This window comes from Nomascus leucogenys, chromosome 8 (assembly GCF_006542625.1).
Source record: "Nomascus leucogenys isolate Asia chromosome 8, Asia_NLE_v1, whole genome shotgun sequence".
Classification (NCBI taxonomy): domain Eukaryota; kingdom Metazoa; phylum Chordata; class Mammalia; order Primates; family Hylobatidae; genus Nomascus; species Nomascus leucogenys.
In genome coordinates, this window is record NC_044388.1 from 55,660,453 (window position 1) to 55,804,631 (window position 144,179).

The 144,179-nt window shown below is 42.5% G+C and overlaps 2 protein-coding genes and 2 pseudogenes across 3 annotated transcripts; 1 reads left to right on the forward strand and 3 right to left on the reverse strand.

Annotated features, from left to right (window-relative positions):
• Nucleotides 1-7,412: 7,412 nt before the first annotated feature.
• On the reverse strand, nucleotides 7,413-68,073 carry CAGE1 (cancer antigen 1). The gene is made up of 14 exons (XM_012509190.2): nucleotides 68,061-68,073; nucleotides 65,781-65,998; nucleotides 64,572-64,659; nucleotides 57,418-57,827; nucleotides 51,867-52,925; nucleotides 48,716-48,865; nucleotides 47,486-47,596; nucleotides 44,673-44,753; nucleotides 44,021-44,128; nucleotides 34,618-34,722; nucleotides 33,630-33,700; nucleotides 14,576-14,644; nucleotides 10,394-10,433; nucleotides 7,413-7,454 (listed from the first exon to the last, which is right to left on the reverse strand). Exons 1-14 carry the CDS (start codon nucleotides 68,071-68,073, stop codon nucleotides 7,413-7,415), a joined length of 2,565 nt encoding a protein of 854 aa, XP_012364644.1.
• Nucleotides 19,477-20,295, reverse strand: LOC100584186 (annotated as a pseudogene). The gene has a single exon (XR_001116333.2). The product of XR_001116333.2 is annotated as a 40S ribosomal protein S3 pseudogene (transcript).
• LOC100583859 lies at nucleotides 21,527-23,226 on the reverse strand (annotated as a pseudogene).
• Nucleotides 68,074-68,293: 220 nt separating the features above from the next.
• On the forward strand, nucleotides 68,294-96,964 carry RIOK1 (RIO kinase 1). The gene is made up of 17 exons (XM_003272244.4): nucleotides 68,294-68,870; nucleotides 71,889-72,093; nucleotides 73,832-73,922; nucleotides 75,470-75,539; nucleotides 77,486-77,528; nucleotides 79,740-79,832; nucleotides 81,729-81,841; nucleotides 81,943-82,023; nucleotides 83,067-83,153; nucleotides 83,553-83,690; nucleotides 84,046-84,149; nucleotides 84,373-84,479; nucleotides 89,445-89,510; nucleotides 90,390-90,509; nucleotides 91,948-92,001; nucleotides 93,290-93,442; nucleotides 96,262-96,964. Exons 1-17 carry the CDS (start codon nucleotides 68,800-68,802, stop codon nucleotides 96,370-96,372), a joined length of 1,707 nt encoding a protein of 568 aa, XP_003272292.2. The 5' UTR covers nucleotides 68,294-68,799; the 3' UTR covers nucleotides 96,373-96,964.
• The last annotated feature ends 47,215 nt before the right edge of the window (nucleotides 96,965-144,179 follow it).

The window sequence follows — 144,179 nt, forward strand, 5'->3', positions numbered from 1 at the left end:
CCTTAGAGGACACTCCATTTACCAAAGCGATGAGAAATGTACTGGTGAGAGGGGCTGAGAAGACCATTGGTCAGCTGTGTTCTGGAGGTCTGGGCTCAGGGCAAGAGATGCTGTTACGGAACTGCACTGACAGCAGTGGGAGTGAGGATGGGAATGGAGGCCAGATGGCATCACCTAATGGTCAGCAACAATGTGGGCACACTGCTCACAATTCTGCAGGGTCAGAATAGGGGAGAGGGGCTGGGGAACGGGCAAGGGGAGTAACCTGTAGAGAGTTATGGTAACAGCTGACAAAACACCTCCCTAGAGGCAAGATAGATGGGCACCCAACGACAGCATTGTTTAGTTTATACAATTAAATAAATCAAGAGGCTGGGTGCAGTGGCTCACGCCTGTAATCTCAGCACTTTGGGAGGCCAAGGCAGGTGGATCACGAGGTCAGGAGATCGAGACCATCCTGGCCAACATGGTGAAACCCCGTCTATACTAAAAATACAAAAATTAGCTGGGCATGGTGGCACGTGCCTGTAGTCCCAGCTACTCAGGAGGCTGAGGCAGGAGAATTGCTTGAACCTAGGAGGTGGAGGTTGCAAAGAACTGAGATTGTGCCACTGTACTCCAGCCTGGAAACAGAGCGAGACTCCATCTCAAAAAAAGAAAAAAAAAAAGAAAAAGAGAAATCAAGAAAAACAATAGGCTGAGGGCAGTCATCCCAATAAAAAGTTTTGATACTGCTGTGGTCTGAATGTGTCCCCTAAAATTCATATGATAATATTAAGAGGAGGAGCCTTTCGGAGGTGATTAGGTCTTGAAGTCAGAGCCCTCATGAATGAGATTAGCAACCATATAAAAGGTCTGGAGAGAACTAGCTAGGCCCTTTTTGCCATTCTTGATTTTTTATTATTATTATTTTTTGAGACGGAGTCTAACTCTGTCGCCCAAGCTGGAGTGCAGTGGCACAATCTCAGCTCACCACAACCTCCGCCTCCCAGGTTCAAGTGATTCTTGTGCCTCAGCCTCCCAAGTAGCTGGAATTACAGTCATGCGCCACCGTAGCCAGCTAATTGTTGTATTTTTAGTAGAGACGAGGTTTCACCATGTTGGCCATGCTGGTCTTGAACTCCTGACCTCAAGTGATCCACCCACCTCAGCCTCTTGAAGTGCTGGGATTACAGGCACAAGCCACTGCACCCGGCCTGCCGTTCTTTCTGCCATGTGAGGACACAGCATCCATCACCTCTGGTGGCCACAGCAACAAGGAAGCAGACAGTGACCTTTTCTTGGAAGCAGAGAGCAGCCTTTACCAGACTCCGAACCTATTGGCACCTCGATCTCAGATTTCTAACCTCTGAGACTGTGAGAAATAAATTTCTGTTCTTTGTTTGTTTGTTTGTTTGAGACAGAGTCTCACTCTGTAGCCAGGCTGGAATGCAGTGGCTCAATCTCAGCTCACTGCAACCTCTGCCTCGTGGGTTCAAGTGATTCTCCTGCCTCAGCCTCCCGAGTAGCTGGGACTACAGGCGTGCGCCACCATGCCCAGCTAATTTTTGTATTTTTAGTAGAGACAGAGTTTCACCATGTTGGCCAGGATGGTCGCCATCTCTTGACCTTGTGATCCGCTTGCTTTGGCGTCCCAAAGTGCTGGAATTACAGGTGTGAGCCACTGCCCCCGGCCTAAATTTCTGTTCTTTATAAGTTACCCAGTCTCAGGTATTTTGTTACAGCAGCAGGAATGAATTTAGACAGCTCCCCTTTCTCCACTGGGCCTGACCCAATTCTCAATCCCAGAACTGAAGCAGAAGTCAGGTTCCTATGACAAAGAGCCCGGAAGCACCACCACAATTGCCATTTAGTACTGAATACCACCACTACTCCCCTCCCCAGCCAAAATTAAAAATTAAAAATAAAACCCAATCACATCAGTGGGGAATGGTAGAGGTGTGTGTCACCTTCAAAGGGGTGGTGGTCTGTGTTAAGTCCCAGTTTAATTTGCCAGCTTGCCCCTGCAAAAACTAGATCGTTCATAGGAGATGACAGCAGAATGCTAAAACTTTCCCAGGTAGTAGCCCCAATGCCTCAAGCTCAAACACAGCAGTTGATCGCAGTTTGTCCTACTCACCCTTCTCTTGCATGTTCCCCAGGAAGAAGATTGATCGGAATCCTTGGGAAACATGGGGTGGGAGCAGTGACGGACTGCAAATAGGATGGAGAAAATTTGGGGGCAGGGGTGATGGAAATATTCTAAAACTAGATTGTGGTGATTATTGCATGACTGTATAAATTTGCTAAAAATCACTGAATTGTATACTTAAAATAGTTGAATTTTACAGCACGTAAATCATCCCTCAATAAAGGGAAGAGTATATAAAATATATTTATTAGTTGTAATAACTTGTGTACTTATGTACTATAGTTTTTATGCCTCTTCTTCCAGTTACCAACACTCTTTCATTAGGGGATCAAATCCTCCCATCAAACAAGTGGAGACATGCCCAGTGGAGCAGCTTTGCTGTGAAATTTTGAAAATTGAAAACTCTTCTCCCAGCACCTTCTTTGGCCCTTGGCCCCATTTATGATAAGAACCCTCCACTGTATTATAGTGGTGAATTTTTACCATATTGTGCTTACTAGACTTTTAAAAAATATATTCTAATTGTTCTTCAAGCACGTTTAACCTTGCTAAATACAGGATGATCTTTGTCCAGTTTCACACCTTACCCCCAAGGTGCAATCATAATTCATACTAATTCCCAAAGTCCTTTTCAGTTTTTTTCAGACTGGATCTGCTAGATTTGAATTATATAGGCGGCTCACTCTTACCAAGAGTTGCATTTATATAGGCGAATGTTAACAATCTTTGAAAGATAGAACATAATATACAAAACATTTATATCCTTAAACAATATTAGCACAGTCCTGTAACTGTTCTTAAACTACAGTGACTATGAACTTAGTTTCCTAAAACAGATGTTATGGAGGAGCCAGGGCTTGAATCTGAATCTTATGATTCCCTGTCGAGCGCTCTTTTTCCTATTCCATACTATCTCCCCTGCACTATAATTTAGGGAAGAATGTGCTAAGTGCCATTAAAAAGTCAGATAAAACAGAGGAAAGAGGCATTTCAGATGAGGATGAGGGTGATATCTGAATTAGATCTCAAAGGGTACAAATGTTTTAAATATGAGGTACTGCACGGTGGATGTGAAGAAAGGAGGGCTTTTAGTGGACAAGGAAAGTGCATTCCCAAAAAAGGAAACAATATGGGGAAAGGCACAGAAGTTTGGGCCCACAGCATGGAAGGCAATGAACACTGACTATGGAGTAAGGATTTGAAAACCTGTCCCTAAAATAGATTTAAGTGAATTATGACACATATCCATGAAATATTATACAGCCTTTAAAAGTCAGAGTTATGAAGACTGGAGATATAGGAAAATAGTTATCAGAAACACTATGAGTTCAGATAACCTACTTAGGGTAGTATGTGGAAGTGCCTTGTAAATTGCAAATAACAATCTTTTGGAAGGTTTATAATGGGGAGTGAAAAGAGAGGAACCATGATAGCTTTAGAAAAGAAAAGGGTTGCAGGAAGGATTTTTTTTAAAGGCTAGGGTTAAATGAAGAGTTATAAAGTAAGCTATGAGAAGATATAAATGATTGCCGGAGCAAATCCTCAAGGAGATACGATGGGTCAGAGTCAAGAGGACAAGAGACCAAACAGACCAGAGGAAAAAAGAGGGAAGTGCGTAAGTCCACAGATGGGAGAGGAAACTGCGTCCCCATGCAATCTCCTGTGGCGAGAGCCAAAGCTTTACTCTGTGAAGGCAGAAGCTGTGACTATTTCCAACTTTCACTTCTCTCTTCCGTCCCCCTACTACAAGAAGAGAGTGACACTCCCAGCCATGAGCTCCCTCAAGTTACTACACCACGGCTTATGTTTGCCCTGAACATGCCTGTCCTGATTTCAGAGGAAGAGATGTCCCTGTCCCTAGGCTGTGCTGTGGAGCCTAGTCCCTCTTTTCTCCTCTGACACCTTGCTTCATCAATGATCCCTGCTCTCTCCTTGATCTTCAATCTCTTCCCTGATCACTGGAGCCTTCTCAGCATATACATAACTGCTTATTAAATACCACCACTCAGATGCTTCACAGCTACCTCAAACCCAGTGTATCTCTTACAAACCAGCTATCCCTCTTGTCTTCTCTACCTCATTCATACAGAGCTCTTCTAGGCTTCCTAGACCCTTCTCTCTCCACTCCCACAGCTAACTAATAACCCCATCCTTTCCATTTTACCTTTGAAATCACTCAGCATACACATCTTCCTCTTTATTTCCACTGCCACTATTTTAGTTCCTAGTCTGTTTTCTTGACTGTAGCACTGTATCAGTAGTTTAACTGGTACTCCTGATTCTAGCTTCACCCACCATCAACCTACCCTTTCTATCACTATTAGGGCAATCTTTCAAAAATGCACACCCCAACTACATCACTCCTCTACTTAAAATCTTTCAGAGCCTCTCATCACAATAAAGTTCAAATTAATTAATTTCCTTTTTTTTTTTTTTGAGACAAGGTCCCACTCTGTTGCCCAGGCTATAGTACAGAGTGCAATTCCAGCTCACTGCAGCCTTCCCAGCCTTGATTTCCTGGTCTCAAGCGATCCTCCTGCCTCAGCCTCCTGCGTAGCTGGGAATACAGGTGTGCACCAACATGTCCAGCTAATTTTTAAAAATTTTTTATAGAGATGAGGGTCTCACTATGTTGCCCAGGCTGATCTCAAACTCCTGGGCTCAACTGATCCTCCTGCCTCCACTTCCCAAAGTGTTGGAATTACAATTGTAACCACTGTGCCTGGCCAAGTTCAAATTTCTTAGCACAGCACAGAATGCTTCTCATGATCTTCTTCATCTCTGACCCTCTGAAGAGCTTGAATTTTCGACATTAATTGTACTTCAGAGGATGTAACTGGCATCTCAGGCCTCCATGCTCTTGCTTTCCTGTTGTGTCTTGAGATACCTCATTGGCTGTGAACATCTGGCTCATGTGCCATCATTTCTGTAAAATCTTCCCTGAGGTTTTCTCACATAGTCCAGGGCCATTTCCTCCCACCATTACATCTGACATTGTTCTAGAATACTTTACTTATTTATCACCTCCTTAGGATCTTCATTTTTCTTTGTATCCTTGGCATCTGACACAGAGCCTGTCCCAGTGCTTATTGAAAGTCATTAAATGTTTATTGAAAGAAAGACGGGCTTAAACGCCACATCCTTGAGCCACACACCAAGGCAGGCACATTCATTCTGAGACAACCTCTAGGTAAAACCCCATAGGTGTCTCATAATACACACATTGCATACAGCACTTATGCACACAGTCCTGTTCGCAATGTGTTAGTGCTTCCTTTCTACCTGTTTCATCACATTTGTGTGCAGATTTCTGGGGCTGCATTAGCCATCCTTCTCCTATCATATTTTCTCCTTTTCCCTAGATCTCATGAAACTAATAATAATATCTCTTTTTAAAGTATGAGTAGCTTCTAAAGCTTTCAATGCTTCACTTTCTAAAATGAAACTGCACTATTAGAGCTGCAACCCACTGTGCCTTTCTCATGGTTTAATTTGTCATTCCAACTTTTAGAATTTGAAAAATTAAATATTTTTGTTTCAACATTCATGTAAGACCTGTCTTATAGAATTCCTCAATAAAAATGACAACAACAATAATAGCTTTTATTTATTCACCACTTCCTTCAGGACCAGATATATACTCTATATTTTCATCTTGTATTTATCTAATTTAAGTGCAAAACTAACTTTAGTGAGATAAAATAGTTTTTCTCTTCCACCTAAGGTGTACATATATTTATATATATATATAATATATATATTATTTTTATTTATTTATTTATTTTTTGAGACAGGGTCTCACTCTGTTGCCCAGGCTGGAGTGCAGTGGTGAGATCTCAGTTCACTGCAGTCTCTGCCTCCCGGGTTCAAGCAATTTTCCTGCCTCAGCCTCCAGAGTAGCTGGGACTACAGGCACTCACCACCATGCCCGGCTAATTTTTGTCTTTCTTTTTAGTAGAGACAGGGTTTTAACATGTTGGCCAGGCTGGTCTCGAACTCCTGACCTCAAGTGATCCACCTGCCTCGACATCCCAAGGTGCTGGGATTACACGTGTGAGCCACCGTGCCCAGCCGTAAGGCATATTTTAATCAATAGCTATACCTCCAGTCTGGTTCTGGGATTTATCAAAAGGATAATATGTATGTTATATACATTTATTTTTCTAGTGCATCTCACAAAATCAGCTATCTCTGGCTCCTTTGCTTAAAATCAGAACTAATTCCTTAAAACTATGTTAAAGTGGAAATTATAAGGGTTAGGTCTTAAGAGACCAGTCCTTTCCTTTCATCTGGGTTTTTCTGTTTTGAGACAGGGTTTCACTCTGTTGCCTAGGCTAGAGTGCGGTGTATGATCATGGCTCACTGCAGCCTCCTCCTGGGCTCAGGCCATCCTCCTGCCTTAGCAACCCCCCCATCCCCACCCCCTTACCCCCACACCACACTCCCCTCCCCTGCCACCCAGTAAGCTGGGACTACAAGTGCTTGCCAGCATGCCTGGCTTATGTTTCTGATTTTTAGTAGAGATGAGCTCTTCCTATGTTGCCCAGGCTCTTTATTTATTTATTCTGAGACAGAGTCTCACTCTGTCGCCCAGGCCGAAGTGCAGTGGCACGATCTCAGCTCACTGCAAGCTCCGCCTTCTGGGTTCACACCATTCTCCTGCCTCAGCCTCCCGAGTAACTAGGACTACAGGTGCCCGCCACCATGCCTGGCTAATTTTTTGTATTTTTAGTAGAGACGGGGTTTCACCATGTTAGCCAGGATGGTCTCGATGTCCTGACCTCATGATCCACCCGCCTCGGCCTCCCAAAGTGCTGGGATTACAGGCATGAGCCACTGCGCCTGGCTGCCCAGGCTCTTTTATCTGGGTTTTAATTCCAAAGGATTTCAGAGTTGGTGTCTTTTAAAATTTGTTTGGTATTATGAAGAATCTGCCTGCCTGGGCAGAAAAAGGATGTCCTGCAGAGGAAATAAAAAGTTGAAGTGAAATCCATGACTATTTTTGTGCATCATTAAAGGCCTGATAATATGGGAGTGGTATTCTGTGAGAATATTTGACAAAAAAACCACTGTATTCTTCTGCTTATGTTAAATAGAATATGTTTGATTATTCACAGGAAGAAATTAGAAGAAAAGTAATCACATTTTTGGAATGTAAGACTTTACTATTTATACAGATTTTAATATATCATCTGCATGGATTGATTTGGCTAGCATATGTAGTAATGACTCTTCCTGGAGTGGTTGACAAAAATGATTACTGTTTAATCTTCAGGCTTGTTTAATCTAAATCATTTCTATTTTCTTTAAAAATAGCTGGCATCTAAAAATGAAAGGAAAAATGTTTCATAAGTTTTGGGGAAAGACTAACATTCAGTGACAGAACACCTAAACAGCCAATTTTTGATTACATATGGAAGAGGGGTGCAAAGTAAGCCTATAGATAGATGAATTCCACAGATAATACCAACACTATATTTTGTTTGTTTTGAGACAGAGTCTCGCTCTGTTACCCCGGCTGGAGTGCAACCGGGGTACAATCTCGGTACAATCTCGGCTCACTGTAACCTCTGCCTCCCAGGTTCAAGCAATTCTCCTGCCTCTGCCTCCCAGGTAGCTGGGATTACAGGTGCTCACCACTATGGCTATTTTTTGTATTTTTAGTAGAGACGGGGTTTCACCATGATGGCCAGGCTAGTCTCGAACTCCTAACCTCAAGTGATCTGTCCACCTCAGCCTCCCAAAGTGCTGGGATTATATTTCTGATAGAGATAGAGTTTTGCCATGTTGTCCAGGCTGGTCTCGAACTCCTGACCTCAAGTGATCCACCCGTCTCAGCTTCCCAAAGTGTTGGGATTACAGGTGTGAGTCACCACACCTGGCCTCCAACACGATATTTTAACTGATATTTTTGTTTGTTTGTTTCAACCTTTTTCCCACTAAGGAACACAATGAAGAACAATGTGGACTGAGTTTCATCTTCCTTGGTTTGGTTGGCAATTGACAGATGTAGAAAAAGGAATAGAAGCAAGAATCTGAATAATCCAAAAGTGACTTACCAGCATGGCATAGTTAAGAATTGATAGTATTGGCTGGGCGCAGTGGCTCACGCCTGTAATCCCAGCACTTTGGGAGGCTGAGGCAGGTGGATCACCTGAGGTCAGGAGTTCGAGACCAGCCTGGCCAACATGGTGAAACTCCGTCTCTACTAAAAATACAAAATTAGCCAGGCATAGTGGTACATGCCTGTAATTCCAGCTACTTGGGAGGCTGAGGCAGGAGAATCGCTTGAACCTGGGAGGTGGAGGTTGCAGTGAGCCGAGATCGTGCCATTGCACTCCAGCCTGGGCAACAAGAGTGAAATTCCGTCTCAAAAAAAAAAAAAAAAAAGAATTGATAGTATTAAGCCACCCTCTTAATTCAACTATGAGAAAAGCTGGGTCTCAATGGCAGCATATGGAGGCATGCCCTATTGAGTGTCCCCTCATCCCCAAAGCTATGTTACAAATAGGCCACGGCATTTATGAACACATCCATGTCCTGGAATGGGACAGAGGTGGCAGCAGCTGTGTCTGCTGTTTGGGATCACTCTAGCAAGTGTAGCATTGGTCCTGGGTCCCAAGTCTAACATTCACTCCTATTCAGTACCTTTTATGAGATAGGTACTTGAGGACATCAAAATGAATATGAGACAACTCCTGTACTCAAAGAGTTCTAGTCAAGTCAAAGGACATGCAAGCAGAGAACTGTAATGCTGTGTCATAGGTGCTATTACGTCAAAGGGTATCGTGTGGGCACATGGGAGGAAGCAAGTCAGTTCCATTTGGGAGACAGAGCAGGAAAAACTTCAGAGAGGTGGCAGAGCTTGAGCTGACAGGTGTTTCTGAGGTGGGAACTGAGTAAGTGAGAGAAGAGGAGTTGGGGAAGAACATACCAAGTACGAGAAGCTGCATGAGCAATAACAGGAAAGCACAGAGATGACATACCATGCATAGAGGTAGGGAGTAGAACCATGGTTATTAGAGGCTGAGAAGGGTAGTGAGGGGAGGATAGGGAGAAGTTGGTGAATGGATACAAAATTACAGCTAGACAGGAGGAATAAGACCCAGTGTTGTATAATACTGCAGGGTAACTAGAGTTAACGATAATTTATTGGATATTTTCAAATAGCTAGAAGAGAGGATTTTGAATCCTCCCAACACAAAGAACTGATGAATGTCTGGAGTGACAGATTTGCTAATACACTGATTTGATCACCACATATTGTGCACATGCATGGAAATACTACTCTGTATCCTATATGTGTGTGTGTGTATATAAATATATATATATTTTTTTCTTTCTTTTTTTTTTTTTTTGAGACAGAGTCTCTCTCTGTCGCCCAGGCTGGAGTACGGTGTTGAGATGTTGGCTCACTGCAACTTCCGCCTCTTGGATTCAAGCTATTCTCCTGCCTCAGCTGCCCAAGTAACCGGGATTACAGGCACACACCACAACACCTGGCTAATTTTCTGTATTTTTAATAGAGACGAGGTTTCCCCATGTTGGTCAGGCTGGTCTTGAACTCCTGAATTCAAGTGATCCACCCACCTCGGCCTCCCAAAGTGCTGGGATTACAGGCGTCAGCCACCGCGCCCAGCCTGTATCCTATAAATATGTACAATTAATATGCCAACTAAAAAGAAAAGAAAAAGAATCACATGTTTAGAAAGCTGCAGTTGGTTTGACGTCACCAATATGCATGATGAGAAGGAGAAAGCAGTGAATGGTAAGACTGGATAGGAGGGCCGGAGCCAGATCATAGGGGACTTTATGTGCCTTGCTAAGGAGCTCAGATTTGATCCAGAATGTGGTTGGGAACCACTGAAGGGCTTTATGCAACGGAGGGGCATGAAAATATTTTGCTTTTGAAAGATCACTCTGTCTACTCTGTGGGGGATGGCATGAAGGGGACCAAAACTGGAGGCAGAAACAATAGTTAGGAGGTGAGTGCAACAGGTCAGACGAGAAATGACAGGGGCTTGAAATGAAGCAGTAGCAGTGGGGATGGAGTGAAGGGGGCCCTACAAGGTTAGAGGGAGGGGTTTCCAATTATAGCACCAGCTGTGACAGGAGATGGAAAAGCCCTCATCTGAGGACAGAGGGGAAGGCTAGGCTGCACAGTATGGAAATGTGACTTCAGGAACTCCTGTTAAATCTTGTGTTATTGTCAAATTACATGCAAATGTAAGATTCTTTATCATGATCATCAAGGTGACCTACCATAGTCATGGACTTTGGATGATTTCCCAAGCTTTTCGATCTGTGAGAAATAGAAAGAAAATAATATAAAAAGGAGGAAGGGGGGACTGAAATAATGAACATGGTCAGCAAGTATGCCATTATTTGGCATATTTTCCCCTCACTTTCAAGGAGAAATCGTCATTTAAGATAGAACTATGAGACCCTCAGAGATTAAGATCAAGCTTTTTGGTATATAACATGTGAATCATTCTCACTGCATTTAAATAAAAACAATGAGGCAGGGTACGGTGGCTCACACCTGTAATCCCAGCACTTTGGGAGGCCCAAGTGGGTGGATCACTTGAGGTCAGGAGTTCAAGACCAGCCCTGCCAACATGGTGAAACCCTGTCTCTACCAAAAATACAAAGATTACCCGGGCATGGCGGCACACACCTGTAACCCCAGCTACTCAGGAGGCTGAGGCAGGAGAATTGCTTGAGCCCAGGAGGCGGAGGCTGCAGTTAGCTAAGATCGTGACATTGCACTGCAGCCTGGGTAACAGAGTGAGACTTCATCTCAAATAAAAAAAATACATAAAATAAAATAACGATGAGGCACACTCTCACTACATTTAACATTCTCACAGATTTACTTAGGATACAATTCTAACTTGAAAACTTAACGAATTTCCTTGAAAGTCATGAAGAACTAGAGGCAAAAATAAAACATCTGAGGCTATTAAGATACTCGCTTTTATATCCTTATTTCCCACTATTTCCACTACTGAAGACAACTGGCAAAAGCAATGCCATAATTTTGAGAGGCTGCAGAGGTAAGCTGAAGCTTGTTTGCTTGCCGAATATACCGAGATCAGTTGGGCCAATCATCACAGGCTTCACAGAGGGTGGTGGCTGAAAGCTGATGTAGGTCTGGAGTTTTCTAACAAATGTCCTTCCTGGCTGGAAAGGGCTTTGAGAGCTCTTCTGCCCATCTCACCCCCTGGCTTCTAGGCAAATCTATATAAATGGGCCTAGACTCCATTGTGAAAATAGGCCAAATATAAGTAAACAGAGGTCTGAACTGGTGAAACACATGTAAATTCATATTTAAATTTTCTTATTTTAAAATAAGCCTAGGAAAAAAATTCCACTGTTTCTCTCAGCAACTCAGAGACGATCCGTCTTCAGTATAAGTCAGCATTTACTGAGCATCTGTGGTATGCCAAGGATCAGATCACATTTTTTCATTTTGGGGAAAAAGTCATAGTTAACCTATCACTTGCAAATGCTAGTTTGAATTTGCCAAGGGTTTTCTATCTTCTTTCTCTCTTTCTCTCTTTCTTTTTTTACATCTTTAATGAAATGACCTTGGAAATAACATACATTTCCATGACACCAACACTATAGTTTTTGGGGTCACAGTAAGATACACAGAATTACATCTGTAATTAATATGAATGCCAACATGTCAAGCAGTGGTTTATTACATGGCAAACAAAATCAAGAAAGCAAACATCAAACAAAAGAGACCCATAAGTCTGGACAAGGCAAATCCCAGGATAGCATATGAGAACAGCTGCTACTTCAGTGAAGGGTTTCGGGCATAACGAATGATAAGGCTACCAAAGACTGTTCCAATACCAGCACCAGAACCAGCCACTCCTAATGTTGCAGTGCCTGCACTGTTACATTTCACACCAGTCTCACTGTCTCTGCTGATTGCACTGGTTTGAAACTCCCTTTGGTTTAGCTGAGACACACCATTCTGGGCCCCATTAAATACCATAGAGCCCTCTTCAGGTCTGTATGCAACTCTATGGCGTTTAAGATAGAACTTCAGAGCAGGGGTGCAGGCGAGCTTGGCATAGGCAAACATCTTAAACTCTTCAGGATGGTGCGGCTGGAGGACTTGGGTGACAGGAGACTTGGGCTCCTCTCCTGCTTCCTCTCCTCCCGGGAAGTGGCAGTGGCAGTGGTGGTGGCAGCAGTGACAGCAGAGGTTGAAGGAATGGGCCTCTGATTTTCAAAACAGTTGTGTTTGCAAATGGTATGTTGAACAAACATGACTTATGACAAAATCAAAATGCAAATTTAATTTTGGTCTTCCATTTCTACTTTAAGCTTTTTGCACTCAGAGAAGCTTTTCCTTTGCCCTTCCTTTGATGAATACACAGCAGGCCCAATGCTTTTTTTGCTTAATCTAAAGTAACAGTCTTCACTGTGAGGCATAAACAGTCTCAATTCATTAGGTATACTGTATTGTCTTAATATTAATCAATCCTTTAATCTTCACTCAAAAGCAGGGCTTCTCCTCCCCATCTATCAGTTCAGGTCTGTAGCTGATGGACACCACTGTCTCTGGAGGCCAGTTTCCTCTTTTTGCTCATTTCCCTCTCCATTTGTAGGAGGAGGGCAAAGGCCACAGGACAGCTCATACTTGGCTGGGTGGCTTCAGAGTCTCAGCTTGGCAATTGGCTAATGCTGATTCTTTCTCTTTGGAGCTTGCCGTTGCTAGGGATCTCCGTCCTACAGTTCCCTGGACCTATGCTGATGCATTTCTCCTCTGGGTGATCACTCGATACTCCATCAGTCCCAAAGAATGTGGCATTCTCTTCTAGTTTCTTGCTGCTTCCAGGCCTCCTTGGGCAGAGCCGAAGATAACTCAACTCTCAACTGCATGGTTCTTAAGGGATTTTCACACCCATCCTTTGTCTCAACAAGCTCAGAGAGAAAAGCTATCCAACACAGCCCCTCTGCTGAGCAGCCACGACTTGCCTTAGTTTTCTTAGGCATGAATGAGTCACCAGTCCTCTGTGTTTCCCAACTTTTAGGGAACACGTTTCAAAGCTCTCTAGGTGATTCCCTGGAAACCCCTCATAAGGCTTTAGGTAAAAGAGGTAGAATTACCTGGGAGACAGGAACTCACGACATGACAGATTCGAAGAAATCCTTCTCCAATCTTCCCTACTCTCCATACTTTTATATCTTGGATCTGGCCAAGAGATAGGAGTCATGGAAGGGGTTCTCTGAAATCATTTATTTCGGAAACTCTGCACATGGGAAAAACTCACTCTCACTTTGGGAACTGGTAACAGTTTTATTAGCACCTAAGGAAGTGGGCTAGAAAGAGTCCCATTTTAACATACTGCCATGTTCTTTTTTTTTTTTTCTTTTCTTTTCTTGAGATGGAGTTTTTGCCCTGTTGCCCAGGCTGTAGTGCAGTGGCACGATCTCAGCTCACTGCAACCTCTGCCTCCTGGGTTCAAGCAATTCTCCTGCCTCAGCCTCCTGAGTAGCTGGGATTACAGGTGCCCACCACCATGCCTGGCTAATTTTTGTATTTTTAGTAGAGACAGGGTTTCACCATGTTGGCCAGGCTAGTCTTGAACTCTTGACCTCAAGTGATTCACCCACCTCAGTCTCCCAAAGTGCTAGGATTACAGGCATGAGCCACCGTGCCCTGCCCATACTGCTGTGTTCTTAATCAACCACACAGGGTTTGTGCATACATCTTGTAGCATCAGATATTGAGCCTCTTCTAAAATAGCAGACTGTAAGGCTTAATGTTACTATAAGAAAATATGGTGATAAAATACAGAGCAGGGCAAGTATTTTTGTTGTAGACAAAAATCTTAGCTCACAATCTTTATAGTTTCTTCCTTAGAGTGACTGTACATTCCATGAGAGCAGGGAATCTGGCTTTCCATTTCAGGTTCTACAAAAAAACATTAATCAAGCAACTACTTTATGCTAGGCAAAACATGAAGCACTTGCATATAATTATCTTGTTTACCTTAAATTGAGATAAGAAAAAGAGTTTTTTTAAGTATTATCTATCTATCTATCTATCTATCTATCTATCTATCTATCTATACATTTTTTTTTGAGACAGAGTCCCACTCTGTTGCTCAGGCTGGAGTGCAGTGGCACGATCTTGGCTCACTGCAACCTCCGCCTCCCAGGTTCAAGCGATCCTCCTGCCTCAGCCCCCCTAGTAGCTGGGATTACAGGCACGTGCCACCATGCCCGGCTATTTTTTGTATTTTTAGTAGAGATGGGGTTTTGCCATGTTGGCCAGGCTGGTCTCGAACTCCTGACCTCAGGTGATCCACCCACCTCAGCCTCCCAAAGTGCTGGGATTACAGGCGTGAGCCACCGCACCTGGCCGTATTACCTATTTTTTAAAGACATTATTAATTTAAAAAATAAAGGGAAACTTACCTTGGTTTTCTGGCTTTTTCTCTGGGCTTTCTAATTAAATCTTCTAAATGTTTATTTCTCTCTTCCAAACTGAAAGAAGAAACAATTGAATTTTATGACTAAAATTGACTTTTCTAGACCAATATTTTGTTGGATTCACTGGAGGATTTTAGTAGATAAAAATAGGTAATCTAATTATCTATATGCTATCCAACCACCTAACCATATAGAAACTTGGGTTCTTTCCTAGCAACTCAAAATTATTCTATCAGTTTCTCCCTTTATAGGTTCCAGTGGTGAAGAAGGAAAGTAGACAGTAGCAAATATATAAAGCAGCATTCAGATATTCTCCCATTTGCTTACACAGTGGTTTAGCAATACTGATCCCTCTATATGAGTAAATCCAATATGATCCTGGGGGTAACATGTTAAAAACAAAACTCTCGGCTAGGCATGGTGGTTCACACCTGTAATCCCAGCACTTTGGGAGGCTGAGGCAGGTGAGTCTCTTGAGCCCAGGAGTTCGTGACTAGCCTGGGCAACATGGTGAAATTCTGTCTCTACAAAAGTACAAGTGGCACATGCCTGTGATCCCAGCTACTTGGGAGGCTGAGCTGGGAGGATTGCTTGAGCCCAGGAGGTGGAGGTTGCAGTGAGCCAAGATCGCACCACTGCACTTCAGCCTGGGACAGAGCTAGACTCTGTCTCAATAAAAAAAGAAAGAAAGAAAAGAAAAGAAAAAACCCAAATAACTAGAAACAGCTTAACATGGGAAAATATGTGATAGCATTACAAGACCGTCACAAACCCATTTTTCCATCCAGGGAGGTTGTATGAGCTTCCTGTGGCTGCTGCAACAAATCAACACAAATTCTGTGGCTTAAAACACCATATGTTTGCGCCTGTAGTCCCAGCTACTCGGGAGGCTGAGGCAGGAGAATGGCGTGAACCCGGGAAACGGAGCTTGCAGTGAGCCGAGATTGCGCCACTGCACTCCAGCCTGGGTAACAGAGCCAGACTCTGTCTCAAAAAAAAAAAAAAAAAAAAAAAAAAAAAACACCATATGTTTATTTTCTTCTGGAGGTCAGAAGTCCAAAATAAGCTTCACCGGCCTGAAATCAAGGTGTTGGCAGGGATGTGCAGCCTCTAGAAGCTCAAGAAGAGAATCCTTTGCCTGGCCTCATCCAGCACCTGGAGGCCATCCTCATTTCTGAGGGGGCTTGGCCCCACATCACACCACCTTTTCTCCCCATTTCCACCGTCAGGTTGACTCTTTATCTTCTGTCATCAAATCCCTCTCTGCCTCCCCGCTCTTATAAGGACCCTTGTGATTGCGTTTAGGGCCCACTCAGATAATCCAAAATAATCTCCACAACTCAAGATGTAATCACATCTGCAAGGCTCTTTTGCTATATAAGGTAACAGTCACAGGTTCTAGTGATTAGATTGGATATCTTTGGGCCATTCCCCAGCTTACTGTAGAGGATAAATAGGCCTGAGAGGATATGAAATTCTACTGCAGAGGACTAAACTCAAACGCCTATAGAAGGGTCAGGCAGGTATGTGAAATGAGCAAAGCCAGCTAAATGGTGATTCAGACAAACCAAAGCGCATACACCCCTAGGCCCTGCCTAAAAGAAGTTGCTACTTAGCTCTTGCCAAATGTTGCCATGTGAGAATGCTGCAGCCACGAGATCAGATCTTCTTGTTTTATTTATTTTTAAAGTTTTATTATTCAGAGACAGAGTCTTACCCTGTCATTCAGGCTGGAATGTAGTGGTGCAATCACAGCTCACTGCAGCCTCAAACTCCCGGGCTGAAGCAATCCTCTCATCTCAGCCTGCTGAGTAGCTAGGACTGCAGGTGCATGCCACCACACCTGACTAATTGTTTTAATATTTTGTGGAGACAAGAGTCTTGCTATATTGCCCAGGCTGGTCTTGAACTCCTGGCCTCAAGCTATCTTCCCGCCTCAGCCTCCCAAAGTGCTGGGAATGTAGGCATGAGCCACCATGCTCAGCCTACTCTTGTTTTTAAAGAGGACATATATAAATCTAGATTTTTACAGAATTATCTTCCCTTTTCAATTTTGGCAATTAATTTAAAAAATATGTTAAATATTATACGGACAAAACACATATACCCCAGAATATAACTTGTAGGTTGTCATTTTGAAACTTATACTCTTTCTTTCAGAGATATCAGGCTTTTGTTTTAAAGGGATAAAGAGAAGTTGTCAAACCCAGGAACAGAAGATAATGTGAAACAGACTCTGTGTATACCAAAAGCCTGAGTCTATCATGCTTTATTATCAGAGAAATAACATGGAATAAATCTTCTGTATTTCTAGAATTGAAAAAAATGAGCCCAACTCCTGAAGGAGGGAGATACCCAAGGAAAGAAAGTGAAAAGTTTTTCCAAGTGTGCAAGAAGGCAACAGTGGAATATATTGACACTGCGCTCCCGCGTGTAGAGCTGCAGGCAAGAAGCTATAATCTAAGCCTACTTAAACGGAGTCTTTGGTTTATTTTGGAGGAAGTCATGTCCTCCGTAGAGGCCATGGGAGAACTCTGCTGAGAGCTAGGCAAACAAAGCAGCACCACTGAATGGAGTATAATGAGTGCTTTGATTTGCATTTAATGACATGAGTGTATTTCTTTCTTATTTTTCTTTTAAGACAGAAACTTGATCTGTCACCAAGACTAGAATGCAGTGGCACAATCTCAGCTCACTGCAACCTCCGCCTCCCTGGTTCAAGTGATTCTCATGCCTCAGCTTCCCGAGTAGCTGGGATTACAGGTGTGCGCCACCATGCTTGGCTAATTTTTGTATTTTTAGTAGACATGGGATCTTGCCGTATTAACCAGTCTGGTCTCAAACTCCTGGACTCAAGTGATCCTCTCACCTTGGCTTCCCAAAGTGCTGGGATTATAGGCATGAGACACCACACTCAGCTGACATGAATATATTTCATGTGCTTATTTGCCATCCATATACTTTCTTGATAGAATCTCTACTAAAATCTTCGCCCATTTTTATTGGATTATTTGTTTTCTTATGACTGAGTTTTGAGAGTTCATTACATCTGGATAGAAGTTCTTTATCAGATACATGATTTACAAATATGTTCTTCCAGACTATGGCTTGTCTTTTGATCTGTTAACAGTGTCTTTAGAGAGCAGTTTTAGGCTGGGCGAGGTGGCTCACACCTGTAATCCCAGCACTTTGGGAGGCCGAGGTGGGCGGATCATGAGGTCAGGAGTTCAAGAGCAGCCTGGCCAACATGGTGAAACCCCGTCTCTACTAAAAATACAACCAAAAAAATTAGCCTGGTGTGGTGGCATGCGCCAGTAGTCCCAGCTACTTGAGAGGCTGAGGCTGAGGCAGGAGACTCACTTGAACCCGGGAGGTGGAGGTTGCAGTGAGCCAAGATTGTGCCACTGCCCTCTAGCCTGGGTGACAGAGTGAGACTCAGTCTCAAAAAAAAAAAAAAAAAAAAAAAGAAGAGCAGTTTTAAATTTTGATGAAGTCAAATTTATCAAAATTTTCTCTAATGAATCATGCTTTTAGTGACATGTCTAAGAAATTGTTGCCTAACCAAAATCATAGAAATTTTCTCATATGTTTTCTTCTAGATATTTTATGGCTTTAGCCTTTATCTTTGGGTATATTATCCATTTTGAGTTTACTTCGTATGTGGTGGAGTGTATAAATCAAAGTTAATTTTTCTGAAAATGGGCAATGATTTCAGCACCATTTGTTGAGAAGGCTATCCTTTTTCCACTTTGTTGCCTTTGTACCTTTGTCAAAAATCACTTGTCCATATATGTATCATATATGTATGGGTCCAGGTCTGCATTCCCTGGTCTGTTCCATTGATTTTTATATTTTTACACCAATGCTACACTGTTTTGATTATTGTAGCTCTATAAAAAGTCTTAGAATCAGAGTTTCCCTCCCATTTTATCCTTCTTTATCAGAGTCCTTTTGGCTATTCTGTGCCTTTTGGATTTCCATATGAGTTTAGAATCAGCTTGGTAACTTTATTTAAAATTGGAATTGCACTGAATCAATAAATGAACTTGGGGAAAATCTTAACAAAATTGACCCATGAAAGAGATATACCTCTCCATTTATTTAACTCTTCTTTACTTTCTCTCAATGATGTTTTGTAATTTTTAGTGTATGAGTCTTTTACATACTTCCGCCAAATTTATCCTTATGTAGTTCATATTTTTGGTGCTATCAGAAATGTTTCTTAATTTCTGATTGTCTGTTGCTAGTATATAAAAATACAACTTTTACATATTGATATTGGATCCTGCAACCTTGCTAATCTTAATAGTCCTAGTAACTTTTTTGTAGATTCCATCAGATTCTCTACATAGATGATCATGTCTCTGTGAATACATGCATTTTTGCTTCATGTCCTATCTGGATGAGTTTTATTTTTCTTGCCTGATCGTACTGGACAGAACTTCCAGTACAATGTGAATGTACTGGAATGTCTTGTTTCTGATGATGAGAAAGCATTTAGTCTATCATCATTAAGTATGATGTTAGTAGGCTTTTTGTAGGTGCTCTTTGTCCTTATTGAGAGAGTTCCTTTCTTTTCCTAGGTTGTTTAGGTTTTCTCATGAAGAATGATGTTGGATTTTGTCAAACGGTTTTTCTGTCTGTCAAAATTTTCATATGCTTTTACTTTTTTAGTTTTTTACATATGCTAACTAACATTGATGGATACATAAAGCTGGCCCTTTTTTGCTATATAACATTCACAGATTCTAGGGATTAGAACATGGATTTGCCATTTACTTTTACCTGCCATTTTTAGCAGTATACACTGTACCCAATTTGTAATCTTTTATCCCTCACCCCCTTCCACATTTTCCCCCAAGTCCCCAAAGTCCACTGCATCATTCTTTTTTTTTTTCTTTGTACAATATTTTATTAAAGGTTTTTACAGAGCAACATCCAGACTCCAGAATACAGCTGCCAAGGAGATCCTGTTATGCTGTGGGGACTGGCTGGGGCACGGCAGGAGGCTCTGGCTTCCCACCCTTCTGTTCTGAGATGGGGGTGGTGGGCAGTATCTCATCTTTGGGTTCCACGATGCTCACGTGGTCAGGCAGGGGCTTCTTAGGGCCAATCTTACCAGTTGGGTCCCAGGGCAGCATGATCTTCACCCTGATGCCCAGCACACCCTGTCTGAGCAACACATGGCGCACAGCAGTGTCACCGTAGTAGTTAACAGCGTCTCTGCTGTGGATCATCAGGCCATCCACAAACTTCATGGATTTAGCCCTCTGTCCTCAGAGTTTCCCAGACACCACGACCTCACAGCCTTTGGCCCCACTCTCCATGATGAACCGCAACACACCATAGCAGACCCTTCGCACAGCAAGCCCTCCTAGGAGTTTGTAACGCAGAGACTCTGCCTGGGCAATGGCACGCAGACCCCTAGTGGCCACCTTTTCAGCATAAAGCTCTACACTGCCCTCTGGAGAACCAAACCTCTTCTGAACGACAGCAGTCAGTTCCTGAATCCGCCGGCCCTTCTCATCAAGAACATTCTGTGTTCTGGTGGCTAAGATAATGATTTCTGTCCTGGTTGGTGTAACTTGCACCTCAAGTCCAGAGTAGCCATCTTCAGCCAGCTCCTGAGTAAGAAACTCATTCAGTTCAGCTTAGAAGATGCCATCAGTGACAAACTTCCTCGTCCTGGAAATTTGTATGGCCATCTTGCCGCCATGCTCCACTGAAAGGAAAAGCACTGTATCATTCTTATGCCTTTGTGTCCTCATAGCTTAGCTCCCACTTATGAGTGAGAACATATGATGTTTGGTTTTCCATTCCTGAGCTACTTCACTTAGAATAATGGTCTCCAATTCCATCTAGGTTGCTGTGAATGCCATTATTTCATTCCTTGTTATGGCTGAATAGTATTCCATGGTGTATATATATACCACAATTTCTTTATCCATTCATTGATTGATGGGCATTTGGGCTGGTTCCATATTTTTGTAATTTCAAATTGTGCTGCTATAAACATGCACGTGCAAGTATCTTTTTTGAATAATGACTTCTTGTCCTCTGGGTAGATACCCAGTAGTGGGATTTCTGGATCAAATGGTAGTTCTACTTTTAGTTCTTTAAAGACTCTCCACACTGTTTTCCATAGTGGTTATACGAGTTTACATTTCCACTAGCAGTGTAGAAGTGTTCCCTTTTCACTGCATCCCTTGACAACATCTGTTATTTTTTGATTTTTTGATTATGGTCATTCTTGCAGGAGTAAGATTGTATCACACTGTGGTTTTGATTTGCATTTCCCTGATCATTAGTGATGTTGAGCATTTTTACGTATGTTTGTTGGCCATTTCCGTATCTTCTTTTGAGAATTGTCTATTCATGTCCTTAGCCCACTTTCTGATGGGATTGTTTTTTCTTGTTAACTTGTTTGAGTTCCTTGTAGATTCTGTATATTAGTCCTTTGTCAGATGTACAGAGTGTGAAGATTTTCTCCCACTCTGTGGGTTGTCTGTTTACTTTGCTGATTATTGCTTTTGCTGTGCAGAAACTTAATTAAGTTCCACCTATTTATCAGTTTTTTTAAGAGAATATAGAATTTATTAGATATTGAATATAAAAATAAACCATCTAAATAGGGGCCCAGGGAGCTTCCTTTATTTCTCTAGGCACCTCCAGGCCTTCCCACCCCAACCCCAATATAAACATTTTGCATATATAATGGCTAGCAAAGACTAAAAAGATGCAAAGCTTCCAAAGACAGCAGGTACTCAGCTTAAGGAGGGTGATGACCCGGTCAGATGAGATCTTCCTGGAGGAGCCCACCATTTTCTTTGTTGCAGCACTGACGAAAATACAACCCAGCCTTTTGGACCAGGGGCTGACATTAGGGGGTCCCTGAGCAAGTGACGGGCTAGAGCTGCTCGTTGGGAGGCAGATGGTCTACTCCCTCAATGCATCCTCCAACTGCTTCACTATCAAAGCCTGCTTCTGTTCCTGCAGCACACCACAGAACTGACGCATGGCCAATTTTAGCCGGGGGAGCTCATCTGCAAAGATGAGGTGGAACCGGCCTGGCTCCTTATACATGCAGGCTTTGCCACGGGATAACAACAGCTCGTTGTCCAGGAAGCGGCGAGAGGAGCTGTTCCTCTTCAAATGTACAGGGATCCAGGTACTTTTTCAAGTTGATCCAGATATAGAGGCCAGAGCTGCAGTTGTGAAAGGGGATCTCCAATGCCTTTAGCTTGGCAGTGATGTACTTGTGAGCTTCCCAGAGCCGGTAGTTATTGGTGGGCAGGTATACTTTGTCAATCCATTCTGTGTTCTGGAGCAGTTGACACAGCTTGTGCTGGGCGATGCCAGAGATACTGTGGAGGTAGCCAAAGGTGCTCACAGCAGAAGCCATCTCCTTGTTGTGGGTGTAAACAGAGCACCAAAGCAGAAGCCAGAGATGCCAAAATCCTTACTGGTGTCCGAGATCACATGGGTCCTGCTGTGATCAGGCAAACTTTTCATGCTCAGGACACTGTGGAATGTGATGGATTCATCAAAAACACAGACAGCATGTAAATCTCATCTACGATCACATGTAGGTTATACCTCTTGGCAAATTCCAGGTATTCCGTCGCGAGTCTGAGGAGCAGATGTCACCCAGAGGAGTCTGAGGGTTGATTAGCACAAGGCCTCGGACCTTTTTCCCCTCAAGCCTAGCTTCAAGCAGGGCTTCCTCTAACTTGTCCATAGTGAGGTGGAAAGGATGGGTGTTTGTAACAGTGATCTCACTCTCCAGGTGGACAGGAATCAACTCAACCTTCATGTATAGGCAGGAGCTAAAGTCAAAGCCACTATAGAAGGGAGCAAGGACCAGGAAGGCCTAGCCTGGATCACACAGAACCATGGCCAGTGCAGAGAAGACAGAGCAGCGGCCATTTAGAACAACCACATTTTCTGGATCAAGTCGGGCAGGTGCCTTACACTAGTAGGTCAGGAACCAGGCCACTTCTTCTTGCAGGAACGGGTGCCCTCTCCAATCCGGGTACTGCAGCAAGATGTCCTCAGTGCAGTCCATGTCACTTTATTGCAATCTTTCAGTCATCAGATCTATGCAGAGCTTGTTCTCACTGGTGCCAAGGTTAACGAAGCCCAAGGTGTTCTTGTCCTTATGATATTTGTCTTTTTGGTAGGCATTGTAGTCCTGGAAGCTCGACTAATAGAAAACACAGATGTCAATCCCACAGTTGGATAGGTCACGGCTGATGAAGGCAGCTTCACAATCACTCAGTTGGGGAACTGGATCAGGCTGCCTTGACAGTTGGGCCCCCTGCCCATATCTGACATTACCCCTGGAGTCCTGGGAAGGAAGAGGCACTTGGAGCTCCAGGCCACTCATGGCCCTAGACTATGGATCATCTGGCACATTAAGCGACCCAGAAGGGCTTCATGCTCACAGATGGCCTGAGTGTGCCTCCATTCTTCCAGCGGCAGGCCCTGCCTGCTCATCAGCTGCACAAAGTACTCCCTCATGGTCTGCCGCAAGTGCAGCATCATCTTAACAGCTGGGTATAGATGCTCTGGTCTCTGAGGACCTGGCCTCTCATCTGGCCAGAGGGCACAGGAAGGGTGTCTGACTGATGACTCATACGCCTGGTATCTGTAGTGGCCCCTGCAGGCTGGCTGGCATCTCCGTCTCTGTTTTCACTTATCTTCTCTCCAGTCTAAAGCCTGACTGGGCAAACTGTCCTTGACTGTCAGTGCTCAGGGACCTGCTCTGCCACCCTTCTCCTCACTGAATGTGTTAATCATTGTTTTTGTTGCATTTGCTTTTGGGTTCTTGGTCATGAAGTCTTTGCTTAAGCCAATGTCTAGAAGGGTTTTTCCGATGTTATCTTCTAAGATTTTATGGTTTCAGGTCTTAGATTTAAGTCCTTGATCCATCTTGAGTTGATTTTTGTATAAGGTGAGAGATGAGGATCCAGTTTCATTCTTCTACGTGTGGCTTGCCAATTATCCCAGCACCATTTGTTGAATAGGGTGTGCTTTCCCCACTTTATGTTTTTGTTTGCTTTGTTGAAGATCAGATGGCTGTATTTATGCCAACTCTTTTTTCATTAAAAAAGAAGCCTGGCCAACACAGTGAAACCCCGTCTCTACTAAAAATACAAAAAAATTAGCCAGGTGTGGTGATGGGTGCCTGTAATCCCAGCTACTTGGGAGGCTGAGGCAGGAGAATCGCTTGAACCTGGGAGGTGGAGGTTGCAGTGAGCTGAGATGGCACCACTGCACTCCAGCCCAGGTGACAATGAGAGACTCTGTCTCAAAAAAAAAAAAAAAAAGAAAAAGAAGTCAAAGAAATACAATGGGATTGTGACTATAAATAAGGGCAGTACTAATGTTATTTTTACTATATACTGAAATGCAGCTTTCTGTGGGGTTTACAAGTTTTAGGGGTAAACAAATGTTCACCTTATTCTCTGTGATCAAGGTATAAAATCTCATGGATTTTTAAAAGAATGTTCAATCCAATCAAACTTTTTGGTCATCCTGTACTCAAACTATCATGAAACTTAGAAAGAAAGGTTGTGGATTTACACTGAAATTTTCTGTGATTTTTGATATGGTTTTGCATGGAAAAACATTTACAGGGGCTTCATGTGGGTGGAAATCACAGTTGCTGTGACAGGGCAGTGAGTTGTCATTTATTAATTCAGTGTTGTCTGTGGGAGATATGGCACTGGAAGTATTTTTCTAGGACTCTGTTGGCATTCTGTGGATGGTGAATAGTAAATAAGTTAATGCGGAAGACTTTGATGAGTGACTTCAAAAACTACAGATTGTGATCAGGGATCATATGATGGGTAGGAATGGAATAGAAGATCACCTTGAATAACAAGGTAGCAGGGCTTGATAAAATGGGAAGCTGGGACAGGAAATGAACTGGGACATTTTTATAAGAGGATCCATCTCTTACCAGGATGATGTAATGATTGTGATGGGGACAAAGATAGAAAAAGTCTCACATTTTGTAGGAAGGTGTTCCTTCCTACAAAGGAAGGAATGGGATAGATTCATCAAAAACACAGACAGCATGTAATGTTGTTTGGAGCAGGGACTTCTACATCTGGAACAGACAGATCTGGACATAAGTGTTGGAGAGAAAGTGGTATTCAGGAAAGAGAGATGCATGCCTACTCAAATCTCTAGCATTGTGGAAAATCTATCGACTCAGACTCAGAGGACAGTGAATGTATCTCTAAGGTGACGGCATTTCAGCAGATGTGAAGATAGTACAAGATAACGGGGGTGAAGACAGCCTGAGTGTTCTAGGTAGAACAACATGCTAAAACTTGGAGGCAAAGGGAATATGGTACATTTGAAAAAGTATAATATCTCTAGTGTGGCAAAAGCAAGTCAGGGAATGGTAAGATGAGATCAGACAGGCAGGGTGGAGCTTGATCATGAAGAAACCTGTAGGCCATGTTAAGGATTTTTGCTTTTACCTAAGGTGATGGAAAATCACTAAAGTTTTTTAAGATACAAAATGGCATACTCATATTTATGTTTCAGAAAGATCACTCTGGCTGCGTATACAGAATGGACTTCACCAAGTAGTTTTCTTTTAGTCTTTTAGAAAAATAAAATGCCACTAATAGCTTTTGTAGTAAACAGCTGTTTCTAAAGTCCAAGGCCTATGAATGGAAAAATTACAGGCCAGGCGCGGTGGTTCACACCTGTAATCCCAGCACTTTGGGAGGCTGAGGTGAATGGATCACTTGAGGCCAGGAGTTAGAGACCAGCCTGGCCAACGTGGCAAAACCCTGTCTCTACTGAAAAAAAAAAAAAAAAAAAAAAAAAAAAAAAAGAAAAAAAGCCAGGTGTGGTAGCGTGCACACCTGTGGTCCCAGCTACTCAGGAGGCTGAGGCAGGAGAATCGCTTTAGCCTGGGAGGCAGACATTGTGCTACTGACTCCAGCTGAGATTGTGCCACTGCACTCCAGCCTGGGCAACAGAGCAAGACTCTATCTAAAAAAAAAAAAAAAAGAAAAAGAAAGAAAGAAGATTCTAATAAGCAGCCACAGTTGACAATGCTTATGATAAAGACTAAATTGACATTCTGACCTATGGTCTCTTCTTCAACACAAATTGGATCGACCAATCAACTGAAATATACATTAAAAAAATTTTTTTTTCCATCCAAGCCCTGCAGAACATTTAAATTTTTTAATTTAAAAATAACTGGGGCAATCATCATGGTGGACGGGAGGCAGGACTAGATTGCAGCTCTGACTAGGACGGACAGAGCAGTGTATGGAGGCTTGCATCATGAATTTTAGCTCTAAAATGACTGCAAGAACAAATCAGGAATCCTGAGAAGACCACGGACCCTCTGAAGGAAGCGGACTGCTCCTGCAGGAGCTGGGAGACACCCCAAATACTGTGAGTGCCCAAACTGCAGAAGTGGGAAAGGGAGACCCTCTACTCCCAAACACACACCCCCACTGAAGAAAATGAAGGTCTAGTTTGAGAGAAGTTTCCGACCTTACCTGGAGCTGAGTCAGTTTAGAGAGCCAAGCGAAATACAGCGGTAGAGGAAGCAGCGGGAAAGGCCCTGGGAGCTCGCTGGGTCCCCAAGCAGGCCATTCCTGCCTGGCCCCCCAGGGACCCAAAGCAGGAGGGGGTGGGGGGCGGGGCGGGGGAATCTTTGTAACAATTTGAATTGAGCAAGAAGCCTCCTGGCCAGAACGTGGGGGAGGGTGGGAAATCTATCTGGTTTGCAGACTCCACAGGAGGGAAAAGAACCAAAGCCCTGTTCTTTCACAGCTGCGGGTAGCCTGGGGCAAGTTCTCAAGTCCTGCTCACCCACTGCCTGGAAACAGACTGTAAAAGGGGGCATGGTGAGAGTGAGACAGGCCCTTTGGATTGTGTGGGAGTTGGGTGAGGCCTGTGACTGCAGGCTTTCCCCCACTTCCCTAACAACCTGCAGAGGCAGCCATAATCCTCCTAGGTACACAACTCCAGTGACCTAGGAATCTCACCCCCATCCCCCACAGCAGCTGCAGCAAGACCTGCCCAAGGAGAGTCTAAGCTCAGACACACCAAGCCCTGCCCCTACCTGATGGGCCTTCCCTATCCACCCCGGTAGCTGAAGACAAAGGGCATATATTCTTGGGAGTTCTAGGGCCCTGCTCACCACCGGTTCCTCTCCATACTACCACAGCTGATGCTCTCTGGAAAGTGCCACCTCCCCGCACGGGGCCAACCAGCACAAAAATAAAACATTAAACCACCCAAGCTAAGAACCTCCCAGAGTCCATTTCACCTCCCTGCCACGTCCACTGGAACAGGTACTGGTATCCACAGCTGATATCCATAGACGGTTCACATCACAGGACTCTGTGCAGACAACCCCCAGTACCAGCCTGGTGCCAGGGAGACTTGCTGGAAGGCTAGACCCCGAAGAGAGGTAACAATCACGGCAACTCGACCCACAGGAAGCCACATCCACAGGAAAAGAGAGCACTACATCAAGGGAACACCCCGTGGGACAAAAGAATCTAAACAACAGCCTTCAGCCCTAGACCTTCCCTCTGACAAAGCCTACCCAAATGAAAAGGAACCAGAAAACCAACTGTGGTAATATGACAAAACAAGGCTCTTTAGCATCCCCCAAAATCACACTAGCTCACCAGCAATGGATCCAAACCAAGAAGAAATCCCTGATTTACCTGAAAAAGAATTCAGGAGGTTAGTTGTTAAGCTAATCAGGGAAGCATCAGAGAAAGGTGAAGTCCAATTCAAGGAAATCCAAAAAACGATACAAGAAGTGAAGGAAGAAATATTCAAGGAAATAGATAGCACAAAGAAAAAAATAAAAACTTCAGGAAACATTGGACACACTTATAGAAATGCAAAATGCTCTGGAAAGTCTCAGCAATAGAAATGAACAAGTAGAAGAAAGAAATTCAGAGCTAGAAGACAAGGTCTTTGAATTAACCCAGTCCAACAAAGACAAAGCAAAAAAGAAAAAGAAAATGAAAATATGAACAAAGCCTCCAAGAAGTCTGGGATATGTTAAACGACCAAACCTAAGAATAATCGGTGTTCCTGAGGAAGAAGAGAAATATAAAAGTATGGAAAACATATTTGGGGAATAATCAAGGAAAACTTCCCTGGCCTTGCAAGAGACCTCAACATCCAAATACAAGAAGGACAAAGAACACCTGAGAAATTCATCGCAAAAAGATCATCACCTAGGCACACTGTCATCAGGTTATCTAAAGTTAAGATGAAGGAAAGAATCTTAAGAGCTGTGAGACAAAAGCACCAGGTAACCTATAGAGGAAACTTATCAGATTAATAGATTTCTCAGCATAAACCCTACAAGCTAGAAGGGATTGGGGCCCTGTCTTCAGCCTCCTCAAACAAAACAATTGTCAGCTAGGAATTTTGTATGTAGCAAAACTAAGCATCATATATGAAGGAAAGATACAGTCTTTTTCAGACAAACAAATGCTGAGAGAATTCCCCACTACCAAGCCACCCCTACAAGAACTGCTAAAATGAGCTCTAAATCTTGAAACAAATCCTAGAAACACATCAAAACAGAACTTCTTTAAAGCATAAATCACACAGGACCTATAAAACAAAAATACAATTTAAAAAACAAAAACAAAAAAACTAAGGTACCCAGGCAACAAATAGCATGATGAAAGCAATGGTACCTCATATCTTAATACTAACATTGAATATAAATGGCCTAAATGCCCCACTTAAAAGATACAGAACTGCAGAATGGATAAGAACTCACCAGCCAGGTGCAGTGGCTCACGCCTATAATCCCAGCACTTTTGGAGGCCAAGGTGGGTGGACCACTTGAGGTCAGGAGTTTGAGACCAGCCTGGCCAACATGGTGAAACCTCATCTGTACTAAAAATACAAAATTAGCCAGGTGTGGTGGTGCATGCCTGTAATCCCAGCTACTTGGGAGGCTGAGGCAGGAGAATCACTTGAGCCTGGGGGCCAAGGTTGCAGTAAGCCAAGATCTCACTGTTGCACTCCAGCCTGGGCGACAAGAGTGAAACGCTTGTCTAAAAAAAAAAAAAAAAAAAAAGAAAGAAAGAAAGAAAAAAAGAAGAAGAAGAAAAAGAACTCACCAACCAACTATCTGCTGCCTTCAGGAGACTTACCTAACACATAAGGACTCACATAAACTTAAAGTAAAGGGGTGGAAAAAGGCATTTCATGCAAATGGACACCAAAAGTGAGCAGGGGTAGCTATTCTTATATCAGACAAAACAAACTTTAAAGCAACAGCAGTTAAAAGAGACAAAGAGGGACATTATATGGTAAAAAGCCTTGTCCAACAGGAAAATATCACAATCCTAAAATATATGCACCTAACACTGGAGCTCCCAAATTTATAAAACAATTACTAATAGACCTAAGAAATGAGAGAGATGGTAACACAATAATAGTGGGGGGCTGGCTTCAATACTCCACTGACAGCACTAGACAGGTCATCAGGACAGAAAGTCAACAAAGAAACAATGGAGTTAAACTATACCTTGGAACAAATGGACTTAACAGATATCTACAGAACATTTCATCCAAGAACTGCAGAATACACATTCTATTCAACAACACATGGAATTTTCTCCAAAATAGACCATACCATTTCTCCAAAATAGGCCATAAAATGAACCTCAATAAATTTAAGAAAACTGAAATTATATCAAGCACTCTTTCAGACCACAGTGGAATAAAACTGGAAATCAATTCCAAAAGGAACCTTCAAAACCATGCAAATACATGGAAATGAAATAACCTGCTCCTGAATGAGCATTGGGTCAAAAACAAAATCAAGAAGGAAATTTAAAAATCCTTTGAACTGAACTACAATAATGACAGAACCTATCAAAACCTCTGGAATACACCAAAGGCAGTGATAAGAGGAAAGTTTATAGCCCTAAACAGCTACATCAAAAAGACAGAAAGAGCACAAACTGACAGTCTAAGGTTACACCCCAAGGAAGTAGAGAAACAAGAACAAACCAAACTCAAACCCAGCAGAAGAAAGGAAATAACCAATATCAGAGCAGAACTAAATTAAATTGAAACAAAAAATACAATACAAAGATAAATGAAACAAAAAGCTGGTTCTTTGAAAAGATAAATAAAATTGATAGATCATTAGTAAGACTAACCAAGAAGAGAGAAAATCCAAATAACCTCATTAATAAATGAAACAGGAGATATTACAACTGACACCACTGAAATACAAAAGATCATTCAATGCTACTATGAACATCTTTACACACATAAACTAGAAAACCTACAAGAGATGGATAAATTCCTGGAAAAATACAATCTTCCTAGCTTAAATCAGGAAGAATTAAGATACCCTGAACAGACCAATAACAAGCAGTGAGATTGAAATGATAATTAAACAATTACCAACAAAAAAAGTCCAGGACCAGATGGATTCACAGGAGAATTCTACCAGACATTCAAAGAAGAATTGGTAGCAATCCTTTTGACACTATTCCACAAGATAGAGAAAGAGAAAACCCTCCATAATTCATTCTATGAAGCCAGCATCACCCTAATACCAAAACCAGGAAAGAACATAGTCAAAAAAGAAAACTAAAGACTGATATCCCTGATGCACACAGATACTAAACTCCTTAACAAAATACTAGTTAACTGAATCCAACAACATATCAAAAAGATAATCCACTATGATCAAGTGGGTTTCACACCAGGGATTCAGGGGTGGTTTAACATATGCAAGTAAATAAATGTGATACACTACATAAAAAGGATTTAAAACAAAAATCATATGATCTTCTCAATAGATTCAGAAAAAGCATTTGACAAAATCCAGCATCCCTTTATGATTACAACTCTCAGCAAAATTGGCATACAAGGGACATACCTCAATGTAATAAAAGCCATCTATGACAAACCCACAGCCAACGTAATACTGAATGGAGAAAAGTTTAAAGCATTCCCTCTGAGACCTGGAACAAAACAAGGATGCCCACTCTCACCACTCCTCTTCAACATAATACTGGAAGTCCTAGCCAGAGCAATCAGACAAGAGAAATAAATAAAGGGCATCCAAATTGGCAAAGAGGATGTCAAACTGTCACTATTGGCTGAAGACATGATCATTTATCTTGAAAACCCTAATGACTCCTCCTGAAAGCTCCTAGAACTGATAAAAGAATTCAGCAACGTTTCCTGATACAAGATAAATGTACACAAATCAGTAGCTCTTCTATATACCAACAGCGACCAAGTGGAGAATCAAATCAAGAACTCGAGCTCTTTTACAATAGCTGCAAAAACAAAAAACAAACAAACAAACAAAAAAAAACCTAACCAAAGAGTCAAAAGACCTCTACAGGGAAAACTACAAAACACTGCTGAAAGAAACCATAGATGACACAAACAAATGGAAACACATCTCATGCTCATGGATGGGTAGAATCAATATTGTGAAAATGACCATATTGCCAAAAGCAATCTACAAATGCAATACAATCCCCATCAAAACACTACCATCATTCTTCACAGAATTAGAAAAAACAATTCCAAAATTCATATGGAACCAAAAGAGAGCCTGCATAGCAAAGCAAGACTAAGCAAAAAGAATAAATCTGTAGGCATCACACTACCTGATTTCAAACTATACTATAATGCTATAGTCACCAAAACAGCATGGTTCTGGCATAAAAATAGGCACATAAACCAATGAAACAGAATAGAGAACCCAGAAATAAATGCAAATACTAACAGCCAACTGATCTTTGACAAAGCAAACGAAAACATAAAGTGGGGGAAAGGACACCCTTTTCAACAAATGGTGCTGGGGTAACTGGCTAGCTGCATCTAGGAGAATAAAACTGGATCTTCATCTCTCGCCTCTTACAAAAGTCAACTCAAGATGGATTAAGGACTTAAATCTAAGCACTGAAACTATAAAAATTCTAGAAGATAACACTGGAAAAACCCTTCTAGATATTGGCTTAGGCAAGGATTTCATGACCAAGAACCCAAAAGCAAATGCAATAAAAACATAGATAAATAGTGGAGACTTAAACTAAAGAGCTTTTGCATGGCAGAAGGAATAGTCAGCAGAGTCAACAGACAACCCACAGAGTGGGAGAAAATCTTCACACTCTATACATCTGACAAAGGACAAATATCCAGAATCTACAAGAAACTCAAACAAATCAGTAAGAAAAAAATAAACAATACCATCAAAAAGTGAGCTAAGGACATGAATAGACAATTCTCAAAAGAAGATATACAAATGGCCAACAAACATATGACAAAATGCTCAACATCACTAATGCTCAGGGAAATGCAAATCAAAACTACAATGTGATACCACCTTACTCCTGCAAGAATGGTCATAATAAAAAAATCAAAAAACAGTAGATGTTGGCATGGATGCAGTGATCAGGGAACACTTCTACACTGCTGGTGGGAATATAAACTAGAATGTAAACAGCCACTATGGAAAACAGTGTGGAGATTCCTTAAAGAGCTAAAAGTAGAACGATCATTTGATCCAGCAACCCCAATACTGAGTATCTACCCAGAGGAACATAAGTCATTATATGAAAAAGATACTTGAACACACATGTTTATAGTGTCACAACTCAAAATTGCAAAATCATGGAACCAACCTGAATGCCCATCAATCAAAGAGTAGATAAAGAAACTGTTACTATATATGTATACACACACACACATATATATGATGGAATACTACTCAGCCATAAAAGGAATGAATTAATGGCATTCGCAGTGACCTGGATGAGACTAGAGACTATTATTCTAAGTGAAGGAACTCAGGAATGGAAAACCAAACATCGTATATTCTCACTGATATGTGGGAGCTAAGCTATGAGGACGCAAAGGCATAAGAATGACATAATGGACTCTGGGGACTCGTGGGGAAGTGTGGAAGGGGGACGAGGGATAAAAGACTATAAATATGGTGCAGTGTATACTGATTGGGTGATGGGTGCACCAAAATCTCACGAATCACTACTAAAGAACTTATCTAACCAAATATCACCTGTACCCCAATAATCTATGGGAAAAAATAAAAATAAAAAATAAAAATAACTGAGGCAAAGCAATTTCAGCAAAATGATAGTTTGATATTTTTAAAATATTACGTTTTTAATTTTGATATTTCATTAGCCTATGATCATTGAGCATTGGCTGAATTTCCTTGGTTATAAGCTGAAGAGGAATCAAATTTTACATTTCCTAAGTATACAACATCCTCTCCCCTCTTCAAATTTAAAACTTGCCTGCATTAGTTTGAAAAAATGGAAAAACTGTTTGACATGGGTTCTGCTTAGAAACAATTGTGAAAACCAAAAGCAAACTTTAAAAATGCATGCACTTTTAATTATTTTGGGTGAGGCAGGCTTATAGAAAGCTCATATTTTGGGGGCACTGTCTCTATAAAATTAGACCTTTTGTTAAGCTCCAGTGATAGCCAGCACAGCATAAATGAAATTGGGGGAAGGATGGAAGAAGCAGCATATTAGAAACAAGTATAATGAATAAATAAGAACTATGCAGAGTTTAGGAGCACAAATTTTGCAGTGTTTCATGCTGAATCGCATTCTCATGAGTTTATTTCCTTCTTGATATATGTATGAATATGTTTAATTTGATGTGCATTCAGTATCTTTTTGTGAGTAATTTCTAAGCACTGCAAGATTTTACTTGAATACTATGATAATGTCCTCTAAAATTGTTGAATGTTTCTTATTAATTCCTTCATCACCCCTTTAAATCAAAGGGAGCTGTGAGAAAGGAAGATGAAAATCTGGTTGCTTAACTGTTGAAGTAGTCCAGACATTAAGCAGTCTACCTATATTACTAAAGAATGAACTTAATTAATAAAACAGCACATTTTTCTTCTTTCTAGGAGTCCGAAAAAAAGAATTTAGAATCCGGAGAATAAGGTATTAGTAAATATTCACAAAATTAAGGATTCATTTTTTCAACTTACTGTGCAATCTGGGAGTGGGATATTGCGAGCCTTTGGTCAGCACATTCAATGATTTCTTCATATGACGTAACCTTGAAAAAAATAAGCTAAACCAATTATTTTTCATTCTAGAATTTTTATTTTTTTTTCCTTTTTTATGACTGCAAGTTGAAGTTTAATTATTTGACTATTAATGAAAGTTTCATAATAGGCAAAACACCTTCCTTACATTTTGAAATCAGGAATATGAAAAAAAAAAAACTATAACATGCCCATTAATCATGCAGAAAATGTGAAGCACCAAAAAATGGACAACAGTAATGAGTCAACTATAATCCAGTTGTCTTCCAAATAAGTACTATATGCATCAACTAAGGATTATAGTTCATTTGGTTAAAGTTAATGCAGTTTTAATAAGGTAAACTAGAACACTAAGTTGGCAAGATTTAGAATTATCCTGAAAGTGAAGTAGCAATACTAAGATTTTAAATTGCCAACAGCAGAACAGATAGACACACACAACAATCTTTGATCGCTTTCAGCTAAAAGGATAATGGGGGTGTTTTATAATGTCATTATGAAGTAAAAGGGATCAATATAAATGTGCTACATCATCCCACAGACCCTTTTTAGCTCTAAAATTCTATTAATATTTGGCATAGATTTTAAAAGGCACAAATATTTCTGTAAAACAGTTTGTACCAGGCCAGGAACAGTGTCTCAGGTCTGCAATCCCAGGATTTGGGGAGGCTGAGGCAGAAGGATTGCTTGAGACCAGGAGGTTGAGACCAGCCTATGCAACATAGTGAGACCACGTCTCTACAAAAATTTTTAAAAATTAGCCAGGAATGGTGGCACATGCCTATAATCCCAGCTACTCATGAGACTGAGGCAAGGAGGCTTGCTTGAGCCCAGGGGGTTGAAGCTGTAGTTAGCACTGCACTGTACTTCACCCTGGGTGACAGAGTGAGATCTTGTCTCAAAAAACAAAAGAAAAAAAAATGTGTACCTTCTTTATTAAGTTGCCTAAATGTCTTTGATACTTGTCATTTTCTTCAATGAGTCTGTTGCAGTGGTTTTCTTTTGACTCTAGGAGATGTCCCAATTTTGTGATCTGTGGAGAAATATCAGTAAACATACTAACCTGGAACCTGCCAGGAAAGCTATATATGGATGCCAAGAACAAATGAGAAAACTGAGCAACACTTTATTCCAATATTCTTCTAAACTGAGTTGTACCACAGGTGAAGCATGAGAGGCTATGAACCAGAGAATGGTTAGACTGCACTTAGAACAGATAAACAAAAATTATAATGGGGTTTTACCTTTTCTCTTTATACTATAAAACAGCATTGCAAATAACTGAACACGTATTGGTACATACAAATATTTATCAGCCCCAAATCTTCCCTATTATCTTTCCATGTATAGCCAATGCATAGACATATTTGACTCTATATGAAGTAAAGCACTGATGTTTTCAGGTTTGAGAAATATTCTCCCTTGCATAAATGACTGCAAGTTTTTAAAAAGGTTCAGCTTAATGTATTTCATTTTCTGACCTATGGTCCAATTTTTATTTGTAAGAAAGCCATTAAAAATGAAAAATTATGTGACATCTAAAATTAATTATCAGGAAATGGTATTCACAAGTTCCCCTAGCATTTACCTTAATTTTCAAAGCAATTATAGAAGAAAAACTATAAACATGAAATAACAATGTTAAATGACTTTTAATCATCTAATGTTTTATTTTTTATTTTATTTTTGAGATGGAGTCTCTCTCTGTCGCCAAGGCTGGAGAACAGTGGCACGATCTCAGCTCACTGCAACTTCTACCTCCCAGGTTCAAGCAATTCTCCTGCCTCAGTCTCCTGAGTAGATGGGATTACAGGTGTGCACCACCATGCTCAGCTAATTTTTGTATTTTTAGTAGAGATGGGGTTTCACCATGTTGGCCAGGCTGGTCTTGAACTCCTGAGCTCAGGTGATCCACCCACCTCGGCCTCCCAAAGTGCTGAGATTACAGGTGTGAGCCACCGTGCCCGGCCTAACGTTTTAAATATACTTATGTGTCTGTAGTGAAGAACCCTAGAGGAATCAATAACAGAGCAAATTTGCAGCAGAAATAGCAACTTTCTTTCTCTTATATGAATAAATTAATGAGGACATTATCAAATCAGTGGTCCCACTTCTCTAACAACATACATTATTTAAGGTACTTAATCCAGTTATTATTACCTCAATTTAACAGCTGGAACCAAAGTGAAGATAATTTAAAAGATTTTTGAAGTAGAAAATGCTAGAATCCCTATTTCTCAGCTATTAATGTTAGGCTCTTTGCATCTCATCTCCTTACTACATCCTGGAGGGGGGGTTCCACTCTGCTTCATGACACTTGACTGAAGCAATGTTGAATTCCTTCTCAATTTCTCTTTTTCATTATAGATTTCATGGCACACTTTGACTTCTTTAATAGCTTTCAAGATCAAAATAACCCTTTTAAGTCTGCAGATTGATTTTTTTTTTTAATTTGCTAACCTCAGATTAAAGAAAGAATAGCAAAAGCTTCCTTACAGAATAATATTTATTTTAGAGATAAAAGAATTGCTCTTCAGAAGCCAGGTTTTTAGATTATCATGAAAAGAAATACAACATTTTAAGTTTCTGCTAACGTACAAATTTTAACTGCTTTAAGGGTATAAGTGACATACGATTAATAACACATATTTAAAGTGTACGGTTTGGTAAATTTTTGTTGTTGTTGTTGTTGTTGTTGTATTTGTTTTTGTTTTTGAGATGGAGTATCGTTTTGTCACCCAGGCTGGAGTGCAGTGGTGCAATCTCTGCTCACTGCAACTTCTGCCTCCAGGGTTGAAGTGATTCTCCTGCGTCAGCCTCCCTAGTAGCAGGGACTATGGGCGCATGCCACCATGCCTGGCTAATTTTCGTAGTTTTAGTAGAGACAGGGTTTCACCATGTTGGCCAGGCTGCGGTTAGGTATATATATATATATATATATATGCCTCCATAACCATCACCATCATCAAGATAATGAGCCTACCCATCACCCTCCACAACCAAAGTTTCCTCTTGCCACTCAGCAATCCCTCCCTCCTGCCCATCTGCCTTCCTTGACCCCCACACTCTCTGCCAGTCCCAGGCAACCACTGATCCACTTTCTGTCATCATAGATTACTTTGTATATTCTAGAATGTTATATAATGGAACCAAACAGTATTTACTCTTTTTTTGTCTAGTTCTTTTCACTTGGTATAATTATTTTGAGGTTCTTCTATGTTGCATGTGTTTCAGTAGTTCATCCCTTTTTTATGACTGAGGAGTATTGTCATTGAATGAATATATACAATGTATTTACCCATTCACCTGTAGACAGACATTTGGCTTGCTTTCTGATTTGGGCTATTTATTATAAATAAAGCTACAAAGACCTCATACATATTTGTATGAACATATGCTTTCATTTCTCTTGAGTAAATATCTAGGAGTAGGCCAGGCACAGTGTCTCATGCCTATAATCCCAGTGCTTTGGGAGATGGAGGCGGGAGGATTGCTTGAGCTCAGGAGTTTGAGACTGGCCTAGGCAACATAGCAAGACTCCAGCTCTACAAAAAAATATATTTTTTTAATTAGCTAGGGCTGGTAATGTGCACCTGTAGCCCCAGATATTCTGGAGGCTGAGGTGGGAGGCCGCAGTGAGCCAAGACTGCACCACTACACTTCAGCCTGGGTGACAGAGCGATACCCTGTCTCTTAAAAACAATAACCAAAAAAAACTAGGAGTAGAATAATGGTAGGTGTGTGTTTAACTTTTAAAGCCATTGCCAAAATGTTTTCCAAAATGGTTGTACAATTTTACATCCCAACCAGCAGTGAATGAGAGTTGCATTTGCTCCACATTCTCTCCAAGCCTTAGTATAGTCAGTCTTTTTAATTTTAGACATTCTAAAAGGGGTACAGTGGTATTCTTTGTAGATTTAATTTGCATCTTTTTTTTTTTTTTTTTGAGACAGAGTTTTGCTCTTGTTGCCCAGGCTGGAGTGCAATGGCACAATCTCAGCTCACTGCAAACTCCACCTCCCAGGTTCAAGCGATTCTCCTGCCTTGGCCTCCCAAGTAGCTGGGATTACAGGCATGTGCCACCATGCCCGGCTAATTTTGTATTTTTTAGTAGAGATGGGATTTCACCATGTTGGTCAGGCTGGTCTCAAATTCCTGACCTCAGGTGATCCACCCACCTTGGCCTCCCAAAGTGCTGGGATTACAGGTGTGAGCCACCTTGCCTGGCCTAATTTGTATCTTAATGATGTTAAGTATCTTTCCCACCTCTTCAGCACCTCCTTTCCTGAGTGGCCTGCCCATGTGTACTGCAGCACAGAGTGCAGACACAGACCCACAGAAGTTGTGATGGGCCTCACTGACTGCCTTGAAGATGTAGGCTCTAAGGGCAGGGGTGAGTTAGGCAGAGGTTGAACACCCATGTTGGGTCATGTTCACAGCAACAGACATTTGACATAGCAGAGGAGGAAGTCCTTTTGGAGAGCTGTTCCCTGGGCAGTGTAGACTACAGCCAGTGAGAGGCAGAGAAGCCAAGACGAGGTTCACTCAGTCCAGGTGGCACTGCTCAGTCATGAGCCCTCCAAATATATCCTGGGTTTGGTCCTCTCTGTATCCTGAATTTGTGGAAGCAGTTCCAAGTTAATAATATATTAACTTGCTTCAATATATTATGAGGCACTGAAATCCAAATCACTAAAATACTGAGGTCACACATCTTGTATTCACTTTCTGTCGCTGCTGTAACAAATTACCACAAACTTAGTGGCTTCACACAATCCAAAGTGATTATCTTATAGTTCTGTAGGTGGGAAGTCTGGCACAGGTCTCACTGGGCTAAAGTCAAAGTGTCAACAGGGCTGCGCTCCTTTCTGGAGGCCTTAGGGGAGAGCTTCCAGCTTCTAAAGGCTGCCCACATCTTTGGCTTAGGTCCCATCTCTTCATCTTCAGAGCCAGCAAGTGTTGTAGCTTTGAATATTCTTTAGTAGTCAAATCTCCCTCTGACATGTCTAGGAAAGGTCCTCTACTTTTAAGAACTCATGATTAGATTGGACCCACCCTGACAACCCAGGATAATGTACCCCTGAATCTCAAGGCCCTTGATTTAATCACATCTGCAAAGTCCATTCTGCCATGTTCTGGGGACTAGGGTGTGGGAATCTTTGGGGGTGCCATTATCCTGCTACCACACACCTGTTATGAGGTTTACTGAGGCCCTCCATGATTTGAGGTGCAGGGGGCCTGGCCATAAGGTGAAGCCAGGGTAGCTCTATCTAGGTCGTAATTCAAGGTTTCCTAAGAGGCTTTCACTTGCGTTAACACACTTTCCTCATATAGGGTTGTCTTACATTCTAGTAGTGTCGACTTAGAGGGAAAGTATGTCAACGTAGACGTAAACATTCAACATGAACGGTGGATAAATCAGCCATCATTATTAATAGCCTTGCAGATTGAGATATGGGAAGAAGATTGGCTGATTGAGTTTCCAATTCTCTACACAAAGGTTTTGAGGTTGTGTACATACAATACAATATAAACCTGGCTGGGAGCGACGGCTCATGGCTGTAATCCCAGCACTTTGGGAGGCCGATGCGGGTGAATCACCTGAGGTCAGGAGTTCAAGACTAGCCTGTCTAACATGGTGAAACCCCGTCTCTACTAAAAAATACCAAAAAATTAGCCGGGTGGGGTAGTGCATGCCTGTATTCTCAGCTACGTGGGAGGCTGAGGCAGAAGAATCACTTGAACCCGGGAGGTGGAGGTTGCAGTGAGCCGAGATCACGCCACTGCACTCCAGCCTGGGTGACAGAACAAGACTCTGTCTCAAAAAAACAAACAAACAAATACTATATCAATCAGAAACTAAACATTAAGCCAGAATATATAGAGCAGGTGAGGAACAACATGCAGATATGAAGATAGCTAAGACCTACACTCCAGTGTCATATTTGCTAATAAACTTCTTCGTAGCTAGAACGAAATGGAAATCTGGTCAGTTACATAAATAATGACAAATGTGGTTGTTATTATTTATGTGATGAAAATATACCTGCTTCTAAAAGAGAAGCTTGTCCTAGTGGGCCCAAGATCTCTAAGGAGGTTCTCATCCAAGTGAAACAACCATGTCTCTGTAGCAAATGAGAAGGATGTTTCCTAGGATTGTTGAGGGTCTAACACCAAAGCACGACTCAGTAAAAGCAATTCTGCAAGGGCCGAGATAGTATGTTCCAAGCAGCAGCTTTCAGATCATGAACATGATTCAGGTTATGACTCTTCATTAAGTGGTAAAATGAATTTATAACCAACATAAAAAATGAAATGGAACAGAACAGAATTTTAAAACCCAGTGTTTTAGCTGTGTGTGTGTGCATGTAAGTATTCCATCAGGATGTAAAATGTATTTTTTCTAAACTGAGGATTACTACTAGAGGAACAAAAGAACTGCAAAGATAATCCTTCAGAGATACAAGAGCTCTTAAGCTCTTGCTAAGAGCTGGTCAGGAAATAGATTGATGTGATATCCTTCAGCAAGGATCTGTAGTGCAAATATTGTTTCTCACCCTTGCTTTAGAATGGAAATTAGGAAAATCAGAACCAGGACGGTGAGGGATAGGGTCAGAGTATCAGCAGGACTACTGTAAAATGCCAGGATGCTTGAGAGAACAAGAAAACAGATGGTAAGGTTGACATCTATGTAAACTAAGAATGTAAGATTCCATCTGGCTGGACAGCCCTCCCACCTGTGTGACCCAAGTTTTAGTGATGACCCTAGTCTCTTCCTTAGGAGGTTGGTCAGTGGCAGAGGCCGGCAAACTATAAAGTATACTCAAGGTAACACCGTGCCAAATCCAGATACAGGTGGGTCCCTTTCGTCATTCAAGTGGACCACAAGACACTGGGTTTTGATTGTTTTCTTTTGGCTCACTTGGAAAATTTTTCCTAGAGCAGTAATTTTCTACTTTGCCTATTCCTTTCTTATTCTTGTGACTTCTTTACAATTTAACAAGCTGTTAATTTTAAAGGCTACCAAAATAATAAATTAGGTAAATGTTTTACGTAATATATGATTGTCATATTGAAGTGGTATGTTTTAGGACAGATTTTGGTTTTTAAATTTTAACTACTCCATAATACTGGTTAGAGGATATCTTATTTGTATTAAAAGGTATCTATTTTACTTGGGATGGGATCTAGGAGGAACTTACTATAAGCCTATTTGAACTCTGAACATCAATACCATTAAAAGGACTTTTGCCTTGTTCCCAGTGATCAAATCCCTGACTGTATCAATGTCTTCCTGGACCAGGAGACATTTTGCACTTGACAGTTAAACACCCAGGATGCTCGAGCCAGCAGGAAGGCAAAGCTGAAGTCAAGGACCCTGTCTCAGGATGGAGGAGGCCAGGCTGTGAATGGAGCAGATGGCAGGGTCAGAACTGTGAAGAGGAGCCAAAGGCAAGGGGTCAGAAGGACATGAGAGAAGCACACGACGATGTGCTAGGGGAAGCATGAGCATCACCCTGCACTCCAGTGGCCACACCTTGCTGGCCCAGAGTTCCTTAGAGAATGAGGTGTGAATCTTCTGGAGTACATTCTGCACTTCCAAAAAATAACAAAATCCTTTTTATCTTGAAAATTTTCACGCAAGTCTAAAGAATGACATAATGAACCTCCATGTTTCCATCACATAACTTCAACAATTATCAACATTTTCCATTACTGTTTTATCTTTCTCCAACCCTGCCCCTCCCCCTACTATGCCACCTTTTTGTTCTCCTGGAGTACTTTAAAGCAAATCTTGTCATCATATTAATTCACTCATAAATACTTTTCAAAATGTAATACTAACAGGCCGGGCATGGTGGCTCACACCTGTAATCCCAGTACTTCCCAGAAACTTTGAGAGGCAGGTGGATCACCTGAACTCAGGAGTTCGTGACTAGCCTGGCCAACATAGCAAGACCCCGTCTCTACTAAAAATACAAAAATTAGCTGGGCGTGGTAGCGGGCGCCTGTAGTCCCAGCTGCTCAGGAGGCTGAGGCAGGAGAATGGCGTGAACCTGGCAGACGGAGCTTGCAGTGAGCCGAGGTCACGCCCTGCAAGCCTGGGCGACAGAGTGAGACTCCGTCTCAAAAACAAAACAAAACAAAAAACAAAAACAAAAAACACACACAATGATACCACTATCACATCTATTAAAATCAACAATAATTTCTTAATATTATCTAATATTCTGAATCCAATTTTCTATTATCTCATAAATGTCTTTTTATAGTGGTTGGTTGAGTTTCATACACCGCCTCTGGCTGATTTGTCCTTCAAGTCTCCAGCCTCCTTTAGTCTATAACAGTTATTCCCCTCTCCTTCCCTTCTCTCATGCCAATTATTTATTTATTAGAGTTCTCCACATTCAGGATTTGTCATTATGGTGTGATCGAGTACATTTCTTTACCCACTGTAGTTCCTGTCTGCTGGTAGTTAGGTCTAGAAGCTAGGTTTTGGATTCAGCAGTTTTGGTAAGAAGCCTTGTGGAGGGTGTTGTGTGCTTCCTCTGCACCATGTCAAGGGGCACGGGTCTGCCTGTCTCACCATTAGTGGGGTTGAGATTCATCGGTGTGTTCAAGTATTGGTCAATATGGTTCATTCATTAAAAACTCCTTATTAATCTTGAACCTAAAGGTTTTAGCAGCCATTATGATAACTACTTACATTCCTTAATTTATTCAGGAGTGCAAAATATAATTTTCTAAACTTATCTTTTCTTCAGCTTTTAATAGCTTACATTCTTCAGTAAAGAACTCTCCCTCATCAATTATTTGGATACTCTGAGATAGGGTTTGTACACCAAAGCCTATAGTGCATTTTAAAGGTGTGTCTGACACTCTGCCATTTGTGACCTTGTTCCCATTCCAGCTCCCACTGCTGGGAACACTACTGTTCACTCTCATCATCTTTGTATCACCAGGGCCTGAAGCATAGGTACTGCTAATGGACAACACAATCTATTGAGTGCTGTCCTCTTAGCTCCCTGTGCCCAAATTTTACTGGTCTTTAAGACCCAACTGCCATCTCCGTCATAACCTGCACTTAGAAATAATCTCTTCCAGTCCTCCAACAAGTATCCACTCTGTTAGATGCCAGCCATTGTACCTCTTCTCTAAAAACTTTCCCTTTCCTCCTGGTAAACAGTTATTTATGTATCTTATCTTCTTTTCTAGATTCCTTAGTAGCAGGTTTTACGTTTTGTTTCACTTTCTAGCTCCTTAGTGATTAGCTTGTTTAATCTTTTCTGGGAAGTCAATAATAATTACTGGGTTTTTTTGTTTGTTTGTTTTGTTTTGTTTTGTTTTGAGACAAGGTCTCACTCTGTCGCCCAGGCTGGAGTGCAGTGGCGCAATCTCAGCTCACTGCAACCTCTGCCCTCCGAGTTCAAGCGATTCTCCTGCCTCAGCCTCCCAAGTAGCTGGGATTACAGGCACCTGCCACTGTGCCCAGCTAATTTTTTGTATTTTTAGTAGAGACGGGGTTTCACCATCTTGGCCAGGGTGGTCTTGAACTCCTGATCTCATGATCCACCCACCTCAGCCTCCCAAAGTGCTGGGATTACAGGCATGAGCCACCGCGCCCGGCCAATAATTACTTCTTAAATGAAAAAGAAAAAATTAGAAAAGAGGAAAGCTTTGAACCTTCACATTATTAGACACTTTCTTTTCTATTAAAGGTGAATTGTATATAATGAATTTAGTATAGAATGCTTTTTAATCATTTAAAAAATATGATGGTAGACTTAGCTAATTAACTCCTATAAAAATTCATTATGTTAGTCGTTTTCATTTTAGTGAGATCCAACTGAATTCCTAAATTGCTCTATAACTGTCTAGATTCTAAGATCACATTTTCATTTTCTTCTAACATATTTTTCCTATTTTATCTGCCTTTATCTTTACAATACCATCTAAAGTACATTATGAGTGTTATTGCCTGAAGCACACCTTAACCATGGTTGTTGTACACAGCTATTACTGTAGCATATGCAACAGTATTAGTGTACTTCATCTACTATGAAAAAACAGCACTTTCTAAATTTCTGCATTTGGAAGGAAATAAATCTGATTAATCTTAACAGAAATGAGGTAGGACAATATTTAAAATTTCAAAACCCCAAAATGCAAACTTCAATTCTATATTATTGTGGGTAAATAATAATGCCATGATGCCAGTATGTGACCCTTTTTATAAGCCAGTTTTTTGAAGGATGATAACTTCTTTAACTTGCTAGTAAAATAATGTTGTGTATAAAAATAATATCAAGGTAACAAAAGGTCTTTCTTACCAAGAAATCAAGCTCCTCATTTAGACTGTGGTACTCATCCAGTTTGGCTCCCAGAAAGGTAGGTACATCTCTGATACTCTTGGCTTCATCTGAATCACAGTCTATGACCTGAGATTAAATATATTTGTTCTCACTTTCAATCATTTCATACTCCTTGGAATACCTGACAATAAATACTTTATTAGTTTAAAAATCAAAGAGATTATCAGTGGCTGGAATAATAAAAGTGTAGAACTTAGAACTAGAAGGACTTCAACAAATTTACCAAAAGAGGCCAGGTGCGGTGGCTCACACTTGTAATCCCAGCACTTTGGGAGGCTGAGGCGGGTGGATCACGAGGTCAGGAGATCGAGACCACGGTGAAACCCTGACTCTACTAAAAATACAAAAAAAAGTTAGCCGGGCATGGTGGCGGGCACCTGTAGTCCCAGCTACTCGGAGAGGCTGAGGCAGGAGAATGGCATGAACCTGGGAGGTGGAGCTTGCAGTGAGCCGAGATTGCGCCACTGCACTCCAGTCTGGGCGACAGAGCAAGACTCCGTCTCAAAAAAAAATAAAAATAAAAATAAAAATAAATTTACCAATAGAACATAAATATCTGAAATTGTATATTTTTATGTTAAAGATAGTACATAGTAAATATTAAGCTCACCTTAATAGCATGATCTTGAAATGCTTTTTCCTTAGCAATTAACTCTCTAAAGGTTGTGATTCTATCTTTATATTTCAGTAGCTAAGAAAAGGAAAACATTCTGTATTTTAGAGAGAAAATACAACTACACTCTAATATTTATAATAAAATAATCAAACCGGGCCGTGCGTAGTGGCTCACGCCTATAATCCCAGCACTTTGGGATGCTGAGGTGGGTGGATCATCTGAGGTCAGGGGTTCAAGACCAGCCTGATTAACATGGTGAAACCCTGTCTCTACTAAAAATACCAAAATTAGCCGGGCTGGCACCTATAATCCCAACCACTCAGGAGACTCAGGCAGGAGAATTGCTTGAACCTGGGAGGCGGAGGTTGCAGTGAGCCGAGATGGCGCCACTGCACTCCAGCCTGGGCGACAGAGCAAGACTCTGTCCCGTTTTTAAAGCTCTTGTGAGGAAAAGAATTCACACAGCAGGTCCAAGACTGCTAGGCTTAGAGAGGCCTGCTGGCAAGGCTGCCCCATGACTGGCATTTGGGAAGTTGGACTGCAGGAAGTTTTCCACCATTCTCTGATGTAAATGGCTTATGGTGCTTAACCTACTTGCCCAAAGCATGGGACTTAAGCTGAGCATCTACTTTCCTTCCAGGGGTCTGGAATTTTGGTGCGCACTAGGCAGAGGGTGCTTATATGAACAGCTCCTGATGAAAACCTGGGGCACTGGGTCTCTAAGAAGCCTCGCTGGTAGATGACACTTCCACACCTGTGGTTGCAACTCATTGCTGGGGGAAAGAAACACATCCCATGTGACTCCATGAGGACTCTTGGAAGCCTGAGTTTTGCTTCCTCTAGACGATGCCCCTGTGCCTTTCCCTTGGCTGATTTTGCATTGCATCCTTTGCTGTGGTAAGTCATAGCTGTGAGGACGACTCACAGTCCTTCAGCTAATCCTCAAACCTGAGGGTGGTCTTGGGGTCTCCAAGGAGTTACCCTAACATACGATTGTTGTTACAGTCAGGCTATTAAAATTTTTCCTTAAAGAAAAAAATTAGCCAAATCTGGGCGTAATTTATAATCATTTCTTATTTATTCCTTCAGTATAATAATAATCTTAATATCCAATATTCAAACTGATTAGTGAAGTGTGGTACACAAAATGTTTTTTATTCTTTATTGCGAACATTTTCCAATATTTAAAATAGACAAAAAACTTTAATGAACCCCATGTAACTATCACTCAGCTTCAATAATTAACAGCTAATGGTCAATGTCATTATATCCTCAATCACTGCCCTCTTCCCTCCATCCCCCTTCACTGAATCAAATTGCAGACATCATATCACCTGTCAATACTTCAGTAATTACACAGAAGGAATTAACCACAGAACTTAAATATCTGAAAGAAATATTTTGGGGATTTTTTTTTTTTTTGCTTTTTGTTGTTATTGTTTGTTTGTTTTGAGACAGGGTTTTGAGACTTGCCTCACCACAGCTTCGACCTTTCTGGGCTCAGGTGATCCTCGCACCTCAGTCTCCGGAATAGCTGGGACACAGGTGTGTGCCACCACGCCTGGCTAATTTTTGTATTTTTTGTAGAGACGGAGTTTCCCCATGTTTCCCAGGCTGGTCTCAAACTCCTGGCCTCAGGCCATCCGCCTTCCTCAGCCTCCCAAAATGCTGGGATTACAGGCATGAGCAACTGTGCCCAGTCTGAAATTGTATTTTTGTAACAACCTCAGTTGGGCTTATTTTTGAAAGCTGTTTAGAGGAGTAGGGGCCGGTCGTTTCTCTGCATGGCTGTGCTCATACTTTGGTCCTGTCCTCTACAGGCTGGCTAGGAGGCAGAGAGATTCTTCAGGATACCCGCAACATGTCAGTTCAGATAAGTGTTACAGAACGAATTTGTAATGATCCAAGATTCCAGGTTTGAATATATTTTGATTGCTTTAGCCAGATAAAATTGTCATTTCTGCATTCCTCTCAGATTCAAAATGGTACAATTTGACATCCTGTTATCACCTTCCTTATTTAATTCTCTTCATTTTATCCTTCAATCTCTATACTACCACACCTAGAAAAGAGTACTTGAGGCCGGGTGCGGTGGCTCAAGCCCTTAATCCCAGCACTTTAGGAGGCCAAGGCAGGTGGATCACCTGAGGTTAGGAGTTCAATGGCTGCATTTCATTAAATTCGGCCTGGTCAACATGGTGAAACCCCATCTCTACTAAAAATACAAAAAATTAGCTGGGCGTGGCAGCACACGCCTGCAATCCCAGCTACTTGGGAGGCTGAGGCAGGAGAATCGCTTGAACCCGGGAGGGGAGGCTGCAGTGAGCCAAGATCGTGCCACTGCACTCCAGCCTGAGCAACAGAGCAAGACTCTGTCTCAAAAAAAAAAAAAAATTAAAGAAAAGAGTAACTAAAGACAATCGAAGAACCTCTGCCCTCACCCTTCACCCACCTGAGAAATAAAATTGTTTTCAATGTTTCTATTATTCCAAAGGATGAAGTTTGAAATCACTATAGGAAAGTCAAAATAAACAACCCTTCAGGAATCAGTAGTGCCGTGCAAAAATGAAAAAATTTATCATACTAAATTTTTTGTGGGTGAATGAGATTTTCCAATACAGACAAACAATAAAACAAGTCAAATGTTGAACATTTTATCTCTTTAGTGAGGGGCACAGTAAAACTAATCTGGTCACCCAAAATAATTTTTAAAATGATTCCAACTTTAAGAGTTACTTCTTCACTACCTTTTAACTATTTTTTCACTAAAAATAATATAATTTTTAGATGAAGAATAAATATAGTACCTCTTTATCTAAATTTTTCTTTTTAAGATGGAGGCTCTTCAGTTTCTGCAGCATTATATCACTAACCTTCTCACTCTCTTTGAAATGTTCAGCATCAGAATTGGTGATGTCCTAAGGGTAAGAGTTTCAGAAGCTAGATGAAAAAGTTTTTACTAAAGCTAAAATGAGGCCAAAACCATGCATATGAAACAAAAACAAATCTCCTATCAGTAAGTAAGCAAACCAAAAGAGGTAAAATCATATTGAACTCCATTCCTCAATTACTTATCAGAAGGCATCTAATAAAGGGTTAGTACACAAAGACTTCATTTTTTTCAATTTTAATATATTTTTTTTTGAGACAGAGTTTTGCTCTTTCGCCTAGGCTGGAGTGCAGTGGCGCGACCTCTACTCACTGCAACCTTTCCCCCCAGGTTCAAGCGATTCTCCTGCCTCAGCCTCCCAAGTAGACAGGATTATAGGCACCCACCACCAAGCCCAGCTAATTTTTGTATTTTTAGTAGAGATGGGGTTTCAGTATGTTGGCCAGGCTGGTCTTGAACTCCTGACCTCAGGTGATCCGCCCACCTCGGCCTCCCAAAGTGTTGGGATTACAGGCGTGAGCCACTGCGCCTGGCTGTGCATGTCCCTTAATTGTTTTTTCCATTAAATGCAGTGCTTATAAGCTCCCAGGACAGAAGCATCATTTCCCCATCTTAAAGATAAGGAAACTGAAGTGGAAGTTAGGTTACTTGGCCAAGTTACACAGCTAGAAAATGATAAGCCAGCATCTGAACTCCTCTGACAGCAATTTCACTTTTCATTCTACTCATGTACACAACTCTATACTGCCCTTCCCCCATTTCTAACCAAACGTGGTATTTTAGAATGGGCAAACAGCCCATTAATGTGAACAATCACTAATTACCAGGCGCAGACTGACCAGAGCACAAGACTACTGATCTGGGAGGGCATCCCTGAAACGTGGGAAGTACTTAATAAAGGGTTCTTTTTATCTTATTACATTTTATCTATCTGTACACCTGTGAGGATTAAGTGTTCGAGAAAGATAAGCAGGAAGAAGACATAGGGGCGAAGAAGGGCTGGATGGATGGCTTAGGGGTCTGTATTTTATCTTCAATTCTTCATTTTCTTCTTCCACAACTTAATTCCTTTCATTGCCTCTCTTTTAGTCCAACCCCAGTATTTATTCCTCCCCTACTAAAATATCTAATATATATGTTTTATTACCTGGCATGTGAGAAGTCCCATCATCAGAGCCAGAAGACTCTGCATTTTGGAGGCCAGCTGAGAAGCTCTTTTTATATCTGCAGGATTCAGGCTCTCTTCTTCACAAGGTGAGCAATCCAGGAGCAGATTAGAATGTGTTGTTTTTGTATCCTACATGCACATAATTCAGATTTGTCAAAATAATGGTGAAGAACCTGAAATATCTTTTAAGTAAAATGCTGGATAAAATGCCACTCTTAAAAACCTTGGGCAATAGTTCTCAAACTTTTTGATCTTAGAATCCCTCTAGAAATTAAAACTGAGAATATTTTAAAATATTTGTTCACTAATTCTTTAAAAGTAGCAATAACTCTGTTATGTAGAACATAAATAACAATTTATTTATTTATTTATTTTTGAGCCAGAGTCTCACTCTGTCACACATGCTGGCGTGCAGTAGTGTGAACACGGCTCACTGCAGCCTCAAATGCCTAGGCTCACACAATCCTCCCACCTCAGTCTCCCCAGTAGCTGAAACCACAGGTGCATGCCACCACACTTGGCTAATTTTTCAAATTTTTTGTAGAAATGGGGGTCTCACCATGTTGCCCAGGCTGGTCTTGAACTACTGGGCTCAAGCAATGTTCTTGCCTTAGCCTCCCAAATGCTAGGATTGCAAGTGTGAACCACTGTGCCCAACCAATAACAATTTAAAAAAAAAAATTACACATTTTTCAAAACGAAAAAATTGTGAAAAGAATGGCACTGTTTTGCATTTTTTGCAAATATTTTTAATGCTGGATTAATTGAAGATAGCTGGATTCTCATATTTGCTTCACACATTCCATCAGCCATGAGAGCAATTACATCATCACACATCGTGTAGCTTCTGGACAACTCCACTGTACACTTGTGAAAAATGAGAGTAAAAAAGGCAGTAATGTCTTAATATTACTATAAAAATACTTTTGACTTCACAGATACTCCCAGACCATACTTGGAGAAAACAGAGCTAGAGTTCATGAAAAGCAAAACTATAAGCAGAGTAAGTATGAATTCAGAGTGTTAGAGAAATTGATTAATCAAAATAAAATAAGGAACTTGAAGAAAATTATATACTATGCTAAATTTCTGTACAATTAAACTAATTCATTCAGAGCTTACCAATTTAAAATGCATCATGATTTGGTTAGGAGCTCAAGTTAAGGTGGCTTAGGTCAGGGGTTCTCAAAGTGTGGTCCCAGGACCAGCAGCATCAACAACAACTGGGATCTTGCTAGAAATGCACGTTCTCAGGCCCCACCCCAGAATTACTGAATCAGAAACTCTAGGGTAGGGCCAGCAATCTGTGTTTTAACAAGTGTTTTAGGGAATTCTGAAGAATGTTCAAGTTTGAAAATCACTGGCTTAGATAATCCTTTTTTCTTAGATCTTAGATTTTTTTTAATTTAGGAAAAGAATATTTTCCTAAGAATCCTTAAAAATAGTAAAATCATTTACTTGTAAAGAATACTTAAAATGATTACAGATTCATAAAAGAGGGTCCACTAAGGACATCTTAAGGTAACATCAGCTCAGTTCAAGTTAATAAAACAAATATAAACATAGCCAGGTGCAGTGGCTCATGATTGTAATCCCAGCACTTTGGGAGGCCGAGGAGGGTGGACTACCTGAGATTGGGAGTTTGAGACCAGGCTGGCCAACATGGTGAAACACTGTCTCTACTAAAAATACAAAAAAATTAGCTGGGCATGGTGGTGTGTGCCTATATAATCCCAGCTACTCAGGAGGCTGAGGCAGGAGAATTGCTTGAACCCGGGAGGCAGAGGCTGCAGTGAGAGGAGATCACACCACTGCACTCCAGCCTGGGCACCAGAGCGAGACTCTGTCTTAATAAATAAATAAATAAAGCAAATACAAAAAATAAACTTACACATTTTTCTAGTTCAGATTAGCCTTCTTTCTAAGTAATCAGTTAATAAGATTTTACCATACATACTTTAAGGCAGGCCTACACAACTGAAATAGATGTGCTCTGGCTTGTGAAAATTATAACTTCCAGAATGTGTTTCCAGGTTCTTGGCTGCCAAAAAAGCCTTTTGAACTACATATAATAAAGGATTACAGCTTCCCCAAACGTATTGATATGGTTCTGATGCTGTTCTCAAATGTATAAAACTAGTATATGATACAGGTTTGTTTTGCCTTGTAAACCAAACATGCAATTGTATTATTTTGTTTTGTTGATGAATAGAATTGAGAGACAACTTAAAAAATCTTTTCTCAAAGGAACCCTGGGGTTGGGCGCGGTGTCTCACACCTGTAATTCCAGCACTTTGGGAGGCTGAGGCAGGTGGATCACTTGAGGTCATGAATTCGAGACCAGCCTGGCCAACACGGTGAAACCCCATCTCTACTAAAAATACAAAATTAGCTGGGCGTGGTGGCGCACGCCTGTAATCCCAGTTACTCGGGACGCTGAGGCAAGAGAATCACTTGAACCTGGGAGGCAGAGGTTGCAGTGAGCCAAGATCGTGTCACTACACTCCCACCTGGGCAACAGAGCAATACTGTCTCAAAAAAAAATGTAACTGCTGTAAGATGCTTTTGATGACTGGCAATGAGTACCCACAGAATTCCCAGGTTAACTGCCACCTCTACCAAAATAATCACAAGAAGGCAGGAATAGCTGTTCTTTGAATATTCATGAACCAAAAGAAACTTCTCCAAACCTGAGGTGTATTTTCCTCTCCATATGTTTTTCATTTTTCTTTTTTTCTTTTTTTGAGACAGAATCTTGCTCTGTCACCCAAACTGGAGTGCACTGGCACAATCATAGCTCACTGCAGCTTCAAACTCCTGAGCTCAAGCAATTCCCCCATCTCACCCTCCCGAATAGATAGGACTATAGGCGCACACCACCATGCATGACAGATTGGCTGATTTAAAAAATGTTTTGTAGAGATGGGGTCTCACTATGTTGCCTAGGCTGGTGTCAAACTCCTAGCCTCAAGAGATCCTCCTGCCTCAGCCTCCCAAAGTACTGAGGTCTGTTTCTTTCTTTAATAATTCTTTCTGCAAAAAAATGTAAGTGCCATGTCTAAATATGCATTACCAGACCACTAGAAACTCTTGAAATTCTGCATCAGAGATTTAGAATGTGTATCAATACCTTGGTAATATCTGACTTCATGACTTCCTCTAATTGCTCCTTTAACTGAGCTGTCTCAAATTTAGGGACAGAATTTTGCTCTTCACTCCTTGCAACCTGCTGTTTAAGTTTTGCATTCTCATTTTTTACTTCGTTGATTTGCTGCTGAAGTTTTATATTCTTTGTTCTTTCATTTTCAGACATAAATTGCAAATTTTTAACTTGAGTGAGCAATTCCTCAACTTTAGATTTCAGTTTCTGTCTTTCTTCCAGGTTTTCCTTTTCACGTTTCTGGAGTTCCTCCTGTAAAGACAAGAACTCTTGTTCTTGGGTCTCTTTTTCCCGTTTCAACAAGTCCAAAGCAGAAGCTGTGGCCTTTTCCAGTTCTTTTGTGCGTTGTTGTAGTCTCTCTACCTCTTCTTCTTTCTTGCTTAAGGTTTTGTCCATCTCTAAATATTGACTTACAGATTTATTTTTTTGTTGCATTTCAGTCATGTACCTGTCCTGTAAACGCACATAATTAGCCTTCATCTTCTTAAATTGAAGCTGTAACATTTCCTTGTCATTCCTGGATTCCTGAAGATGTTTTTGGGTGTTAGCTAAACTCTCTTGCGAATTCTGCAATCTCTTTTTAGTATCATTGTTCTCTAAGATTATTTTGTATTTGTCTTCAATTAATTCTTCAACATTCTCCTTTAGCTTATTGATGTCATCAGTGAGCACTTGCTGTTTGGTAATCTTCATCTGTAGTTCTTTAACCCTCTTCTCTAAATACAGGTTACTACACTGGAGTTCTTGGATTCGCGCTTCCTGCTTTCTGTTAGTATGTTTTAATTTCTGCAAGACTTCATTTAAAGCCATGTCCTCTTGAACAGGTTGTAAACTTTCAGCACTTCGCTCCCGGTCAGGCATCTCACAGTTCTCCCGACATGCTTCACTCCTCCAGGAAATGCCTGCCGAAGACCAAGTTGAGACAATTTCTGGCCTCTCCACACCCTCTGCTGTGACTTCCTCTTCATAACTGACTGACATCTCAGGAATCTCCCCATAATTCTGTATTTCTTTTGAAGGAACTGCAGTCTGTAAATTATAGTAAACAAAGTAAGTGTGAATGAGTAGAAAGATGATGAACTTTCAAGTCAGATAGGGCTGGCCTTGAATTCTATAGTAGATCCCCTGTTTGGCTTCCTCTGCTGTAAAGTAACAGTAGTGTCTACTTCCAATAATAATGCCTATTAACAAAAGTTAATAACTACGTATTAATTGCTAAATGTACAGCACCTAACAGCACAGCAGGGCACAGGCAGTAGGTATATAACAGATATACATCCCATTTACTTTGACAAAAGGAAAATTAAACTTTCATCCTCTTACCATTTTCTATTATGGAAACTTCTCTGCACACATATAAGATGCTTTGACTTCAAATGAATTCACACAAATAAATGTACCAATTACCTTACAGACTGCAAGGTCTCTTTTTTTTTTTTTACATGTTACTACTGGGCCAAAAGTTTGGATTTTTAGGGAGGAAAGGTCTCTTCTCTTTTGAATACTTTTTATTCCACATTTAGACCATTATCTCATTATTCTGTGACTCTTAGGAACATTAGAATGGCAGAAGAACAAGCCTCATGATTGACTTTATGCTGCCGATACAGGTTTTGAGGAGGTTAGAAAAAGACAGTAGGCTGGGCGAGGTAGCTCAGGCCTGTAATCCCAGCACTTTGGGAGGCCGAGGTGGGTGGATCACCTGAGGTCAGGAGTTTGAGACCGGCCTGACCAACATGATAAAACCCTATCTCTGCCCAAAATACAAAAATTAGTCCGGCGTGGTGGCACATGCTTATAATCCCAGCTACTTGGGAAGCTGAGTGAGGCAGCAGAATCACTTGAACGCAGGAGGCGGAAGTTGCGGTGAGCTGAGATCACACCATTGCACTCCAGCCTGGGCGACAGAGCGAGACTCTGTCTCAAAAAATAATAATAATAAAATAAATAAAAATTTAAAAAGACAGTAAATTGTGGTAAGAAATGGTGAAATGAATATGACATTAAAAACCCAGGGCTGGGTGCAGTGGCTCATGCTTGTAATCACAGTACTTTGGGAGGCTGAGGCGGGCAGATCACCAGGTCAGGAGATCAAGACCATCCTGGCCAACATGGTGAAACCCCATCTCTACTAAAAATACAAAAATTAGCCGGGTGTGGCGGTGCACACCTGTAGTCCCAGCTAGTCAGGAGGCTGAGGCAGGAGAATAGCTCGAACCCGGGAGGCAGAGGCTGCAGTGAGCCAAGATTATGCCACTGCACTCCAGCCTGGGCCACAGAGCGAGACTCCGTATCAAAAAAACAAAAAACAAACAAACAAAAAACCAAAAACAAAACCCAGGCCAGACACAGTGGCTCATACCTGTAATCCCAACACTTTGGGAGCCCAAGGTGAGAGGATTCCTTGAGACCAGGAGTTCGAGACCAGCTTGGGTAACATAGTGAGACCCTATCTCTACAAAAAAAAATTTTTTAAATCAGTCAGGCGTGGTGGCACGTGCCTGTAGTCCTAGCTCCTTAGGAAGCTGAGGCAGGAGGATTTCTTGGGGGCCATGATCACACTGCTCTCCAATCTGAGTAACAGAGAAAGACACCTTGTATCTAAAAAAAATTAATAAATAAAAACCCAGTAAAAGGTATCTGTAGTGGTGTGCTGTATAATTCTCTGGAATTTAGAGACAAGGACTTCTGTATTTTGGTTTTTGGCTCATCCTTCTGCAGAACCTTGTATCTTAATGGTTTTTCATTGTTCTGGGATAAAGATAACTATCATTACTGAGACCTACAAGGCCCTAATATCTTGCTGTTGATATCTGCTATGCTTTAAATGCATCCCCTAAAGTTCATGTGCCGGAAGCTTAATCCCCAATGCAACAGTGTTGGAAGACGGGGCCTAGTAAGAGGTGAATAAAAATGACTAAATGTTGTTATCGCAGGAGTGTGTTAGTTATCACAAGTGGATTTGTTACAAAAGTGAGTTTGGGGGCTGGGAGCAGTGGCTCACACCTGTAATCCCAGCACTTTGGGAGGCCGAGGCAGGCGGATCACAACGTCAGGAGATTGAGACCATCCTGGCTAACACTGTGAAACCCCATCTCTACTAAAAATACAAAAAATTAGCTGGGCGTGGTGGCACACGCCTGTAATCCCAGCTACTCAGAAGGGTGAAGCAGGAGAATTGCTCAAACTCAGGAGGCAGAGGTTGTAGTGAGCCAAGATGGCGCCACTACACTCCAGCCTGGGCGACAGAGCGAGAATCCATCTCAAAATAAATAAATAAATAAATAAATAATAAAATAAAAGTTAGTTTGGCCTCCACTTGCTCCCTCAATCTCATCCTCTTTTGCCCCTCCACCTCCCATCATGAAATGACAGCACAGAGACCCTTGCATGATGCTGGCACCATGGACCTAGCCTCCAGAACCGTGAGCCAGATAAATTGTTATTCATTATAAATTGCCCAGTCTGTGATATAGTTGCAGCAGTATGAAATGAACTAAAGCAGTATCTGACCCACACCACCTCTCTGTCTTCATCTGCTATACCCTTCCTCCTTCCTCCAACTCTGATCTTCCTGGACTCAGGGCTTCCTTCAGGTCCTAGTAGGTACCATGCTTCCTGTGGCCACAGGGTTTGCAGACGTTATTCCTTCTGTATGGAATGCTCTCCTACCCATAGCTGCCTAATTAACTCCTACCCATCCTTTAGAGCTCAGCTCAATGATCATTTCTTCAGGGATGCCTTCCCCAGACTCCCTGATCAGGGTAGTATCCTTATCATAGATGCCCATCCTACTTATATTTGCAGCACTTATCATAGTTGCAAGTTTATATGTAACTTTATATAGCATCATAGCATAAACAGTAACTTTATATAACATGCTCTACATATACTTTATATGTAACTTTGTTCACCTAACTTATTGATCTTATTATAGTTGCAAGTTCACATTTATTTGTGTGATTCATTAATGACTACCTCCTCTAGTAGGATGTTGTCTTCATGAGGACAAGAACTACATCTTTTTGTCTATTTTCTAACCATTACCTAATGTGTAGTACAGACCTGGCATGTAATAGATGCCTAAAAGTATCTATTGACTGAATGAAAAATGGCTAAATGCAATGGAAAGAGGAAAGAACAATCTTGTGAAACCCTATTTAAGCTGATTTTTAAAATGTTGTTTTCCAGAAATCAACATGGACAAATAAAGTTCTTTTAAATGCTGTCATCTACTTTCAAAAAAATGGAAATGCTCATACTTGCACATAAGGCATTACAGTCATAGTGTTTCCCATCAAACTCACATTGAAAAGGTATTATTGGCCAGGTGTGGTAGCTCACACCTGTAATCCCAGCACTTTGGGAGGCCAAGGCGGGTGGATCATTTGAAGTCAGCAGTTCAAGACCAGCCTGCCCAACATGGTGAAAACCCGTCTCTACTAAAAATACAAAAAAAATTAGCCAGGTGTGGTGGCACACGCCTGTAATCCCAGCTACTCAGGAGGCTGCGGCAGGACAATCGCTTGAATCCAGGAAGCAGAGGTTGCAGTGAGCCAGGATCATGCCACTGCACTCCAGCCTGGGCAACAGAGTAAGACTCCGTATCAAAAACAAAACAAAACAACAAAAAAAGAGAAAAGATATTACTTATACTATTCTTGAATTTTATCTATTTTCCCATACCAATTCCTAGTATTTTTAATTTTTTTGTTCAGAAAGTACACAGAATATATACTGTCGGTATCTTCAGTGCTCTTAGGATACTACATGTGTGCTCAGAATCAATAAACAAAATGATAAACTAATATTTTCACTTTAGTAGAAAAATTAGTATTTTTTGCTTGTCAATAGAAGTCCAATAGGACAGAGAAATCTTGTTTTTCTTGAAAAATGAATTAGTGCCTCTGCACTCGTTCCTCTTCTTAACCTTTCCATCACTGTAAACTCTGCGACTTCCAGCCATTTTGATTCAACAAATATAAAAGCTTATTATATTCAGACTGCTCTGTCTACACAGTAGCCATTCTTTTGTTTCTTTACTTCTCTAGTAAACTTGTTTGTGGTGAAAAAAAATTATAGTAAAAAAAGCTTATTATATTCAAGGAACCATATAGACACTGTGGTGCATAAGAGGGTTAAGAGTCCTGATCCTTAAAGAAATTACCATTTGGTAGAGCTAATCCTCAAGTATGGACTTGATTTTACTAGAAAAATTTATTTCTGAATTGGCTAAGATCTCAGAATGCATTTTCCCCAGAGAAGTCCCTCATGCTAACTAGGTGATTAAACACTACTTGGAAAAGATTATATATATATATATAATCTTGTGTGTGTATATATATATATATATACACACACACACACACACACACACACAATTTTTTAAATGCATCCTTTAATACTCCACAGGCTTTACTGACCATCACAATCGTCCCTCCTCTGCTTTATAATTAACTCTCAGATGAACTAGGTTAGAACTATTCTCTTTATCAAATGGATTTACAATATTATTGTGTACACTTTCCTTACATGAGAAGCTTGGAGGTTGGCTAGGGTTGAGGGCAGATTCCTTGGCAATACTTTTAGCCAGTGACTTTTCTGTAAATTTCAGCGTCTCTCCACTGCAGTGGATTAGAGGCGGGCTTCTAGGAGGAGGCTGTCTAAAATACTCGTTACCAAGTTGGTCTGTATTTGCAGAAACACTAGTTTCCATTGGATTTTCTTCCTTAAATGAGTCTTGCTTTATATTGTTGTCTTTTGCATAATTATACACTTGACTTTGAAATTCTGGCTTCTCTGTCATTTCATCATCAAATGCTTCTACCCAGTGAAATTTGCAAACGGTTTCAAATTGTCTCAAGGAAGATATGCTGATGGTGTCAACTGGCTGAATTAGTACATTCTTTGAGTAATTTTCAATGTTGTTATCTCATAAGAAAGAGAAGGAAATAAAAACGGGTGGACCATGAACTTGGATGGTAACAGTTATATTTATATTTATCAAATAAACTGCTGTAGCCACTTAAAAATTACGTATTATTTCAACCTTATTTACTGTGTGAATTTTAGCATGGTTTTGTGCTAGCAAACAAAACAGAACTTTTTACATGGGGTAAAGAAGTCCCCAAATGACTGCTAGGAAAAAGTGCGTTATATGTAATTCTGGTCAAATACAATTACAATAAATTTCAAGATATCTTCAAAATTCTTTTGTTGTACTGTAATTTTAAGATGTTTTAAATTATACAATGTTTCAAAGGGACAAGGATAGTATAATAGAAAACACATATAAACTTGCTTAATCTCACAAAAATCCCATGATGTCAGTACTGTTATTATCCCTATTTTACAGACAAGGAAACTGAAGTGTAAGAGATGTTAAAGTCACTTGTCCAAGGTCACAGAGCTGCTAAGAGGTGCTGCTGAGATTCTAGACTACTACTTCTAAATGCTATGCTATACTGTTTTTCAATATGACAAATTATGTAGATGTAATGTTTTTTAAAATCAGGAGCAAATAAGAAAACAAAATGTTACAAATTAATGATCCCTTTTATCTAACTTTCCTCCTCCCCAGAGATAACCACTGTACTGAAGCCCATATGTATCCATTCTTCCCATTCCCGTTTTACTTTTACTACTGATTTATGTATCCTAAATAATAAAACCAACATAATCTTCCCAAAGAATAAAGTTCCCAGATTTCCTCATTTTGTGACACCCTTAATGTCTCAGTACTTTTTTTCACAGTACCTCTGGACCAAAAGGAATACTTAAGCTCCATTTAGTAAATAATTAAGTTCAAGCTAGTATTTGCCCTAAGTTATTAGCTGTTTGAAAATACACATAAACTAAAAGAAAAATATAGTATTTTATTCTTAAACAACCACACTTTACTACTTGGATGTACACTGTTAGGCACCGTACAGCACCTCAAACCGTGGAATCAGATCGGAGACCACCACTCTCGTTCCTCTTCCACAATGATTTTCACACAGGACTTGCTTTTTATTATAGCAACCTCCAAAAACCTACCTTTACAAATAAGACATCATAGGAAGGACTACAGTATGGGTTTATAGTGAAAACTACAGCTAACAGATTGTGGGGGTCTGATAGATGGCCAGTGTCACTGTTTCCCTCAAACTCCAAAATACCCTGCAACACTTTAGGTGAATGATTAATATATAGCATTGTTTTATGTGCTCTTATATTTTACATAAATAGCATCTCACTCTATCTATAGCCATATAAAAGTCTTGGACGCAGTGATTTACGCCTGTAATCCTAGCACTTCGGGAGGCTGAGGTGGGTGGATCACCTGAGGTCAGGAATTCGAGACCAGCCTGGTCAACATGGTGAAACCCCGTCTCTACTAAAAATACAAAACTTAGTGGGGCATGGTGGTGCACACCTGTAATCCCAGCTACTCAGGAGGCTCAGGCAGGAGAACCACTTGAACCTGGGAGGCAGAGATTGCAGTGATCCGAGATTATGCCACTGCACTCCAGCCTGGGTGACAGTGCAAGACTCCGTTTCAAAAAAAAAAGTCTTTATTTCACACAAAATTTTGCTTCTGAGGCTTAGCCATATAAATACATACATATGTAGTTCATTCTACTGAAATATTACACTTTATTCCTTTTTCGTTGGCTATTTAAGTTGCTTCTAATTTTGCCCTTAAAAACAGCACTGCAGTGAACATGTTTCCTTCTATGCCAATGTAAAAATTTTTGGCTAGGCTCTGCGGATACACATAGAAGTGAAATTGCTGGATTATAGAAAATACATACCTTCAACTTTACTAGATATTGCAAAATTACTCTCCAAAGTGTACCAATTTATGCTTCTACCAGTAGCCTCAGGGTTCCTTTGCTCTACACATCCCTCCAAAATATGTCAACTTCATATGTTTGAAATGGTATTTTACTGTGACCTTCTTAATGTACATCCTTTCATGTATTTAATGGTCTTACAGGTTTCTTTTTCTGTGATCTGCTTGTTGTATACTGTTATGGACTCAATTGTGTGCCCCCAAAATTCATATGCTGAAGCTCTAACCCCTAGTACCTTAAAATATGACTCTTATTTGTAGACAGGGCCTTTAAAAAAGTAATTGAGCTTGAAAGAGGTCACAAGGGTAGGCCCTAATCCAGTATGACTGGTGTCCTTATAAGAGGAAGAAGAGACAGCAGCGAGGTGTACGCAAAGACAAAAGGCCATGTGAGACACTGCAAGAAGCTGGCCATCTGCAGGCCAGGGAGGGAGACTTCAGGTGAAAGCAACCGCGCTGGCACCTTGATCTTGGACTGCCAGCCTCTAAGAATGAGAAAATTAATTTCTGTTGTTTACACTACCCAGTTTGTGGTGTTTTCTTATGGCAGCCCTAACAAACTACTAATACATATACTTTGGCTGTTTTTCTATTACGTGCCTTTTTTTTTTTTTTTTGAGACAGAGTCTCTGTCACCCAGGCAGGAGTGCTGTGGCACGATCTCGGCTCATTGCAACCTCCACCTCCTGGGTTCAAGCGATTCTCATGCCTCAGCCTCCCAAGTAGGTGGGATTACAAGCGTGCACCACCATGCCCGGCTAATTTTTGTATTTTTAGTAGAGATGGGATTCCACCATGTTGGCCAGGCTGGTCTTGAACTCCTGACCTCATGTGATCTGCCCACCTCAGCCTCCCAAAGTGCTGGGATTACAAGTGTGAGCCACTGAGCCCGGCCTGAATTATGTGCCTTTTTCTTTTCTTTTTTCTTTTTTTTTTTTTGAGATAGAGTCTCACTCTGTCCCCCAGGCTGGAGTGCAGTGGCGCCATCTCAGCTCACTGCAAGCTCTGCCTCCTGGGTTCACGCCATTCTCCTTTCTCAGCCTCCCAAGTAGCTGGGACTACAGGCGCCCCCCATCACACCCAGCTAATTTTTGTATTTTTAGTAGAGACGGGGTTTCACCATGTTAGCCAGGATTGTCTCAATCTCCTGATCTCGTGATCCGCCCATCTCGGCCTTCCAAAGTGCTGAGATTACAGGCATGAGCCACCATGCCCAGCCATTACATGCCTTTTTCTAAGTGACTTGTAGTTCTTTATTTTAGATACCAAATATTTGTCAATTATACATATTGCATGTATCTTCAGTCCATGCTTTTTACTTTATTATACTTTAGCCATACTGACGTTTTCTTAATGTAGTCAATGCATCGATTATGGATTGCATTTCTCCTGTCTCTTTTTTTGAGACAGAGTCTTACTCTGTCACCCAGGCTGGAGTCAGTGGCACGATCTCGGCTCACTGCAACCTTCGCCTCCCGGATTCAAGTGATTCTCGTGCATCAGCCTCCTGAGTAGCTGGGCCACTATGCCCAGCTAATTTTTGTATTTTTAGTAGAGGCAGGGTTTCGCCATATTGGCCAGGCTGGGTTCGAACTCCTGACCTCCTGATCCACTTGCCTCGGCCTCCCAAAGTGCTGGGATTACAGGCATGAGCTACCGTGCCCAGCCCTGTATTTCTCATGTCTTAAGAACTCAGGCCGGGCGCGGTGGCTCATGCCTGTAATCCCAGCACTTTGGGAGGCCGAGGCTGGCAGATCACAAGGTCAGGGGTTCAAGACCAGCCTGGCCAACATGGTGAAACCCTGTTTCTACAAACATAAAAAAAAATTAGCCATACATAGTGGCAGGTGGCTGTAGTCTCATTACTCAGGAGGCTGAGGCAGGGGAATAGTTTGAACCCGGAAGGCAGAGGTTGCAGTGAGCCGAGATCGCTCCACTGCACTCCAGCCTGGGTGACAGAGCGAGACTCCATCTCAAGAAAAAAAAAAAAGAAAAAGAAATATTTTCTGTTGTCACAAAGGCATTTGATGTGGTTTGGCTCTGTGTTCCCACCCAAATCTCATCTCCAATTGTAATCCCCACGTATTGAGGGAGGGACCTGGTGGGAGGCAATTAAATCACGGGGACGGTTTTCCCCATGCTGTTCTTGCGATAGCGAGTTCTCACAAGATCTGATGGTTTCAAAGTGTTTGGCAGTTCCCCCGCCCCTCCTCTCGTCATTTAAGACGTGCCTTGCTTCCTGTTTGTCTTCTGCCGAGATTCTGTTTCCTGAGGCCTCCCCAGCCATGTGGAACTGTGATCCAATTAAACCTCTTTTCTTTATAAATTACCAGTCTCAGGTAGTTCTTTATGGCAGTGTGAAAACAGACTAATACAGCATTTTCTACACTTCTTTTATAAGTTAGAACTTTGCAGTTCACATGTAGCCCTTTACCCATGTGGACTTTATTTTGTATTTGGTGTGAGGTAAGGTTCTAATCATTTCCTACATTGAGAGAGCCAACTGTAGCAGCACAACGAAATGAACTCCCCCACTGGTTTATAATGACACCTCTATCAAATACCAGGTGTCCTCATATATAAATGGGTCTACTTTTGGACTTTGTCTTTTATTTATTCCACTGGTTTGTTACCCTTCTGCCTATAACACATTGTTATAATTACTATAACTAATAACTCTTGTTATCTAGCAGGATAAGTCTCCACATCTTCTTTTTCAAAATTGTATTGGGTATTTTTTTAAACTTTTTCACTTCTGAATGGGGATATTAGGATTAAGGTAGGATACATGAAATTGCATTAATCAATAGACTTCGGGAAAACTGACATCTTTACAATCTGAACATGAAACATTTAATTATTTTTTATGGCCTCCAGGAAAGTTTTATAATGTTTTTTAATGGAAATCTTACACTTTTTGTTAGATTTATTCTTAGGTACCTTAGTGTGTGCTGCTACTGATAATAGTAAGTTTTTAAGAATTACTGTTTTACATTTGTTGTTGCTAGTACATTGAATGCTATTGGTTTTTTAATATTAATTTTATATCTAGCTTTCTTCTAAACTTTCTTATTAGTTTTAATAGCTCATCTGTAGGTGCTTATGACTTTTCTATGTAAAAAAGTACATATTTGCAAATAATGATAATTACTTCTCTTCCTTTCTAATCCTTATAGCACTTATCGTCGCCCACCATCTCGGCTCACTGCAAGCTCCACCTCCCGGGTTTATGCCATTCTCCTGCCTCAGCCTCCTGAGTAGCTGGGACTACAGGTGCCCGCCATCATGCCTGGCTAATTTTTTGTATTTTTAGTAGAGACGGGGTTTCACCGTGTTAGCCAGGATGGTCTCGATCTCCTGACCTCGTGATCCGCCTCCCTCGGCAGCACTTATTTTTCTTACACCTGCATGTATTAAATTCCATAATTTCAATAAGTCTTGTTGAAACTTTTCATTTTAGTATTATTTACAAGTATTAAAAATAAAGACATTTGTATACAGCATTTAGATTTGCTTTAATAAATATGATCAACGTAGGGCCCGGTGTGGTGGCTCATACCTGTAATCCCAACACTTTGGGACACCAAGGCAGGAGACTCACTTGAGCCCAGGAATTTGAGACCAGCCTGGGCAGCATAGTGAGATCCATCTCAAAAACAAAACCAAAAACATGATCAATGTATCTCATTATATGATTAAATCCTAAATAGCTTTCATCTATCAGTTTAGGATTAGAATAACAGATTTGGGATTATATCAACACACAGCTCTCTTTTTTTTTTTTGAGACAAGGTCTCACTGTGGTTGCCCATGCAGCAGTGCTGTGGCGTGATCTCGGCTCACTGCAGTCTCAGCCTCCCGGGCTCAGGTAATTCTCCCACCCAGGCCTCCAAAGTGGACCACGACACCTAGCTAATTTTTTGTATTTTTAGTAGAGATGGGGTTTCGTCATGTTGCCCAATCTGATCTCAAACTAGTGGACTCAAGCAATCCTTCTGCCTTGGCCTCCCAAAGAGCTGCGATTACAGGTGTGAACCACTGTACCTGGTGTTTTTTGTTTGTTTTGTTTTTTTATGAGATGGAGTTTCGCTCTTGTTGCCCAGGCTGGAGTGCAATGGTGCAATCTCGGCTCACTGCAACCTCCACCTCCTGGGTTCAAGGGAGTCTCCTGCCTAAGCCTCCCGAGTAGCTGGGATTACAGGCACCACCACACTCGGCTAATTTTGTATTTTTAGTAAAGACGGGGTTTCTCCATGTGGGTCAGGCTGGTCTTGAACTCCCGACCTCAGGTGATCCACTTGCCTCGGCCTCCCAAAGTGCTGGGATTACGGGCGTGAGCCACCGTGCCTGGCCTCCCTTTTTTTTTTAAAAGACAGGTTCTCCTTCTGTTGCCCACTGGAGTGCAGTGACATGATCATAGCTCATAACAGCCTTGGACTCATAACAGCTAGGGCTCAAGCAGTCCTCCTGCCTTGGCCTTCCAAAGCACTGGTATTATAGATATGATCCACCACACCCAACCTCAATACACATTTAAAGATACTTGTATAGTAGAAAATTTTTGTGTCTGTGTCTGGGACTTGATCACGGCTCATTCATTTAAAGCTACACAATCCTGGGCAAGTTACTCTCCTAGCCTTATTTTCCTAATCTGTAAAGTGAAGATAAAAACAGCCCTTACTTCAATTTTTTAAAATCCTTATTTCAGTAAGATTTTTTGTAGATTAAGTGTGATGATGTATATAAAGTGCTTAGCACAAAACCTGGCTATTGTTATTATCACAGAACACACAAAAAAGTTTCTCTCTTTTGCATATTGCTAACAAGTAGATACTTACCATTTAACAAATTGTCCAGTGTGCCATAAGCATCTTCACAAAGTGTGGATTCATACTCATTTTCCCTTTCAAAATTCTTTATTTCATTCTGTATTGATAAAAAAGGCATTAATACTTCAAGCAAACATCATAAGCTTCTTCTAAAGGTATTTGCACATTGTTACGTAATTCTGCTATTAGAATATTTCATTACATAGGTAGAATGTGCTTTCTAGTATCTTTCCCCAGCATATATTTGGCTCCCTTTTAGTAAAACTATGCTAACAGAGTCCCAATATTAAACAACAATGTAACAAATAGCTTGCTATTTTAATATTTTGGTTTTTTGGTAAATCAAATCATGTGACTATAAATTTAGGGATATGTGATAGCGTATTTATGTATTGATAATTATTTGATGTTTATTAAATCTAGCCTAAACAACATTAAGATGGTTGTTATTCCAGTCTTTTAACACTGAAGATATATAAAACAGGCATATATCTGTGATGCATTTTTATAAATTCCTATTTAGTGGAATCAGATGTCACCGACTATCAAATGTTTAGCACAACACTCATGAAGATATTGGGACACTACAATCTTCTATTTTGTAATAAAGGGAGCTAGGCATTTTCATGAAGACAGGAAAGTTGTCATTTACATGCAGGGTGCCATCAATGTCATTATGAATGACATCTGAATCATTTGCATATTGACGTAAGTGGAAGATGCATTAGACTAGAAGTCAGGTTCCTTGGGCTCTTGTCCTGCCTCTGACTGAATTGGTCACGTCCCCTGGCTGCACTCCTGGGACTTCATGAGGCTAGAAAGGATCAGTTTTAACACTGTGTGTAAAAATGTACCTTGCTCTCTCGCATAGGCTGGAGTGCAGTGGCGCGATCTTGGCTCCCTGTAACCTCTACCTCCCGGGTTCAAGTAATTCTCCTGTCTCAGCCTCCAGAGTAGCTGGGATTACAGGTGCTCTCTTCTATCACTGGCTAATTTTTATATTTTTAGCAGAGATGGGGTCTCACCATGTTGCCCAGGCTGGTCAAAATGTATCTTACGCTGGTGAAACTGGGAAAACCAGACCCTGTATTCCCCTCCTTTATGTGTCCACTGAAAATTGTTTTATTGTTCCTTATATTTTTGAAGAAATTTTCATATGGAAGACAATGTGAATTCTGAATACATCTGAGCCTCCTGGAACTTATAAGCAACGCACACCTGAGGCAAGTCACAAGTGGTACTGGTGGTTTCCATACAGATTGGAGAATCTGAAAGCATTACACCTTGAGAAAGATTGCTGACATTCATGGTATCCGATTCTGAAATGCTTTCTACTTTTTCATGAGACGTATCCACTTCAAAATGTACAGGATCTGAAGGTGATGACCAAAATTTTTGATAGTCCTTGTTCATAACTGTTGAACAATGAAAGGCTTCTTTAAAAAAAAATTGTGTCTATTAGTAGGTACAAACAAAAAGTTTTTTCCCTATCCCTCTTCTCATTAAGAAAGTAGCAAAGTTCACTGCCCTTATTTGAAATGTCATTTGTCAAGTTATTAGAAAAATTAAAAATTTTAGTCTAAGTATATCATAATTTGGTATGGTAGTAAAATACTGATTTGGAGAAAAACAAACAGTATTGGCTACTATCCAGTAACTCCCTAGAAGGCTTTGGACCTAGAAGGTGAAGGGATCGCTATGTTATTTAATCAAAGGATATTTACAAAATATTATCAGAGACCTATTAGTTTCCACAAAATCCTGGATTTTTATTTACTTGATACCTTCCACTTGAACACCTCACTACCAAGTCAAACCCAGCATTGTAACTCAGTTTTCCCTCCTCACTTTCCTATACTGTACCTATTCCCTCAGGTACATGTGTTTGAAAACTGGAGTTGTCTTGGCATCCCTCTACCTCATCATGCATGACTATTCAGACACCAAGTCCCGTCCATGTCTCCTTTAAAAATGTCTTTCAGGGCCAGGCGCGGTGGCTCACGCCTGTAATCCCAGCACTTTGGGAGGCCGATGCGGGCGGATCATGAGGTCAGGAGATCGAGATCATCCTGGCTAACATGGTGAAACCCCATCTCTATTAAAAATACAAAAAAAAAAAAAATTAGCCGGGCATGGTGGCAGGTGCCTGTAGTCCCAGCTACTCGGGAGGCTGAGGGAGGAGAATGGCGTGAACCCGGGAGGCGGAGCTTGCAGTGAGCCGAAATGGCCCCACTGCACCCCAGCCTGGGTGACAGAGTGAGACTCCATCTCAAAAAAAAAAAAGTCTTTCAGTAACCTGTGCTTTCTTTCCATCCCGTGTTGCCACACTGGTCCATATTCTCCTGACTTCCTCAGGCCTGTCCAGAGCCGAGAGTGGAAAGGATGGCCACTCACATTGAGTCTATAAATTCTTCTTGTCCTTCCAGGCCATCCATAGCCTGGACTGACATTACCTACCCAGTCCTCCCCTGCTCTACTCAGATCAGGCTCATTTCCCTGCAGACAGATAATGTTCCTTACTAATTAAGCTTCAGTCATCTGCCCTGGCACGTGCTTCTCTCCTAAAACCTTCCCATCTACCCATTCACCTATTTTCAAAATTCCTACAATGTCTTCAGTCTCTAAATCTCTATCTTACAATTCAGCACTTGGTGATTTCGTTTACTGTTTTAGAGCTTCACCACTGTTTCAAGGGTGTTAGTGTTTGTATTTACAGATCATAAATGTCTTGAGAGGAGCAGACTTAGGGCTTTCCAATATCCCCTACTGCAAATGGACCGGTGCTGTCTACACAGCAAATATTGATTGAATAAAACCTGCATTCCAATGACTTATTTCTATCAAGCTCTCTCAATTTATAGTCATTACTCATCTGCCTGGATTCTTTTATTGAATTTCTGAATGAATAGTTTATCGAAAATTAGTTGTTTTCAAACCTATGTCATCACTTGGTAAAATGTAAAAAAGTAAGTCAAGCAGACTAGTCAGGATCAGAGAAAGGCCCAACTTTATAATCACCTTTCCCTTGTCTTTCAAATAATGCTGCCTGGATCGTGGTGAGATCTGAAAAATTCTTGCTTTGTTTTCCCAATGCAAAAAAGCGCAAAGGCCTTATTTCTTAGTTTTCTTGTTTGTGAACCCAGCACTTCCAATTACATTTCTACAACTTTGTTCATCACTCATGTGGCACTGCACAATCTGCCAGTTTACCTTTTTAAAGTTAGGCTATTTTTTCCATCTTTCATTTGTCCTTATAGGTTTATGTTGGATTTTTAACATATTTATCAAATGTTTGAATAGATGGTCCAGAGACATTCTAAAGCTGTTTTAAGATAGGAGTTAAAAGAGGTGTCACGGGAGTTACTGGCAAAAACTACGGTTTTGTTTAAAAGCTTTTTCAGTTGTACGACAAACTTTACCTTTTTAAAAAGCACTTCTCATTCATTTTTCACCTCAAAACGAGACACCAAATTTTTTAAGACACAGAGGTGTGCTCACTTCCAGGATCCATAGTTTCTTGGACCCACACGCTACGGACCTGGCGCTCCCTCCCTCTGCACCAGGTTTTGTGGGAGGGAGAACGCTTTCCAACCTCCTCCACCGAGGACTCTCACAAACTCGCGATCGGTCTCCCGGAGTGTTGGAACGCCCCTGTGTGACGTCCGCCCGCGCTGGGGGGATCTCCGCAGGGACAGGTGCAGCCCGCGAGGCCCGAGCGACCCCACTGTGGGTGCGGCGGGGGGCGGCCTCGGGACTGTCTTCCCAGAGAGTGGTGAAGTTAAGAGGATACGACCCCCTAGGCCGAACAGCCTGTGGGTTAGCTGGCGCCTCCTGCCGCAGTAAACACAAAGTGGGGTACAGAAACGAAAACTCCGGGAAGAAACGGCCAGCACGGGCCTCACCGGGCCGGCTGCTCAACACTCCTGCCTGAAAGCACAGAACAGCCACAAGCCTATACACGCCACCAAGAAAGCTCCGGACTCCCAGCTCGGCGCAGGCGCGGAACTTCCGCTCAAGTCAGACTTCCGGGCGAGGCGGTGAGGGACTTCCGGTTGGGGTGGCAGGGTGGTGCATCTGTTGGTCCCGTTTTCCCGTCGCACGTGGTGGCCACTGTTGGCTTCTGATTGTTTTGCAAGGAGGAGATGCACGCCAAGGCCGTTGGATCGGCCGTGGGTACATCCGTCTGAGCCGTTCCTTTCCATCGCAGAGCGGCGGCCTCCGACGGCGCTCTCCAGTCATGGACTACCGGCGGCTTCTCATGAGCCGGGTGGTCCCCGGGCAATTCGACGACGCGGACTCCTCTGACAGGTAGGCGGCCGTACTCTGGTTACTGCTCTCTCCTTGTCCACCCCGTTGGAGCGTGGACTCTTGTTTGTGGTTTAGAGGGAGACTAGTGGTTCATCACTCAGCGTCTCTCTGGACAACCTTTTGCCTGTTTCTGCATCCCAGCCGGGTCTTTCTCCCAGTTCACGCGGCAGAGTTAAGTGAAAGCTACTTGTCAAGGGAGTCTGCGGTTCTCAGGTCGGTTAGCGTCACTGGGAGGCAGAGTTGGGGACAGCGATTAGGAAACAGGGGTTTTTGCGTTTTAACCACATTTAGCGTTCAACAAATACTTACTAAGCACTTAATATGTACCACGTTCTGTCCTGGGCGCCGGAGATAACAAGACGAACCAACTTCCTGCCTTCATGGAACTTTACCTTCTACGTGAAAGAGAGGGCACATCATTTAAAACCCAAATAATGATGTAGACGATGCAAATCGTTTGATACACCGAGTGCTGACTGAATGGGTAGGGAAAGGTTAAGTCCAGATTTGAATGACAAGAAGCTAATCTTGGCAAGAGCAGAGGGAACACCATTTCACACAAAAGGGACAGCAAGAGCAAAGGCCCCGAGGCCAGAGTGCCTAGAGCACAGTGGAGGTAGTTGAGAAGATTGGTAGGGTGATAGAGAAGTAAGAAGGGGGGCCAGATCATGGAGACCTTTACAAGTGATGGTGAAAAGTTCAGATATTAATCTGGGTCTTATGGAAAGCCATAGGAGGGATTTTAGCAGAAGAATGACATTATTCGATTGGTGATTTAAAGGAATCATTCTTCTAGGTAGATGATGTTCATGGAGGGTGGGAGTGGAACAGACCAGTTCAAAAGTAATAAGGTAATCAGATTCAAAGATGGTGGGGACTAGAGCTCAGATCCTAAAGATATGTCTTGGAAGTAGAAGTGGCAGGGTTTGGTGGTAGACTGGACGTGGGGTCTGGGGAAAGAAGGATGAAGGATAACTCCTGCCTAAAAGCAAAATGAAACATATTGGAGCTATTTTGGAATTCCAAGAAAACAGTTTGTACTTTATGTTTACAGTAAGGATTAATTACATGCAGATTTTGTTAATTATTGGGGATGTTTTTAATAAATATGTGTATGTTGACTGCTTTCTGTGAGTCAGATCTAGTCTTAGGTGGTAGGAAGGCATTGGTAAACACCATCCTGAATGGCACAGAGCTTGCACCCTAGCAGGGGAAAGCGATATTATTAAATAATTAGACTATTTGTATTCGAATTGGGTAAGTAGTACAAAGGAGAAGTGGGTGAAAAATAGGGAAGACTTCCTTGAGCAAGTGATAGTGAGCCGATACTTGATGGATGAGTAGGGGTTAGCCAGAGAAAGAGGAAGGGCATTCCAGTTTTATGGTTACAGAGAAGTGTACAAAAAGCCTTAGGGAAGAAGTTAAGCAGCAGAAGAAACACAGCCAGCATAGCTGGTAGGTAGTTAATGGTAATGAGAGGGTACTAATTTACCATCCACCCCACGGTATTGTAAGGATACAGCAGTGGTTTTCCGTCGGGGAAGATGTTGCCATCCCGACTTCTACCCAGGGGACTTTTGGCAATTTCTGGAGACGTTTTTATTTGTCACAACTGGGGGTGGTGGTGCATCAGTGGCATCTGGTAACTAGGGGCCAGAGATATGCTGCTAAAAGTCCTGCAATGCAGAAGACAGTCCCCCACAATGAAGAATTATTTGGCAAAGTTATAACTTTAACATGCCACTCTAGGCAATTATATATCAATCTGTGGAGCATATGTATGAAGTCCTGGTAAATAGCAAGTGTTTGATGATTATCTGTTTTCTTCCTCCACATGTCCATGGGGAACCCTCAGAGCCATGGCTAATTAATAAATTGGGATTGATAATCTGAATTTACTTAAACTCATGTCTGTTTTTCAGCTGGTATCTCATATTGTCAGCTGCTTTTTTATGGTTTCTGTCCTTATTCTGTACATGAGAGGTTAAAAACTGATAGTCCTCTGTTGAATTTGTCCTGCAGACATGTTTTGTTTGGTATGCACAGTTATTTGTAAAAATTGACTATGCCAATGAAGGGATAGATTTTACACAGAAATCCAGACTTACAGTTTCTCTTGAAAAATTAAGATCTGGTTAACACTAGGCCTGAATTCTAATATGAAAGAAAAAAAAAAAGCCCTTACTAGTTGTGCTCCCTTTACCTTGGACCTCTTCTCCCAGTTTGCCAGTCCCTGCTTCTATTGTGCAGCCTGTTTCACTCATTTGTAGTGCCTGGCCCCTGTATTCACCATTTCTTCCCATCATGAACAGGGATGATTTGGATTTCTTTGTGGAACACAAATCTTGATGTAACTTCTTTTGTTGCAAAGTGTTATCAAGTTCAAAGTAAGGCTGCCTTAGACTTATTCCCAAATTTTTTGTCAGAAAGTTGTTTTTTTTTTTTTTTAATTACAATTTTTTTTAGAGACAGGGTTGCCCAAGCTGGAGTACAGTGGCACAATCATGACTCACTGCAGCCGTGAACTCCTGGGCTCGAGCAGTTCTATGGCCTCAGCTTCCCGAGTAGCTGGGATCAAAGGTGTGAGCCACTACATCAGACTTTTTTCCCCCTCTCTCTTTTTTCTTCTTTTACAGAAAGATTTTCCTCTCTCCTAAAGCAGCTCTGTGAATGATTTTCCTAGATCAAGTCTGGTATACTGGTCTGAGTTGTTTATTCAGCAGAGAAGATAACAATGTAATTTCTAACTTCACCAAGGCAGAAGCAGATTTAACTTGATGTGCTTCTCGAATAGTAGGCTTTGGGCATGGAGAATGAGCAAACAACTGCAGCAGACTGGAAAACAGGAGAACATGGTTTTAATGAGATGGAGCTTATCGGAAGGTGTATTGTATATAAATATATAATCTATTTTAGATTTATCAATATTTTAATATCTTAAATCATAAATAAATATGTGAGATCAGTTAGGGTATGTGGAAATATTGTTATGAAATAATAAAACATTGTTATTTCTAGTGAAAACAGAGACTTGAAGACAGTCAAAGAAAAGGATGACATTCCGTTTGAAGACCTTCAAGACAATGTGAATGAGAATGGTGAAGGTGAAATAGAAGATGAGGAGGAGGAGGGTTATGATGATGATGATGGTGACTGGGACTGGGATGAAGGAGTTGGAAAACTCACCAAGGGTTATGTCTGGAATGGAGGAAGCAGCCCACAGGTATTTTATAAAGGATCCTGCACATTTTTATGTAGTCTACATATGTCTACTTTTTTAAAAGGCTGTTTCGTGATTCTGAAATTGAATAACTAAAAGATTTTCTTCATGATATATTGTCCTGTAGCCTCAGCCTTTACTGGTTTTCACTTTTCATCCTTTCTATATTTCTGATAATTTCCTGGGTGTTGATTCTTTCCAGAATCTGTAAATTTAAAAAGAGTTATAAAGATTGTGAGCTTAAAATAAAAAGGGCATGGATTGGCAGTTTACTACAAATAGTTAAGAAACATGGTAAAAAAGTTCAGCCTCACTGGTAATTAAAGAAATGCAGATTAAATTTATAGAGATGCCGTTTTTTCATCTATGAAACTGTTAAAGACAAAGCATATCATTGATGATCAAATAAATAGGTGCACTTATTTGTAGGATAAGCTGGTATGTGATAAAAACTTTAAAAGCTTCAAAATACTTTGACTTAGCAATTCTGTGGGTGTGCCAAGACTTAATTACAAGATGATCCTCCAGGATTGTTTATGGTAGAGGAACATTGGAAGCAACCTTGAACTGGATTAAACCTGCTATGGGACTGATTCGCACAATGAGGCATTATACAGCCATAAAAGATGTTGTAATGGAAGACTGTGTTAATGAGATAGGAATATGTTTGTGATTATTTACCATGTACAAAAAAAAGTTACCAAACCACGTACAGCTGCTTCTCATACTAGAAGTACCAAGTGTGTTAGGAGTTTGTAAGGCCATCGGATTAACTTGGGACATCTTCCTGGAGCATAAAGGTTAATCCAGCAGTCTTCCTCTGACCATTAAAATGGCCATATCGGCTGGGCGCAGTGGCTCACACCTGTAATCCCAGCACTTTGGGAGGCCGAGCTGGGTGGATCACCTGAGGTCAGGAGTTCGAGACCAGCCTGCTTAACATGGCGAAACCCTGTCTCTACTAAAAACACAAAAATTAGCCGGACGTGGTGGGCGCCTGTAATCCCAGCTACTTGGGAGGCTGAGGCTGGAGAATCGCCTGAACCCAGGAGTTGGAGGTTGCAGTGAGCCAGGATAACGCCACTGCAGTCCAGTCTGGGCAACAGAGCAAGACTCTGTCTGTAAAAAGCAACAACAATAAAATGGCTACATCATGGACCAGAATGTATGCATTTTAAAATAACCACATTGTGAGTAACAAGAAATTTCGCATTTGCATATCGTCTTGTTTTGGTGGCTCCTTCAGTGATTCGTAAGGAGGCTTTGAGCAATTTCATGATTTAAGTTTGCGCGTAGCACCAGTGTAAGTGCTAAGCCTCATACTTAATATTTCCCTCTCTTGAGACATTGGGCCCAAAATGAAATTCTGAACCAGCTTAATGTTGGTCTTAGCTCTTTATTACATACTTTGGAGGTAAATGAACCTTCTCAAAGTTTAAGTCTATAAACTAGTCAACTTAGAAAATTACATTTAATTTTAATCTGTTACTTATAATAAGAGGAATCATAGAGAAGTTAAAAAAATGGATTATGCAGACTCTTTTAGTCAGTAATTTTAACCTTCTGTTTCAAATGCTCTTTAAAAAATTTTTTGAGCCAATTTGATTGACTCTTACCTTTCCTTAAGATGCTCCTCTAAGTATTGATGCTTTAATAGCTAACTATGAACTAAGGAAATGTGATGATGAATCTTAAGTTTGTATTTACAACTAGTGCCTTAGACTTTGGAATTCCCTTCTAGGCAAATCGACAGACCTCCGACAGCAGTTCAGCCAAAATGTCTACTCCAGCAGACAAGGTCTTACGGAAGTTTGAGAATAAAATTAATTTAGGTGAGTTTACAGAATACGTCACTGGGCTAAGAGGACATTTTTCAAAAACCGTGAAGTGTTGTATAATTTTATTAGATCAAGAAATGAAGGCTGGCCATGATGGCTCATGCCTGTAATCACAGCACTTTGGGAGGCTGAGGTGGGTGGATCACCTGAGGTCAGGAGTTTGAGACCAGCCTGACCAACATAGGGAAACCCTATCTCTACTAAAAATACAAAATTAGCTGGGCCTGGTGGCGCATGCCTGTAATCCCAGTTACGTGGGAGGCCGAGGCAAGAGAATCCCTTGAACCTAGGAGGTGGAGGTTGCAATGAGCCGTGATTGCACCACTGCACTCCAACCTAGACAAGAAGAGCAAAAAGAAAAGAAAAAAGAAATGAATGTATTCAAGTGTTACTGACTCAATAATGTTTAGAGAAAATAAAAATCTTAGTAATTTAAAAACATAACTTTAGGAAAAGACTTAAGCTTATGCTATTTTGGTTGTTTTCCCACTTGCCATAGGAATGTAATGTTACAAAGACCCATTTAAGTATTGTCTGTTCGGTTCTAGGTTTGTTTTTTTTTTCTGAGACAGGGTCTCACTCTGTCACCCAGGCTAGAGTGCACTGGCATGATCTTGGCTCACTGCAACCTCGATTTCTGGGGTTCAGACGATCCTCCCACCTTAGCCTCCCAAGTAGCTAGGACCACAGGTGCACACCACCACACCCCGCTAATTTGTATTTTCTGTAGAGATGGGGTTTCTCCTTGTTGAACAGGCTGGTTTTGAACTCCTGAGCTCAAGTGATCTGCCCGCCTCGGCCTCCCAAACTGTTGGGATTGCATGTGTGAGCCACTGCGCCTGGCCTGTTTTAGATTTTGTAGTAGGGTTATCTCATAGTAGGATGTTGAAAATACTAGGGTATTGAATATAGTTACATATTGTTTCACTAGAGGTTTTTTTATGTAGGTGTTAATTATTTAGTAACCTGTTCGATGCCAGGCATCAGAGTGTTAATTTGAATCATCACCTCTTAGAAAATGCAAGAGAGGGATGGAGGGAAGGAAGGAAGGCCATCTTTCTACTCTTGTGGATCTTCACTCTAAACCTAGCACAGTGTTTCTCATATAAGCTGTCAATACTTGCTAAATGAATATAAGTATTTTACGGCCTTCTTTGCCTATCATAGACTTATAACTTGAAGTGAAACAAGTTTTTAGAATTAAACTTGAAATTCAGGCAGTAATATTAGTCATGTGGAATACTAGCAAGTGTCTGAAATTTATTATGCAAATTATTATTTTTGAAGAATTTCTGCATCTAGAATTCTGTGGCTCAAATATTACAGCTGTAGTGATGAAAGTGACACTTATGAAGGAAACAGTTTAGTGCCTACTTTTAAAAACATTACATTGTTTTCATTACTAAACTGTATTCTATCTACAATAAAATATTTAGAAAGTATAGAAGAGAAGGAAGAGGGGAGAAATACCCTGTTCAGCAACTCTGTTAATGTCTTTTTGTCTTACATATTGTTTACATTGTGGGTTTCTTGTATTTTAGATAAGCTAAATGTTACTGATTCTGTCATAAATAAAGTCACCGAAAAGTCTAGACAAAAGGAAGCAGATATGTAAGTAATATTTTAATAATAAGCATGGGTGATAGGGACTAATCTAGATTAAGCAGTACCTTGATCATAATTCTTTTACAGAGTATGTTCATTTGTATACTTAAACCAATCATTATTTTGGGGTGTGTGTGTGTGTGTGTGTGTGTGTGTGTGTGTGTGTGTATTTTCCTTGGCTTAAATGAGGATAGCCTATACCTCTGTGAATTAAAAATATTAATGAATCTTGGCTGGGTGTGGTGGCTCACGCCTGTAATCCCATCACTTCAGAAGGCCGAGCTGGGGGGATCACTTGAGGCCAGGTGTTTGAGACCAGCCTGGCCAACATGGTGAAACCACGTCTCTACAAAAAATACAAAAATTAGCCAGACATGGTGGTGCACACCTGTAATCCCAGCTACTCCGGAGGCTAAGGCATGAGAATCGCTTGAACCTGGAAGGTGGAGGTTGCAATGAGCCAAGATCATGCCACTGCACTCCAGCCTGGGCCACAGAGCGAGACTCCGTCTCAAAAATAAATATATAAAATAAAAATTAATGAATTTTAAGAAATACATAGTAAAACTATAATCTCATGAAATTTACAAATGTGTTCTCATGAGGGGAACAGTGTTTGTAGATTTCAATTTAAACTAAAATGTGCAAAAATGTTCCCTTAAAATTTATTAAGAATTATTGTTTCCCATGAAGTATTTTTAAAAATTTAAGGGAAGACTACGAACTAATGATATAACTGAGAACTGTTTCTGTTTACACTTCTGTTCTCAAAACCAATTGTTTAAGATCTGGCTAACTTCTCTTATATGATAATAACTCTAAAGTATTATCACTATATTATAGAAAATGACACTAAGATCATACAACTAACTGTGAGAATTGAACTTAAAAGCCAACATTCTTCCAATTTATTGCTGTGTCCAAGAAGTATCAGCTTTTTGAGATACACCATAGTCATTTGTTATTTCACTGGTATCTGTTTGAATCTTTGTGTTTAAACCTTTATTAGTTTAGGTTAGTGTGCTAGGTGGAATCACTCAGTGTATGGGCAGAAGCAAATCAGAGTCTGCATTTGAATACTGTCTTGAAATGATTTTAAAAAACAAAAAAAACTGCCGGGTGCGGTGGCTCACACCTGTAATCCCAGCACTTTGGGGGGCCGAGGTGGGCGGATCACAAGGTCAGGAGATCGAGACCATCTTGGCTAACAAGGTGAAACCCCGTCTCTACTAAAAATAACAAAAAATTAGCCAGGCTTGGTGACGGCGGCTGTAGTCCCAGCTACTAGGGAGGCTGAGGCAGGAGAATGGCGTGAACCCGGGAGGCAGAGCTTGCAGTGAGCCGAGATGGCGCCACTGCACTCCAGCCTGGGCGACAGAGCGAGACTCTGTCTCAAAACAAACAAAACAAACAAAAACAAAACCAAAAAAACTTGTGTCTTGTTAGAAAATGACTCTAAAGAGAAAGCCTTGTAAATGACTAACTCTATGTGGAGGCTGAGGCAGGAGGAGTACTTGAGCCCAGGAATCTATGTCTAGCCTGGGCAACATAGTAAGATGCTGTCTCTTTAAAAAAAAAAAGGAAGACAAGACTTTAATTCTGTGCTAACAGAATCATTAAAGATGTGAAAGACAGTACAAATATGCTCAATGTTTTCTCTTTTTCAGCATAGTTCACTTTACCCTGGCAGCTCCTTGATGCTTCTGAAATAGGAATAGATTTTTCTTTTTACTGTATGTGTACTCCTTTTGCCAAAATACAGAATTGAATTTTGCATATTCAGGGGAAATGAAGAAAGTTTCACTGAGTAATGAAAAATCTACAATCATATCATAAAATCTGTTATTTAAAGAAACTACTTAGGAATTTTCATGAAATTGTCTACATTTAGAAGATTCTGGCTTCTCACTGAATTTTGAATGTGTCAACTATACGTTTTTGTTTTCGGTTAGGTATCGCATCAAAGATAAGGCAGACAGAGCAACTGTAGAACAGGTACAATTTAAATGTGTTGCAAACTCTTCTTTTTAATTAGCATTTCTTTTCTCTTTGAATTGTAGTTTGCTTTTATCCTTTTTGCTTAATGCTAATGTTACCTAAAATTACTCCTATATAAAATTATTCCTTTTATAGTTTTGAGTTTAGAGACCTACATCTTGCTTTTATAGGACTGTTGATGAATTAGAGTCATCATCCTTCAGTGGCCTTGCAGAGCCACCATGCGATGCTTTCCGTTTTTGGAGAGATTATCAGACCAGCAATCTTTTAGAAAAGGTCCGTAGGAATTTTGTGAGCTTTCCCAGAAGATAGGTAGGGTATCTGCCACAAAGCACGAAGTGTGGGTGTAAAAGAGAGAGGGGCAGATAATGTCTTCAAATTTCCAATTAGGAATCCTTTGCTTAGAAATTATGCTTGTTTTATTCTTTCTATTCAAGAATGGGGAAAAATTGGCCCCTACTTTTCCCACATTCAGAAGAATGTGATTGGATATTCGCCTTGGCCCAGATTTTTGATGTGAAGAACGTGATAAAAAGAGTCAGAACATTTGCCTCTGCCACCTACCACTCCACCGCCGCCCCCCTCCCCATATACACAAAACACATGTTCTGAATTCCACCATTAGACAGAAGCCAGGTCTGGGGTCTGTGTCTTCATTGTCCTCTAGTTTATTTTGTGATTTATTTCTGTAATTGAAAACAAAGTAGGTTGACCTCAGAAAAATGAGATAGCCTTAAGTTTCAAAGACCCTAAATAACTTTAGGGTTATTTTTGGCAGGAAATTCTTTTTCTCTTTCAAAATTAATTTTGAATGATAGAGTTCATAGCTTGAGTCTTCAGCTGTCTATATAAAATATATGCTTGTGTATAAATTTATCATTTCTCTTTCCCTGTTTTGTTCTTAAGCCATTTGGTTTGTTACTTCTTCCTATGCCTCTTACTTGTCTAACTGCCAACTTTGCAGAAGCACAGTTCTATACCTAGAGGCCCATACTCAGCCAGCTGACTTCCCCTCTTTGCTTACCTGTGCAGTAGAGAAGGAATGGAAACTAGTGCCTTTTCATTCTTCTCTAGTTGCAATGGCTGTGATTTGGTTTTTAGTCCTATAGTCTTCTCAGGTGACTTTGTTTATATTAACGTTAGGTTTCTGGTGTGACCCCAGCCACTTCATTGAAGTTGGACCCTAAAGTATAGTTGAGTTTGGCTAGTTTATAATACTGTATCACCCCATGGGGGCTAGAGGGCCTGCCTGAGCCACAAGGAGCTATTGGTTGGTATCCTTAGAAATTGCATACAAATATTTGGCTGCTTTAGTTTCAGAGATGAACAAGAACGGCCTTTAAATTCACTGCCTTCTGTTAGAGAAGACTTTGAAATCCTTTTTACTCAAGATTGATTACTCTGGCTTGAAGGAAATGCTTACCGTGCTTTACTCATCTATAATGGCAGGGGTCTGCAGACTCTTGAAAGGGCCAACTAATAAATATATGTGAGCATTGTGGCTCACATATAGTTTCTGTGGATTTTTTTTTTTCAAAGCAATCCTTTAAAAGTGTAAAACCCATTCTTAACTTCCAAGCTAAGGAAAAACAAGCTGTGGCCTGATTTGGTCCATGGGCGGGAGAGTGCTGACCCCTGATTTAAAGCTGCCTGTCCACGGCAGTAGCCACTGGGCACTTGAGATGTGGCTAGTCTGAATTGAGATGTGCTTTAAATGCAAAAGACACACTGGAGTTTGGAGACTTGGTGTCAAAAACAAGGATTATCTCACTGATGACTTTTTATATTGATACAGGTTGAAATGATAGTGTTTTAGATATTTTGAGTTAAATAAAATATATTAAGATAATTTCACCTGATTCTTTTTACTTTCAGTATAGTGACTAGAACATGTAATACTATCTATGTAGTTTGCATTATATTTCTATTAGCTAATAGCCTAGAGTTCTGTTTCCCTTGAACTTGGTAGCCTTTGATTTCCATGACTGGATGAACTTATTAGTTGGTTGCCTTTGGTTCCTTTGGCCTTTACCTGACATTTTACTGATTAACAATTAGAGTGAATAAAAGCACCAAATAGTGACTCTCATTTAGTCAACCAGGATAGCGTAGTACAGTTAAGCTCTGCTGTTTATTGATTGTCACAGGTTTTAATGAGGAAAATTTGGTACCGTCTTTTGGAACTTTTTCATTTTTATTTCTTTTTAGGTGTTGGATCCCAGAACAAGAATGATTTTATTCAAGATGTTGACTAGAGGAATCATAACAGAGATAAATGGCTGCATTAGCACAGGAAAAGAAGTGAGCTCTTCTTTGGATGATTGAATATTTAATTTTCTTATTTCAGATGCCAGATGAAACTGGCACTTAGAACTACATTATGCCTTTAAGAAGAAAGAAAAACAAAGCCATACACATTAATATTTATGGTTAGAGAGAAATTTGTACATATAACTATGCCCTTTTCACTACCGCTGCTGCATTGTATCATTGAGTCTAACTAGTTTTGCCCAGTAGTAAGTGAGATAGTCAGATTATTACAGGCCTGAGTTCTAATAAAATAAATTACTCATGGGGCCAGGGGTTTATGGTTATGTTTCTATGAGTCAGCAAGTCTTTCTTACTTTTTTTCTTTACATATGGGTATACTGCCTTCTGTTTGTTAGAGAAGAATTTGAAATCCTTTTGACTCAAAATTGACTACTCTGGCTTAAAGGAAACTCTTACTATGATTTACTCATCTATAATGGCAGGGGTCTGCAGACTCTTGAAAGGGCCAACTAATAAATATATGTGAGTGTTGTGGCTCACATATAGTTTCTGTTTGTTTTTTTTTTTAAAGCAATTATTTAAAAGTGTAAAACCCGTTCTGCTGGAGGCAGTTCTCAGTAAAATTCAACTTATAAATCACTGGATTTTTAAATTTTTTGTAGACAGAGTTGTGACAGAGTCTTTTTTTTTTTTTTTTTTTTTTTTTTTTTTTGAGACAGTCTCCCAGGCTAGAGTGTAGTGGCATGTTCTCAGCCCACTGCAATCTCTGCCTCTCGGGTACAAGCAATTTTCCTGCCTCAGCCTCCCGAATAGCTGGGACTACAGGCGCACACCACCACACCCAGCTAATTTTTGTATTTGTAGTAGAGGCAGGGTTTTGCCATGTTGACCAGGCTGGTCTCAAATTTTTGGCCTGAAGTGATTCACCCGCCTTGGCCTCCCAAAGTGCTTATTACAGGCATGAGCCTCCGTGCCTGGCCTGAATCACTGGATTTAAGAATGTCTTTAATTATTTTGCATATACTTGAGATATAAAAAAGTTTGAAGCCACTTTTCCCCTATATTTAAATTGGATTTTGCTGTACAGTCTTGCATTGCTTAATGAAGGGAATACTTTCTGAGAAATACATCATTAGGCAAATTTGTCATCATGCGAAGAACATTATAGAGCATACTCATACAAACCTAGATAGTGTAGCCTACTGCACTCTCAAGCTATATGGTAGTTCCCAATCTGTACAACAGGTTTCTGTACTGAATACTGTAGCAATTGTAACACAATGATAAATATTTATCTATCTAAACATAGAAAAAGTACAGTAAAAATACCTGTTATAATCATATGGGATCACCTCATATATGCAGTCTGTCACTTGTCAGTAACTAAAACATTATGTGGCACGTGACTAAATTTGTATATTGGAGCTATATTTACTGTCCTTTTGATGTAATGTTTTATATTTTAATTCACATCTTCAAATGACAGTGGTATTCCTCATGCATGTTATTTCACTTGACTTTTGAGGTTAGAATCAAATAGATTGAAAAAGTAGTTATTGGCCAGGCGCAGTGGCTCACGCCTGTAATCCCAGCACTTTGGGAGGCTGAGGCGGGTGGATCACGAGGTCAGGAGATCAAGATCATCTTGGCTAACACGGTGAAACCCCATCTCTACTAAAAAAATACAAAAAATTAGCTGGGCACGGTGGCAGGTGCCTGTAGTCCCAGCTACTTGGGAGGCTGAGGCAGGAGAATGGCGTCAACCCGGGAGGCGGAGCTTGCAGTGAGCAGAGACCTTGCTACTGCAGTCCAGCCTGGGCAAAACAGCGAGACTCCGTGTCAAAAAAAAAAAAAAAAAAAAAAAAAAGAAAGAAAAAGTAGTTATTTAACATAAACTTCACTTTCTTTATTTTTGACTTAAAATAGGCTAATGTATACCATGCTAGCACAGCAAATGGAGAGAGCAGAGCAATCAAAATTTATAAAACTTCTATTTTGGTGTTCAAAGATCGGGATAAATATGTAAGTGGGGAATTCAGGTAAGTTCAGATTTTTCCCTCCAGTTGGTTTAATTTCTATTTCCTAAAACATTAAAACAATAATGGAATGATTGAAATAATAAACATTTTTCTTATTCAAGATTTCGTCATGGCTATTGTAAAGGAAACCCTAGGAAAATGGTGAAAACTTGGGCAGAAAAAGAAATGAGGAACTTAATCAGGTGACTGTCTGGGATATGTGTATGTCTGTCCTGTGCCCTGCACATGAACATCAGCCCTTCCTCCCAGCAGATCCCAGTGTGGTTCTGCCCAAATGTAGGGACTTGTTAGGGCCTTCATTTCATTAGGTCTGCTGAAGTAAACAGAAGAAACACATTTCTGGACAAATAGAGATTGTTTCCTATTGTTTTCTATTCTAAGAATCCATTACAAAAGAATACTGCCACAATTCATATTTATTCCACAAAGCTACATCATGTGGAAGGCCTTGTAAGCCATTGAAAATGTTTAGAATTTATACTGAGGATAATAAGGAACTGCTGAAAGATTTTAAGCAGGAAAGTGACACTATCAGGTACTTATAATGCTCTGTCATGTTTTTGTAGGTATTGGAGTTTTCAGCTAATCTTGTTAGGTTGTGAACTCTTGTTTATCATAGTTTCCTTTTCTTAGTCCAGTTTTGGACACTTTTATATATTTATATATTCTTTGTTTGCACTAACACCTTTTTATCAGGTAAAGGCCTCATCTAGTTGAGATCAAGTTTTCTGAAAATTATGGAGTTTTTAAAAATGTCTTATAACTTTTTATATGGTGTACACAGGTGACACATTGGATAGTGTAGTATTGAGCAAGTACTACTCGTTTTGAAAGTCTTTTGTGTTCAACAAGCTATTAGGTGTGAGTCCAACTATTTTTATTAAGCATTTTTCAGGCTAATCAACTCAAAAGATACTTGTGGACCTATCTCCTCTGTTTCCTCCATTGTAAGATGCACATTTTTTTCAGTTTAACATCTCTGGAATTGCTTTGGGTATTACAGGTTATGGGATGTAATAGTTGAACTGCTAGTGTTTTGTCATTCTCGGTGGTACATAATGGTGCCACTTAAAATTATCTTAGAGTTTATGAAATATTATAATACACTTGAGAGGCCTTGGTGCTATTTCTTAACAGCAATATTAATCTTGTGACCTGCAGTTGTAATTTATTTAGATGCCTTTTCAACTTTTCAGTTGTCCTTTTATTTGTTATAATATCACAGATTAAACACAGCAGAGATACCATGTCCAGAACCAATAATGCTAAGAAGTCATGTTCTTGTCATGAGTTTCATCGGTAAAGATGACATGTAAGTATGTGGAAGGGCTAATAATTGCATTCTCAGAACTGTATTTTTAAGTTCTTTGAGTTTATCCACTATATGAATATTTCTCATTTGAATAACTTCTTTTATTAATCTTTCCCACTTATTACTGAATAAGTGTTATCAATGTATTCTACCTTTTCAAGTCTGAAAATGCTTCAGAATGAGGAGCAAGTTAGTCCTATGTTGGAGGGTGGTCTTATACAGTGTGTTGGGAAAGCATCTATTTGCTGGTACCTTCTTGGTTTATCTGCAGTGGGACAGATTGTCCCACATACAGCTCACATGATGAGTTGTAGAAGAGAAGGGCATGTAACAGTATAGTAAGAAGTGAGAAAACTTGTTCTTGGTCATTTTATCTTAGTTCTTTTCCTTTCTTTCAAGGCCTGCACCGCTCTTGAAAAATGTCCAGTTATCAGAATCCAAGGCTCGGGAGTTGTACCTGCAGGTCATTCAATACGTGAGAAGAATGTATCAGGATGCCAGACTCGTCCATGCAGATCTCAGTGAATTTAACATGCTGTGAGTGTATTTTGTCAAGAACTGCCTGTAAGTTGTTTCGTGTCCTTTAAAATGATAAAATCCCAATCCAAGAAGTCACACCAACTTCTGAAGTTTTATTGTTGACTTCCAAATGGTATAAGATAGGATTCCTTTTTTCAGTGACCTTAGTCACAGAATTGACTGCTTGGATCATTAACAGTGAATGGATTTTGGAAATTTTCCCAGTTTCCATCTGTTAGTCAAGATGGCCTCATCTTATCTACCTTGGTGATTTTGTGAGTTACTTCCCTTGCTCTTAAGAGTAGAATTTATTTTAAACAAAAAACATAGTAAAGTAGTACCATCCCACAGCTTCGGTGTCTGTGGCCCATAGGTACCACGGTGGAGGCGTGTATATCATTGACGTTTCTCAGTCTGTGGAGCACGACCACCCACATGCCTTGGAGTTCTTGAGAAAGGATTGCGCCAACGTCAATGGTGAGTAGAAACGGCAATTTTCGAAACAGCTCATTGGTCTGTTTTGGTTTTGTACTCAGTTAAGCTGTTGGCATAAAATTTTCTCACTAAATTGGTGCAGTGACGCTTAAACCATTTGCTGGGAGATGATATGTAATTTTATCTCCTTGTTTCTCTATAAGGTAGTTGGAATAATAATCTTTTTCCTCATAAAAGCTATCATTAACGTTTTTCCTTCTGACAGATTTCTTTATGAAGCACAGTGTTGCTGTCATGACTGTGCGGGAGCTCTTTGAATTTGTCACAGATCCATCCATTACACATGAGAACATGGATGCTTATCTCTCAAAGGTAAGATGGGGAGAGGAAGGAGGAATAGAAAATAGCAGTACAGGTTCAGTATCTCTTATCTCAAATGCTTGGGACCAGAAGTGTTTTGGATTTTGGATTTTTTCCAATTTTGAAATATTTGCCTTGTACTTACCCTAGTTGAGCATCTGAAATATCAAAATCCAAAATCCTCACTGCTCCATATCTCATTTCATTTGAGCATCATGTTGGTGCTCAAAAAGCTTTGGATTTTGGAGTATTTCAGATTTTTGATTTTTGGATTTGGGATGCTAACCAGTAATTGCATTTGCTTGACACTTCTGAGGGACCCAGATTGCATATTGTAGTTTATTCATTTTGACAGCTTCCTGAGACCTTTTCCTTCTTACTTAACAGATGACGAATCAAAAATACAGCAAAACAGCCAACAGCCAATGGTAAAGCCAGGTTGTTGTTTTTTTTTTTTTCTTCTGAATCAACTTGATATCCCAGCTTTTTACTTTAATTATCTGGCAAGATTACATAGACCGTCAAAGTTTGTGAAAGTTTAGTAGAAAACTGTCAGTTTTTTGGTCATTAATTCTTTTCCCTTGTTTCTCAGGGGCCTTTCTCTTTTTTCCTTTTCTTTCTTTTTCTTTTTTCTTTTCTTTTTTTTTTTTTGAGACAGGATCCCACTCTGTCACACAGGCTGGAGCATAGTGGCGCAATATTGGCTCACTGCACCCTCTGCCCTTCAGGGTCAAGTGATCCTCCCAGCTCAGTCTCCGAGTAGTTAGGACTACAGGCACGTGCCACCACACCCAGCCAATTTTTGTATTTTTTGTTGAGACAGCGTTTCATAATGTTGCCCAGGCTAGTCTTGAAATCTTGGCCTCAAGTGACCCACCTGCCTCAGCCTCCCAAAGTACTGGGATTACAGGTGTGAGCCACGATGCCCAGCCTCAGAGGCCTTTCTGAATATAGAATTTTTTAGAATTCTGGTAAAAGACATAATATAAAATTTAATGCTTTAAACCATTTGAATGTATGGTTCAGTGGCATTAAGTACATTCACATTGTTGTGCAAACTATCACCACTGTCTATCTCCACACCTGTTACATCGTCCCAGACTGATATTCTGTACCCATTAAGTAACAACTTCCTATCCCCTGGCAATCACCATTCTACTTTCTGTCTTTGTGAATTCACCTACTCTAGGTACCTCTTATAAGTGGAATCATATAGTATTTGTCTTTTTGTGTCTGCCTTATTTCACTTAGTATGATGTCTTCAAGATTCATCCATGTTGTAGCATGTGACAGGATTTTTTCTTCTTTTTTTGTTTGAGACAGGGTCTCACTCTGTCACCCAGGCTGGAGTGCAGTGGCGTGATCTTGGCTCACTGCATCCTCTGCCTTCGGGTTCAAGCGATTCTACCACCTTGGCCTCCCTGAGTAGCTGAGACTACAGGTGCAAGCCACTACACCCAGCTAACTTGGGTATTTTTTGGTAGAGACGGGGTTTCACCATGTTGGCCAGGCTGGTCTCGAACTCCTGGACTTAAGTGATCCGCCTGCCTCGGCCTGCCGAAGTGCTGGGATTACAGACATGAGCCACCATGCCTGGGCCTAGGATTTCTTCTTTTAAGGCTGAATAATAGTCCAGTATATGTATATACTACATTTTGTTTATCCATTCATCTGTGGATGGACATACGGGTTGCTTATACCTTCTGGCTATTCTGAATAATGCTGCTATGAACATGGATGTATAAATATCTCTTCAAGACACTGCTTTCAGTTCTTTCGAATGTACACCCAGAAGCAGAATTACTGGATCAAATGGTATTTCTATTTTCAAGTTTCTGAGGAACCCACCATACTGTTTACTATAGTGGCTGCACCATTTTACATTACCACCAACAGTGCACAAGGGTTTTAATCGCTCCACATCCTCACCAGCACTTATTAATCTCCATACCCTCACCAACACCTATTATTTTGTTTTTTTGTTTTGTTTTGACAATGAGAGACCCCCTAATGAGTGTGAGGTGTATGTCATTATGGTTTTGGTTTGTGTTTCCCTGATTGCTAGTGATGTTGAGCATCTTTTCATGTGCTTCTTGGCCATTTATACATTTTCTTTGGAGAAATGTCTTTTTTTTTTTAAGAGACAGGGTCTCTTTGTTACCCAGTCTGGAGTACAGTGGTACAATCCTGGCTCACTACAGCCTCAACCTTCTAGACTCAAGCAGTTCTCCTGCCTCAGCTGCCTCAGCCTGCTGAGACTATAGGCGCACACCGTGACACGTAGCCAATTTTTTTTTTCTTTTTCATTTTGTTGGGACAGGGTCTCACTGTGTTTTCCAGTCTGGTCTTAGAGTCCTGGGCTTAAGCACTCCTTCTGTCTCGGCCTCTCACAGTTCTGGGGTTGCAGGCATGAGCCACAGTGCCCAGCCCCATGTCTTTTTTTAATCAGGTTTGGTTTTTTTTGTTGAATTGTTGTTTATATTTTCTGGATATGTCAGATACGTGATTTGCAAATGTTTATTCCCATTCTGTGACTTGTCTTTTCACTCTGTTGATTGAAAGCTTTGATGCACAGAAGTTTTAAATTTTGATGTGATCCAGTTTATCTATTTTTATTTTTGTCTCTGAATCATAGAGTTTTGAACACATGGCATGTATGCCCCTACATAGGTTTTCAGGTTTGTTTGTTTCTGAGATGGAGTCTCGTTCTGTTGCCCAGGCTGGAGTGCAATGTCGCAATCTCAGCTCACTGTAACCTCCACCTCCTGGATTCAAGTGATTCTCCCACCTCAGCCTCCTGAGTAGCTGGGATTATGGACACCTGCCATCATACCCAGCTAATTTTTGTATTTTTGTAGAGACGAGGTTTCACCATGTTGGCCATGGCCAGTCTCGAACTCCTGACCTCAGGTGATCCGCCTGCCTCGGCTTCCCAAAGTGCTGGGATTACAGGCATAAGTCGCCTTGCCTGGCCAGGTTTTCAGGTTTTATCCTGTCTTTTCCTCTTTTTCCATTCCCTTGCAATACCTTCCCATTTCTGTCTTTGCTCAACTTTGCTCTGCCTGGTGAACTTTAAAGCTCCGGTTAGAAAGCTCTCTGGAGGGGGATTTCAGCAGAAATTGTTTTCATAGGTATAGTCTCATATAACTATAATAGAAGTAGTCACACTGTGTCACTTATTATACTAAGTCCTTAATTCTGTCACCCTCAATTATGAACTTTTATGGAACAGAAGTTTTGTATATTGCCAGGTACCCAATATCTGGCCCATAGTAGGCATCACATCTGTTAATGGAATAAATAAGTGTGTCATTTTTGTTCCTCAACTTTTTAACTTAGCACTGACTTTCTTTTTCTTTTTCTTTTTCTTTTTCCTTTTTTTTTTTAAACGGAGTTTCCCTCTTGTTGCCCAGGCTGGAGTGCAGTGGGGCAATCTCGGCTCACTGCAACCTTTGCTTCCTGGGTTCAAGCAATTATCCTGCCTCAGCCTCTCGAGTAGCTGGGATTACAGGCATGCGCCCCCATGCCTAGCTAATTTTGTATTTTTAGTAGAGATGGGGTTTCTCCTTGTTGGTCAGGCTGGTCTTGAACTCCAGACCTCAGGTGATCCATCCGCCTTGGCCTCCCAAAGTGCTGGGATCATAGGTGTGAGCCACTGCGCCCGGCCTCTTTTATTTATTTATTTTTTTGACGGAATTTCACTCTTGTCACCCAGGCTGGAGTGTAGTGTGCAATTTCAGCTCACTGTAATCTCCACCTCCCGGGTTAAAGCAGTTATTCTGCCTCAGCCTTCCCAGTAGCTGGGATCACAGGAGCCTACCACCACTCCTGGCTAATTTGTGTGTGTGTGTGTGTGTGTGTGTGTGTGTGTGTGTGTGTGTGTGTGTGTGTTTGAGATGGAGTCTCGCTCTCTCACCCATGCTGGATGCAGTGGCACGATCTCGGCCCACCACAACCTCTGCCTCCTGGGTTCAAGTGATTCTCCTGCCTTAGCCTCCCGAGTAACTGAGATTTCAGGTGCATGTCAGCATGCCTGGCTAATTTTTGTGTTTTTAGTAGAGACGGGTTTTCACCATGTTGGCCAGGCTGGTCTGGAGCTCCTGACCTCATGATCCACCCGCCTCAGCCTCCCAAAGTGCCGGAATTACAGGCGTGTGCCTCAGTCTCCCAAAGTGCTGGGATTATAGGCGTGAGCCACTGCACCTGGCCTAATTTTTGTATTTTTAGTAGAGACGGAGTTTCACCATATTGCCCAGGCTGGTCACAAACTCCTAATCTCAGGTGATCTGCCGGCCTCCCCTCCCAAAGTGCTGGGATTAGAGGCGTGAGCCACCGTGCCTGGGTCAGCACTGATTTTCATGTCTAAACTCAAAAAAAAAAAAAAAAAAAACTCTGCTCCCACTATTTTTTCCTTTCTTCTATATAGAGAAGAGAACAGACACTCAGTTTCACAAACCAAAAGAACCGTTTGGAATCTTTGTCACCCTCGTTTCAGTCATTGTTTGCTCAGAGAGCTTTCTTTGATGGTTTATACTGCAGCAGCAATAGAGCCGTATATTCAAGATTTACAGCCAGCTAGCCTTTGCAATTCCCTTTGCCGACTGCTCAGGATTTAAGGAATGGTTCTTTCATTCTTTAGGTCTCTGTATTCCTTTAGTAGATGCTAAAGCATTTACTAAATGCAAAAGCTAATTATTTAAATTTAGTAAAAGTAGCATAACTTTTGAAAAAGGGGGGCTAGGGATCCCCCTAGGCTAGAAGAGTTTGATTTATTGTTACTTTTGGGTTGATGGCAGCCTTTTTGGTGAGGTCTGTGCTAGAAAGCTAACTTGTACCATTAGACCTCACTAAATGCTTTCATAAGTGTGAGGAGGTGATACTTATAAAGATTGGAACAAATTTATATCAAAACTGGGACATGGATGTGTCTTCTGCAGTTTGAATGTAAAAGAAAGTCATTTTTGTTTTCTTTCCAAGGCCATGGAAATAGCATCTCAAAGGACCAAGGAAGAAAGGTCTAGCCAAGATCATGTGGATGAAGAGGTAGGATTTATTATCTATTCACAGCCTTTGGAAACACTTGTGTTTTGAGGGTTTTTTTTTTTTTATGTTGCTAGAGCATAAACTTGATTTAAATAGATAAGCAGCTTTTTCAAATGATGGTAATATTTCCTTAGATATATTATAGTAAATGATTTAAGTGAGCCAAGTTGGATAGTTTACATTTCACTGTATTGGTCCACTCAGCAACCTGTTAGCCCATTGTCCTAGATGGAGAAAATTTTTAAAGAGCCTGTTAGGATATAGGAGTCAAGAAGGAAAAGCCTGTTTTTAGTTTGCAAATGTGAGTTTTTAAATGACTTAAATATTGATTCTAGAAATGTTATAGATTTTAAATATTATGCTTTGGTAAAAATGAGTCAGGGTGTTTTTTTGTGAGGGAGCCGTAGTAGGCTTTAAAAAAAAATTCTCACAACTCTTAATGGTTGACTATGAGGTGCCCTGTGTTTGTCGGCAGCTCTCCACCTTTTTCACTGTAGCAGCTGGGTATGTTTTGTAAGGCATAGCCAGGCAGCGCTTGCCAACTGTAATTCCACCCCTTTCCCTCCTGCTCAGAAAGGCTTTTTGGAACAAAAATGAAGGAGAAGTGTTATTCTAAGGATAATCTTGAATCAGCTCTAATTTTTTTTTCCCATCCTTAAAATAAGTCATATGCAAAATTTAGTGTTCTATCATTAGTAGTGTTACTTTTGGGACACCACATCACAGATGGGATACCAATGTGTGCAGACAGCTTAGCCAAGCATCAGTGTTGGGGATGGATGAATATGTAGATTCCCCTGTAACCTGATGGAGGAGTATGCTGTGTGAATGTGAGAAGTGTATGAATAACAGTTTTGCTTTTGCTTTTCCCCCTGTTAGGTGTTTAAACGAGCATATATTCCTAGAACCTTGAATGAAGTGAAAAATTATGAGAGGGATATGGACATAATTATGAAATTGAAGGAAGAGGACATGGCCATGAATGCCCAACAAGATAATGTAAGTAGCTTGGTTTGTATATAGCAAGCAGCTCTTCAAAAGTAGTAGGGGACTGTCCCAAACCTATCTGGGCCTCTTAAGTTCCCCTAATCTTGAATATTGGCTTCTGAGCTAGCGAAATTACTAACTCTATCTGTGTTAACTTGTGTGCACATTGAACGCAAAGGGAATTCATTGGAATTTATGAGAGGAGGTAACACATTTGAATGAATCCAACAAGCTGTAATTGTAGAAACAAGATTCAGATAGAAGTCTAGGCTATTAATGGTTATTGTATTAGGTCCATTAACATATATTTCTTTAACATACATCATTCAGGAACAATTTCTTTTTGGTAAAGGGCCAGATAGTAAATATTTTAGGCTTTGCAAGCCAAGAAACAAAATTGAGGTGATTACGTAGGTCCTTATGTAACGAGAGAAAAAAATTCACCCTCAATTTTTATTCGTGAAATTAGAAATACTTTAATAATAGTTGAATACACTTTTGTGTAATACAAGTATACTAAAGAAGAGTGGAATTATTTGATGTGGGGCAGATAATATTTCACTTAATTGGGGCTCAAAGTTTGTGTTTGCTATCTTCAAATTGATTGCAAATGTTTATCTGTAAAAACTACCAGGTAGGCTGGGCGCAGTGGCTCACATCTGTAATCCCAGCCCTTTGGGAGGCCGAGGTGGGCGGATCACTTGAGGTCAGGAGTTCGAGACCAACCTGGCCAACATGGTGAAACCCCGTCTCTACTAAAAATACAAAAATTAGCCAGGCATGGTAGCATGCTCCTGTAATCCCAGCTATTGGGGAGGCTGAGGCACGAGAATCACTTGAACCCGGGAGGCGGAGGCTGCAGTGAGCTGAGATTGCACCATTGGACTTTAGCCTGGGCTACAGAGCGGGACTCTGTCTCAAAAAACAAAGGCCCGGTACGAAGGCTCACACCTGTAATCTCAGCACTTTGGGAGGCCGAGGCGTGTGGATCACCTGAAGTAAGGAGTTCGAGACCAGCCTGGCCAACGTGGTGAAACCTCGTCTCTACTAAAAATACAAAAATTAGCTGGGCATCGTGGCAGGTGCCTGTAATCCCAGCTACTCAGGAGGCTGAGGCAGGAGAATCTCCTGAACCCTGGGTGGTGGAGGTTGCAGTGAGACAAGATCGCGCCACTGCACTCCAGCCTAGGTGACAAAGCAAGACTCTGTCTCAAAAAAAAAAAAAAAAAACAACTACCAGGTGGCTGGTTGGATTTGGCCAGTAGATCTGGTAGACAGAAATAATATCAATATTATAAACTTCCTGTGTTACAGTGAGATTAATTTTAGATACCTTTTTATAATCATAGGAGATATTATTTAACCCACATTGTTCTTAATAGTGCAATATGCATATTTCATTGTCTAGTTTTATGTTGATCCTTATTTTTTTTTTCCTTTTGGTTATAAGATTCTATACCAGACTGTTACAGGATTGAAGAAAGATTTGTCAGGAGTTCAGAAGGTATGAAGAACATGTGTTACTGTTTGTTTATGTGAAAACAGTTTTAAAGGATATAAAACTCTAGTCATATTATTTTTTGTTATTTATTATTTAATATTATTAGAACTAAATGCTATTTTATATTGTTAAAATTTTATAATTGCTTTCAAAGTCTGTGGATATCTTCAGAAATGCCATTTTTGTGTTCTTTCTAAACATAGCACTGAAATTTGGAAATTTATTTTTCTTTCTGTCTCTGAATTGTTCTGTGATTGCAGGTGAGGTTTTATCTTTTTGTGTCCTAGTCATCATTTGTGGAGTTATTAATGATAGCCATTGTGCTTCTTGATGGTTTTTACAACCAGCTTAGGAAAACTTTGGAATGTGGTCTCCTACCAGGGTATTACTTGTTAAAGAACAATCTCATGAGTTCAGCAAGTCCTGCTGTGCTGGATTCCTGTAATGTTTTTTTCTTAAAACAATCTTGTTTTGTTTTACATTTTAGAAGGGCAGGGATTAAGTAATTCTAACTTAGGCAGTCATAAAAGCAGTCTTTATTTTTTTAAATCTTCCTAATTGAAGACTTAAATAAAGGATCACAGTTTGCTTTCTTAAAATCATGTCTTTTCTGTGGAAAGAATTGAATTAGGGGAATTCTGGTATTTTGCATTTCTGAGTTATAATAACAGGTGTCATAAGGAAGTTATGCTTTGGATTCCAGAGCATGAAGATTTTATTGCAGCAAGCTAGAAAATCTTGTTGTACAATTGACTTCTAAAGATCTATTTTTTTCTTATAAAAAGGAAACCTCACTCTTAAAAACTGCTAGGAAGCACTATATTAGACAACTGCTAAATTTCAGGAAGTAATGAAAATTTTTCTTCTTCGAATATTGTTCTCCCTCCCAATTGGATTAGTTTATTGCTAGAAATATGGTTCACAGGAAAATAGCTGTGAAGTTATCCATATGAATCTTTTATTTTCTACCTCTATGTATATTTTGCCTCTTTCCCAATCCCAGCTAAATGCCCCTGATTAGCTGAAAGAAGCAGAACAGCTCTGTCGTTGGTCTAGGTCACGCAGTAAAGCCCTGGTTCCTTCATTTGAGTATGTTCTTGAGCCTTACTTGGAGTGGCTACTTTCATGTTTCCCTCCTGATGTTCATTCTGGTGTTTTGATGTTTCAGTACAGGATGTTTTTAACATATATTTGCGAGCCTAAAATCTGAATTCTGGCATTAACACATTTAACAACACATAACTTGGTTTATGTGTTGTTTAGAATAACATGGTTCTTTAATAATTTCAAGGTCCCTGCACTCCTAGAAAATCAAGTGGAAGAAAGGACTTGTTCTGATTCAGAAGATATTGGAAGCTCTGAGTGCTCTGACACAGACTGTGAAGAGCAGGGAGACCATGTCCACCCCAAGAAACACACCACGGACCCCGACATTGATAAAAAAGTAAGCAGTCAAATACCTTCCCCTTTTCTTTAGTGTGGGAGCACAGCCGCTCTTATTTCTCTTTGCTCAAGGATCTAGCTAGATTATGATGGCTGAAAACATTATTGATAAGTACCTCTAATTACAGTTTTAATACTTAAGTGTGAACTTGACTTTTGGTGGTAACATTATCTTGAGATTGGGCTGCTCGTCGGAGCACCTCAGGCATTGCCTAGAGAGAGCACGCACTAAATTCAGTACATTTCACATGAAGTACAAGTGATGTTAGAGTTGACCCAGGGTAAATAGTGAAGAGCCATTTCAGGGGGATTTATAGCCCAGCTTGATGTTTCTGGAATCTGAAAGACCATATAATAATCCCCCCATCCATGCTTTCACTTTCTACTGTTTCAGTTCCCTGCAGTCAGCCTTGGTTTGCAATATTAAATGGAAAATTCCAGAAGTAAACAATTTATAAGTTTTAAATTGCTCACTGTCCTAAGTAGTGTGATGAAATTCATGCTGTCCTCCTCCATCCTGCCTGGAATGTGAATCATCACGTGGTCCAGCGTCTTCACACTGTCAACACTCCCCACCCGTTAGTCACTTAGTAGCCTTCTTGGCTATCAGTTCAGCTGCTGTGATGTTGTTGTGCTTGTGTGCAAGTAACTCTTACTTTGCTTAATAACGGCCATAAATTACAAGAGTAGTGATGTTGGGATTTCAGGTATGCTTTCGAGAAGCCATAACATTCTTCCTTTAAGTAGAAAGGTGACTATTCTTGACTTAACAAGGAACTCATGCCTGTAATCCTAGCACCCTGGGAGGCCAAGGAGGGCAGATCACTCCAGACCAGTCTGGGCAACAGAGTGATACCCTGTCTCTGTTAAAACATTGGTGATGAGCACCTGTAGTCCCAAATACTTGGGAGGCTAAGGCAAGAGGATCCCTTGAGCCCAGTGACATTGTGGAGAAGGAAAAAGATGTTTGTGCTGGTTTTGCTGTCTCACCCCAAACTGCAAAACTTAGGACCATAGTATGTGATAAGTGCTTAGTTAAGATGGAAAAGGCATGAAATTTGTGGGTGAAAGACGTAGACAAAAACATCCTCCAGTTGACGGCACCATGTTGCACCAGAAAGCACTGAGCCTATACAAAGGTTTCAAAGGTTTCAGCAAGAGTTCCCCTGAAATGAGTGGCACCAGGCCATTTACTGTAAGGAATAGTTACACAGATTCAAGAATAGGTTTGGACTAAAAAATAGAAAAATTACTGGAGAGGCTGCATCTGCCAATGAATAAGCTACTGTCACATGAGTATGATACTGTGGGATATTCTGAGAGAGAGAGAGACCACATTCAAATAACTTTTATTATAGTATATTGTTACCATTCTATTATTAGTTCTTATCTCTTACTGTGCCTAATTTATAAATTAAACCTCGTCATAGGTATGTATGTGTAGGAAGAAACATAGCATATATAGGGTTTGGCACTATCCACGGTTTTAAGCATCCACTGGGGGTCTTGGAACATATCCCCCACGGATAAGAAGGGACTCTTGTATTTCTTTAATCCCTAGCCATAGACATAAGAGACACTGGTGACTGAATGCTATGTAACTATTATTCCATCTTAGTCTAATCCTTTAAACCTTGTACAATGTGGGTCCCAAGACTTCTGAGGAACATACTCAGCTGCTAGCATATTTTCTCATATGTGTACTAGAAACACATATTTTGTCTCTTTCCAATGTCTATTTCTGTTAGAATATGGAACTTGTAAAGAAAAGTACTTGCAAACATTTAATAACATTCTTAGGGCTATATCTGTTTCACTGTCCTCACATTTCTATTAAGGAAGCTCAGCCGGGCGCGGTGGCTCACTCCTGTGATCCCAGCACTTTGGGAGGCCAAGGAGGGTGGATCACGAGGTCAGGAGATCGAGACCATCCTGGCTAACATGGTGAAATCCTGTCTCTACTAAAAATACAAAAAATTAGCTGGGCGTGGTGGCAGGCGCCTGTAGTCCCAGCTACTTGGGAGGCTGAGGCAGGAGAATGGCGTGAACCCAGGAGGCGGAGCTTGCAGTGAGCCGAGATCATGCCACTGCATGCCAGCCTAGGTGACAGAGTGAGACTCCGTCTCAAAAAAAAGAAAAAGAGGAAGCTCAAGGCCAGTTATAGTGGCTCATGCCTGTAGTCTCAGCTACTAGGGAGGTTGAGGCAAGAGGATTGCTTGAGCCCAGGAGCTTGAGGCTGCAGTGCACAATGATCATGCTACTGCCCTCCTGCCTGGGTGACAGAGTGAGTCCCTGTCTCTAAAAAGAAAAAGCTCAAAGACAGTTTTCACCCCAAGTTCCTCCACCAACCCATAATCATTTTCTTTTCTTTTCTTTTTTTTACATTACACTCACTTTTATTCTTCTATGTGTATATTTTATTTAGTTATAATAATAATAAGAATACTCCAGGTGGGTGCAGTGGCTCATGCCTGTAATCTCAGCATTTTGGGAGATCAAGGTGGGCGGATCGGTTGAGCCCAGGAGTTCAAGACCAGCCTGTGCAATCTGGCGAAGCCCCATCTCTACCAAAAAATACCCCAAAAAAACCTAGCCAGGTGTGGTAGCGCGCACCTGGGTAGTTGTCCCAGCTACCCAGGAGGCTGAGGTGGGAGGATTGCGTGAGCCCAGGAGGTGGAGGCTGAAGTGAACCATGATCATGCCACTGCACTCCAGCCTGGGCGACAGAGAAAGACCCTGTCTAAAAAACAAAACAAAACAAAAACAAAAAATGCATACTCCAAATGAATGAAAGTTGGCTTTTTTGTTTGTTTTTTACAGGAAAGAAAAAAGATGGTCAAGGAAGCCCAGAGAGAGAAAAGAAAAAACAAAATTCCTAAACATGTGAAAAAAAGAAAGGAGAAGACAGCCAAGACGAAAAAAGGCAAATAGAATGAGAACCATATTATGTACAGTCATTTTCATCAGTTACTTTTCTCGCCTGAACTCTAAGCTGCATCTGGAAGATGGCTTATTGGTTTTAACCAGATTGTTGTCATAGCACTGTCTGTGAAGACGGATTCAAATGTTTTCATGTAATTATGTAAAAAGCTCTAAGCTCTAGAGTCTAGATCCAGTCACTGACTCTGTCTGGTGTTGACAGAGGATTTATTTAAGCTATTTTAATAAAGAAGTTTGTACATTTTTATTTTTATATTTTTTTCTCTTACAAATATGTTTTTGGAAGCATGATAAATGTTTAAATGTAGTCAACATCTGTAACTCTTACATGAGTGTCCAGAGGCACTCATGGGAAAACTGGTTTTGCTTTCTTTGTACACACCAGAGACCCATCTGAGGTCATCTGATTATAAGGCCATGTTTATATAAAGGGAATTTCACCCACAGTTCAGCTGGCTGTTGATTTAATCATTCACTGCAACTCTGCCTTTGTGTGTATTGGTGATCATTTGTAATGCTCTTACACTTCATCTTTAATGTTCTTTTTGGAGCTGGGACCTCTCAGTTCATAAAGTTTTTTGCATTCAATCATTTGGCATATTCATTCATTCATCAAAAATTTGAGTATTTTAGTTGCTGGGGATACAGCAGAAAACAAACTAGACAAAAATTACTACCTTTGAGTAGTTTACATTTTGATAGGAAGATAAGACATTAACCAAAATAAGTAAAAAGCGGTGTATCAGCAGGTGATAAATTCTATGGAGAGAAATAATGCAGAGATGAGAGGGCGCCTATAGATGGAGGAGTTTGCAGTTTAAAATAGGGTTCTTGGAAAGGCCTTACTGAGGGCTGATATTTGAGCAAATACTTGAAGAAGGTGAATCGTGTGCATAACAAGAAGGAAGAGTATGCCAGGCAGAGCAACCAGCAGTTGCAAAGCCCTGAGGCAGGAGTGTACGTGACATCTTCCAGAAACAGGGCTGAGACATCATCATCAAGGGAGAAAGTAGTAGATGCAATCAGATAGTGTACAGCTGTGGGAGGGTTTTGGCCTGGGAGTGATATGATCTGACTTCTGTTTTAAAAGGATTACTCTGGCCTCGGTGGAGAATTGACCAGGAAGTGAGGGTGGGAGACCAGTGGGTATGTTCATTGAAGTAAACCCAAGCAAGAGACGCTGATGGCTTGCTATAGGATGGTGGCAGACATGAGAGAAGTGGTTGCACATTCTAAGGGAAAAGATGAGATTGCGTGGAGTGAAGGGTGACTTCAGGGTTTCTGACCTAAGCAGCCACTGAGATGACTGGAGTTGCCACTTAATGTGACGGGAAAGACTGTGGGTGGGAGCAGGTTTGGGCAGGGTAGGAGGGTGAGATAAAATAAAACCTTACATTGCAACGTAGTACAGATACTAAAAGAAATTACGAATTTAATTTTTTTAATGATATACTTTGTCTTGGAAGTGACTATTGTAGTCATTGCATTTAGAAATAATTTCTATAAATCAACCCCTAGTTTTCACTTAAACTGAAGCTTGCCCCTGCTTATTTGACAGTGGGTTATTGGGGGAAATCATTTGAGCTCTTTATGTTTATTTTGACTTTAAAGTTCAAAATATGAAATATAATTTCAGTGAAACACAAAGATAGTCCCTCTAAAATAGTCTACAGTTAGCACAACAAAAGAAAAAGCGAAAGCAGATATCGATCCTGCACACATTTGGGGAGTTTATCTTCAGGAGCTTCCAATTCTTGTGTTTGTTTTGGTCTTACTCTCTGACATGGTATGTTTGCATTAGGAGGTCAAGCTCCTCAGCGCTATCTTTTGCTGAATCTCACGCAGTTTCCAAGCTTGGAATCAGTGCCGCTTGGCCAGATGTAGCAATAGCCAGATTGTGGGGCAGTTCATTCTCTTACATTGCTACTGGGAGGAAGTGACTTGTAAAACATCAAGAGTTGGTAATGAAGATTCTAACCTGAGAAAAGCTTTTTTCATACCCCACTCGCTGATGTGGCTGTATCCTTGTTTGGATTCTGGGTCATAAGGCTGTGGCTGGTTAATAGCCACTCACTGTATTCTTGCCAACCTTGTCTGAAATTGTCCTCATCAGAAGGCTTAGAAGGAGCCTAATCTTAGGCAAACAACTAGCAGGGCTGCTTGCTGACTTTGATAACAATTGAGTTTTGATTGTTTGGCAGGTTTTAGTGTTAATGGATTATTGGTTGTACAGTTACTTTCTATTTGGAAAGGTGAAGTTTGGGTCTCTTGGCCCAAAGCTGGGGACGTTATTTTGTCAGTTGTAGATACATCTGATTTCATGTTTTGTTGATTTTTCTCATCCATCAAAATAATGCAGATGTTTCTAAAAGTTTACTATGAGAAATCTGGATAACTTCTTTGAAGCACAAAATTGCAGCTCTTTCCTATGCTCCTGTCACTCTCATTCTTCCTTTGATAAACCTGTTTAGGAATAGAATGTTTCTCAGCCTGAAAGTACCACCATTTCCTTTTTGTTTTTTTTTTTTCTTTGTTTGTTTGTTTTGAGACGGAGTCTCACTCTGTCACCCAGGCTGGAGCACAGTGGCGCGATCTTGCCTCACTGCAAACTTCACCTCCCAGATTCAAGTGATTCTCCTGCCTCAGCCTCCCGAGTAGCTGGGATTACAGGTGCCCGCCACCACACCTGGCTAATTTTTGTATTTTTAGTAGAGACAGGGTTTCACCATGTTGGCCAGGCCAGTCTCAAACTCCTGACCTTAGGTGATCCGTCCACCTCATCTCCCAAAGTGCTGGGATTATAGGCGTGAGCCACCACTCCCAGCCAGCACCACCATTTGAGACCATGTGGTCTTTTAGTGAGGAAGTGAGAATGGTGGCAGCTCTTTGCCCAGGTCTGTCTGGTCAAGTATGAATCCATGGTTCTTGGCTAACATCAAGTTTTCTTCAGCTTTATCACTAACTTGATGAAGACAGACCCAAGATGTTGAAAAACTTTATAGCTTGGTACTAAGAGTTGTTTGAGATCTTTCCTTTTCATGAGTATTCTGTTTAATTCTGTGCTAGCAGCTTGTTTCTTGGCTGTGGGCCCATCCTGTTTTGTGACTGTGATTTCATTAACCTTTTGGCTCAGAAAAGGAAGAGATTAAATAAAAGTTCTTCCAGATGCAGGTAAAAATGAAATTTAAGGACATCTCAAATGTCAGGCTCTGAATGCTATCTCTAAAAAATCCTTTTCATTTTCAAAAGCTTGATATGCTGTCTAATTTCTAGTGGTCTATACACATCGTAAATAAAGACCTTGACTGTTCAGAGCTTTACTTTGATTTCTGAGGTTTCCTTTGTTGATGGAAGAGCTAACAGGATTGGCAGTGTGAGCAGATTCTCCTCAAGTATAGTTTCCCATGAAGATTTCAAGCACAGGGATCAAAACCAAGAACTCTCCACATTCTGTCTCCTAAATGGGATTAGGGTGTCACATTCCCTGCATTTTGGTTGGAGTATTTAACTTTCATATCCTTTGGGTTTGTGTTGCCTTGGACATGAAGGCTTTTAACTGTTTCAAGGGAAACCATAATATTGGTATGAAATCATTAAAGCCAATTTTGTAAGGAAAGAAGTACTATCTTGCATCTGTGCCTTCCAGAGATCTTAGTCCCAGTTGATGGTGTCGTAGAAGCCTCTGACTTTGGAGAATATAGACTGCATTTGTGGAATTCTTGACTTGGTTTTCAGCTTTCTTTCATTTTCTGCGTCACTGCAGGTCGTGCTTTGGTTGCTGGCTGGTCATGATCATGAGGAGGTGGCCCTTACAGCTAGAGTAGCCTCATTGCCGCAAAATCCTTTTTGCTTTCTTTTTTTTTTTTTTTTTTCAGAATGGTAAGAGTTTCTTCTGGCATAAAGCAGAGCCATCTCCAGATCTCGGAGACAGGTTTCCATTGCCTTTTATTGGTGATATGTTTGGGTTTGTTTAAAGGCTGATTAAATTTTGTCATCTTTGGGTGAACTTGTAGCCATTACAAATCCTGTACAGTATATATCTGGCATAAGTCATATAACTTGGCAGTGAAAAAGTAGTGACTTTGGGGCCAAAATATTGTTGGAGTCAGGATGCTAGAATGCTAAGTTGGAGAGGCTGCGGGGAGAGAATGGGGTGCTGGAAGTTGTAGTATGGAGGTAGCCCTTGCTGGCGGTGTCTAGGGTACAGCCACGGGCGTGAATGGCTGCAGTAGGGTAGCAGATAGAAGCACTGAAGGCTAGAAGGGCAAGGACCAAGGGAGAATTGTGGAGAGTCATTTGAGTTCTGATGGGCATGGTTTGAGAGTGTCAGAGACAAGCTTAAAATGTTCAGAGTGAGAGGTAGTGCACTGCAGGAGGGGACATCACCCATGCCCATGATGGAGGGGAAGTGAGTGGCGTCTGATGACACGGGGCAGAAGAGGGCAGCAGGGAAGAGGCGCCTAAGAGGAGAGGCAGAGTGTAGATGCAGTGAGAAGGGAACCCTCAGAAGAGAAGTTGGGGATAAAGAGTTTTTGTTTTTTTTTTTTTATGGTGCATGACCATGAGCACTATGGGAGTGTTTCAGGAATCAGAAAGGTGAGAAGAGGGGTCTATTTTTTATTGGACCTCAGGTGCAGCCCCCATTGTGGGTTTGGGACCCTGACACCCTTAAGAAGGCAAATGCTGTAACCACTGTGGAAGTAATAGTAGCACCTCCCTTATAGATTATTGTGAAGGATGCTGACAAGAGCTGGTGGGAAAGTTTGCAATGGATAGATCAGGCTGATAGTACCCGATCCCACTGCTTTGTCATTAAAAGTGGAGCAGCCAGCCCCGCAGGTGCTCCTATTGTGATGTAAAAGGAAGTACACAGAGCTATCTGTAAAATACCTCACCTGCCCCTAAAAACATTGAACCTGAACTATGTGGCCACTAGATGTAACTAGCAGTTTACAGGAAATACAGGATGCAGGAACAGGATAAATGATCCTATGAGGACACAACCAAATCTGGAATAAGGGAGAGTCCATAAGAAAAAAAAAAATAATAAAAAATGGAAGGCAGGGCACGGTGGCTCACGCCTATAATCCCAGCACTTTGGGAGGCCGAGGCCAGCAGATCACCAGGTCAGGGATTCAAGACCAGCCTGGTCAACGTAGTGAAACCCCGTCTCTACTAAAAATACAAAAATTAGCTGGGCATGGTGGCACGTGCCTGTAATCCCAGCTACTTGGGAGGCTGAGGCAGGAGAATCGCTTAAACCCGGGAGGTGGAGGTTGCAGTGAGCCAAGATCGCGCCACTGCACTCCAGTTTGGGCAACAGAGTGAGACTTCATCTCAAAAAAAAAAAAAAAAAAAAAAAGAAAGCACAAGTGGTTTCAGACCACATATCCCAATGCTGGGTACTGCATTTGGATCCTGATGAAATCAAAGCAATTGTAAAAAAATTGAGGTGGTTTTTTTAAAAAAAAGGAAAGTTAAAAATGAAATATGTATTAGATGGTAGTAGGGAATTATTCATCTTATTACATATGATGGTGATATTGTGGTTACATTTTTAAAAAAATGTGTTCCCTCCAAGTATCTACTGAAGTCTTAATGAATAGGATGTCTGGGATTGCTTTAAAATACTCCACCGTGTCTCTAAAGAAAAGTGGCAGTAGATGAAGCAAGATTTGCAAAATGTTAATAATTGCTAAAGCTGGGTAATGGATATGTGGGGATTCATAATACTGTTCTCACTATTTTTGTATATAAAAATTTCTCTAAGAAAAAGGTTTTTTAAAACAATTTTTAAGAGCGTCTCACTCTCTTGCCCTGGCTGGAGTGCAGTGGCACCTTCTTAGCTCACTGCAGCCTCGACCTCCTGGGCTCAAGTGGTCTTCCTGCCTCAGCCTCCCTCGACCGTCTGGGCTCAAGCAATCCTCCTGCCTCGGCCTCCCAAAGTGCTGGGATTACATCCACCACACCCAGCCAATAAAACATTTTCTAAAAATGTGTTAAAGTATATTGAGCACTCAACATGGCTTATCACATAGTAGTGCTATATTATACAAGTGTCTATGTATTTGTTATTTTACTTACTACTTTTAAGTAACTTCTTTTGCCCAGGCATCAGCTTTAACCATGTGAGCTAAGAAGATAGGTCTAGGCAGAATTATAACGCCAGTACTCACCTAGCTTGGTGTCATGAAATGCCCTTTTGGTTCTGAAATTTAGATTCTATTAGTGGGTGCAGTAAGATAACTTGTATATTGAACAAATGCAGATAGAATTCATTTTGCCAACCTGATCCTTGTTTTAAAAGACAACATCAGCCAGGCACGGTGGCTCATGCTTGTAATCCCAGCACTTTGGGAGGCTGAGGAGGGTGGATCAGCTGAGGTCGGGAGTTCAAGACCAGCCTGGCCAACATGGCAAAACCCTGTCTCTACTAAAAATACGAAAATTAGCTGGGCGTGGTGGTGTGCACCTGTAATCCCAGCTACCCGGGAGGCTGAGGCAGGAGAATCGCTTGAACCTGGGAGGCAGAGGTTGCAGTGAGCCAAGATCATACCATTGCACTCCAGCCTGGGCGATAGAGTGAGACTCTGTGTCAAAAAAAATACCACTTCTGTGACACCTGTCCTAACCGGTCTATTTGAAATTGCCATCCTGCCTGCTTCCCGAAGGCCCCACATGCCTTGTCAGCTCACTTGCATTATTTCTCTATAGCTCTTCTAACAAACTAAACTCACATGTTGAATTTACTTATTCATACCGTGTCTCTTTCCTCACCTTCCACCTCGGTCTATAGTGTAAGCTCCACAAGGGCAGGGATTTCTGTCTTTGTTTTGTTTTGCATCCCTGCTCCTAGCATGGTGCCTGAAACATCGTCAATGCCCAATAAACACTTAACTGAATAATATGTTGTGTTTCCTAAACAAAGATCAGGCTATTCCATCCATGGATCACACCCCTCACGTTCATAAAAATGAAAATAAGGAGTCGACGTGGGTTGATCTGCACCTTCTAGTCACACCCTCCCTGTGACCAGCGGCCATGTTTTCCAATGGCAGCCGGAGTCGGGTCTGTGGGCTCAAGTGCTACGCCCTGCAGCAGAGCCTGTTTTGTCACTGACCTTTGGTGCGGAAGGCACTCAAGCCAATGGAACTGATTAGACTAAGATTAAATTAGACTAAGATAATCAAGGAATGTTGCTATTTTAATCTTGACCATGTGAGACCATTTGACTATCATCCAAAGGGCTCAGCCAAAAACAGATTACCTAATGAGTTAATCCGAAATCATCACAATATGTGAGAAAATGGGGCTGGGCACGGTGGCTCCCAGCACTTTGGGAGGCCGAGGCAGGTGGATCACCGGAGGTCAGGAGTTCAAGACCAGCCTCGCCAACATGGTGAAACCCTGTCTCTACAAAAATACAAAAATTAGCCAGACATGGTGGTGGGTGCCTGTAATCCCAGCTACTCAAGAGGCTGAGGTGGGAGAATCGCTTGAACTCAGGAGGCAGAGGTTGCAGTGAGCCGAGATCATGCCATTGTACTCCAGCCTGGGCAACAGTGCGAGACTCTGTCTCAAAAAAAAAAAAGAAAAAGAAAATAGGAAAATAGGAAGCTTTATGAAATCAACACGTGTGTTCACAGGTCATCATCTCTTCCCAAATGTTATAGCTGAAGAATTTAAAGAGCTATTGATTCCAAGAGATGGCCCTGAGTTTAAACAAGATCCAGCCTACTTGACAGCCTGACAAATTCCCACAGTGACACTGCCATGATCCTTTCCTCCAACAGGGTGTGAAATAGTGCCCCAGCCCCACGGGACTGGTGTGATTGTTAGTGGGTACTTAGTCTTGCCCAATCTAATTTTTCCTTAAATACTACCAATATGACAGCAATGTTGGGAGGTTGTCTCCTGCTGCCTCTGCATGTAAACACTGTCAACCTTGCTCAAGGGAAATGGGGTTGCCGACTTTAGTCCAAGATCCCTCTCTTGGCTATTACTGGCAACCTGCCATGGAACTGGGCAAGCCTCTTTCCTTTCGGGGGAAATTGCTCATCTGTAAATTGAGAGAATTGGGTTATCTGGTCCAACTTGGTCTAGATGGTCATAACCTTTCGTCTTTAAAATTCTGTTATTTTAAAAAAAATAACAAATGATTTGGAACAGCCAGGTTGGAATTACAAATCCTGAAAGGACTTGTTCATTAAAAACAAAATGGCCATGTGCGGTGGCTCATGCCTGTAATCCCAGCACTTTGAGAGGCAGAGGCGGGTGGATCACGAGGTCAAGAGATTGATACCATCCTGGCTAACACGGTGAAACTCCTTCTCTACTAAAAATACAAAAAATTAGCCAGGTGTGGTGACTGGTACCTGTAGTCCCAGCTACTCGGGAGACTGAGGGAGGAGAATAGCATGAACCCGGGAGGCGGAGCTTGCAGTGAGCCAAGATCGCGCCACTACACTCCAGCCTGGGTGACAGAGCCAAACTCCATCTCAAAAAATAAATAAATAAATAATAATAATAAAATAAATGGGTTGAAAGTGTCGATGATCACACAGGTCAGGTATGCCTTTCCTATGAATCATAATCTCATAAGGCAACTTTTACCCTGTGCTATTTTAATTTTGCGATAGGAATTGTTCATTGGCTTTGCAATAATGCTTACTCCTCTAGAGGGAGGTGTGCTCTTGGGTTCCGATTATTAGCTTGTACTCAAGCAAGCGGAGGAGAGGCTGCTGAGGGCCAGAACTGTAGACTGTGCAGGACAGCAGGCATTCCCCTCAAAGAAGGATTACATCAACAGACCTTGATGATAGTGGCGCATGTTTGGTGGCTGATTTTTTTTTTTTTTTTTTTTGAGACAAAGTCTTGCTCTTGTCTCCCAGGCGGGAGTGCGATGGCGCGATCTCGGTTCACTGCAACCTCTGCCTCCCGGGTTCAAGCGATTCTCTTGCCTCAGTCTTCCCAGTAAATGAGATTACAGGCGCCTGCCACCACGCCCAACTAATTTTTGTATTTTTAGTAGAGACGGGGTTTCACCATGTTGGCCAGGCTGGTCTCAAACTCCTGACCTCAGGTGATCCGCCCGCCTCAGCCTCCTAAAGTGCTAGTGAGAAATGACAGCGTGCTGGCAGTCTTCGCTCGCTCTGGGCACCTCCTCTGCCTGGGCTCCCACTTTGGCAGTACTTGAGGAGCCCCTCAGCCCGCCGCTGCACTGTAGGAGCCCCTTCCTGGGCTGGCCGAGGCCGGAGCCGGCTCCCTCAGTTTCCGGGGAGGTGTGGAGAGAGATGCGCGTGCGGGAACCGGGGCTGTGCGCGGCGCTTGCGGGCCAGCGCGAGTTCCAGGTGGGCGTGGGCTCAGCAGGCCCACGCACTCGGCGCGGCCAGCCGGCCCGGGTCAGTGAGGGGCTTAGCACCTGGGCCAGCAGCTGCTGTGCTCGACTTCTCGCCCGGCCTTCGCTGCCTCCCCGCGGGGCAGGGCTCAGGACCTGCAGAGCCGCTCCCCCGCCCCCCGCCGCCGTGGGCCCCTGCACTGCCCAAGCCTGCCCGACAAGTGCCGACCCCTGCTCCACGGCGCCCAGTCCCATCAACCACCCAACGGCTGAGAAGCACGGGCGCACGGCGCGGGACTGACAGGCAGCTCCACCTGCGGCGCCGGTGCAGAATCCACTGGGTGAAGCCAGCTGGGCTCCTGAGTCTGGTGGGTACTTAGAGAATCTTTATGTTTAGCTAAGGGATTGTAAATACACCAATCGGCACTCTGTCTCTAGCTGAAGGTTTGTAAACACACCAATCAGCACCCTGTGTCTAGCTCAGGGTTTGTGAATGCAGCAATGCACACTGTAGCTACTCCGGTGGGGTCTTGGAGAACCTTCATGTCTAGCTAAGGGATTGTAAATACACCAATCAGCACTCTGTATCTAGCTTAGGGTTTGTAAACACACCAATCAGCACCCTGTGTCTAGCTCAGGGTTTGTGAATGCACCAATCAACACTCTATCTAGCTACTCTGGTGGGGACTTAGAGAACCTTTACGTGTAGCCAAGGGATTGTAAATACACCAATCGGCACTCTGTATCTAGCTGAAGGTTTGTAAATGCACCAATCAGCACTCTGTACCTAGCTCAGGGTTTGTAAATACACCAGTGGACACTCTGTATCTAGCTAATCTAGTGGGGAGGTGGAGAACGTTTGTGTCTAGCTCAGGGATTGTAAACGTACCAATCGGCACCCTGTCAAAACGGACCAATCAGCAGGATGCAGGTAGGGCCAGATAAGAGAATAAAAGCAGGCTGCCTGAGCCGGCAGTGGAAACTTACTCAGGTCGTGTGTCCGTCCTGTGGAAGTTTTGTTTTTCCACTCTGCGATAAGTTTTATTACTGCTCAGTATTCGGGTGTATACTGTTTTTGTGAGCTGTGACACTCACTGTGACAAGCGTGTGGCCTCGTTTTTGAAGCCAGGGCAGATCGTGAACCCACCAGGAGGAAGAAATAATTCCAGACGCGCGACCTTAGGAGACCTGTAACACTTAGCGTGAAGGTCTGTAGCTTCATTTTTGAACCAGCAAAGACCATGAACCTGCTAGAAACAAAAAACTCAGAACCCATCTGAATATCAGAAAGAACTAACTACAGACACGCCACGTTTCAGAACTGTAACACCGCGACAGTCTGCGGCTTCATTATTAAAGCAGTGAGACCAAAAACCCCCCAATTCCGGACACTAGGATTACAGGCGTGAGTCCCCACACCTGACCTGTTCAGTGGTTGATTTTAGAATTAATCTTCACTGAAAAACTCCTGAGGAACTAACTTCTCAGTAACATTTTTCAGAAGTTGTGGTTCACCCAATCAGGATTTGGTTTACTTTAAAATAAGCTGGGTTTGGTGACTCACAATTAAATCCCAGGGCTTTCGGAAGTTGAGGCGGGTGGGTCACCTGAGGTCGGTAGTTTGAGACCAGCCTAACATCACGTAATCCTGTCTCTACTAAAAATACAAAATTAACCAGGTGTGGCACATTCCTGTAATCCCAGCTACTTGGGAGGCTGAGGAGGTTCACTTGAAACCAGGAGGCAGGGATGGCAATGAGCCGAGATCTCACCACTGCAGTCCAGCCTGGGCAACAAGAGTGAAACTCCGTCTCAAAAAATAAGTAAAATAAGACGCACCCTCTAACAAAAGAATAACAATAATAAAAGTAGACGTTTAAAAGGCCTTAGACTGCAAGGGTGAATGCTGATGAACTTGCTGAGGCTCATATCATCTTTCTGGGCCTCAGCTTTCTCATCTGTAAAATGAAGATATTTAACTGATAAAGCCTCTGATAGGTCTAGAGCTGCCCTCTTCAGTAGGGAGTCAGGAGCCACATGTGACTACTGAGCGTTTGCATGTGGCTAGTTTGGATTGTAAGTGTAAAATACACACTGGGTTATGAAGGTAGTATGAAATAAATAATGTATAGAATAATTTTTAAATGTTGGGTACATGTTGAAATGGTAATATTTTGCATATATTGGGTCAAATATTTACATTAATTTCACCCACCTTTTGGTAGGATAGGAAATTTAAATTCCGTTAGTGGATATGTGATATATAGAATAACACAACATACAAAGGAAGGAGCTTTCCCTCAGAATCTAAGTTAAACTTCACATAAGATACTTTTTTAGCTGGATGCTGTGGTTCACACCTGTAATCCCAACACTTTGGGAGGCCGAGGATCTCTTGAGGCAAAGAGTTCAAGACGAGCCTGGGTAACAGAGACAGACACTACTTCTTTTTTTTTTTTTTTTTTTTTTTTGAGACGGAGTCTTGCTCTGTTGCCCAGGCTGGAGTGCAGTGGCACGATCTTGGCTCATTGCAAGCTCCGCCTCCCAGGTTCACGCCATTCTCCTGCCTCAGCCTCTCAGAGTAGCTGGGACTACAGGCGCCCGCCACCACGCCCGGCTAATTTTTTGTATTTTTTAGTAGAGACGGGGTTTCACCGTGGTCTCGATCTCCTGACCTCACGATCCGCCCGCCTCGGCCTCCCAAAGTGCTGGGATTACAGGCGTGAGCCACTGCGCCCGGCCGAGAGACACCACTTCCACCAAAAATTTACAAATTAGCTGGGTGTGGTAGTGAATGCCTGTAGTCCCAGCTACTTAGGAGGCTGAGGTGGGAGGATCGTTTCAGCCCAGGAGGTTGAGGCTTCATGAGCAGTGATCGCACCATTGCACTCCAGCCTGGGCGACAGAGTGAGATCCGGTTTCACACACACAAAGATTCTTTAAAATTTCATATTCAGGAATATTAATTCTGAAGAACAAAAACAACAAAAAGTTAAAATTGCTATTCCAATTGGTTTAAATACAGTTGATATACAGAGTATGGGGGAAAATGAGACTTCTTAAGAATAAATAAAAGGAGACATAAAATACTTATTTTTTTCCCCAACAATATTTTATTAGCTTATTAGTTTGTTCCTCAAACTTTTCTGCCATAGATGGAAGAACATCACTGAGCTGCTTCTACTCCACCTCCAGGCGTGACATTTCTTTCAAATCTCTTGTTTCAGCTTGAAAAAAAGTCCATGTGAATTTTTCATTCCTTTTCATACTAAATTCCTGTTAAATTGTTTTAATTTATTTTTAAAATTGGCCGGGCACAGTGGCTCACGCCTGTAATTCCAGCACTTTGGGAGGCTGAGGTGGGTGGATCATAAGGTCGGGAGTTCAAGACCAGCCTGGCCAACATGGTGAAACCCCATCTCTACTAAAAAATACAAAAATTAGCTAGGCGTGGTGGCGGGCGCCTGTAGTCCCAGCTACTCGGGAGGCTGAGGCAGAAGACTCGCTTGAACCTGGGAGGTGGAGGTTGCAGTGATCCAAGATCATGCCACTGCACTCCAGCCTGGGCGACAGAGTGAGACTCCATCTCAAAAAAAAAAAAAAATTGATACATATCAGATGTACATATTTTTTGGGTACATGTGATAATTTGATACATTCATATAGTCAAATCAAGGCAATTGAGATATTTGTCACCTTAAATCTTTATCTTAGGCAAGGTGCAGTGGCTCATGCCTGTAATCCCAGCACTTTGGGAGGCTGAGGCGGGCGGCTCACTAGAGGTCAGGAGTTCAAGACCAGCCTAGCTAACATGGTGAAACCCCATCTCTACTAAAAATACAAAAAAAAAAAAAAATTGGCCGGGCACAGTGGTGCACACCTGTAATCCCAGCTACTCAGGAGGCTGAGGCAAGAGAATTGCTTGAACCCAGGAGGTGGAGGTTGCACTGAGCCTAGATCGTGCCACTGTACTCTAGCCAGGGGAACAGAGCGAGACTCTGTCTCAAAAAAAAAAAATTATATTTCCTTTGCCCTAGGAACATTTGAATTATTCTAGCTAATTTTGAAATATACAATCAATTAACATTAACTATAGTCACCCTACTGATCTATCAACACCACGTCTTATGTCTTCTATCAGCTTAAAACAAAATTCATGTGAATTTTTCACTGCAGTTCATAATAAATTTCTGTTATGTTTGAAGTTTTAAACTCACATCAAGTAATGATGCTCCAGAAAGTAGTTCCCCACGTTTAACCTGTAGTTTTCTTGTGGCACATCAGGATGACCATAACTGTATATTTTGTTGCTCCTAAAAAGAGTATGGCAAGATTTTTGTCAATTGGAGGACAATGGTATCCATTATACTGCAGTTAGGATTAAATGAGATATAATGCAGGCATGTCATTTAGCAGACAATACACTTTAACAAAAATAAATACCGGTTACTTTTCTCCTTTGGTTCCTAATAGGTGCCATTCCATATAAAATGAAGGAAAAGGGCTACAGCATTTTTTCTTAGACTTGGACAATGTTGAATGTACTAGAGAAGCATACTTTAAGGTATGTGCATGGAGGCTGCTATAGGACACATAGGTACCCATTCATTTACAGTTTGTTGTTGTTGTTGTTTTTGAGATGGAGTCTCACTCTTGTTGTCCAGGCTGGAGTGCAATGGTGCAATCTCGGCTCACTGCAACCTCTGCCTCCCAGGATCAAGCAATCCTCCTGCCTCAGCCTCCCAAGTGGCTGGGATTACAGGCATGTGCCACCACGCCTGGCTAATTTTTTTGTATTTTTCTTAGAGATGGGGTTTCACCATGTTAGCCAGGCTGGTCTCGAACTCCTGACCTCAGGTGATCCACCCACCTCAGCCTCTCAAAGTGCTGGGATTGCAGGTGTGAGTCACTGTGCCCGGCCTACAGTTTCATTAATACTTATGCAGGTGTTAGTAGGCAGTCATGTGCTGTAATTGAAAAGTCCCAGATTTGAGTTAAGAGAACCTGATTCTAGCCCAGGATCTGCTACTCCTTTTTAATTTTTTTAAAATAATGTATACCTTGCCTATTAATAATTTTTAAGACCAGGTACAGTGGCTCACACCTGTAATCACAGCACTTTGAGAGCCTGAGGCAAAAGGATTGCTTGAGCTCAGGAGTTCGAAACCAGCCTAGGTAACATAGAAGACCTCATCTCTATTAAAATAAAACTAAAAAAAAATTAGCCAGACATGGTGGCACGCAACTATGGTCCCAGCTATTCAGAGGCTATGGTGGGAGGATCACTTGGGCCTGGGAGGTTGAGGCTGCAGTGAGCCATGATGGTGCTCCAGCCTGGGTGAATGAGATGCTGTTTCAAAAAAAAAAGAAAAAGAAAAACAACACAACCCAAACACCAAAAAGCAAAAAGAATTTTTAACTAGTCTTTCTTAAGCAACATTCTCAATACTATCAGTAAAAAGATCAAAGCCATTTAGAGGAAGGGAGAAGGTGTTATAGCCAAAGCCAAATAGGCTGCCGTAGGTGGTGCCTCGCTGAATTTCCTGAGTTGTTGAGCACAGGGTCAGTGAGCTTGGGGAAGTCACTGGACATTTCCCACCTGGCCTGGGTCCGCTCACCTCCACAGTGCAGAGGTTGGATGCCGCCTCCTGCAGTACTGACTAACTGGGCGAACATGGGCAATTCCAACTTTCTGAACATACTCCCTTATCTGAAATGAGGACGGCGTGGAAGGTGAATGTGCTGCCAGTGAAAGCTCAGAGCTTGACACTAGGAAGCACTCAGTTAATGCTGGCTTCCCCTACGAATTCTCGGAGTCTAATACAAATTCACTTGGGGTGTCATTGTGTTGTTCTGTTACCCTCTTCCAAAATGAGGAAGTGAGTGTTCTTGGACAAACAGGCTCCTTTGGATTTAAAAACAGCACTCCAGAGCAAAGTGGTCTTTCCATCCTTAGCACAGCCCGTGGAGAAGGAAGGAGGATCACGGTGGAAATGGTCCTCACCTCCCACGCGGCTCCTGGAAATATCTCAAGAACAGATGAGGGCCTTGACCTCAATGGCAGATCAGTTCACAGTACATTGTAAATGGTTCATATGCGTGGCGCAAACGGTGATGGGTGGAGGGCAGTGGAAGGGGCGTGGTGGGAAGTCCAGAGAGAAGTCCAGAAAAGAGAGGGTGGAGAAACCCAAAAGCCAAACTTACTGACTTCACAGTTTTACCTGGGCCAGCCCGGCCCTGGCCTAAGCCAGGGCGAGGAGCTGGTTCGCTTTCAGGGCCTCCTCATCGCGTCAGGAAGCCACGCCCCATTTGGGACATGGGACCACAGTGCACAGCTTGTGGGCTCGGGTGGAGCTGGGAACGGAGCTGTGGCAGCCTGAGTCCCATAGGGCGGGACAGCAGGGCGGGGGCTGTGGCACCAGCTGAGCTCCCGACCCTGCGCCACCTGAGACCCCAGATTTCCTCTGGCATGTAAGCCAAGTGGTCATTTGGATTCTGGAGGAGAGCTAGGTTGTTGTTTTGGGTGCTTATGTTTGCTTTGTTCGTTTGTTTTCTGTTCGTGGCAGCCTCATGGAGCATCTAGTTGCTCAGCTTGGTGCAGTGTGGAAAGCCCGGAGCTGCGGCTTTGCTGGAAAGCCAGATCCGGTTAGGATCTCTTCAGTAGCGTCTTTGCTGCGGTGGTTTCTGAGCAAGTACACCCGTGCTTGCTGCCTTCAGTCTGTGGCAGGGAAAGAAAGTGTCTTGACCACAGAATCAGCGGGCAGTCCTGAGGCATTCGCTGGATTGCTCTCCCAGCATCTCTCTAAAATACCGTGACCTTGGGAGCGGTTTTGAGTCCTGGGGTGGCCGAGTGGGCTTACATGCTTCTGCCTCTAGAGGCAGGGGATGGGGAACAAAGAGAAGATTCTCTGGGGACGGCTTTCCAGAGTGAGAGGCAAAGTTTCCAGAGGTGTCACAGAGACAAAAATCCAGCCCTCTGACTAGATGGGCTTGCTACAGACAAGGCAGTTCTGGAAACAAACAAACAAAAAACTTCAAATAGGTTAACAATGGGAAAATATTTTTGCAATGAAGAAAAAACAAGCCCCTACGAGAAGGCAGGTCCAGAAAAGATCGCTGCATGATTGTATTTTGGGTTTGAAATTTCAGCTGCTTCTATCTTCAAGCCAAAGGGAGCCCCACCCCCAGCCTCGGCGGGCTCTCCCTGGTCTAGGGAGGGCCACACCAAAGGGGCCTCACCTCTTTTGGTGTGGGCTTTGTGCCAGCCACTGTCAGCATCCCAGCAAGCACAGCATTTGTTTCCTAGAAGTATGTGTTTTGAAGGGGAGAAAGATTATATTCGGCACATTATGGGGGCTTTGGATCCTGCGGGTGGAGGCTGGGTGCGAGTAGGGCTGGCTGTGCTGTGGGAGGCCAAGTGCTGCCCACTGGAGCTGCAGGGGTGTGAAGGCAGCGCATGCACCGCCTGTGCTAGATGGAAAACGAAGTGTCTGCAAATACTAACAGATATGAAAGAAGGCTGCTCAGCGTGTGGAAACAGGGGTGGGTGCTGGAGCCATCGGAACCCTGTGGCTTTTAGGAATGTGGATGGCCAGTGCTTGCAGATGTTCACAGAGTGGAAACTGTGGATGGACCAAGAGGCTAGACCTCACAGCTTGGGTTGCCCCTGGGAGGGCAGGTGAGAATCAGGCAGCTCTTGGGTTTGATGGCCCGGACCCTTGAAGGGCTGCTGTTAGTGTTTGTGTCTCTTCCTCAGTTAACACCTGGAAGCAGGACAAGGAAGGCCCAGAGGAGCTCCTTTGGTAGTTCGCCAGCATAGGGACAGGACTGTCGTCTGATCTGTGGAAATGGGATCCACTTTCTGTTGGCCTATTAGGGCCTTTCTCTGTCACACATAATTTCAAGAAGAGGAGGGGAAATTGAAAAGTGGTAGCCTTGACTGTCAGCATCCTGCCCTAGTTTGGAAGTCAACAGTCTGTCCTTCTCCGGGAGTGGCCAGTGCTGCTCTGGGGCTGCTTCCTGCACCCCACAAGCTGCAGAACTGCAAAGCCTCTCAGCCTCCCATGAGTCTGGTCTGATTTTTTTTTTGAGATAGTCTCGTTCTGTTGCCCAGGCTTGAGTGCAATGGTGCTGTCTCGGCTCATTGCAACCTCTGCCTCCCAGGTTCACGTGATTCTCGTGCCCTAGCCTCCCGAGTAGCTGAAATTACAGGTGCGCACCACCACGCCCAGCTAATTTTTTGTGTTTTTAGTAGAGATGGGGTTTCACCACGTTGCCCAGGCTGGTCTTGAACTCCTGAGCTCAGGCAATCCACCTGCCTTGGCCTCCCAAAATGCTAGGATTACAGGCATGAGCCACTGCACCCAGCCTGATTTTTCTTTTCTTTTTTTTTAAGTAGAAAATGTGAACAGCTTAATGAAATGCCACCCAGTTAACCCATGTATGCCAGAGGTTGCAAATTTTTTTTGTGTGAAAAATCAGACCTTAGCAATGACCTTGAGCAGTAGAATATAAATAACTCCCATAAGCTTAGCATTCCAATAATGGAACACTAGGCATAAATGGGCTAATGATCTCTTTCCTTCCTTGGGCTCTTTTTATGTAGTTTTTATGCTGCCTGTTTTTTTTTTTTTTTTTGTGAGTCTTACTTTGTCACCCAAGCTGGAATGCAGTAGTGTAAACATGGCTTACTGCAGCCTCAACTTCCCAGGCACAAGAGATCTTCTCACTTCAGCCCCCTAAATAGCAGGACTACAGGGGCACACCACCATACCCGGCTAGTTTTTTTGTTGTTTTTTTTTTTTGTAGAGATGGGATTTTGCCATGTTGCCCAGGCTGTTCGCAAACTCTAGAGCTCAAGCGATTTGTCCACCTTAGCCTTCCAAAGTGCTGGGATTACAGGTGTGAACCACCGCGCCTGGCCTCACGCTGCATTCGTAAAGAGACTTTTACCACACAGAGTCTGATTGGAGGTTGCAATACAGGTTTGAAAGCTAGGAGTAAATGTTTACGTTAAACATAGACTTACGTGGCTTAGATTCTTTTCCCAACATCCCATCCTCCTATCAAAATAAAATAAAACTTCTTCCCCAGCAAATAGAAAGTTGATGAAAATAAAAAATAACCATATAGTTCATTCACTGTATTATTTTTCTAAATTGGATATTATTCTAAGCCTATCAACAGAATGCTATTGGGGAATATACAAGGGTTATATGTTATCTCCTATCCTTAATGTTGCTGTTTCTTATGCAATAACACACATATGGACACACACACACACTCACATGTTCACACTCACACACAAATGATTTGGAAAGAATGTGAGGTTTAAGCGCTAAATTGTGTGGCCCAGAGGTACATGCCATAGATGTACAGAGAAAAGAGCAAATTACATGGATTGGAGTGGTTGTGTGGGACTGGTAGGACCAGAGCCAGACTGAGGGATGGATAGATTTGGATGGGGAGCGGGAGAGTGAAAAGCTGAGCTACATGCCAGAGGTGGATCATAGAGAACCTGCTCTGCCTGGATGGAAGAGTGCATCAATTGGGGTGCTTCTGGTTGCAAGTAACAGTAAACCCTGACTTGCACCGAGATTATCACCAGAAATATCCCAGAACTAAAATATGAAGATAAGACAGTTTTCAGGGCCACAAAGAGGTGGAAAAAACCCGAGAAGATGGTAAGATAATCAGATTTCCACCTCTGTGACACCCCTCCCCTCATTCTACCTGGCAGCAAGTGTGTGGAAAATTTCCCCCCAACTCACTGTTTCTACACTGGTGTAAGTAAGATCAAGGTCAACAAACAGCTCCCCTACCATCTTGGGTTCCCTGGTAGGAGATCTGTTCCTTCCTTAACCCACAGGAAGCATAGCGAGTACCTAAAGGGAGAAATATCTCTGAGAACAGGCAGAGACAAAGGGAGGAGGTAGGACTACCATCCCCACCCTGGAAATTCTGTTCTATAACTCAACCAAAGGAGGCACCAAATCAGAGTGACTATTTAGCAGCACCACACTGTACGGGGTTCAGCTCACAGGTTCCCTGGGCACAAACTCCTAGCTAGGAAGGGCAGCATACTGATCAGTTACTAGAGTGAAAGTGAACCTGGGCTTTAAGGTGCCACTCAGAGCCGAAAAGGGGGCAGTGGCCTAGCAGTGAATAACTTCTAAGCAAATATATTCAATAAAAACCCAAACAAGCTAGAGAAGACTGGAATACATAATCTTTCAATGCAAAGACAGACATACATCCAGAAGAAACAACGGCAAACAGGGAACAACAATCCTCCCAAATGGACAAACCAAGGAATCAGTAACAGACCCCAATAGGATGGTGATATGTGAGCTCTCTGACCAATAAGTCAAATAGTAGTTTTAAGGAAACTCAGTGATCTCCAAGATAATACAGAAAAGCAATTCAGAAATTCGTCAGAGAAATTTAACAAAGAGATTGAAATAACAACAATAAACAAAATCAAACAAATATTGGAACTAAGAAATACATTTGCTGAATTAAAAAATTCATTAGAGGCTCTCAACAGCAGAATGGATCAAGTTGAGCCAAGAATCAGTGAGCTAAAGACAGGCTATTTGAAAACACACAATTGGAGGAGAAAATAGAATAAAAAGCAATAAAGAGGCCGGGTGCAGTGGCCCATGCCTGTAATCCTAGCAATTTGGGAGGCCGAGGTGGGCAGATCACCTGAGGTCAGGAGTTCAAGACCATCCTGGCTAACATGGTAAAACCCTGTCTCTACTAAAAATGCAAAAACCATTAGCTGAGCATGGTGGCACGTGCCTGTAGTTCCATTTACTCAGGAGGCTAAGGCAGAAGAATCGCTTGAACCCAGGAGGCAGCGGTTGCAGTGAGCCGAGATCATGCCACTGCATTCCAGCCTGAGCCTGGGTGACAGAGTGAGACTCTGTCTCAAAAAAACAAAACAAAACAAAAAAAAAAAACAAAAAGAAAAAAGACTCCAGGGTATTTGGGCAGACAGCTCCTGTCATCTGTCTCCTCTGCCTTCTGCATTATCTCCACTCTCTTCCAAAGTGCAGATTCCTCCCTTTCCTAATTAAAGAGTGTGCTTGATAGCTTTTCCCACACCTTGCCCATCATTTCCTCTCTCCTTTTTTTTTGAGAGAGGTCTCACTCTGTTACTCAGTCTGGAGTGCAGTGGCACATTCTTGGCTCATCACAACCTCCGCCTCCTGGGTTCAAGCAATTCTCCTACCTCAGCCTCCCGAGTAGCTGGGACTACAGATGTGCACCACCATGCCTGGCTAATTTTTGTATTTTTAGTAGAGATGGGGTTTCACCATGTTGGTCAGGCTGGTCTCGAACTCCTGACCTCAGGTGATCCACCTGCCTCGGCTTCCCAAAGTGCTGGGATTACAGGCGTGAGCCACTGGGCCCGGCCTATGGTGCTGTGTTCTTACAGTTCTAGAGGCAGCCTCTGGTTCAGAGGAGAAGGAAGGGTCTGGTTCTACAGAGTTTCTCAATCTTGTTCTGTGAGCTACTTCTTTGAGAAACAGCTTGAGCTACAGGTGTGTGTCTGTAAGCTGTTGAGACAGGCAGCTGCGTGAACAGAAAGGGGGTGGGCCACTCAGATAAGGGTGACTACGAGATAAAGAAATAACAGGTCTCAGGGCTGAGTGTGGTGGCTCATACCTGTAATCCCAGCACTTTGGGAGGCCAAGGCAGGAAGATCACTTGAGCCTAGGAGTTCGAGACCAGCCTAGGAGTTCAAAACATAGTGTGACCCCCATCTCTACAAAATTTTTTTTAATTAGCTGGCATGGTGGCACAAGCTTACAGTTCAGCTACTAGTGAAGATGAGGGGGAAAGATTGCTTGAGCCGGGGAGATACAGGCTGCCATGAGCCAAGATCACATCAGTGCACTCCAGCGTGGGAGACAAAGTGAGACTGTCTCAAAAAGAAAAAAAAAAAGAAGAAAATAAAAGAAAGAAAGAAAAGAAAAAACAAGAAGAAAATAAAGGAAAGAAGGAAAGAAAAGGAAAGGAAGAAAAGAAAAGATAAAAAAGAAAAGAAAAGGACAGACAGCCACAATATGACTGAGAGAGGGTAGATTTTGACCAGATGTCTGAGTTAGGAAAAACCGTGAGGAGAGGAGACAATAAACTCCAAACCCAGTTTAAGATGGAAGTCTGGCTGGGCATGGTGGCTCACGCCTGTAATCCCAGCACTTTGGGAGGTCGAGGTGGGCAGATAACCTGAGGTCAGGAGTTCGAGACCAGCCTGACTAACATGGAGAAGCCCTGTCTCTACTGAAAATACAAAATTAGCCGGGCATGGTGGTGCATACCTGTAATCCCAGCTACTCGGGAGGCTGAGGCAGGAGAATCACTTGAACCTGGGAGGCAGAGGCTGCAGTGAGCAAAGATTGCGCCATTGCACTCTAGCCTGGGCAACAAGAGCAAAACTCCGTCTCAAAAATAAATAAATAAATAAATAAATAAATAAATAAATAAATAAATAAAAAGAAAGTCTTGAGAATAATCTGCTCATTCAAAGAAAAAAGAAAAGGGGAGGGGCTGTGCTTTAGTTCCATATGTGTTGCGGCCTGGCTGGTGAATGTGCTATGGGTTTCCACAATAAAGGCCTGGCCAAGGACTCATCATGCCCCAAATCCTAGATGAGAAACTTTCATAAGTCAGAGGGCCTGGCCCTTCTGACTCTCAGATTCTGAAAATTAGTTTTTACCTTGATTTGGACAAGAAAATTTTTTGGGTGGGGGGTTTTCCTACAAATTTGAAAACTTCTAAAAGCCATTTGAATTTTACATCTATATTGAAATATGGGAAACTGGCCTTTATAAAGATGTTTTTCACTTCTTTTTTTTTTTTTTTTTTTTTTTCCTGAGACAGAATCTTGCTCTGTCACTCAGGCTGGAGTGCAGTGGTGTGATCTTGGCTCACTGCAACCTCCACCTCCTGGGTTTAAGCAATTCTCCTTCCTCAGCCTCCAGAGTAGCTGGGATTAGAGGTGTGTGCCACCATGCCTGGCTAATTTTTTTTTTTTTTTTTTTTTTGTATTTTTAGTAGAAACAGGATTTCACCATGTTGGCCAGGGTGGTCTTGAACTCCTGACCTCATGATCCACCCACCTTGGCCACCATGCCCAGCCTTGTTTTTCACTTCTATAAAAAGCATTGGTAGGAATGATGCATACTTGGATGATTTAAACTTCCTATGAATGTCTCATGTAATTAATATCATTGCTTCAAAGATGAGTTATGAATTTCTTATGGAAATTAAATAGCTCTACCTGTTTTGGATGAGACATTTCATTCATTTTAGTGTTAGTCTACTATAATGATAGCCAGGGGATTCTATTCCTTTATTGTGAAAAAAAGGTCTAAACTTTATATTAATAAGTTAGTTTAGAATAAACATTTTTCCCACTTGCAAAAACATCCAATATTGCTGTTTCACTTTTTGTCAAATGTGTATGTATGTACTTATTTTTCTTTTTTAAAAAGTTTGAGACAGGGTCTCACTCTGTCACCCAGGCTGGAGTACAGTGGCTCAACCTCAGCTCACTACAACCTCTGCCTCTTGGGCTCAATCAATCTTCCCACATCAGCCTCCTAGGTAGGTGGGACTACAGGTGCACGCCACCACTCCACTTAATTTTTGTATTTTTTGTAGAGATGGGGTCTCACTGTGTTGCTCAGGCTGGTCTCAAACTTCTGGGCTCAAGCCATCTGCCTGCCTTGGCCTCCCAAGTGCTAGGATGACAGATGTGAGCCACCATGCCACGCCCTTATTTTTCAAAGTCAATCAAATTATTAAGTTAAAAAAAAACAGTTCCGGACCACTTCCCCTATACCCACTTCCCCAATTTCTCCTTTGCTAGTGTCAGTTGTGTTCTTTTGACTGATTATTTTGGCATTTACCTGGATAAATTTAATTAACAAGCTTGTATTGCTTTATTTTTCAGTTTAAAACATTATTTTCTTCTGTGAAAGTTGAAGATTTAGTTCTTCATTCTCCACGTATTTTCACTTCTGTCCTCTTGCCTGTCATCCCCAAACAGTTATGTGTTAATTTTTATTATTTTTTGTTAGAGACGGAGTCTCCCTATGTTGCCCAGAGCAGATTTGAACTCCAGGGTTCAAGCCATCCTTCTGCCTCAGTCTCCCGGATAGCTTGGAGTTTTCACATCAATTTCCATTATTTGTGTCAGTGTGACTATCTGTGTTCAGAGCCAATCTTGTAATATTGCAACTACTTTTTTCTTTTGTGCTTAGTTATTAATTTTCCCCCAAATTAACAACTGTCCTTTTTTTAAAAACATTGCCTACTTTTCTGTGTGGCTGTGGCTAATTCAATTCCATACTTTCTGCTCATTGTCTGGGTCCTGTCCCAATAGGTTCATTTTCATCACATATCCTCCCAGTTTGATCTCCATGCAGACCCTCTGGGCTCGTTGCTCCCACGCTGGTGTCCAGCAATCATCTGGCAGGCCCCCTTTTCCCGTCACACGGGGATTCTCTTCATCTCTCCTCCATCAAGTCTCCAGTTCCTTGACTTATTTTTCATCTCCTTGTCATTTTACTCTGGGAGATTTCCAATTTTACCTTGAACTTTTCATTTCAATTATATTTTTAATTTCCAGTAGATCTTTCTTTGTTCTCTTGAATGCTACTTTAAAAAAACTCATTGTGGCCCCGGGCACGGTGGCTCACACCTGTCATCCCAGCACTTTGGGAGGTTGAGATGGGCGGATCACGAGATCAGGAGATCGAGACCATCCCTGGCCAACATGGTGAAACCCCGTCTCTACCAAAAATTAAAAAATTAGCCTGGCGTGGTGGCGCATGCCTGTAATCCCAGCTACTCCAGAGGCTGAGGCAGGAGAATCACTTGAACCCGGGAAGCGGAGGTTGCAGTGAGCTGAAATCATGCCACAGCACTCCAGCCTGGCGACAGAGCAAGACTGTGTCTCAAAACAAAACCAAAACCAAACCAAAACAAAACAGAAAACCTCATTGCATTCTTTGATGAATACTCTCTCTTTTCTCTACATTGCTGTCATCTGGCTTTAAAAACATGCTGTCCTGACTTGGTTTTGAGTCTCCAGCTAGAGACAGGTCAGTTTCCCTTATTAATACTCGAGGGGATTCTGGAAGTTATCTTTTCCCTGCAGTGTCCCATTTCCCCAAGTTGCTTTTCCCCCTTCCTTGGGTCTCCTCGATATTAGCGACTTCGGTGGTATGCTGCTGCATTCTTCAGGGTGTAAACATTCACACCACCCTCCCCACTGACTCTGGGCTCCTCCCCCGCAGCTGTGCCCCTGGTCCCCAGTGCAGAGACCTTCTCCTTTCCCCTCTACTGAGAATACATCTGTCCCCAGGATTGTGCTGCAGTGGGAAAAGGCCGGTCGAGGAGTCGGGGAGGGATCCTGGGATTTAAAAGCATCTTTAACAGCTCCTCCTCAGGAACCCAGTCACACTTTCTTTCCCCCAGTGAGAGGTGACAGTGTGCTGGCAGCCCCCCGCACGCTCTTGGCGCCTCCTCGGCCTCGGCGTCCACTCTGGCCGTGCTTGAGGGAGCCCTTCAGCCTGCCGCTGCACTGTGGGAACCCCTTCCTGGGATGGCCGAGGCCGGAACCGGCTCCCTCCACTTGCGTGGAGGTGTGGAGGGAGAGGCATGGGCGGGAACACAGGCCAGCGTGTTCCAGGTGGGCGTGGGCTCGGCGGACCCCGCACTCTGAGTGGCTGGCCCGCCGACCGGGGCAGTAAGGGGCCTAGCACCTGGGCCAGCAGCGGCTGTGCTCGATTTCTCGCTGGGCCTTAGCTGCCTCCCAGCGGGACAGGGCACAGAACCTGCAGACCGCCATGCCTGAGCCCGCCTGCCATGGGCTCCTGCGCGGCCCAAGCCTCCCCGACGAGCGCAGAGTCCCATTGACCGCCCAAGGGCCGAGGAGTGCAGGCGCATGGCACGGGACTGGCAGGCGGGATTCACTGGGTGAAGCCAGCTGGGCTCTTGAGTTTGGTGGGGGCTTGGAGAATCTTTATGTCTAGCTAAGGGATTGTGAATACACCAATCGGCACTCTGTATCTAGCTGAAGGTTTGTAAATGCACCAATCAGCACCCTGTGTCTAGCTCAAGGTTTGTAAGTGCACCAATCTGTGCTCTGTGTCTAGCTGATCTGGTGGGGACTTGGAGAAACTTTGTCTAGCTAAGGGATTGTGAATGCACCAATCAGCACTCTGCATCTAGCTCAAGGTTTGTAAATGCACCAATCAGTACTCTGTGTTTAGCTCAGGGTTTGTAAATACACCAATGGACACTCTGTATCTAGCTAATCTAGTGGGGAGGTAGAGAACTTTTGTGTCTAGCTCAAGGATTATAAAGGCACCAATCAGCAGCCTGTCAAAACCGACCAATCAGCTCTCTGTAAAACAGACCAATCGGCTCTCTGTAAAGTGGACCAATCAGCAGCATGTGGGTGGGGCCCGATAAGAGAATAAAAGCAGACCTCCCGAGTCAACAATGGTAATGAATTCGCTTTTTGTTGTGTCGTGTTGGTTTGTTTCTTGGCCTTTAGGGGTCTATAGTTTGAGCTGCAGTAGTCTTTGCAGAGCTCTGCAGGTTTTTTCTTTGAAGTGGTGATTGTAGACTTACTAGGAAGAACTAAACAGCTTCATGAGGCTTACTCTTAGGAGCTGTGATACTCACTGTCAGAGGCCTTGGCTTCACTCCTGAGCCAGCGAAACCACGAACCCACCAGAAAGAAAAAACTCCGGGCACGCCGTTTTTAACAACTGTAGCACTCACTGTGAGGGTTTGTCGTTTCGTTCTTGAAGTCAGTGAGACGAAGAATCTGCCTAATCCTGGACGACAGTTCCTAGGGATACCTGGTTCTATCTCTTCCTGAGAGGCTTTGAGGATTCTAGGGTGTCTTGTGGCTTTCCTCTTTTGTTCAGTATTCCGCTTTGGTCAGGTTAACTATCCCCTACCACTAGTACCTATTTTTTGCTTTTTCTGCAGTGTTTTGTCTTAAGTTCTCTCTCTCCCTGTGGGGTTTTTATTTTAGCAATTCAGGAGAGAAAAATAGGTGTGAGTTCGTTACGTGTTTTTGAACTGTGTAGTAACAGAATTGCGTAGCAACAGAATCGTTTATTATAGTTGAGGCTATACAGACACTGAAGACATGAGATCTTAATTGGTGTGTGCTCTTAAAAACTCAGAACATTTAAGTGGCTAATTCTTTTATATCTATATTCTCGAGGTCTTGTCAGGCTAAGGAAGGTAAAGGAGAGGGTATTCAGTCATCAATAGAATTTTCTAATAAATCGGTCATTGATAAAGCTTTAAAGATCGTACAGGTCCTCAATCATAAAAAATCATAAGACAACTTGGTGAGCAAAAGGATTGGAAGCATTTTATCTCTGACATTGCTTAGAATTTCCAGCCCATGATAATAAGCAGAGTTTTGATCAATCGGTTGATTTGAGACAGGTTCTCACTGTCACCCAGACTAGAGTGCAGTGGTGAGATCTCGGCTCACTGCAGCCTCAGCCTCACAGGCTCAACCGATCTTCCCACCTCAGCCTCCCGAGTAGCTGGGACTATAGGCATGTGCTACTATGCCTGGATAATTTTTTTTTTAATGTTTTGTGTGTGGGGGGGTCTCCCTATTTTACCCAGGCTGGTCTCGAACACCTGGGCTCAAGTAATCCTCCTGCCTTGGCCTCCCAAAGTGTTGGGATTACAGGCATGAGCCACTGCTCCTGGCTCAGTTTATTACTGTCTTTAAAATCGCCATTGTCTGCATCTGTCAGGTGGTTTTAGTTGAGGATCTTGGGACAAACAGGCTCGTAGCAATGATAGGGAGATTTTAGATTTTAGGCAGAAAATGGAAAGTTTCTGGGGCTTCAGAAATTTTCAGACTTTAGAACCTGTAACGGTTGTTTCTAGCTCTTTATATTATTCCATCTTTATGAAATTCCATATGTGGAAATAATGTGTGTTCTCATATTTAACTCCATCCAGTCATACATTTAATACATATTCATTGAGGACCAATTACCTGCCAGTGTTGCTGAACAGGGGAAGGACGCAAAGCTATTAAGACTTCCTATCCATGCACAGTGGTGCACACCTGTAATCCCAGCACTTTGGGAGGCCAAGGCGGGTGGATCACTTGAGGTCAGGAGTTTGAGACCAGCCTGACCAACATGGTGAAACCCCATCTCTACTAAATACAAAAAATTAGCCGGATGTGGTGGCGCATGCCTGTAATCCCAGCTACCTGGGAGGCTGAGGCAGGGGAATCTCTTGAACCTGGGAAGCAGAGGTTGCAGTGAGCTGAGATTGTGCCATTGTACTCCAGCCTGGGCAACAAAAGTGAAACACTGTCCAGAAAAAAAAAAAGCCAGGCCCAGTGGCTCACGCCTGTAATCCCAGCACTTTGGGAGGCTGAGGCGAGCGGATCACAAGGTCAGGAGATCGAGACCGTCCTGGCTAACACGGTGAAACCCCGTCTCTACTAAAAATACAAAAAAAAATATTAGCCGGGTGTGGTGGTGGGCGCTTGTAGTCCCAGCTCTTAGGGAGGCTGAGGCAGGAGAATGGCATGAACCCAGGAGGCGGAGCTTGCAGTCAGCCAAGATGGCACCACTGCACTCCAGCCTGGGTGACGGAATAAGACTCCGTCTCAGAAAAAAAAAAAAAAAAAAAAAAAAAAAAAAGACTTCCCTTGGGGAGTGTCTGTAATCTAGCTAGAGGGATATCTTTTTATTTACTTTATTTTTGAGAGGGAGTCTTGCTCTGTCACCCAGGCTGGAGTGCAATGGCACGATCTGGGCTCACTGCAACCTCTGCCTCCCGAGTGCAAGAAATTCTCCTGCCTCAGCCTCCCCAGTATCTGGGATCACAGGCGCGTGCCACCATGCCCTGCTAATTTTTGTATTTTTTGTAGAGAGGTTTCTCCATGTTGGCCAGGCAAGTCTCGAACTCCTTCCTGACCTCAAGTGATCCACCCCCTTCGGCCTCCCAAAGTACTGGGATTACAGGCATGAGCCACCACGTCCAGCCGAGAGACATCTTTTTAAAAACTGTAATACAAGGACAGCGTGAAGAGAGGTACAGCAGAAGTTTTCTTGACTATGAGCTACAAAAGAAGCCCAAAGGAGGATGGATTTGATCTTGCCTGAGGGCATCAGGGAAGCCTTTGGTTGGAAGGGACATCAGATAGCACAACAGCTCTTGCAGAGAGTTGGGAGATGAAATCTCATGCAGAGTGGGGAGATGAAATCATTCAGTGTGGCAGAAGGGTAGGATGTGTGGTGGGGAAGGGGCCTTTGAAGGGATCTGAAGATGATTCTTGAGGCAAGGGATTTTCAAAATCCACTCCACAGCAGGAATAACCTCTTAAGATTCCCTGGAGATCCTGACTCAGTCCTTCTTGGGCCCTCAGAATCTCTGTGTTTTTTTTTTAAAGCTCCCAGATGTATCAGTCAGACTCAGAAATCACTGCTCTGGGCAGTACGATTCCACTGAAGGGTTTTGAGTAGGGGAGAACATAATCAGATTGGCATTTTGGCGATATCCCTTCAACCAAAATGTGGAAATTGGACTGAGAGATTGGAGGCAGGGAAGCCCCACGGGAAGCTTTTGAGAAAGTAGGGAAAGGAGCCAAGGCCGTGGGAGCTGGGGTGGAAAGGATAAGAGGCGACAGCACACGGCGGTTGTGTAGCTGTAGAGAAGGGAGCAGAGTTGTCACATGGCGCCCAGGTTTCTACTGGGACAGTAACCGGGTAGGCAGTGATCAAGATGGGAAATCAGCGGAGGGTCAGAACTGGAGACAGAATGAGATCCTTTGGGAAACAATGAGTCTGAGCTATCAGTGGGCAGATGTGGGAATGGATGTGAAGATTTGGGGTCGCCCTTACGGGGGTGCTACCGGACATCATAGGAATAAGTGAGTCACCCAGACAGAGGGTGAGGAGTCAGAAGGGAAGAGAAGGACATTGTCAACCTGCAAGGTAGGTAGGTAGGACCGTGAGCATGGGGGAGGGTGGGAGAGGGTGGTAGGGTCAGAAAACTGGCAAGGAGGAGAGTTAGGAGGAAAAGGAAAACACGGTGTCCCCAAACTGGGGAGGAGGGCAGTCTTAAAGAAGAAGGGTGTGGTCACCCGGGCCCACTGCCCTTCCCAAAAGCCACCTCCCACTCCGCACAGCACCTCCTGGGAGCAGGCAGCTGCAGCCCCGAGGGAAAGGCGAGGAGAGCAAAACTGAGGATCTCCCTCAATTGTTTTTAATCTCTTTGCAGATTTCGTCAGTGCTCAGCAGCATTTTCTCCTAGAAACAAAAGCAGGAGGGTGCTGGGGGCCTGGGTGTGGCTCTGGGAGCCCTAATTGCCGAGTGAGACACTCCTCCATCCTCTGGTGTCCTGGAGAACGAGTTGGGGGAGCCGCCAGCCCCACCCTGCAGGAAGAGGCCAACTCAGAGCTGTGCATTACTTTGTACATTTCATCTGATTTTTCTTCTGATTTTTTGAAGCATATGCAGTGCTCAGAGATTATTTTAGACACTGCAAGGAAGACAAAGATACCTAAAGAGGAAAAATGAGTTTTTCTCCCTTGTTCTGGGCTCTCCACTGCTTATATTTTGAGTTTAAAGGCAACATTATACACACATTAAAGAGATTCATGGAGGCCCCTATTACTGGGTGAAATATATTCTATAAGCCAGCCATCCCCAGCCTTTTTGGCACCAGGGAGCGGTTTGGTGGAAGGCAGTTTTTCCGTGGATGGGAGAGTGGGGATGGTTTCAGGATGAAACTACCACCTCAGATCATCAGGCATTAGTTAGACTCTCATAAGGAGCACGCAACCTAGATCCTTCACACGCACGGTTCACAATAGGGCTTGTGCTCCTATGAGACTAATGCCACCACTGTTCTGACAGGAGGTGGAGCTCAGGCAGTAATGCTTGTTCACCCTCCGCTCACCTCCTGCTGTGCAGCCTGCTTCCTAACAGGTCACACTGATACCGGTCCACGGCCCCGGGGCTGCGGACCCCTGCTGTCAGCCTTTTCTTCTTCAGCCAGCAAGATTTAGTGTTTTTCATCCAAAGAGCTCAATTCTTACTATGGACACAAATGAATTGATCTAACCAGCAGTCCTGGGAAGTGAGAAAGACTAATTACCCTGGGTTGTAGTTATTTCTTGGATGGATGGCTTTGGATGGATAGCCAGGTGCTGTGAGTACATTCATTGACTGTTCATTCAGCAGATATTTTTATTGACTGCTTACTCTGTACAAATTAGTGTGGATGAAACTATGCCCTGCCCACAGGAACATGTCCAGCTGGGGAGCAAGATGGAACACGCATGCAAAGGTTTCGAAACACTGCAAACAAGGCTACCTGCCGTTCCTGACTGAAGGAAACAGAACGGAAGAGCCTCTGTTCCCCCAGAAGTGCTCACTTAGGGTTGCCGTGATCTGGGAAGGTTCTGCGTGGAGGTGGCCTTGTGAGGTGCGCTGTGGCACATAGACCTGTCACCAGTGGAGGATGTCTAGGTTTCTTGGCATCTTGAACAAAGAATTGGACAAAACACACAAAGCAAGGAAGAAATGAAGGGGGTTTATTGAAAATGAAAGTACATTCCACAGTGTGGGAGCAGGCCTGAGCATAGGGGCTCCACGGCCCCGTTACAGAATTTTTTGGAGTTTAAATACCCTCTAGAGGACTTGGGGTATGCCCTGTGTAAACGAAGATGATGAAGTAATGTTACAAAGTCATTTACTATGGAGAGGGTATTTCCTGTCATAGCTGAAGTGTGAATCTGCCTTATGTTCCCTGCCTCCAGACCCTATTTTCCTGCCTCAGACCTTGGTCACTCACTGGCTCTCTGTCTCCTTTTCAGACTGCCAATATCTATTCCTAATTAACAGAGTTGTTAGAAAGTGCTTGGCAAGTGTAGCTGAAGTTACCTTTCTCTGTGCAACCCCCAACTCTGCTCTCCAGCCCCCAGCCCCATACCACTTCTCACGGGGGTCACAGCTGCCAGATTCCGGGTCAGCCGCCCTCAGGAGCCGTGTCATTGTGAAGTCTGCCTCCGGGTACATAGTGAGGATTGTGTAAATGTTTGTTGAATGAGGAAATGAAGAGCCTTCTAGACAGAGAGTAGAGAGTGTGGGGCTAGCATGCGCTTGTAGTGTTCAGATAAAAGTGAGTCAGCCTGTTGGGTTGGAGTCAGGTGTGTGTGGGAGGACAGTGAAAAGATAGCCAGGGTCCTGTCTGTCCACACACTAGGCTGAGAATTGGGACTTTGTCCTGTTGGTACCAGAGAGTCACAGAATGTTCTGGAGCAGAGGATTGACAGGGCAATGTGGGAAGATCAGCCTGCGCTGCTGTGTAGGGTGGACTGGACTGGGTTAGATGAGAGGAGGAGAGGCCAGTTAGGACTGGCCCAGTAGTGCAGGGGAGATGACACTGCCACTCCCAAAGCAAAAGACGCAGTTTTTAAAAAAATGTGTCTATCTTCCATTAAAGAATATTTTTCCACTGGCTGGGCGCGGTGACACATGCCTGTAATCCCAGGGAGGTCGAGGCAGGTGGATCACTTGAGGTCAGGAGTTTGAGACCAGCCTGGCCAACATGACAAAACCCCGTCTCTACTAAAAATACAAAAATTAGCTGGGTGTGGTGGTGGGTGCCTGTAATCCCAGCTAGTCGGGAGGCTAAGGCAGGAGAATCGCTGGAACCCTCGAGGCGGAGGTTTCAGTGAGCTGAGATTGTGCCATTGCACTCCAGCCTGGGTGACAAGAGCGAGACTCTGTCTCAAAAAAATATATATATATATGTATATATAAAATAAACAACAAAAAAGAATATTTTAGCCACTGATAGGGCAATGAGATGTATAAGTTTTCTTTTGTTGTTAGTTTTTTTTTCTTTTGAGATAGGATCTTGCTCTGTTGCCCAGGCTGAAGTGCAATGGCACAATCACGGCTCACTGCAGCCTCAACTGTGCGATCCTTCCACCTTAGCCTCCTAAATAGATGGGATCACAGGTGCGCACCACCATGTCCAGCTAACTTTTAAATTATTTATAGAGACAAGGTCTCACTATATTGGCCAGGCTGGTCTCCAACTTCTGGTCTCAAGCAGTCCTCCTGCCTTGGCCTCCCAAAGTGTTGAGATTACAAGTATTAGCCACCATGCCCAGCTACCATGTATAATTTTAAAACCCACATGAGTTTCATTCAGGCCATAGTAGAATGGCCTCATATTCTGAACAGGAACTGATCTGAAACTGATCTTTCACTCCTAAGGATGCCTTTCTTGTAAATTCGGCCTTCTCTCCCCCTGTGAGTGGAATTCTCTCTGGAAATCAGATGGCAATGAAAGACTGGGAGCCCTTATCTTTTGTGTTAATGATTTGGTTTTGTTTACTCTGACTCCCAGGAGAGACTCCCAGCAGGGATTCCTCGGGAGGGCTCATGTGTGTGCATGTGTATGTGTGTGTTGTGTGTTTGCACAGGTATGTGACTTTTCCTAGATCTCCTGCTCCTCCAGATGTTTTTTTTTTTGAGACGGAGTCTCCCTCTGTTGGCCAGGCTGGAGTGTAGTGGTGTGATCTCCGCTCACTGCAACCTCCGCCTCCCAGGTTCAAGTGATTCTCCTGCCTCAGTCTCCTGAGTAGCTGGGATTACAGGTGCGCACCACCACACCCGGCTAATTTTTGTATTTTTAGTAGAGACGGGGTTTCACCAGTTGGTCAGGCTGGTCTCGAACTCCTGACCTCGTGATCCGCCCACCTCGCCCTCTCAAAGTGCTGGGATTACAAGCATGAGCCACTGTGCCTGGCAGCTCCTACAGAACTTATCTGGAGCTAAACATTGTCCAGTTGCTGCTGACCCTAATCTCTGTTAAGAGAGTCTTGGTTCTCCACTCCCAGTGCTCCACTTGACCAGCTTCAACTAGTCTTAAAAAAAAATAAAATAAGGGAGATTGAGTTTCTTGGCGCTCAGTAAGCCAGGGCTTGAAAAATAGCACAGCTTCACACTTCCCCAAGACTGGGGGCAAGACAGGTTTCAACAAACCTCTTGGCCTGCAGGCAAAGAGCTCATGGCAAAAATGACTGTTTAAATAAAGCTTGGGTGGGCCAGCTTTTTAATTTTTTCCAGGATGACTTAATTTGGCAATGATGATTGTGCATCTTGGCAAACAGAGGGGAGAATGAAAAAATGCATGGTAAAGGAAGAAAGAAAGGTGTTCTGTAGGAGGGAGAGGAGAGAAGGACTGGGAGAGAGAAGGGGCATCTGAGGGCAGCAGCAGCAGCAGCAGCAGCAGGAGAAAGGAAAAGATGAGAAGACCCGAGGAGGGTGGGTAAGAGGTGTATGGAACAGGAAAGAAAAGATTTGCCTTAAGTGAAACTTTGACTCTTTGCTTTCTTTCTTTTTTTTTTTTGAGATGAATCTTGCTTTGTCACCCAGGCTAGAGTGCAGTGGCGTGATCTCAGCTCACTACAACCTCCACCTCCTGGGTTCATGCAATTCTCCTGCCTCAGCCTCCTGAGTAGCTGGGATTACAGGCATGCGCCACCACGCCCAGCTAATTTTTGTATTTTTTAGTAGAGACAGGGTTTCACCGTGTTGGCCAGGCTGGTCTTGAACTCCTGACCTCAAGTAACCCACCCACCTCAGCCTCCCAAAGTGCTGGGATTACAGGTGTTAGCCACCACGCCCAGCCAACTTAGACTCTTCATAGCTAGACCAGCATGTATTTTAAATGTGTTTTAAAATGTATACAGAAGAGATCCATCTTGTGGTAGTAATGCCACCCAATTCTTGTTTTGAGTATTAGGATATCTTGGAACGGATGTGGATCAAAATTTTGCATTTCTGAAACATTATTCTTTTTTTTTTTTTTTTTTTCTGAGACTGAGTCTTGCTCTGTCGCCAGGCTGGAGTGCAATGGCACAATCTCAGTCACTGCAACCTCCACCTCCCGGGTTCTAGCGATTCTCTGCCTCAGCCTCCCAAGTAGCTGGGACTACAGGTGCACACCACCATGCCCAGCTAATATTTTTATTTTTGTAGAGACGGGGTTTCGCCATGTTGGCCAGGTTGGTCTAGAACTCCTGGGCTCAAGTGATCTGCCCACCTCGGCCTCCCAAAGTGCTGGGATTACAGGCGTGAGACACCACACCTGGCCATTAACTTGGCATTTTATTGTTATGAGACAAGTTGACAGATTTTCTGATGTGAAGAGCCTTTTCTATGAACTATCTTTGCCCATTATTTTATTGAGTTTGTTCAGTTTCTTATTAATTTTCAGGAGCCCTTATATGTCTTTGTCTGTGATAGGGATTTGGAAGATAAGTTTTCCAAGGATCTTTTAAAAAAAATTTTTTCAAGAGGTTGGATTAATTGATTTTTTCTTCTGTGGTTTCTAGGAATCTTACTTAGAAATAATTTTGGTTGGGCGCAGTGGCTCACACCTGTAACTGCAGCAGTGTGGGAGGCTGCTGTGGGTGGATCACTTGAGCCCAGGAGTTCAAGACAAGCTTGGGCAACATAGTGAAACCCCATCTCTACAAAAAATTAGCTGGGTGTGGTGGCACACACCTGTAATCCCAGCTACTCAAGAGGCTAAGGCATGAGAATTGCTTGAATCCAGGAGGTGGAGGCTGCAGTAAACCATGAGCTGAGATTGCACTACTGCACTCCAGCCTGGGCAACAGAGCAAGACTCTGTCTCAAAAAAAAAAAAAAAAAAAATCCTTGCTTTTTAATTTTCAAATATTAACCAGTATTTAATAATTGTGTGTTTGTGATCCCCAGACGCTAGTTCTCTCTGTGTCTTCTTTGGAGCATTTCATTAAGTCTTTGATTTAATAGCTTTATCCTACAAGACCTTCTGATATGTTCCCAATTTTTTCTATAAAGAAGACTACCATCCACTAATTTTTTTCTGATTCCCTCCTGCTCTTGAAATCAAGCATCTAAGTATCTCACCAGACTTGGCCTAAGGCATCATTCCAGGGCTGGTGGTTTGGATACCAGCCTCACTGATGGCTCTGTTTGTCCCTCCACCTTCAGCACTGTCAGCGTTAGCACCTCCTCCTCCCGTTTTCCCTCCCTCTTCTCTCTTAGCATGAGAAAGAAACTGGTCCCTGTGGGTTCTGCATAGTCTTTGATACTCTTTTCTTTAATAGGTGGAGCTTAATTCCACTTGTGTTTGGCTTGAACTTGGTGACTGACTGCCAATGAGTAGAGTATGCAGAAGTGAGGATGTGTGGCTTCCCAGACCAGGTCAAAGGCATTGCAGCTTCTTCCTCGCTCTCTCAAACCACTTGTTCTGGGGTAAGTCAGCTGCCATGCTGTGAGGACACTCAAGCAGCCTTAGGAGGAGGTTCACATGTGAGGAACTGAGGCCTCCTGCCTGTAGCCATACCACTGAGCCATCTCGGAAGTAGTTCCTCCAGCCCTAGCCAAGCTTTCAGGTGACAGCAGCCCTGGTTGATTTTTGACTGCAACCTCATGAATGACCCTGAGCCAGAACTGCTTAGACAAGCCATTCCCAACTTCCTGATCCACAGGAATCGTGTGAGCTAAAAAGTGTTTATTGTTGTTTCAAGCTGTTCAGTTTTGGGGTAATTTGTTATACAGCAATAGAACAACACAGTCTCTGTAGAAATTACAGTTGGGATGAATGTCAATCACTCAAAGCCCTTGTGCCTCTGGCATCACCCATGGTTGGGTGCAAATGTGCCTGGAGTATAGCAGTACCCCAAATCTCTTTTCTTTTGGGCTGGGCGTAGTGGCTCATGCCTGTAATCCCAGCACTTTGGGAGGCCAAGGCAGGCGGATCACCTGAGGTCAGAAGTTGGAGGCCAGCCTGGCCAACATGGCAAAACCCCGTCTCTACTAAAAATACAAAAATTAGCTGGGCGTGGTGGCGGGGGCCTGTAATCCCAGCTGTGCAGCAGGCTGAGGCAGGAGAATCGCTTGAACCGGGAGGTGGAGATTGCAGTGAGCCAGGATCACACCATTGCATTCCAGCCTGGGCAACAAGAGCAAAACTCTGTCTCAAAAAAAAATAAAAAATAAAAATTATTTTCTTTTTTTTTGGTGGCAGGGTCTCGCTCTGTCACCCGGGCTGGATGACAGGCTCACTGTAGCCTCCCTTGACCCCCCAGGCTCAAGTAATCCTCTCACCTCAGCCTCCCGAGTAGCTGGCACTACAGGCATGCACAACCACACCTGGCTAATTTTTGTATTTTTTATAGAGACAAGGTTTCGTTGTGTTCCCCAGGCTGGTCTCCAACTCCTGAGCTCAAGGAGTCCATCCTCCTTGACTTCCCAAAGTGCTGGGATTGTAGGTATGAGCCACTGCATCCAGCTACTCCTAATTTTGAGAGGTGACAGCGTGCTGGCAGTCTTCAGTGCCCTCGCTCGCTCTCGCGCCTCCTCGACCTTGGTGCCTACTCTGGCCGTGCTTGAGGAGCACTTCAGCCCGCCGCTGCACTGTGGGAGCCCCTTTCTGGGCTGGCCAAGGCCTGAGCCAGCTCCCTCAGGTTGCGGTGAACTGTGGAGGGAGAGGCGCGGGCGGGGACCGGGGCTGCGCAGCGCTTGCGGGCCAGCGGGAGTTCCGGGTGGGCGTGAGCTCGGCGGGCCCCTTACTCGGAGCGGCCGGCTAGCCCCGCCGGCCCCGGGCAGTGAGGGGCTTAGCACCTGGACCAGTAGCTGCTGTGCTCGATTTCTCACTGGGCCTTAGCTGCCTCCCGGTGGGACAGGGCTCGGAACCTGCAGCCCGCCATGCCTGAGCTTCCCCCCACCCCGCCGTGGACTCCTGCGCCGACCGAGCCCGCCCTACGATCGTGGCTCCCTGCTCCACAGCGCCCAGTCCCATCGATCACCCAAAGGCCGAGGAGTGCGGGCGCACGGCGCGAGATTGGCAGGCAGCTCTACCTGTGGCCCCCGTGCTGGATGCGCCGGGTGAAGCCAGCTGGGCTCCTGAGGTTGGTGGGGAGTTGGAGGATCTTTATGTCTAGCTAGGGGATTGTAAATACACCAATCAGCACCCTGTGTCTAGCTCAGGGTTTGTGGATGCACCAACCGGCACTATGTATCTTGCTAACCTGGTGGGGACCTAGAGAGTCTTTATGTCTAGCTAAGGGATTGTGAATACACCAATCGGCACTCCGTATCTAGCTCAAGGTTTGTAAATGCGCCAATCAGCGGTCTGTGTCTAGCTGATCTGGTGGGGACTTGGAGAACCTTTATGTCTAGCTAAGGGATTGTGACTGCCCCAATCAGTACTCTGTATCTAGCTCAAGGTTTGTGAATACACCAATTGACACTCTGTACTAGCTAATCTAGTGGGGACATGGAGAAATTTTGTATCTAGCTCAGGGATTGTAAACGCACCAATCAGCACCCTGTCAAAATGGACCAATCAGCTCTCTGTAAAACAGACCAATCGGCTCTCTGTAAAATGGACCAATCAGCAGGATGTGGGTGGGGCCAGATAAGAGAATAAAAGCAGGCTGCCCGAACCAGGAGGGACGACCCGTTTGAGTCATGCTACACATTGTGGGATGGGTGTTCTTTTTAATAAGTCTTTGTGGTGGTTGGTGTTTATGCTTGTGCTACTTGCATGAGCTGTAACTGACTGTGAAAGTCTGTAGGTTCACATCTTAAGCTAGTGAGACTGGAAAACCACCGGGAAGAAACCAACAACTCCAGATGCGCTATATTAACAGCTGTAACACCAGAAAGGTTTGCGGGTTTACTCATGAGTGTTTCACCAGAAGGAGGAAGCCAAGCTGCATCCAAACATCAGAAGTAACAAACTCCAGACATGCCATTTTTAAGAACTGTAAACACTCACCTTGAGGGTCTGCATCCTAGTTCTTGAAGTCAGTGAGACCAAGAACCCACCAATTCCAGACCCAATTTTAAAGGTCTGAGAATGCTACCTGAGTAGTAGTGATAAAAACAAGACAAATACTGGTTAAAAGAAGGGGATTCCATGTTTAGAAGGCCCCATCCTCAATCTTGGATGGCTGTTTCTAAATGAGGACAGGCATTACTGTTACGCCTAAAAGCTGTTTTTTGGCCAGCCCCACCACCTATCCTGTACCTATGTAAATCCCAGATGCCAGGCTCCTGAAGGAGGTAAAGAGACAAACGGCAGAATGGCATGGCAGAGAGAAGAGAAGGTGCATCTAAATGCTGAGAGGAGTTAGGCTGGGGATGGTTGGAGAAGAGATTGGCTGCTGGGCGGCCAAATAGCACAGGAAGATCATCTTTCCACCCTGTCCTTCCACCTCCCCATCCATCCCACTGAGAGCCACCTCCACCACTCAATGAGACCCTTGCATTCATTCTTCAAGTGCGTGTGTGACCTGAGTGTTACGGTACGCTGGACAAGAGCTTGGGATACGGAAAGCTGTCACACTGGCCCTCTGCCTTTGCAAAAAGACAGGGTCCACTGAACTGGTTAACACCTATGTCATCCATCTGCAGATGGCAATGCTAAAAGGGCACTGTAGGGCTCTGCATGGTGGCTCATGCCTGTAATCCCAGCACTTTGGGAGGCCAAGGCAGGTGGATAACCTGAGGTCAGGAGTTTGAAACCAGCCTGACCAACATGGTGAAGCCACATCTCTACTAAAAATACAAAATTGGCTGGGTGTGGTGGCAGGTGTCTGTAATCCCATCTACTTGGGAGGCTGAGGCAGGAGAATTGCTTGAATCTGGGAGGCAGAGGTTGTAGTGAGCTGAGATGACGCCATTGCACTCCAGCCTGGGCAACGAAAGTGAAACCCTGTCTCAAAAAAAAAAAAAAAAAAAGATTTACAATCTTTCTAAGAAAGGGAGGTCAGGGGCCTATCATCAGGTGCCTGCAACAGTCAGATCAGTTGTCAACCTTGAGCTTTTCCAGACAGGAACTCAAGTGGAGCTGGATTTTCCCAGGGCTCAGGCTGTAGGCTGCTAGAAGCCAGGTCAGAGTTTGGTCAAAGCGCTCAAGAGAGAGGTTTAGATGAAGTTTTTCAGGCTGAGAGTTTTTGCGGTTCTCATAAGACAGTGGCATTGAGTACATTCACACTGCCGTACAACCATCAAAACCCTCCATTGCCAGAACTTTTTCATCTTCCAAAAGTGAAAATGTGTACCCATTAAACAATAGCTCCCCATTCCTCCTCCCTTTAGCCCCTAACAACGCCAATTCTACTTTCTGTCTCTATGAATCTGACTATTCTAAGAACCTCATATAAGTAGATTCATACAGTATTTGTCCTTTTGTGATTGATTTATTTCACTGAGCGTAATGTTCTCCAAGATTCATCCATGTTGTAGACGATAAGAATTTCCTGCTGGGTGCAGTGGCTCACGCCTGTAATCCCAGCACTTTGGGAGGCCGAGGCGGGCAGATCATGAAGTCAGGAGATCGAGACCATCCTGGCCAACATGGTGAAACCCCTTCTCTACTAAAAATACAAAAATTAGCTGGGCATGGTGGTGTGGGTGCCTGTAATCCCAGCTACGCAGGAGGTGAGGCAGAAGAATCGCTTGAACCAGGGAGTCAGAGGTTGCAGTGAGCCAAGATTGTGCCACTGCACTCCAGCCTGGGTGACAGAGCGAGACTCCGTCTCAAAAGAAAAAAAAAGAAAGAAAATTTCCTTCCTTTTATAGTCTGAAACATTTCAATATTACATTTTTAATACAGTACTATCCATGTGTAACACTTGGCTTGTTTTCGTCTTTTGGCTACTGTGAAGAATGCTGCTGTGAACATCAGTGGACAAATATCTCTTCAAGACTCTGCTTTTAATTTTTTTTTTTTTTTTTTTTTGAGACAGGGTCTTGCTCTGTTGCCCAGGTTGGAGTGCAGTCGTGTGATCATGGGCTCAAGTGATCCTCCCACCTCAGCCTCCTGAGTAGCTAGGACCACAGGGGCTCAGCTAATTTTTCTCATTTTGTAGGGGTGGGATTTCACTATGTTGCCGAGGCCGGTTTCCAACTCTTGGCTTCAAGTGATCCTCCTGCCTTGGCCTCCCAGAGTGCTAGGGTTAAGGCATGAGCCACTGCCTTGGGCCTGCTTTCAATTCTTTTGCTTATTTACATTTGCATCGTCAAGGCTGATCATCTGTTAGCTCCTAAAATCTTGTCAAATTAGTTTCTTGGAAACAGCAATGGTCACAGCCGCTTGGCTGAGGCCCACCTTGGAGATGAGATCTTGGGAGGGCCAGGTGGAGATGAGGGGCCTTCGAACAAGGAGGCAGTGCCATGGGGATCGCAAAGCTGGCTGCACTGCTGGTGAACTGGGGCTCCTTGGCATAGGCTTGGGAGCTGTGGCTCGGCCCAGGTAGCAGCACGTTGACTCTCCTGCTGGCTTTGAAAGCCTTTGCAGTTGCTGTCAGCCTCTGCCTAGCATGCTCCTCCTCCAGCTCCTTCCCCACCTTTAGCTCTCAGATCTCATATCTTCTCCTCAAAGAGGCATTCCCCAAACATCTTAGACTCAGCATCTCCATGGCCAAGTGATTCTCTAGCCTAACACCTGTTTAGAACCATTAGAGCCTTAGCCTATATTGCAACAATTTCCTTTGTTTACTTATTTATTGTCTGATCTTCAATGTTAAGAGGTAAACTGAAGCACACTAAAATATTAAAAAGTTCATTTGGGCCAGGTGTGGTGGCTCATGCCTATAATCCCAGCACTTGGAGAGGCCGAGGCAGGTGGATCACGAGGTCAAGAGATCAAGACCATCCTGGCCAACATGGTGAAACCCTGTCTCTACCAAAAATACAAAAATTAGCTGGGCGTGGTGGCAGGTGCCTGTAATCCCAGCTACTCAGGAGGCTGAGGCAGGAGAACTGCTTGAACCCAGGAGGCAAAGGCTGCAGTGAGCCGAGATTGTGCCACTGCACTCCTGCCTGGCGACAGAGTGAGACCCTGTCTCAAAAAAAAAAGTTTATTTGGCAAACAGTAATTCATGAATCTGGCAGTTCCAAGACCACAAGTAATTTGGGGCTTCCCCCAAAGAGGTACTAGGGGAAGGCTTTTACAGGGTGAACACGGAAGCAAGGCAAATAAATTCATTTCTGTGTAAAATATTGTTAGAGGTTAGTTGGCAGTTTATGATGCCTAGAATATGACCATTTACAGGGAGTTGGGTTTCAGTTTGCTAGGTAGGAACCCAGGGTGCTGGAGTCTCCTCAGCCTAATGACCTCTCAATGAATTATTTTAGCATCAATCATGCTGTAAGCACCGTGAGGGTGGGGGTCTTATCTGTCTGCATCCAAGCAGTGCTTGGCACATAGTACATGGTATACAAATTGTGGAATGACTATGATTATTTTGTGCACATGAGGAATGTCGGCACCTCTAGTTATAGTCTAAACAGGACTGGGGAGGAGGCTGTGACCCCAGGACCCTGGTCACCTAACCCTCCCTGACCCAGGAAGTAGGCTTAGGAAAGATCTCTGGCACAAGCAGTTGGAGAAAGTCCTGGCAGGTGAGTAGAATGCAGATAATCATGATCTGAAGAGGGGTTATGGAGGTCCAGGCACAGGAAGCAACCACACTCAATCCTGGGATTGAGTTCAGGTACAAGACTCCATTCATTAGAAGAACCCCTGAGAACAGAGAGGCTCAGCTAAGAGCAACCGGGCCTGACATTGGAATTACTTGACTGGGGCTGGACCCAAGGAATGCTGACAGGAGAGGGTGATTAGTGGACCCAGGACATGAGGCTTGAGTGTGACTAGCCACTCTGTGGCTAATGAGCTCTGTGTTTGCCAATGGGCTCATGGCTGTGAGAGCAATGCTGTGATTCAGCCAGCATTGGTCTAGATCCTGAGTTGGGGGTAAATAGTCTCAGCATTATGACTATGGGGCAATGGGAACCAGAAACCAGGCAGGCCATCTGAGCAAGCGTGGTACATTTAAAAATGATGTTTTATGGGACATAAAAAGCACAGACCATCAAGGAAAGGGTAGAAAAAGTAAATGTGTTAATATTATTTTATTTATTTATTTATTTTTGTTAAAAGACAGCATAAACAAGGCTGAGGAGGATCACTTGAGCCCAGGAAGCAGAGGTTGCAGTAAGCTGTGATCACACCACTGCACCCCAGCCTGGGCGACAGAGTGAGACCCTATTTCAGAAGAAAGAAAGAGAAAAAAAAAGACAGCAGAAACTCAAACAGATACTGTATGCCAATTTTTATAGCAGTATTATTCCCAGTAGTCAAAAGGTGGAAGCTGCCCACAAGTCTGTCTATTAATAGATAAATGGATAAACAAAATGTTCTATATGCATACAATAGATTTAATATTCAGCTTTGGGGCTGGGCCTGGTGGCCCACAGCTGTAATCCCAGCACTTTGGGAGGACGAGCCGGAGGAATGCTTGAGCCCAGGAGTTTGAGACCAGCCTGGGCATTATAGGGAGGCCGCTCTCTACAAAAAAAATAAATTAATTAGGCCGGGTGCAGTGGCTTACGCCTGTAATCTCAGCACTTTGGGAGGCCAAGGCAGGTGGATCACTTGAGGTCAGAAGTTCGAGACCAGCCTGGCTAACATAGTGAAACCCCGTCTCTATTAAAAATACAAAAACTAGCCAGGAGTGGTGGCAGACATCTGTAATCCCAGCTACTCAGGAGGCTGAGACAAGAGAATCGCTTGAACCTGGGAGGCAGAGGTTGTAGTGAGCTGAGATCGTGCCACTGCACTCCAGCCCAGGTGATAGAGAAAAAAATAAAAATATATCCAGGTGTGTTGGTGCACGCCTGTATTCCCAGGTACTTGGGAGATGGAGGCAGGAAGACTGCTTGAACCGGGGCAGATCAAGGCTGCAGTAAGCTATGATCGCAGCACTGCACTCCAGCTTGGGCAACAGAGAGACTCTGTTTCTAAAAAAATAAAATAAAAATAAAATTATTCAGCCTTAAAAAGAAATGAGCTGGATGGAAGGGAGAATGGGGAGTTATTGTTTAATGTTACAGTTTCAGTTTTGCAACATGAAAGGGAGTTCTGTGGATAGCTAGTGGTGATGGTAGCACCACAATGCGAATGTACTTAATGCCCCTGAAATGTACATTTCAAAATGATTGAGACGTAAATTTTATGTGATGTATATTTTACCACAATTTTTTAAAAAGCAAGGAAATTCTGACACATGCCAGGACATGGATGAACCTTAAGGACATTATGCTTAGTGAAAAAAGCCAGGCACAAAAGGACAAATATTGTCATTCCACTTAGATCAGGTCCTTACAGTAGTCAAACTCATAGAGACAGAAAGTAGAATGATGGTTGCCAGGGGACTGTGGGGAGGAGAGAAAGGGGAGTTAGTATTTAATGGGAACAGTTTCCATTTGTGAAGAAGAAAAAATTCGGGTGATGGGTGGTAGTGTTGGTTGTACAAAATTGTGAATGTACATAATGCCACTGAACTGTGCAGTTAAAAATAGTTAAGGCCGGGTGCGGTGGCTCACGCCTGTAACCCCAGCACTTTGGGAGGCTGAGGCGGGTGGATCACCTGAAGGCAGGAGTTCAAGACCAGCTTGGGCAACATGGTGAAACTCCATCTCTACTAAAGAAACAAAAATTAGCCAGGTATGCTGGTGTGGGCCTGTAGTCCCAGCTACTCGGGAGGTTGAGGCACGAGAATCGCTTGAACGTAGGAGGCAGAGGTTGCAGTGAGCCAAGATGGTGCCACTGTAGTCCAGCCTGGGAGACACAGCGAGTCTCAAAAAAAAAAAAAAAAAAGTTAAGATGGTAAATTTTATGTATGTATATTTTACCACAATATTTTTAAAAAGACAACACAAACAATGGGAAAAGACAAGCTATGGACTAGGAGAAGATATCTGTTTGGTTTTTATATCTATATTCATTGATTTATCCTGTCTGGAAACACAAGGTTTCTGGATCAGAAAACAGACCAATTATTTGCTCGACTAGCAGTCTGATTGCCAACTCCCCATCCCTCAATTTCCCACAGGGCAGCACAGCCCTGCACATACAGGCCTCCGTGCCACAGGCAAGAGCTTGGAAATGATGCATCTCAGAGCACAGCCAGATGCTGCTGGCATGTCTGGGCCTCTCACTCACTCTGGAGGTGGAGGGAAAGACCTTTGATCTCCAGCAAACACAGATCCATTCCGGGGAAAGGAGAGGAAGATCTCTGGGGTTTTACAATCCTTTGGAATGCAAGCAAATGGTTCTGGGGAAAGGGAGGCATTCTTTATCTTTTCAGCATGTCACTCTCTGTTTCTCAGAAAGGTGCAGAAGTTTCAGGAACAGAGAACTCCAGGGAGGATGGCCTTCCAACAAGAACTACAACATATATAACCAAAAAGGATTAATATATGATTAGCTAATTCCTACAAATAAGGAGAAGGTAAGCAATCCTATCAAAAACTGGATAAAAGAATGTAAATTGGCGCTTTATAGAAGAGGAGGGTGGGTGCGGTGGCTCATGCCTGGAATCCCAGCACTTTGGGAGGCTGAGGCAGGTGGATCACCTGAGGTAAGGAGTTCGAGACCAGCTTGGCCAACGTGGCGAAATCCTGCTTCTACTAAAAATACAAAAACTAGCCCAGTGTGGTGGTGTGGACCTGTAGTCCCAGCTACTCAGGAGGCTGAGGTGGGAGGATCACTTTAGTCTGGGAGGCAGAGGTTGCAGTGAACCGAGATTGTGCCTCCAGCCTGGGTGACAGTGAAACCCTGTCTCCAAAAAAAATAATAATAATAAAAGGAATTCCAAATGGCCAATAAACATTTGAAAACATCGCTACACTTAGCTAGCAATTAGGGAAACAGAAATTCAAATTAAAATAGGTACCAATAAAATACTGAAATATTTCCCAATATTTACGAAAAGATATGTGATGTGTTACATTTCAGGTTATAGGAATTTGTGAAGAAAATGAAAACACAATTATATAAAAAGTCCGGAATAGGCAAATCTATAGCAATAGGAAGTGGATCAGTGGTTGCCTAAGGCAGGGGAGATTTCAGGAGAGGAGAGAGGAATTGCAGGTGGCAGCTAAGAGGAATGAAATTTCTTTTGGGGGTAATGAAAATATTCTACAATTAATTGTGGTGATGGACGCATAACTGTGAATATACTAAAAGTCACTGAATTATACACCTTCAGTGGGTAAATTGTGTGGTATATAAATTATATGTCAATAAAGCTGTTTTTAAAAAGTGGAGGATGGAAACCATATATACAGCATGCTGACATAGTTAATAACACTGTATTGTATACTTGAAATTTGTGAGAGTAGATCTTAAGTGCTCTCACCACACACACAAGGATAACCATTTGAGTTGATGGATGTATTAATTAGCTTGATAGTGGTAATCATTTCACCATATATATCACGTTGCATACCTTATAGACAATTTTTATTTGTCAAGTATGCCTTGACAAAGTATAAAGCTGAAAAAATTAAAAATAAGTAAATACGCTGGGCACAATGGGTCACGCTTACAATCCCAACACACTGGAGAGGCTGAGGAAAGCAGATCGCTTGAGCTCAGGAGTTCTAGACCAGTCTGGGCAACATGGCGAAACTCTGTCTCTATAAAAAACACAAAAATTAGCTGGATGTGATGGTGCACATCTGTAGTCCCAGCTACTTTGAGACGATTGCTTGAGACTGGGAGGCTGAGGCTGCAGTGAGCCGTGTTCATTCCACTGCACTCCAGTCTGGGCAACAGAGTGAGACCCTGCCTCAAAAAAAAAAAAGATAAGATAAAATACATAAATTAATAAAAGGGGTAGGGATGGAATTTGCTTTCCACTAGACTACCAGAAAATAAAAAGTCTGACTATTCTAAGTGTTGGTAAAGATGTGGAGAGATAGGAGATAGTTACTCTCCCTACTACTGCTGGAAGTATGAGTTGGTAGATGTTGGAAGAGCAAATTAATTGGACCTTAAAAGGTCCAGAAGTTTCCAGAACACTGAGAACTCCAGGGAGGATAGCATCTAGTTAAGTTAAAGATATACCTACTTTGTGTCCCAACAATTCCACTCCTAGGTAAGAAACTTGGGGACATGGGCACAGGGAGACATTTACAAGTATGTTCATGAACACCTTATTTGAAAGAGTGAAAAATTTAAGCAATAACTAATTTATCCATTAGAGCATGGCTATTAATTATGTGGAGTGCAGAGACAATACTGTCTCCTTAGTTTGTATAGGCTTTTAAACAAGTATGACTTTCTTACCTCTGTACAGTGCTGTGATGTGCTAACATTAGCATGGTTTGCAAATTAGACTCCAAAGAATAAGAAATGTAAATGCTCTTGAATGGGAGAATGAATAAGTAAATCATTTTTCTTCATACAATGGATTACTATTCAGCAAATAAAAATGAATGAATTCGGCGGGGCACAGTGGCTCACACCTGTAACCCCAGCACTTTGGGGAGCCAAGGCAGGTGGATCACTTGAGGTCAGGAGTTCGAGATCAGCCTGGCAAACATGGTGAAACCCCATCTCTACTAAAAATACAAAAATTAGCCGGGCATGATAGCGGGTGCCTGTGATCCCAGCTACTCAGGAGGCTGGGGCAGGAGAATCGCTTGAACCCGGGAGGTAGAGGTTGCAGTGAGCGGAGATTGCACCACTGCACTCCAGCCTGGGTGACAGAGTGAGACTCTCTCCTAAAAAAAAAAAAAAAAAAAAATGAACTAGAGTTACATGTATCAACATGTAGATACATCTCACTAACATAATGTTGAGTGAAAAAAATCAAGTTTGCAAGTGGATGCATACAGTGTGATACTGTTTCTATAAAGTCATGCAAAACAATAACACATTTTTATTATCATATAACATATGAAGCAATAGCATAAAATATGCATGGGAATGATAAATAGCAAAGTCAAGACAGTAGTTAGCTCTGGAAAGAGGAAGAGAAAGAGGATTGGGAGGGACACCCAGAGAATATTAACAATACCCATACAGGTTTGTTTCTTTTAAACAAAATCAATGTTTGATAAAGCTGGCACAGACATATTTGCAATATTAGCTGCACTTTTCAGTACAGGTGAAATATTTCCCAATACTAAAGAACGAAGTGAAGTTTTATGTTGTTGGGCTGTAGGAGTTTGTGCAGAGAATGAAAATCTGCTGTACAGATGAAACCAGAGCCAAGAGAGCTGCTTACTCACCCCTCAGCCTCCTCCTCCTCTTCCACCCACTTTGGGGTGGAACATGATGGATGAGTTGACAGCCCTGTCTCCGTGGTCCTCACCATGCAGACTCACCTCAGGAGGTGCTGGTGGGCAGTAAGATGCTGCCGGATGCAAACGTTGTCCTTATCCTAGGTGCTGCACAGTTGGTATCTGTGCCAGAGGGGCACAACCGAGGCTCCTCCTTTGGTAATGGTCTCCTGTTCTGGGCCTTGAGGTCTTCAGTCAGGGGAGGCTCCTGTTTTA

What these genes read in the sequence shown, in the direction of transcription:
- CAGE1 (XM_012509190.2), bottom strand. An exon ending in GCTTCTCATGTAAGGAAAGT is followed by an intron (nt 52,926 to 57,417) that starts GTACACAATAAT and finishes TATAATTTACAG; the next exon opens with ACTGCAGTTCCTTCAAAAGA. An exon ending in TGGGACTTCTCACATGCCAG is followed by an intron (nt 47,597 to 48,715) that starts GTAATAAAACAT and finishes TCTTACCCTTAG; the next exon opens with GACATCACCAATTCTGATGC.
- RIOK1 (XM_003272244.4), top strand. Translation starts at nt 68,800, where the DNA reads ATGGACTACCGGCGGCTTCTCATGAGCCGGGTGGTCCCCGGGCAATTC. An exon ending in GGATTGCGCCAACGTCAATG is followed by an intron (nt 84,150 to 84,372) that starts GTGAGTAGAAAC and finishes TCCTTCTGACAG; the next exon opens with ATTTCTTTATGAAGCACAGT. An exon ending in TGGATGCTTATCTCTCAAAG is followed by an intron (nt 84,480 to 89,444) that starts GTAAGATGGGGA and finishes TTTCTTTCCAAG; the next exon opens with GCCATGGAAATAGCATCTCA.